We start from the raw sequence: 121,896 nt of genomic DNA on the forward strand, positions 1-121,896 counted from the left end.
AAAATATCAATGGTTTCACTTATAGGAGGAATATAGAAAAATCATACAAGGGATCAGAAAAAAATGACAAAGCTAGCAGGCAAACTATAAATCAGAGACATTCATCAGGGGAGAGGGAGGGAGAGTGATGAAAATGGGAGGAAAGAGCCCAAGAGTCTATGGTGATGGCTCACGGGTATTTCTATGGGAACTACACCTGAGAGGAGAAATCAAACATTGCATAAAAATGAACAATGATGTAAAAATATATAAATAATAATAAGAAGAAATACATGGAAATTGCAAGGGTAAAGGAGAAAAAAGCAGACAGAAAGGCAAAGCAGCTGGAGAGAATTCTGTTGGCCTACAGCATAAGAGGTGAATCCAGTGTAAGGAGCAAATCTAGGAAGATGGGCAGAACCAGATCCCGAGGAGCTGTTGGTGGCAGGAAGTCCATGGACCCTATATAATCTTGATTTTCAAGAAATCATGTCACAAAGTTCCTGCTTAGGGCGCAAAACACTCATCAGTCTCCTGACCTTGCTGGCAGAGCGAGCGTTCCTTCCAGCTGCTCTCCCAGGAACAATTCCGTTCCCACAGAGATAGGAACTCACATTCGTAGGGCAGTGACCGGATGTGCCAAACACTGCAACGTTCCGTTCTCTTCAGCAAGGGGACACTTGACGGTGTACCCAGGAGACAAAGTCTCAGGATGAATGTGTCTGGTCTTTCTGGAATGTTAATTTCACTCAAAGATTTGGGAGGGAAAGTTAATTAGTGCAAGGTAAGGAAATGAAATTATTTTTATATTAATTCAATTGGGGATATATTATAGAGAAGAATGTTAAATTAACATGCATTTGACTTAATTTAATGTGTTATTTGAAGACATCATTCATGCTCATGAAACAACATTTTAAAGAGTTTAGAATGTCTATTTCCATCTCTCTTCTCCAACCACTCAGATTCAGTACAGGAGGCAACCACTGTTCCCAGTTTCTTGGGAATCCTCCAAGAGACACTCTATTCACGATACACATAAATACCTATGTATGTGGGTGATTTATTTTTTAGCACAAATACTAGCAGAAAATGCACAGCACCCCCCACCCCCCGCGCAACTTATTTTTTTTCAGAGAAAATTCTATCTTGGAGATCTTTTGTAACACATTCGTATTTCTTTCACTCTTTTAACAGCTGCACGATATTTTATCGTATGAATGTGCTGCTGCTGGAATTTGTTAAGTTAAGCAGAACTATGATGGTTATTTCCAACATTTTCCTATTCCAAACAATATTGCAGCTAAGATAACAGGAATGTCCTCATGTGTACGTGTGTTTGTCTATCTGTAGGACACATTCCCAGAAGCGGGTCACGTGGTGTGTTGTATGGTCCTGTCGCCCTGATGAGCCCTTCCAACCCGCAGACTCTATCAGAGCCTTTGTTTCCTTGTCCCTTAGACAAAACATAGTAGAAAATAACATGTTCTCAAGCTTACTGACCTTGGCCAATTTGAGAGGTGAAAACTCACATCCCATTAGATTTTGTATTTGCTTTTCTTAAATTATGAAGGAGGTTGAATATATGTATATGTACTTCAATGTTCAAGACCCATTTGTATTTCTTATTCTGGGAACTGTTTCTTCATATCATTTGCCCACTTTTCTCTCGCACTGTTGACTTTTTCTTATCAATATTTAGGATTTTGTTAAACCCTAAGGGAAGGTACCTTTTATGATAAGAATTTCAAATATTTCCCTCCAGCATGCCTTTTCATTTAATGTGATTTTCCATCCATATAATTATCTGTAATTTTTTGTTTTGGCAACTGGATTTAACTTTGATTTTAAAACTTCTGGGCTTTGTTGTTGTTGTCATATTTAGAAAGGTTTCACCCCTACCTGAGATCATTTTAAAAAATCCTCTTTTGAATTTATTTGACCAAAAATATACTGAGCTCTGGCTGTCAAGCACTGCTTTAGGTTCTGGGGTTGCCACACTGAGTAAAACAAACCATGAGCACAAGTCCCAAGGTATTTTGTGAAGGAATTTTAATTTGGCATAAACTATGAAGGATCTACTTTTTTTTCCAAGCTGGCAACCCAGTTATCCCATCATTGACTAAGTACTTTATCTTTTTTTTTTACTGATTAGAGACATCAATTGTATCAACTGCTATACTCCCATAGCACATACATTGTTAGATTTTTTTTTTATGATTTATTTATTTATGCATACAAGAACTGGGGTTTATACCAGAGGTATGGGGGGTGAGAGGATTCACCAGAGACAGAGTGGGGAGCGGAACAGGTGGATCTACCGAAATACACTGCTGAGGGGAGCAGCAGGTGAGCCAGGAGAGGTCTGCTGCGCCATGTGGGTAGCTCCCTGGCCAGCCAGGGATCGAACTCATACAGCAGAGGCAACAGATAGCTTCACAGTGCTGTGCTGAACCCCTTGAGCCATCAGGGAGGCCCAGCACATACATTGTTTTTTTTTGTTTTTTTTTTGATTTTTTTTTTTGTTTATACATGCACTGGGTACAGTCAGAAGCGCGGGAGGGTGAGAGAATTCACCAGAGCCAGAGCGGGGAGCAGAGCAGGCAGAAGGACCGAAGTACACTGCTGAGGGGAGCAGCGGGCGGCAGGAGAGGTCTGCGCGCCATGTGGGACCCTCCTCCGGGGGCCGGGGAGCAGCCGGGGATCGAACGGCGCCGCAGAGGCCGCGGGCAGCTTCGCAACCCAGCGCTCAACCGCTGAGCCACCGGGGAGGCCCCCACATACATTGTTAAGCTGCAGAGAAGGCCTTAAAGAAATCCCCGGCATCAAGTCTCACTGTCAGACTCCTCCAACTGTTATCCTGTTCTCTTCTGCCTTGACTAGCACCTGGTGGGCTGTCTGAATGCCACTGACATCCTTTCATTCTCCTAAATCTTCATGGTGATAGCCTCCAAGGTAGACAGTGTATCTCTGTCTTCCAAGTGTTGAAGTTAGGCCTAGAGGAGTTAAGAAAGGGCCCCAGTGGGGTAGACCCATTGTTTGGTCTGCCCCTCACTTCTCTCCTTCTGGGAATTATCCACCCCACAAGTATTCTCCATCTGCTTCCTAATGCCTATTAGCTGACACCAGCCAGCAGGAGGCCTGGCCCAGGACCTGCCTCAAACAAGCTCTGCCAATCACAATGTCATAGTAAATGTGAAATGGCAACCCAGAGGGTCCAGAGCAGCAGAGGAACCTACACTGCAGAGAAAGACAATGGGGCCTGACTCCGGCCCTGGAGAAGGTGAGGGGTAAGAACAGGAGAGCCCCCCGGCATTCCCAGGCTCCGTTCTCTGTGTGCCCAGGGCTCAGCTGCATTCCTGACTTTGTGTTCCTTGAGACCTATTGAGAATCAATTCTCCCTCAGCTGCTTTGCCCTGGATTCCTGTTACCTGCAATCAAAGGGGCCCTAGAATAACTGGCATGGGTCTGATCCTGCCTTGGTTTGTTCCCAAACTTTCTCTTGGGTTTATCACAAAAAGGTGCCAGAATGCTGTTTCGGCCCAGAATTGTGTGTCAAAGGGGAAGGGAATGTATTATTGTGGACAAAGTAGGGGGCTCCAGACTGATGTCCTCCCTCGTTCACCGTGTGAGACCATCTGTAACCAAATTAGAGGACTGTGCCACTATAAACTCAAAACATACTGCTCTGTCAGTCTGATAACATGAGTAAAGTTGTGATTCGAAAAATTAATTTTGGCCTTTCGTTGGACCACTGTATGAGGGCGTAGAACAGGAACTCACGACAAAATTTAGCCAGCACTGGACCCTATCGTTTGTTCTTCCCTCTTAGAGTATTAGTTCTGTTAGGAATTACAGCTCCCGCCACCCCTGTTGGAAATCTGGAAACCGATTTCTCCTTCATGTATCTTATACTCGATCCTTCTTTTCTATTCTCACTGCCCATTCCAGATTTATTGATTGGGCCTGAACTGTTGTAAAAGAGTCCCAATAATGCCCCTCTGCCTTTGCATGGCCCAAAACGCCCATCTCCCATGTAAACTGTAGTCTAAGTTTAAATACCACCCTCTCCATGGCGCCTCCTTGACCCACAAGATTTGGCCATTTCCTGCTGACGCAACTCCCACCCTAAGATATTATACAAGGTAACTGTCCTGGGATCATCTGTGTGGCTGGAGGCGCATGGCCTTGCATAATTTTGTTGAGCCTCTGCTTATCTGTCAGACAGGATAAATCGCAGGACTTGGGTGAGAATTCAAAGTATGTAGGTACAAATGACCATGCCAGGACTTGCACATTAAAGGGAACCCACCCTTGTTCCCTTTGCTCTTGCCCCATTTTCTCAGCAGGCTGATACCTGAAGCTTGGGACCTCGCCTTACTAAGTACTTACTAGAAAGATTGGTGCTCAATGCACCCTGAACGAATAAATACATATATGAAAGAATGATTTAAAAAGCCTCTCTTATTCTTTACATCCTCTCTCCAATCCATGTGTGTATTTGTATTTGCTAAATGAATTCTCCTTCAATTTGGCTTTCAACCCACATGTCACTTCTTGTTTAAAACCATCTGCAGCTCTCTTGTACCTATAGGTTCAAATTCCTAATTTAGGTTCAAGGCCCTCATGATCTGGCCCCATATGCTCTTTTTCAGCCTTTCCTCCCATTATTCACTGCTACTATCCTCTTAATGCAGCTGTTCTGGCAGGTCTATTCATTGCCAGGCCCCACCCAAAAGACTTTTCCTTTCTTTCCATCTTTGCACCTTCTTTCAGTCTCTGTCTCCTCACAGAAGGCATCTCCTTCTCTGTCTCTAACCATGTCCCACCCATCTGAAGCAGAAAAAGCTAAATGTCTCCTAATATTCCTAAAGAAACTGAAAATAATTCCCAGTAATCATAACATTTGTTTGGTGATATTTTCCCCTCAACTTTATATACATTTGCACATTAAAAAATATTTTAAAGGGGCCTCCCTGGTGGCACAGGGGTTGAGTCTCAGAGATATCAAGCTATGGCCAGCTGCTAAAGCAGGAGTTCAATCCCCGGCCAGGGAACTGACCCACAGGTGCAGCAGACCTCTCCTGTCTTGCCCGCTGCTGCCCTCAGCAGTGTATTTCAGTAGATCTGTCTGTTCTGCTTCCCACTCTCTCTTGTGAATCTTCTCACTCCCCGTACTTCTGGTCTATAGCCCAGTTCTTACATGCCCAAACAAATAAAATAAATCTGTTTAAAAATACTTTAAAAAATTGTTGATTGGGAAGCAATTTCTACAATGTTAACACACTTATTTCTACTTAGATAAATAAAATTAAGTAAGTAAAAAAGTATCGTAATCCTACCAGCCAGAAATTTAGCCTTCTGACCACAGTTTCATTCTCTTTTGACAGTTGAGAGACTGAAATAACTACTTTCTGTTTTGCTCCATTTGTTTAGCATTGTTTCAGAAAACATTTTTCATATCATTAAGAAAGCTTGGTAAAGATGTTTTTTAAAAAATAGAAGCAAAATATCCCATTGTTTGAGTAAATCATAATTTAGTTTTTCCTTTGTTCCACATTTAGAGTTTCTTTTTTCAAGTTTTCTTTATTTTAAACAATGCTGCATATTTTTGTTCATTAATCTTTGACCTTGATTCTCAGTAGCGCCTTAAGAATATTTCAGTAACTACATTTCTGGAGTGTTTATCAAGCCTTACTGCATTGCTAGGCACTCGGTCCTCAACACTAGTATATTATTGGTCCCCTTTCACAGATAAAACAGAAGCCAAAAAAAATAGAGTAACAGGGCTCAGTGAGCTCAAAGTCATGATAGGGGTCAAAATTTAATTTGGTTCAGTCAGACTCCACAGCTCAGGTTCTCAGTCATGAAGTGTTTTTTTTTTTTTTTTTTTAAAGATTTATGTATTTTTACACAAGAGCTGGGGTATAGGCCAGAGGCGCAGGAGGGTGAGAGGATTCGCCAGAGACAGAGAAGAGCAGAACAGGCAGACGACTGAAATACACTACTGAGGGGAGTAGCAGGTGTGATAGGAGAGGTCTGCTGCACCATGTGGGACTTTCCCTGGCCAGCCAGGGATTGAACCCATGCTGCAGAGGCTGCGGACAGCTTCACAGTGCTGCACTGTGCTCAACCCACAGCACCACCAGGGAGGCCCACAGTCATGAGCTTTTTAAGGTTCTTTATATTTATCGCCAAGCAACTTCCAGAAGGGGGCTTCCAATTTACACTTCATCAGCAGTAGAGGTGTGTCCATTGGCCTTATTTCTTCTTTTAAGTGAGTCCTAGGCAGTGACATCTCACTTTCTGTGAGCCATCTCCTCGTGCAGTTTACCCACCTGTCAGTGAAGGTCACCATGGGCCACCAAGGAGTCCTCCTGAATTCTCAGTGGCAGACAATGTGGTGAAGTTTTCCCCAGAATCTGGCCACATCCATCCCACTCTGATATGAGAATGGCTTGAACAAGCCCAAACACTATCAGATAATGTTGTTTCTCTAGGAGACATGGAAACTTCTAGGCCTGCTATTTGTGCAGCTATTTGTGAAGACTCCTAGGCTTCATCCAGAGGCCACATGGAAGATGTGTGTTCAGGAGCTGTCACTATTTGAGGAGGGAGTGCTCTTGTCTTTGTCCTGAGCTGGTTATTCATGCATGGAAGCATCATTCTGAAACAATAAAACCAGGTTAATATCAAAGAAAACAGAATTAAGAGTTTGCCATAATTTATCAAAGGAACACAACAAAGAAAATCCACTGATTTTCTTTAAAATTCAGACATCCCAAAAATTGATATGACAGTATGAGTGTGAACAATCCCTTTTTGGAAGACTGAGGATATCTTCTACATGCAACAGAAATGTTTTTTTTCCTAGCAAGAGTCTGATGCCAGCTTCTTCTATGGTAGTTAATTCTTTCTGGAGTGGAACAGGACATGTGCTGCTCATGGACTTCTCTGGGGTTCCTGGTACAATGACAATAGCCATCATTCACAAGAACCCACTATGTTTTTTTTAAATAAAAGATTTATTTATTTATGTATACAAGAATGGGGGTATAGGTCAGAGGTGTGGGGGATGAGAGGATTCACCAGAGACAGAGTGGGGAGCAGAACAGGCAGACCGACTGAAATACACTGCTGAGGGGAGCAGCGGGTGAGACAGGAGAGGTCTGCTTCATCATGTGGTTTCTGAGCATCTCACCCTGTGTCGGAGAGTGGGGGTTCAAAGAGGGTGGTACTGGGGCAGAGGATGAAATAGCCTCTCCTTTAGGAGGTTTGGCTGAACCCTGTGAATACAGCTCTCTCTCTCTCACTTTTTCTTTGTCTCTCTTTCTCTCGAACACTTAAAATTTTGGTGAAAATTTTTTTTGAAGATTTATTTTTTATTTATTTATGCATCCAAGAACCGGAGTGTAGGCTAGAGGTGCAGGGGGTGAGAAGATTCACCAGAGACAGAGTGGGGAGCAGAATAGGCAGATCTACTGAAATACACTGCCGAGGGGAGCAGCAGGTGAGACAGGAGGGGTCTGCTGCACCATGTGAGTCACCTTCAGGGCCAGGGATCGAATTCATGCTGCAGCGGCTGGTGATAGCTTGATAGTGCTGAGACTTAACCCCTGTGCCACCAGGGAGGCCCATATGTTGGTCAAAATGGTAATGTGTCTTCCTCTGTAATTAACTTGAGGACTCCCAGATGGTATCACATCCCATTCTTGGTACTCAAACCCACTGAGGACCTGGCAAGAGACTGGGGTTTAGGAAATATCAAGATGATATCTACGAGTAAGTCACATTTTCTAAGCTGCTCTGTGTAACTGTATGTGAGTCACCAAGTTTATAATGCAAATGCTGTACCTGGTTTCCATTGTCCTGGGGAAATTAAGGTATCTACGCCGAATTACAGAAGGGAAATGATGACCTCTCCTCTCCCCTCACGCCCCTTTTCTCCAGGCCAACAGATGTGATCCAGAGTCCCCATGGGGAAGGAGAATTTCAGTGAGAAAAGTTGGAGCACTGGCAACCACCTCTTGGGCCTTCTTTATTTTTACTCTTAAAGAATCTAACTCTTATGTAATTAAGGGAAAGCAGACGATTTCTCACTAGCATTGTACCTATAGTTTTGATCTGCAGGTCTGCTGTGTTTTCTAGCAGCAGCCTGTCATTTTATAGAACATGCAGTAAAATCATCTGATCTGTACTGGATCTGACAGCTGAAGTTCCTTACAGTCCTGCCTCCTGGCAAAACTAGTGAAAACTACAGAAATCTAGAACCTGAAACATCTTGTCCTTTGTATGTGTACCTTATACATTTGCATTTTTCCAAGAATAGCTACCTACTTTAGATACCCGGCTAGTGTGGGTCTCCCTGCTAGTGGGTTCAAGGGGTTAAGTCTTAGCACTATGAAGCTATCAGCAGCCACTGCAGTAGGAGTTCAATCCCCGCCAGGGAGATAACCCACATGGCACAGCAGACCTCTCCTGTCTTGCCCGCTGCTCCCCTCAGCAGCGTATTTCAGTCAATTTGCCTGTTGTGTTCCCCACTCTGTCTCTGATGAATCCTCTCACCCCCTGCACCTCTGGCCTGTACCCCAGTTCTTGTATGCATAAATAATCTTAAAACAAAAGATACTCTGCTAGTTACATAATTTATATTAATTCTAATCCTTACAACTCTGAAAGGTAAATATTGGTAGGCCTATCTTTACAACCAACAAAACAGTCTGTAATTTTCTCCAAGCTGGAATCCCAAAAGGCCATAAGCCTGTAAGGGCCTAAACTGACATTGGAAGCTTTGTTGTTCTTCACTATCTGAGTTTGCTTCTGTTATGAGCAATATCCACTGTCAACTATAAGGAAATTACATACGGGCTTTTTGGTGTGCTGAACTGGTTTTTAATTAAATATTTATTTATTTATACAAGAACTGGCGTATAGGTCAGAGGCGTGGTTGAGTAAGAGGATCCACCAGAGACAGAGCAGGGAACAGAACAGGAAGACTGACATACACTGCTGAGGGGAGCAGCAGGCGAGACAGGAGAGATCTGCTGCACCATGTGGGTTTCTCCCTGGCTAGCCAGGACTCGAACCAGCGCTGAAGAGGCTTCCGGCAGCTTCACAATGCAGCGTTCAACCCGCTGTGCCTCTGGGGAGGCCCCTGAATTGTTTTTTTAAAGGATCACAAAGAGCTTCTTTTTTTCTTTTAGTTAATTGACCACATTATGTGTTAATCAAAACCATTCATTCATGTAAGTAAAAAAAGTTTTTAGAATGGGTGCTCAGAAGGGAAAATAAGAAAGTTAATGGAGGTTTTGTTTTCCACTATTTTCACTATCAAGTGCACAGCGTTTAAGGCTGGGCTTATTTTTATCTCTTTTGTAACAAGATGATGGTGTGCACATGGAAGTTGCTCAATAATACTTGGTCAATGAATAAATAGGTGAAATAATTCAGGAAGTAGATTAGGATGTTATAAAAACTGATATTTTTAAAAGTTCTTTAATTTTTATAAAATACTGGGCCTCCCTGGTGGCGCAGTGGGCTGAGCACAGCGCTGTGAAGCTGTCCACTGCCTTTGCGGTGTGAGTTCCATCTCTGGCCAGCTGGGGAGCAACCCATGTGGCCCAGCAGACCTCTCCTATTTCACCCACTGCTCCCCTCAGCAGTGTGTTTCGGCACATCTGCCTGTTCTGCTCCCCGCTCTCTCTGGTGAATCTTCTTACCACCCCCTCCCACCCACCCCCCGACTCTGGCATGCACCCCACATCTTAAAAAATAAAGTTTAAAAAAATAAAAATAATTTTATAAAATATTTCTCATGCAGTCTCGTTAATAACTGAGAATATCCCACAGTGGCAACTGGCTTGGAGAGATTAAGAAATTTGTTTTTATGCAATTTGCAGCAACATGGATGGCGCTGGAAGGGATCATGCTCAGCGAAATAAGCCAGAAAGAAAAAGAAAAATACCGGATGGTCTCACTCATAGCAGGAATCTAGAATACTTAAATAAGGGACCAGGAAAATGAATAACTATAAGAAAGTGAAAATCAAAATCAACAAAAAACTATGAACCAGAGACACTTTTTGGGGGGTGGGGGGCGGGAGGGGAGGGATTGGGGTCAGAATGGGGGGGTTGCAATTGTATGGGGAATATAAACATAAAATTTATTATTTAAAAAAAAGAAATTTGTTTTTGAAATCTAGATCCTCTTTCTTCAAAGTCTAAATCCCATTATACTTGAATTTCAAGTACCGATGTAAAGTTACATATGAAGCAGAGTCCACCCATGAAACATCCTCACCAGCAGAGGGCGCCAGAACATGACTGGGTCTACAGTAAGACAGGTTTGTGCACTGGCCCAGCTACTTTAAGAGTGAGGTGATCTTGGGCAAATTCATTTTTCTGAGCCTTATCTGTTAAATGTTGATACTAATGCACCCTCCCCTTGCAGGTTGGTCATAATGTTAGAAATAGTCTGTGGCTGGTACACAGTAGGCGAACAGTAAATCATATTTCTCATGATCTTTTTAAGAACATCACAGGAGCAGTCTGGAGGCTAAATGGATGTTGATTCTTATTTGATGATTTTATAAGTATTTGAAATTAGTTTGAGCACTTGACACTTAAAATAGGCAAATGTAAAATTTTATTTATTTAGTTTTATTTATTTATACACACAAGAACTGAGGTGTAGGCCAGAGGTGTGGGGGTGAGAGGATTCACCAGAGACAGAGTGGGGAGCAGAACAGGTGGATCTACTGAGCTACACTGCTGAGGGGAGCAGCGAGCGAGACAGGAGAGGTCTGCTGCTCATGTGGGTTATCACCCTGGCCAGGGTTTGAATTCATGTCACAGTGGCTGGTAATGGTTTGATAGCGCTGAGACTTTAACCCTGCGCCACCAGGGAGGCCCCAAAGATAAAATTTTAATACCCAATTCTCACAAGAGTATGAGGAAAGAGATTGAAAACAATCTTTCTAGATGGAGAGCCTTAAAAACATGATTGGTATTGCCCCAGCTTCTACTTAACCAAAAAAAAAAAAAAAAATCAGATGTCAATATCATCAGCATGCCTTACAACTATGGAAGAAGTAACCTAAATTTTCCATACAGTATAGGGACAGTTTACGAATTTTGTCCCCAATCAAACTGAACACTATGCAGTCATTACGATGATGCCACAGAAGATTATTATAAGTGAAAGATGATTGCAACTCAGCAAGGAAAAAATCACAAGACAGGGCCTCCCCAGTGGCACATGCGTTGAGCACCGCCCCTTGAAGCTGTCCGCAGCCTCCACAGCACCAGTTCGATTCCCAGTGCCCTCGGTCCTTCTGCCTGTTCTGCTCCCGGATCTGTCTCTCACCCTCCCGCAACTCTAGCCTGTACCCCAGCTCTTGTATAAATAAAAATAAATCTTTAAAAAAAAATCACAAGACACAAACAGCCTGATCTCACTTTTATTTAAAAATATGTACAGGATAGAAATAAAAATTTTAACAGTTATTTCCATAGAAGACGATAGTTAATACCTTTTTTTTTACTTCACTGATTATCTTATTCTCTAAATGTTCTACAATTAACATTTATCACCTTTGTAATAAAATGTAGTTTTTTTCTTTTACATGAGTATAGTTGGAGTCCTTCGTTTAACACTGACTGCCAGCACGACCAGGCCAGTGGTCAGGTAAATTGAGTTAATTTAATAAAGTGGCTTGAAAGTGTCGGGGTAGTTAGTTGAACGAAGTAATTAAAATTCTAATGAAATTTCAGAGTTGGTCAGCAAGCTTTGACTTAGCTGCTATATAAGGCTGCTATAAATAGGCGCTAAGCCCTAGTTTTTCAAAAGGCCTAAAAATGGCATAAACCAAAATTTGAACAATTGTTCATGTAAAGGGCCATGTGCCATGTTTGTCCTGAGCAAATGTAACCTGAAACTCAGCCATATCTCATACTCCAGGTTGGCGCACATCTCTGCACAGGGTGTATTTGCTCTCCATTACTCACTTTACTTTCCTGAACTTGAAATGGAGTGGAATTTCAATGTAGGGTTACCCATTAGCTCCAGGGCTAAATTTAAACCTTTAATTAAATTAATCTGTTGCTCTTAAATACATTGTTTCACCCTCTGAAAAATGTAGAGAGGTTTCTTAGATGTCCTAGAGCTTAATTCAGTGTGACATTGATCCTTATTGCTTTTGGTAAGTCACCCAAAACGCATAGGGAAACCTGCACATGTTTTCAGATGTCTTTTACCCCCCAGGACGGCCACTGGTTAGGGGGTAGGGGATGAAGTAGGGGTGCAACATTCTGTAATGCCATCTCTACAAAGGTCATGAGTCCTTCTGTGGGACTTTTCAAACGTTTCTGAAATAAATAATAACAAGTAACTGTCTATACTGGTTCCAGTTTATGTGGAAGAAAAAGAGATCATAATCCATAAAAGTTTGCAAGGTGACAAAGGAAAGTGTGAGGCCACCTTAGCCCACCTCAGTCTTCATAGAAAACTGAGCACATTTCAGAGTCAAAGTGAAAAATTATGTTGGCCTTTGCTAAGAAAAAGATGACAGATGACAGAACCGTCCAATGGAGTTATATAAATTATTCTGGCCACAGAGAAGATGTCCCCATGCTTGACTCTTAGGCACCCCCAAACATGCATTTATCTCAGAGGCTACCTCCTCTGGTCTGCAAATGAATGAGACACAACCTCCATGGTCAACAACAGCTGGAACGCCCGCGTTCACCTAAGGGGCTGAGGATCTCCCCTTGTAACTATTACCAAGGACCTATTTTTCCAAGCTCAACAACAGTGAGGGGTTCAACTAACTATTTCGAGGGCCATGTCTCTGCGTCGCTCAAATAACTGCCCTGCAGACCCCCAACTCTCCTGGGACCGCATCCTCGCGTGGTGATTCACGGGGTTTTGCTTGCACCCCCAATTCCAATTCCAGCCCGAGGGGAAACATGCTTGCCTCCAGCACCTGGCTTCAGCGCCCGGGGGGAGCCACTGACTCCGCAGGAAGCTCGGAGGCTCTGGACCGCCCCACGGACCTCCCGCCCGCCGCGCTCTCGGCTCTCCCTTCCTCCTGCTCGCCTCCTCCTGCCCCTTCGCGTCCCGCCGCCAGCCTCTGCAGCCGTGCCTGCGGCTTTGTTTTCCTCCCAGGTTTCATTACCCACACGTGATACCATGTTATTGCAAAAAGCGCTCAGGAGCGCGAGCGCCGGGTGCGTGCACCTATAAATACGGACACCGGGAGCAGCCGGAGAGCCAGGCGCCGGGAGAGTCCGGGGCTGAGCGCCAGGCGGCCAGCTAGCCCGCCAGCTCGCGAGCCGCGCGTCGAGCCCGGCAGCAGCGCCCCCCGCCCCAGCACCGAGGGGCGAGCATGGCCCGCCCGCGGGGGGGCCGGGCAGCCGCGCGCGCCGCCCGCGCCCCGCGCCCTGCCCAGCCCGGGTCGCAGGCGCTCGCGCTGGCCGCTTAGCAGCCGGGCGCCGCTGGATTCTAGGGGCATCGCGGAAATATCGCCGCAGACGGACACAATGGCGGCGGCGACGGCTGCCAGCACGGCCGCCACCGCCGGCACGGCCGCCTGCAGCAGCAGCAGCAGCGGCGGCGCCGGCTCCGACGCCGCGGGCGCCCGCGGATTGCAGCAGCCGCCGCCGCAGCCCCAGCCCGCGGCCGCCGCGCGGGCCCAGCCGCCGCCGCCGGAGCCCCCCAGGAAGCCGCGCATGGACCCGCGGCGCCGCCAGGCTGCCCTCTCCTTCCTCACCAACATTTCGCTGGACGGCCGGCCGCCGCTGCAGGACGAGGAGGGGGGCGGCGGCGAGGCGGGCGGCGCGGGGAAGCCGGGGGTCGGCGGCGCGGGCGGCGCGAGGGCGCGGGGCAGCCTGCTGGCCGCTGCGGAGCGCGGAGGCTGCAGCGCGCTGGCCGCGGCGAGCACGGCGGCGTGGGCGGCTGGGTCCGGCCCCTGCCTCCCGCAGCCGTCGCCGCTGCTTCCCCTGACCCCCGGCGGCCACGCGACGGCGCCCGGCCCCGGGCCGGCCCGGGGGTTCGCGAGCTCCGCGGGTGCCGGCCGGGCGTCGGGGGAGCAGTGGCAGCCATCCCGGCTCGCGCCTCTCGCCGCCTGCGCCCCGCCGCAGTTGCCCGACGGGCCGGGGGCCTTCGCGCAGGAGTTGTTAGAGGAGGACGATGCGTTTTCCAGCGTGCAGGTGCCGGCGGCCGCCTTCTTGGGCTCCGGGACCCCCGGGAGTATGAGCGGCAGTCGGGGCCGCCTCAACTCGTTCACTCAGGGAATCCTGCCCATCGCATTCTCCAGGCAGACTTCGCAGAACTACTGCTCTCTGGAGCAGCCGGGCCAGGGGGGCAGCACCAGCGCCTTGGAGCAGCTGCAGCGGTCCCGGTGAGTACCCAGGGCGCGGCGCGCACCGAGACCCGCTCTTTGCAGCCGGGAGCGGGGCGCCCCCTCCCAGCCTTCCCCAGTCGCGTCGGATCCCCGGGCATCTGGCCCTCATGCCAACCCAGGAGGGCACGTGAAAGAGGGAGAGACCCAGAGCGTGTGGCAACACGTGTGTCCACGGGCCCGGCACGCGCAGGGTCGGAGCAGCATGCCCACGCGGGGGGGCCGGAGTTAGGAGTTTCGAGAGCCCGTTAAAAAGCGGCACCTGGGTTTCCATCACTAGCCCCGACCCGGAGGCGCGCACTCCCCTCGCCAGGCAAGACTTGGCTGGGCGCAGAGTGGAGCAGTGGGTCTGGCCCTGGCCGGCGGCTGAGCGGCACGTGTGAGCCTAAACTTGCAGCAAACACTCCGTGAATTCCTCCCTGAGAAATTCCTGCCAGCACTCAAGTATTCCTCTGTCCCGGGAAAACTTGGCATTTTCCTGTTGCTTTCCTAAGAAATGGAAGGTCCTTTTTACATTTCCTTGAAGTGGGCCTTGGGAGTGAGGATGGATGGGGTCAGGAAGGAAATAGGTCTTGAAAGTTTTGCTTTTTACGTTTTTTCATTCCAAGATAAAATTGCAAAATGAATTGTTGGGCACTTGCTTATTGTTGAGGGAATAGCTGAAGCTTGACCCTATATGATCAAGGAACAGTCCGGAGTGAGTTCTGTCAGTTGCAGGCTGAGGAACTGGAGATTGGGCAGGAACCCAGGTTGGGAGCAGAGGGAATGGCGGGCACATTCCTTGGGAGTATCCTCCCTTGTAAGTTAATAGGCCCCCTATGAAGTTTAAGTTACAATATAGGCTCCATCACTGCTTAGTTATTTTAACCTCCCGGGCCTCAGTTTCCTCTACTACGGTAGGACCTTACCAACATTTTGCAGACCTCAAGATGAGAAGGGAGAACATTTTTTATTAAAGCCTCTCTCCTTGCTGCCCATCTGATAGCTCAGGCTTGCTTTGATCTAAGTAAGAAGGTGGCTAACTGGAAAACTTCCTCTCTCAGTGGATAAATGGGGAAGAAGAACAAGTTAGGCTTATCCAGAAGTTTGATTATACCAAGTGGGAGAAGTCATGGACTGTAGCATAGCAGTGTGCGTTCCTATGGGCTACAGGCAGGGGTGTGGCACTGGGAGGCACCCTTGGGACTGCAGGGATGAGTTAGCCACATGGGCACAGGTGACAGCCGAGCCTGACATCTCTTGTCAGCATGAATTTCACCATTAGCAGGTCAGCACACAGAGGGGAAGCCCTTCCTTTCTGGTCTGGTGGTGCACACTCAGCAGTTTTGAGGCAGTGCAATGTTGCCACTTGACATCACACACTGGCTCATAATGACTCATAGACTGACTACCTCACAGATCTTCTGCGAGGTCGTTTTTTAAATGAAATTGTGTTTTCCAGCTAACTTAGTGGGTCACGGCGGGAATTATAATAAACATACATGTTATTCTAAGCCAGTGGGCGAGGCTGGCCTGCATCTGCTGGTAGACAGATGTATTCCAGTGCTGAAAGCAGCTGGTGATCTGATTACCTCACACTTTCTCTCCAAGAATGTAATTTCAGAGGATGTGGAGAATCTTGTATGTTAGGATTTCTGATCTGAAGAGTAATGAGAATTGAATCTCTGAACCTCTTAGATGTAGTACATCCCAAGTGTAAAAGTGAGTTAGTCAATAGAAGATAGATTTTTACTTTGTAATCACATCCTCCTTACTACTTCAGAATTGCCCATTAAGTTGCTAGATATAGTTATCTTTTTAATAGGTACAGTTGTTAACAGAAATAACATCCATTTTAATGTATAGAGAGGAGGTAAATTAGTAAAATATTGATATAAGACAGGCTTTGAAGGGCTGGCTTGGCCCTTTCAAGCAGTGATGAACTTGAAATATCCTAGGATGCTTTGCTTCCTACACTCTGCTGCTTTCAAGAAATTTGTCAGACCTGTGCTGTTTTTATGATCACTGAAGAGTATTTTTACCTGCCTGGACAAAGTGTGATGTAAGAGTACAAGCTCATTTGAATAAGACCAGCTTAAAGAATGCCACTTGCTTTCCTGGAATGTCTCCTTGGAAGAAACCGGCAGCTTGGGCAGCCCTTTATACTACTCCTGGGATGACATTTTTTTTAAATGAAGTTGTTTTCCTTGGATTGATTTCTTGCTGTTTCAGGAGTCCATAGCACCTTGCTGCTCAAAAGTGTGGACATGTGTACCTGCAGCTTCACAGGAACTCTTAGAAATGTAAACTCAGGCCCCAATCTGGTTATTTGAGTTCAAATCTGCATTTTAACCAGATCCCTGGGTGACTCACATATAAATGAAAGTTTGGAAAGCACTGCTCATGGTTAATCTGAAATCTCCCCTTTTTCAAAAAAATGATTATAAGATTTCGTATATTGGAGTTGTTATGGGTATGAAAAAATCAGAATTTCCTAGTCTGAGATCTTGAAGTCCTTTCTTTTTATTTCCTGTTATTTCCATCTGGGTAATTGTAAAACCAATCACAAGTATTGCTTGGACTTCCAAACACTGAAATAGAACAGGGAAGAAATTTTTTGTGTCCAGACCTTGGCACAGATGTGTTCATAAAATGATGACACCATATATCTGTGTGCCAAGTTGGATATTATTAGACATTTATCATGTTGAATCTTCATGGCCACCCTTTTGTGTAGATTCTTTCACAAAACAGACTCAGTTTTGATGAGGGTGGAAACCTGGATCTCTGATCTCCAAACCTGGTATATTTCCCGGTTTTGCTATGTCTTGCACACTGCAGGCAGGGTTAATTTTGGAGTTGCTGGATGTAAATGTCCATGATACAGCAGGCCGGTCATAATGCTGTGTGTCTATATTTTCTTGACTAGTCATGCCCCCCCCCCCTCCATTTTACATCTTTATTTGGGGTCTCTAACTTTGCTGCTACTTTCTAGTAGCACAGAACTATGGGCTGAAAGAACTCTGGCCTGGAGAAATCAGCATGCCTGGGTTTGCTCTCTGGTGAGGTGAGAGACCAGAAAGATGCATTCTAGCTTGACACCCTGCTGTTTTTCTTTGCTAGGGCAGCAAGTGCTGCATAAGGAAGGTGTTAATAGGTGGAAGGGAGTGTAAATTTACAAGGTGTGTTTTAAGGCTTCCTTAAAACAGACAGCAGTCCCAAGTTACTCACTTTCTAGAGCTGCTGAGTGGCACCCCGCCACCCAGGAGTGCACAGAGTAAGCATAGGTGAAGTGTGTGTGCCTTCATGCCTGATGGGCGGAGCGCACCAGGACCAGGATGTTATTTCAAAATAACACAGGGTTTTACTTCTTAGAACACCTGCATTAGCTTTGTGCCTGTGGAGAGTTAGGTCTTAAGTGGAAAGAGGGCATATGGTGTGTAAAATCTTGGGCTCAAATCTTGGGCTCAAGTTCTACTACTTCCAGAAAACCTATTTTGAACTGTTTTCTCCTGAAAGCCTTGGTTCTTTCGTGTTTATTATTTGGGCGTTGACTTGACTACTGTGGGCATGTGATAAATGCTTTTTATCTGGCTTCTCAAATGTAAATATGCTTAGAATCACCTGGGACTCTTGATAAAAGATAGATTCTGATCCTGCAGGCCTGGGAAAATCCCTGATTCTGCATTTCCAACCTGCTCCCTGGGGTGCAAATGATCAAACTTTGAAGAAGGAGGCTTTTCCTTGTACTGTGATTATTCTTATTATAAGACTGAGGAAACCAGGTCTCAGAGATGTTAAGTAACCTGCTCAAGGTCACACAGCCATGGGGGCAGCCTTCTCAGGCTCCTACACAACTGCTTTGAGTATTTAGAGATTCTAACCACATCCCTCCCTCTTTATAACCGCTCTGGAGGTATAACCTGGACTCCTGCTGTGTAGATGGTCCTTATGTTTACCGAAATACATGCACAATTATGGCATAAACAACTAGAATGAGAGGGGAGATGGGTGTTTTTACTAATTTGTCATCACCTTGCTTTGTGAGTTAGGCAAGTTACCATTCTCTATACTCTAGCTCGCAGCCTCCTGACCTGTCTGGATTTCAGAAGTCAAAAAGGACTTTGAGCTCCCTAGCAGTAAGCAAACCCAAGTTACTCTTGAGCCATCCTGAGAGGAGCATGAGTTATGGAAGCAAAGCTGTAGTTGCAGGTTGGGCCAGGCCCTGGTCAGGATTCTTACCTGATACTCTGCACAGGCCCTTCCCTGCCAGGGGCTGAAGCCAGTTGCCAAAGGTTCACCCGCTGCCCTCCCTCTCGCGATCACAAAGCTTGTCTTGTGGACAAAGTCAGAAGGGGAAATAAATCGGAAGCCTCCTCACTACTGGCAAGTGTCCCCGGCAGGGCAGTAAGTTAAAGTGTGACCTTTTGCCTTCCCGGAAAGGTGGAGGATGCCTTAGCCTGGCTCTGCACCATCAGCCTGGACTGTTTTCCATCAGGATGAGAGCTGTTGGGTAGGGAGAGGCCCAAGGGCCAGTGCTTCAGAGCATGATGGGAAGGAAAGGCAGGTGAGGCAAGTGAAGCAACATGATGGGCATAAGGAACGCCAAGCTGTACTTGGCCACCCTGCATTCTAGACCTGCCTCTGCCATGGCTGACCAGCCGGGATGGTCACTTCAACCCTCGCTACCAATTAGGGGCAGCAAGTGCACCACTCTTGCAGGTCTAGCAGCCTGTGCCTTAGTGCCGGGCCCTGCTGTGAGGCCCGGCAGGTTTCTCTTGGGGATGTGTTAATAAGCTAACATCAGAATTAAGATGCTGAAGTGGCTTTGAGTTTATTCCATGTGGCTTCAGTTGGCAGGACATGCACTAATGAATGAATAAATGAAAGGGGTTCTCTCAGTCTAAGGGAGAACTTTTAAAAACTTCATCAACTGTGTGCCCTTTGCTGACGTCCATCTGTGGCCATCCAAGCTAGAAGCCACTGGCCCATGAGGCACAGTCCCCAACCAATGCCGCTCCTATGCTGGAAGTGATATGGAGTCACCTCTGTTGCTAACAGGCCTGCAGATCTGCGAAGGACTTTCATAAACATCAATTTCAGCCCCCTAACAACATGAAGAAGCAGAAATCCAAGGTCACTGAGCAGGCAAAGGCAAGCATAGGTGCTTGATTATCTGTAGCGGAGGAAATTGTACTGTTGGGACTTCTGTATTATTCAGCAAACATTGCCCATGATGAATATCAATTATGAGGTGCCACAGTGCTAGTCCTGGAAGATCCAGACATAAAATGTGGTCCCTGTCTGTGTTGAGAGACAGGGAAAAGGGCCATTTATTCCAGTGATGAATGCCTGGTTAGAGGTGAACTCGTGTGAGCCGCCAGCAGGCAGTGACACCTCATGACTTCATGCCCTCTCCCCTGAGACCTGGCTCAGTGCCTGGATTCAGTATTTTGATTTAGCAGACAGGTCCCAGGCATTATTCAAAGCACTTTGTGGGGATTAAGCAAGTATGTATTTACAAAAGCCCTCAGACAGCACTAGCACGTGATCCCTTTTGAAGCACAGAAAGGTTAAGTCACCTGCCGGGACCCAGAGGTGGCTGGAGAGAACTGCCTGGCCCTCCCTGTCCAGCTCCAGGCCGCCCCACCCACTTCGCTCGCTGGGCTGTGGTTTGTGAGTGGGGCTCCTCAGTGCTGTGCAGCTGGCTGTGGCTGAGCTGGGCAGAGGGTGGCCTGACCTCTAAGGGCCCTCTTGTGGGGAGGGCCTTGAGGACAGATCAGGGTAGATAGAATTCCTATGACCTCCCCTCAGCCACATGGAAATCCTGTCATGACTGTTGCCTCTCACAAGTCTGGTGATTTCCTTGCCTCACTTGTTCAGAGTTATGGGCAGCAATAGCCTGGCACCGTTAAGAATAGTGTGTTCTGTGGCTCAGCCCCACCACTTCGAGGTTCTTGTCGATGGAATGGGAATAGTTGTGACCGTCCCTCCTTCCTGGCTGTGTTTCCCTTGTTTGGACCCTCTGTGGCTTCTCAGCATCATCTTTTCCACCGCCTCCCCCGCCCAGGCTGTTCATAAAGTAATATTTTATGTATAACATTTTCTGGTTAACAACCACGCCCATTCATGTCAGTATTGTCTTTGACTGCCTTGTGCTCTGAGGACAGAAGTGAGAAGTTGTGGCAGAAACCACACGACCTGCAAAGCCTGAACTAATTGATTCTCCGGTGCCTTACAAAGTAAGTGAGTGAGTCCTGCCTCGGCCCGGTGCTCTGTACCCCTAAGGTTCATGCCGGAACCTTCCTGCTGCGCCCACTCTCCTTGCCTCCTGAGAGGCTCCTGACTTCTGTTCAGACCTACCTCCCCCTTCTGCCTGGGCTGCCAGAGGGACCCATCAAGCCTTAAGTTCCTGTATTTCGTGCATGGTTGCTCCTTGGCCTTCACCTCACTTCCAGCTGTGCTGTCTTTCCATAGGTCACCCCAAGCTCCGGCCCTTGCAGGCTCCTCCTCGGGAAGGGTTCCCCAGCATTCTCCCACAAGACACACTGCCTTTCAGATCGCTCACCCAGCCTAGTCCTCTCTGAGGGCACTTTTGCTCACTCTGCTGGGATGGGCTTCTTCATCCCCTGTGAGTCTGCACTTGCTAGTCCCTCGCTGGTGCTGGTCAGGGGTGTGCTGGTGATGGCCTGGGGTGGCTCTCAACAAAAGAGCAGCACCCTCCATAGAGCAACCACAGAACCAAGCAAAACCCCAATTCCCTGAAGGTGTTAGTAGGGAAACTTGATCCCAAAACACCAGCAACATTTCTTAAAAATCCTGCCAGTAGGGGTTAAAGGCTCAGTGTTATCAAGCTGTTGGCAGCCACTGCAGCGTGAGTTCGATCCCTAGCGAGGGAGCTAACCATGGTGCAGCAGACCTTTCCTGTCTTGTCTGCCGCTCCCCTCAGCAGTGTATTTCAGTAGATCTGCCTGTTCTGCTCCCCACTCTCTCTGGGGAATCCTATCATCCCCAACACATCTGGCCTACACCCCAGTTCTTGTATGCATAAATAAATAAAAATAAAACTTTAAAATAAAATCCTACTAGGACATCTTTCTCCTCAAAGTCTCACTTACAAGCCACCCCACCCCCTAACTCTCTAGGTTTTCAATCTTCTCCCAATAGTCAGTCCCAATCCTTTATTTGGGAAAGCAATTCACCTGGCCCTCCCTCCTGGTTCTGTAGTTACGAACCTCCCGACTCAATGTTTCAGTCTCTGTCACAGGAGTAAGCCCACCCATATCCTGCCCAGCCCACCCAAATCTGCTCCCCCTTCTCTGTGGAGGAGCAGTAACGTGTAGGAGGTCCTGCGACCTCTCATACTCCACCTTCCCATTCATTGTTTTGTGTGACAATCCTGTGACACAGGAATCATATCCATTTTAGATCCGTGGAGACTGAGGCCTGGAGGGGTTTAAGGAAACTTGCTAAAGGCTATGAAACTGGAGTCTAGAGTTGGAATTTGAACCGTGGTTTCTCTGGCTTCTTGCTGGGTTTCTGCTTGTCCCCTGCATGCGGCGGTTCCCTGAGTACAGTGGGTGACTTGGTAGAAATCACCAAGGAGCCTGTGAGCTGGTGGGTAACCTGAAATCAGTCATACTGGGAGCATTTACGGCACAAGAATCAGTTAATACCACAAGTCAGGGTTGGTTTTTCTCCTTCCAGAGAGCTGGTTTATCAGCAGGGACCACACAGCTTTTTGTTTTAGTCTCCTCTTGGGGAACTGTGCAAAACATCACCATAGGCAGAATAGTGTTGAAAACGAAGTTTTGTAAGAATCTGTTACTTGCTGTAATTTGTGAATTTCTAGGGATTACCCCTTTCCACTTCTCGTCTCATAAAAATTACCTGACCCCTTCAGATTTTAGCTTTTGTGCAATTTAACAAGTCTTTTCATAGACACTATGGGGCTAAAGGAGATCACTTAGTAGTACCTGTAGGAACCATAAAATCATTAGCTGTTACTCTTGCAAACTATGTAATATGGTGTTCTTATCTTTCTTTGGTTTTTAAAAGCTTCTAAGAACATATAATCAATCAGGGTTTCCTGTTTGTTTTCTACCCTTTTTGTTTGTGTTAGCATTTTGGATAATTGCACACTAGTTTATATTTATCAGGGTTATCATTAACATGGTTTGGGGCTTATTACTGTACATTTAGTCATAAAGACGAGAGCTTGGAAAGGCAAACATGCAAATGATAGAAGTTTAGGAATTGAAATATTATAATATGTCTATGCATGAAGGAAAAGGCCTAGTGTTATCACTGACTTAAAGGCCAGGGAGTACTTAAAATCTAAGTTCCGTGATAGATAATATGGCATTTGAGACGAGAATAATAAAATATTTAAGAATGCCAAAGATTCTGTATTCTTGGCATGTTGACTTTTATTTTAAAGCCCCTTACTAAAAAAAATTTTTTTTAAATAAAAATAAAAGCACTTCACTCATTGATCCAGTGACTTATAAAACAGATTGTCTAGTTTGATCATCCTAGGGAATGGAGGCAGGGCAGGGAGGGGGAGATATGTGAGGGACAGGAAGACAGTCAAAGTCTGTATTTTTTTCTTCTGCTTAAAGACAAAAATTGGCGTGTTAGGGGATATGGTTGACCTGATGTTGAAAGGTGATTCTGGATGAAATATTTTGTTTTCAATAAAAAAATGAATGATGTTTGTGTTTGGAGTGGGGAATGAAGGAAATGAGACTTCAGATGCCCCAGGTAATCATGTAGGTATTGAGGAATTCAGTTTATCTATCGTAAGACCAACACCTGATGATGTAACTTCTACTTACGGTTTACAGTATCCTCATATACATTATTTCATCAAATCCCTCAAATAGGCAACGTGGTAGCCATTTTCTAGATTAGAAAGTGAAGACTATGAAGAACTAAGGGAGTCATTCATGCTCACATGATCTATACCTGGCAGAGGTGGAATTTTGAAATCCGTTTTCTAAGCGGAGTTTTAGAACAAAAAATTCTACCATAGCTGTATTAAAGAAAAAAAAAATTTAAATCCTGTAAAATTTTATTCTTCCTGCCCCAAATCATCTACTTTTTATTTAATCCAAGAGAACAAAAATTGCTCAAGGCCTCAGCCGTCCAGACCTATGGGGTTGGGTCAGGCAAAGTCAGTATGTTAAGGTACAAAGAAATATTGTGCTATGGTTTTGGCTAGCCAGTGCCTTCTCATCAAGTGAGGATGCTGATTTTCACATGATAAACCCTGGGGCAGGCCAACTGAACCCTGGTTTGGGGCCCAAGTTGTGGAAAGTTTTCCCGTTAACAATATCTGCCTCCAAATACTGGTTTGGTTCCTCCTTTCTGGCACCCCTGCCGCTCAGCTGCCTTCCCAGCTGGTTGGGTGACTGGCTTCAAGAGTAGAAAGACCAGTTTTGAAATCCAGCAGCTCTGCCACTTAGTGGCACTTTTGGGGCAACTTATTTAACTCCTCTGAGCCTCAGTGTCCTTATCTGTAGAATGGGGGTAAGAATTCTTGCCTCACTCAAGCATTAAAATAAGAATGCAACATGAAGCACCTAGCAGAGGTTTGGCCCTTAGTAGAAGGTCCAGTCAAATTGCAGCTGTTAATTCTGTTCACATGTGCCCCGCACCCAACATTGTCCATCTGGAAGAAGTTGGGAAATTTGACAAGGTTTGCTGAGATCATGGGGAAGCAGAGCCCTTTGGTGGACCTTATGCTTATGCTATGGTAAACTGAACAGGTGATTTGCTGCATTGTTTTAATCTCAGAAATAGTAGTAAAGTAGATCAGAGCAGCAATGGAAAAATAGTACTTCCTCCATTGGGGCCACATTTCACCCCTGCTTGCCCTAGAGTCTTGACAATTTCCATTGTCAAAGTAAAGTTCTTGGGGACAGGAAGCAAGAAGGGGTGAATTCACATGTTCAATATTGTACCCTAGAGCAGCAAAGCCACTGAGGTTAAAAGAGTGACAGCTGATCTGGCCCAGGGCAGCTGTGTGCAACCCAACTGGAGCCTCTCTGCAGCCCCCTGAGGCAAGGGGCACATGTAAGGGGAGTGCTCCTTCCTAATTTGGAAAGACAGTTCTGGAATATGCACCTTTGCTTACACCACAGCCTTCACTTTGTGGTCTCTGCTGCTTGTTTAGCCTCTTTTCCTGCACCCAGCCCCCTCCTCTCTGTTAGACAGAGTTGAGACTCCGTTCAGGTCCCAGTGTAGCCTGCTTGACATTGGCTTGGTGGTATCCACATGTCTCAATGCCATGTGGTTGACGCATCTCTGTGTGGACACCTAAGTGGCTTGATCAGAGATCAACGGGGCCAGCACCTGCTTTCCAGAAGAGAATTATAGTGGAGACAGCCTGGCTCCTGGCAGCAGGAGGGCCAGGGTCCTGCAGTGGGAGCAGCTCCAGTGGTGGTCTGGAGATGGCCCTTGAGCCGGCCCTGTCAGTGATAGCATAGCACACTTGGCTATGGGGCTAGGAAGGTGACTCTTATTTGAGAGGAAGGAGGGAGATTTTGAGCAGGCTCAGGTGTGAGCAGAGCTGGACTTCTGAAAGCTGGAGGCAGGTTGGATGGAGGAGGGAGAGCAGAGCCTTGCCCTTTAACCCTTTTGGGGTCCTCATTGCTGCTTTAGAAAGACAAGCTTGTGCATATCCAAAATTTCCTATTACTGAGGGTTTATCTACTTCTTACTTGCAGAATTTTAGAGTTTCAGGGGATTCATGGTGTCTGGGAATTTCCCCCAAAGAAGCTGGTATAGGGGTACCAGAGAAAGGTGGGATCTGGGCACAGAGGTGGCACAGCGTCCTCTACCTATCACCTATGTCCACGTGTCGCTGATGCTCACTCAGTAACAGTAAGAACCTGGGGCTCACCCTTCAGCAGCACCCCTGCCACAGTCCCTGGAGCCCTTGGGCTCACTGCCTTTTGTGGCTTTTGTGGTGCCATCTGGGTTGATGTCTGCATGGAATTCAGGAATGTGCCTTATTTGGAAATAGGGGTGAGGTCATACTGGTGCAGGGTGGGCCCTAAAACCAGTGACCGAAGAGGAGAGCCTCACATGAAGACAGAGATTTGGATGAGAGCGACGTGTCTACAAGCCAAGGATCGCTGGTAACCAGAGGGAAGAAGCCAGGAAGGGTCCTCCCCAGGAGGAAGCAGCCCCGCCAGCATTTTGGACATCTAGCCCCCTGAGCCATGAGAGAATGAATGTCCATTTTGTGAAGACCCTAAGTTTGTGGTCATTTTCTCCAGCTGTCTAGGAAGCTATTGTGTGGTGCCGTCTTGGAGTCACACTCGGGGTCCGATTCTCTGCCAACTTAGACCCGCCGCCTTTCCCCTGGTCAGGGGGAATGGACAGCAGTCCCAGTGCCTCCTTCTGCCTGGTGTGTGTCTTCTCTCATTTGTGTCATAAAGCATATGGTGAGGTCCAGGCCGATTTGTCAAGTATTCAAGCAGAGGTGCTTAAAGCCTTCTGCCATGTGCTATGCATTGGGGTTCAGTTAGGACAGCAGAGAGATGGCGTCCCTGCCTTCATAGATCTCAGTGGCTGATATGGGAGATGGGAAAAGTGGAGGGCAACAGACACCCAAAATACACATAAAATCCCGAAGAAGGCCATGGAGAGAAATGCTGAGGTCTCTGAACATTGAGTAGACACAGGGACCGGGAGAGGCTTCCTAAGGAAGATAAGGAAACAGCCACCTAAGGATGGGGCGTGGGTATCAGGCATGGGAACTGTGTTCTCAGGCCCTGAGATGGGAACATGCTTGAGGTGTGTGGGGAAGAGAAAGGAGGCCAGGCTAATTAGGGTGCAGTGAGCGCAGGGCCAGAGGGAACTGAGGCCTCTGAAGTAGGCAGGGTGCTCAGAACACAAGCTTTGCAGAGCCTGCTGCAGAGTTCGCGCTGCCTTATAACCACAGTCAGAAGGCGCTGGGGAGCAGGGTGCTCTGCTTACCTTTAAGGCCCTGCTGGCAGCGGTGTGGCTGATGGGTTAAAGGAGGACAGGCTCAGATTTGGGAGGACATTTGGGAGCCTCTTGCCTCCAGGTGAGTGTCCTGCTGAGAGATGCAGAGGCCTGAACTAGGGAGGAGATGGCCAGGGAGTAAGGGACTCCAGATGTGTTTTGGAGAGTGACAGGACTTGTGACTTGGATGGCCCCTGCCATGGTGAGGCTTCTATCCTGCTGAGAGAGCTGTTTGAGCAGTCACACAGCCAAGGGAAGGCCGCAGCTGTGGAGCGTGGTTCAGAGCCAGGTGCTTGGTCCTGGAGGAGTGTGTAAAAAGTGCTGTGGGAGCAGGCTGACTTCTGGAGTGGGCCTTGAAACTGAGGTGCAAGGGATGAGCGGGGTCTAAGTAGTTAATAAGGGCGCCCCCACACCTCTGGCCTGTACCCCAGGTCTTGTATGCATAAATAAATAAATCTTAGAAAAACAAAAACAAGGCCTGGGAGGACAGGTGCAGAGCCAGGAGCACCCTGGGTAGAGACTCAGCAGGAAGGAGCAGGGGTCTAGGGGCCCCAGAGAAAGGTGGGGGTCTGGGCACAGAGGTGGCATAACGTCCTCCACCTATCACCGGTTGGGAAGAAGCAAACCATGACAGTGTGTGTCCAGAGTCCAGGGACCCTGGAGGAGGGAGGGTGAGATGGAGCCATGCTGGGGATTTGATCTTAGCCATAAGAGTGTGGGAAGCCACCAAAGGATTTTCAGCCAGGTGGCGTCAGAATGAGAATTGTGCTTGCTTGGTTGGTTGGTTTTTTTCTTTAATATATTTTATCTTTTTCCTATATAGATCATACAAGGTAAACATTATCTTCATAAACAGAAATAAAAGAATTCTTTAAGAACTGACATGCAATGAATTACAAGAATCAGATTTTGAGTGTGGAAAGTAAATTTGCATATTATCAAAACTGAGGTGCCTAAGCGAGTTTCCTTTACAAGGTATCTCTCATTTAACCTCAAGCCCAGTCACCTGGCTCACACCGTTGTCAGTACAGGTAAAAGAAAATACGTCAATGTGGAAATAGCAGCTTTCTACTCTCAAAGATGGTTTAGTTCATGTGCCTAGATATTCCTGTAGGTATCTGGTGTTCTCTACTGCTGACTTTTATGGCTCAACTTCGAAGTTTAGCTAAGAACATGTTCTCTTGGACATGAATTTTATTTAAATGCTGTAATCGGCTAAATTGTCCCTGATCTATACTAAGTATACAGAGAAAACATGTTTTTATATTCTCTACATTTCTGCATCATCATCATTGTCACTATTGCCATTGATGATGAAATGTATTTTCCTGAATTCCCTTCTGCTCATTAAAGGGCAAGATGAGGTGCCAGTGGAAAGTCTTGTCTGAGAATCTATGCCTATACTTTCCCAGGAGTTCAAGGCAATATATCTGTAGGGTCATAAGTAACTTTTTGATTAGGAAGTGCATATGGACATTCTCCTTTTTCTTCCAAAGTGGAAAATGATGTTTATGTTTAAAGAGAGATCATCTCACATTGCATGCTCATTTCCAACTCTTTCGGCTTAAAACTTCTTACACAAACTTTCAACATTTTGACATTTGTAGAGCATATCAATTTCAAAACACCTCAAATCATGTTTCATTCATTTAATTTTTTTATTAAAGAAAAAAAATCATTGATTGAGATCATGAGATTTTAATAAAACATTCCAAGTTCAACTTGCGGCTACTTACCAGGTGCTGAAGTTTGAGCCATCTCAAATGTGGTGAGTGAAGATAATTCTCCAAGAGAAAAAAAAATGCCTTTTCAAAATTATTACTGAAGTAACTAAGTGATTTCATACTTGCTCTATAGTTCAAAATAAGGCTGGGATGCAGTTTAATATTCCAGCAGCAATTGCATCTTTTTCTTGTTGTGTTAATGTTTTTTGTGATAATGGTGTGTTTATTGAATAATAAATGAATGAGCTTCTCATCCCTGTTCTGCCACTTCCTGGGTGTGACCTTAGGCAAATGTCATAATCACCCACGAGCCCCAGTTCTCATCTGCAAAGGGGGGAAATAATAATAACCAAATACCTCATAATATGATTGTCGGGGTTAATGTGGTTTCTGCAAAGCATTTAGCACTATGCCTGCCTGATAATGTAGTTCCCAATAAATAGCTGATGTGATATTGCATCCCAGATATTCCACTGGTGCGCTGCATATTTTGCAGGGACTGACATCACCAGTTAACGAGGGAATTGAACTCTAGGGAGTTTGCGTTTCTTGCCAAGTCACGTAGAGCTCAGCAGAACTGGGATCCTGTCTAACCCTGAAGACTCTTTCCTATTGCCTTTAATAAAACATGTAATATCCTATCCAGACAAGTTTTGTGACCTTCCTGAGCAAACTGGGTTCTGTTTTAGGATCTAGGTGGCATTTCTTGACACTTGCACTGCCAGACACTCACTGTCTAAGAATATCCACCAATGTTCTTACCACTGACCTCCTCAGCCCAGGTTTAACTGTGTACATGTCAGTGGGGGAGCTCCTACGTGTATATAGTGGCTAGCTTGACCTTGTTTGTTCCAGACGCAAGCAAATAATTAAGGCCACGCTGATTGAAAGAGATGGGAACTATATAGTTCAAGCCGTATGTCCAATATAGATATACCCTCCCTGTAAGCTGTATTCCAGAGTTGGAAAGAACTTAGCCCGTAGAGCTTATTAAGAGGTGTAACGTTTGTGGTGCATGACTTTAGTTCTTTTGGAGCCAGGAAAATAAAGTCATGACTGAAATATAAGGAAAGTGATAAGATACATGCAGACTGGCGAAATCTGGAATTAAATATATATTCACATGGGAATTCGGCTTTGATTTTGTCTTGTCTCAAATTGATACCAGATGCCTGCCTTTCAGACAGACTCCCGAGCTGATCCAAGAGTGTGAGTTGGAAAACAAATCACTTTGCCATTTGGAATACTGATTGATATTTTAGAAGTTTCCTTTGTTTTCAAAGGGAAAATAATGCATATTCCAGGCCTAGCAATCAGAACTTTTATAAATGGCAATTAACAGAAGATGCCCAAGGGAGGAAGTCTCCAATTTCTTTTTATAACCCTGGCAAAAGTAATTGAGGTGACATTTTATTAGCATTGGCATCTCCACTTGCACTGGGAGCTAGTTCAGCCTGTGCAGCCATGTCCAGAGCTAGTAGCTTCATTTCCATTTTCCTTCCACCTCAGGTCAGAGGAGAAGCCTGAGAGCAATTCTGTCTGGAGCAGCTGGCGCTGGCAGTGTCCACATGGCAGGGCCCCAGGCTCATGGGGTGGCTTGCACATTTTCCCTCGTGGTTTAAAAAGTGGCTTGGAGTTTTAAGTTCCCTGATCCTTCAGGCCCTTTCTCTCACTAACATTTGAATGACTCATAAAATGAATTTTGAGTAGCCTGACACCTCTGCCACATTCCTTGAGTGTTTCTGGAAGGTGCTGCTGTGAGAGAAACTGTGCTGACTTTCCCATTTTGAGTTGTCGGAGAATCGTCCTGGAGACGGAGTGCTGAGTCTGCATTCTGACCTGCTCTTTGAATGGTGTGGGGATTTGGTGAGAATCACTTTCTAAAGTTCAGCCTAGGAACAGGAATATCAGCTGGTGGGGGAGGATTTCGGGAGTGAAATGAAGTGGAATGAGGTCACCTGGAGTAGAAAGGGGCTTCCACACTCCCCGGCTGAGCCTTGATATTATAGCTCCTGCTCCTGGGACCACAGACTTTTAGATGGATGAGAAGAGACCTCAAAAAATGCCCAGAGAGTGAGACTGCATGCATACATTGGAAAGGATGAGACCGCTCTCCCCTGCACAATGAGGCTAACGAAGCAAAGGCTTTCTCCTCTGCGGACGGAGGGAAACCCATGGGTTCAGAGGGCATCAAGACTGTGTTCCAAGTACTTACACATTTCCTCCTCAGAACTCAGCATCTGAACTTTGTCCTCGACTCTGAGTAATTTGTATCACAAAGGTTTTAGCTTATGTGATTGATTCTCATTACTCAAAGTAGTTATGTACTAGAAAGTCACCCAAAACACTGAGCTACAAACCCTGAACACTGCACCATTGCTGTAGGGGAGATACAGGCACACCTCTAGTCACTTTTTCATCATCCAATCAAGACGTAATAAATATATGTGTGTGTTCGAAGAGAACGTATTTAATATATGTTCATTCATAACTTTGAATTCATGACAGTAATTCATGCCTGCATGGAACTTCTCACACTCTTAACTTCCTCCCTTAGACACGCTGCAGCCTTCTTGCACTTAGGAACACTAGACAGCTTGAGCACTTTGCCTGCGAAACCACCAGCCAAAAGCACAAAAATGCAGAAAATATGTCATTAAAAATACCAACAAAAAGGACACTTGTTTACAGTAGGAGAGCTGAAACAAGAAGGCAGGTGCTGGCCTGGTCACCTCAGCTGGTTACATTTCCCTTGCTCTGTGTGTGTACATGTTTGTGAAAGACCACGAAAGTTCTGTAAGTGTTGATTTAGGGTTGCAAATAAATTTCAGTGAGTAGGCAAATTCACAGCTCCAGAAAGAGAAAGAATTGGCTGTCCTTTACTCAGGTTTTAGTATGTCCTGTGGTCTGGAGGGTCCCTGGTTCGGCGGGGCGGGAGTGTGGGGGTTGGAGGGGTGGCTTGAGGAGGCCTGACTTTATTGACTTCCCTTTATTTATGAGCAACCGAGGATCAGAGCTGATAAGACTTCAGGTCCCAGCAGAAAGGGGACTGAGTTTCTGCTTGAGCGCGCACCTTTCTCCCCTCTATGCTATATGGGCAGGAGTACAAGACAGGATGAATGCTTGAAACAGTAGACTTTGAGTACTGACATCATATTTTAACACTGTTTAAAAGTTATCTTTCAAAGATTTTCTGTGTGCTTTAGTTAAATGACAGGGTAACACTGTGACTAAATGTGTGAATGTAGGAGCCAAACTTAGGTTTGAACTCTGGTCTTTGTTACTCTCTAAGAGTTGTGTGATTTTATGTAGATTTTAAAATTTGTGAAATAAAGATAGTTTTAACACCCATTGTGTAGCGTTGATGTTTCAGTGAATTCATAGTGCTTAGATCTGAACCTGGTTCAGGGTAGACCTTCCCTGTGCCTTAACTGAGATTTGCAACCAGGGTGATAGGTGCTCAAGGAATTCATGCAGGCACTGCACAGTGACTGTAAAAATTAGGCAAATGGTAAAGCCTGGCTGTCACTGCACAGCTCAGAGCCAAAATGAAATTTTGCAATTTTCCAGTCCTTTTGATCCATTTGGGTTGCATAGTTCTACCGGCAAAATCTGTTTTACAAATTTATTTATCCAGTTTGTCAGCAGATTAAACAGACTTTTGTCAAGACTTTGTCATCTTTGATGAGAGGACAGCTAATCAGATGAGCAAATATGAATTAGTGGGCACCTGCTGGATGCCAGGCAGCCTGCTGAGTTTAACCATCTCTGCTGCTAAAAATTCAGGTAATAAAAGGCAAGAATATGAGATGTCACACGGCAGAGCATAATTAAGTCATATAAAGAGCAAATATCTGTGCCTCCCAACCCCTTCATCTTTTTAGCTACTAAAATGTATTTAAAACTGCAAGAGTTTTCCTTCTTTCTTTCTGCAACTCAGCATGTGGTAGCAATGCAACTAAAAAGCAGTCATGTACCCCACAGGAATAGAGAGACCCCATTGTGTGGGCCATTCTCAAAAGGAAGAGATCCCCAGACCCATCAGAATAGGCTCCTTTCTCAACAGACTCCTGGCAGCCAGCTATCTTCTCGGTAATGCCATTCCTTTTGCTGGCAGAAAATAATTACAAAGGATGTGGAGTTACTTCCACATCTGTATAATTATGATATGGTTGTAATTTGGAAAATCATTTCTTTTCCCTCTCTCTGGGGAACCCCACTCTTGGGCAATCATTACTTTGTTTCTTCCACCACTGACCGTGGTCTCACAGTTGAGTGTCACAAAATTAATCCTTTTTGGGGGGTGCTTCACTTAGGAACAGGGACATAGGCAAGCAGGCTATGAGAGAAACACAGGAAATTCCTGTTGCTTTCATAGAATCAGACTTTGGAGGTTTCTAGTCCTGTAAGGGCGAGGGAGAATTTTCTGTTATTTGCTTAAAAAAAAAAATTTCAGACTTAAATTCATGTTTGTCTTCTGATCTAATTTAAAATTTGCTTTGTCCTGCTTGCATTAATTATACAAGCCTGCTAGAGTTCTCGTTAGAAAACCCCCATTCCCTTAGGAAGAAAAGGCACCTTTCCTATAAACGAGTATTTTGTGACATGCTTTAAGTAAGCCTTTCACACTGGATAGTTTTTTTTCTACTTTATAAACGTTTTATCAGTGAACAAGTGATTCTTTCTTCTGTGTTTATTCAGCCCGAGGCGATGGTGCGAGATACGCTGCTAAATAGATTCCAGTCAGATGATCCTGGCTGGGTGTGCTTATAAAAGACATCTGTTTAAGTTTAAAAATAAATAATTAAAACACACACAGACAAAAGATTGTTGCTCCTAGCAAGATTAGAATTAGCCCTCTGTTACAGAGTGTCTATATTTCTCTCAAAAGAATTTATGATTTTTCCCCCCATTTTATCTAAAGGTAAATATCTAGGTAAAGAAAATGATAAAAATTTGATATTTTTCCTTTTTTTTTGAAACCCCATTAAGATCTCCTCACATGGTGCAAGGCCTCTTTCCTCTCTCTGGAGAATTGTAAGGTTGTTCTTGTGAGTGCAGAAGTTATCTAAGTGAAAGTCTCCCAAGCAAGGACATTCTGAAAGATGTGATCATTTTCAAATCACTGTTTTGGTAGGTGATGGAGGACTTAAGTCTTGAATTGAGAAATGGGAGAAGACATAGGTAAAGTCATCTCCTGTTTTCTTCTGCAAGACCCTCTGCCCAGGTGCAGTCCAGACCCAGGACCTGCGGAGCAGAAGGTGCGTGCTCCCTTGCGTGCTGTGTGGCCAGCCGGTCTGTCCAGCAGGCCTCCTGCAGGGACCTCAGCCACTATAGCAGAAGGCCAGGCGTGGGGGGAGGTGGTCATTCCCCCACCAGTGATTCCTGAATCTACTTTGTAGGGGGCCGGATGTCCCATCTGGTCTTCATCCTGAGACTCCCATGTTTTTGGTGAGCATCCCTTCTAAATGCAAACTGGCCTGCAAACTGAAAAAAATAGTGCTTCGAAAATTAAAAGAAAAAGAACACCTCATGTCTCACCTTCATGCTTTCACTAAAATACTGATGTGTTAATCCATCACTTGTAAGGTTTGGGGGCCCTTACTGCCAGGATGGATCCTGTCTTTCTTCCATCCCATCCTACTTGACCTGTCCTGTATGATAGACAGTTGCCAAGGTACTGGAGATAAACACCAGCCTTGCTCCCATGGAGTTTGAGATCAGTGTGTTTATGTGTCTGTGTCCTTACTCTTTATATAGTATCATGGTTTATTTATGTTTTTGAATTACTTTTTTCCTTTTCACTAAAGCAAAAAAAGAACCACAATTCTAAAGTACCAAAAATCATTGTATTCTAAAAAATAATTGTGATAAATTCTTTGTAAGAAAGTTTTTTATAATCTAGATAATCACCTCTAATGATCACTAATGTGGGTGTGTTATGTTCTTTTTAAGTAAGTCATTATTAGCTTACACAGCCAGCTGCTTAATGTCATGATAGCCTTCCATACACGCGGGCAGCTGAGGAGCGTGTGCCTGACATTTTTCTTTAGTTCATTCTTTCAGGAGATGTTTATTGAGCTTACACCATTTACTGGGCACTGGGCATGAAAGGTTGAATAGATTATTCTTGGTTCTTATCGTCAGGGAACTTACAGACCTGGGTGGGAAATATATGTATGTGTGTGTACACACACACACACACACACTCACACACAAGTACATGCATGGGTATAATTTTTATTACATTTCTGGAGGAAAAGAATATGAGCTGTGGAAAAGCTGGGGAAGAGGAGAAAACTGTTTTCATTGGTGGAATCAGGGAAGCCTTCTTAGAGGAGGAGTCTTGGCTCAATTCATGAGTATTGGGAGGACCGAGTTCCAGACAGAGGTAATATTAATATAGTCTAAGACCACATGGCAAAAAAAGAGCTCATTTTAGAAGTGGGGGTTGGGGGGTAGGTAAGGCTACTTTGTGCTTTCTTACAGGGTCTACATTTTCTTTTCAGTGAAATGGGAGACAGTCTGGGTTTGCAGCCAGAGCCACAAGATCCAGTTGGCTCGTACTGGCTACTTAGGAGACAGCCAGGATCAGTGGGGAGACATGTGGATGGTCCAAGGTCTATTTCAGAAATAGATTAGACAGTACTTGGTGCCAAATTGAACATGGATGTGTTGGGGGATGGGGGTGTGTTAAAGGTGATTTCTGGGTTTGTGACTTGGCTTCTTGAAGATCGATGGTAACACCAACCGGGATGGGGTTGCTGGCAGGGGCCGGTTTAATGAGAGAAAAGGAGGACGAGGTTGAGTTCAGCATGTGACGTTCCAGCTGCCCATCAGAATGTGAGTGGGATTTAAGGAAGGTCGACAGGGGGCTGGAACTTAAAGGCAGGTGGGTCCAAATTTTCCCCCAGCCCCTGTCAGAAGTCAGATGTCCTTCAGGTTGTGTCACACACAGTTTCTCTGAATCTTTGTGGAGGAGGAAGAGTGACTGTCCCTGATTTTATAGTAGAAAAAGTAAGAAGTAGAAGTTAGCTCTGAATGACTAAACCAGGGGTGGGGGGGAGGAGGGAGGAGCTGTAAATAGAAACCAGCTCACTCATTCCCTGCCTAGTGCTCAGTTCAACTTGATAAAACTAATCTCAAGATCACTATCAGCGGAAATTATTTTCCCTAATCTCCTGGGAGTGTGTTTTAACATTTTTATGTTGGCTTAATGGTAATTTCAATTCCACATCTTTTTTTTTTTTTTTTTTTTTTACTTGAAAAATGAAAACTTCCCAGGCATCTTTGAGAGACTTTGAAATCTTCTCCCTCTTGGCCAGAAACCCGTGCAGCCAGGATAGAGCCAGGGACTCACCCTTGAGGCTGTCTTGCCCCTACCCTTGATGCTCCAAACATCAGGCCTCGCATGGCCCAGCTGTAGGCCAGGCTTTTTCAAAAGCTGTTTGGAAATTCAATATCTGTTCTTTTTACCAGATAGAGCCATTTTTGCTGTTTTACCAGCTCATTCAAAATATACTTTAAAGGCTAACTAGGTGTCATCTCAATGGACATTATATATGGCTAGAATGTGTTGGTTATAATTTGTACAGTGCTACTTGGGTGCTAATTTTTTTCAGGGGGGTTGGGGTACTGATTATTTTGGTTTGTTAGTCATTCAGTTGGTACTTACTTTGTACCTAATGTAAGTTATAGTCCTGGACTGAGGAAGCCTGGAGTCACACAGAAGAGCCAGACAAGAAAATCCACCAGGGCAGGTGGCCAGGATGGCCCAGCTATGCCCAAGGCGACATGGAGTGAGAAGGCTCTGTGCAGAAAGGGGTGAGAGGGAGGCAGGGAAGGGGCTGCATCACACCCAGGGATCGGGGCTGGGGAGGGCACTGGGCAGGCCGGGGAGCTCAGCAGGTAGCTTTGCCTCACTGGAGGGAAGGGTGTGTTTGGGGTGTGGAAGGAGACTGGGCGTGCGGGGGCTTGTGCTCTCATCCAGTCCCACGTGTAAAAGCCACAGACTCGTTCCCATCAATACCGCAGGGCAGAGCTGAGCTGGCAGCTCTCTGGGTGACACCCTTGGCTGTGTGTTGTTGGCAGTTCCTGGGACCACCGCTGCTCCTTTCATGCCTGAGGCACCTTGGGGCTGCCCAAGGCTGCTCTGACCCCTGGGGCATCTGATGGGGCTGATCCCAGTTTGCCCTTTCAGAGTTAAAAAAAAACAAACAAACAGGCATAGAACAGATTTTGCCCACTCGTCATTCCCCAAGCAAGCAGGTGGACACACCCCATGTGTCCATCAGTGTATGAATGGACAAACAAAATTTGGTCAATTCTATTATTCAGCCTTAAAAAGAAGGGAAATTCCAATGCAACATGGTTGAACGTTGAAGACATATGCTGAGTTGAAATAGGCCAGTCAGCCAAAAAAGGACAAATCCATGATTCCACTTCTGTGAGTTACCGAGAGTAGTCAGAGTCACAGAGACAGAAGGTGCAGCGGTGGTTATCAGGGCCTGGGAGGAGGAGGTGGGAACTCCAGTTTCATAGGTGCAGACTTGCAGTTTAGAAGTTCTGGAGGTGGATGGTGGTGATGGTGCTTGACATGTGCTTAATGTCAGCTGAACTGTGTATTTCAGTGTGGTGAAAAGGAAACATTTTGTTATGTATATTTTACCATTAAAAAAAAAAATAAACTGGGAGTCTCCTGCTCACCTTGACTATGCAGGAGCCTCTCTTTCCTTTCTCCTTTTTCTAATAAACCTGTTCTTTTGAAACGTAAATAAAGTTTAACAGGGAAAAAATAAAAAGCAGGGCATAGTACAAAACTGTGCTCCAGGCCAGGACTGCCCACGAGCCTGGTAGAAGAATCCCAGCCACTGGGTCTCCCGTGTCTGGCCTGTGAGGCCCCCCGCCCCATGGGAGAACAGCCTCAGGTCCACACAGGTGCCCCTCTGTACCAGAGAGCCCCCACAGGCAGCCATGAGACCTGTGCTCCACTAGGCCCAGCAGCCGAAGAGCTGTGTGATGACTGAACACTGAGTAGGTCACGTCACTATTTTACAAAGCAGCCACCTGATCTGTCAGAAAAAGTTATTTCTCATGACAGTGGGGCCTCAGAGTGGCCCGATCCAAGGTCCCAGAGTTAATTTTTTTAACCTATCATTCCTCTCCAGTTGTGTTAAACATTCTTATTTCTTTGGCAAAATAGTTTTCGTTTGAAAATGAACTTTGAAATTATTTGAAGCTAGAAGAGCAGAAACAGAAAGCTTCACTTCCTTTGAAACACGCTTCTGGAGAACTCATCAGAATTTGAAAGTGTGTGGAATGAGGCAGTTGCTGGGATAAGTGCATGAGAGGATTTGAAGTGGTGTGACATGTTGTGAGGCTCTCCTGAGACGCCTTTGAAGACCTGTCGGTCCCCCCTAATTGGAGCCAGCAGCCATGTGGGATCATGGGTGCTTCAGGGTAGGGGGCTCCTGCCTGGGCTTGAGGTGGCCCCAAGCTGGGCGGCCAGCCCAGTGGGAGGGTGGGGATGTGCCAGCCGCCCTCTCTCCCTCCTGGCCACCCTCCCAGGGATGAGTGCTAGTTCTGGAGGAGATGTGAGAATGATTCTCCTTTTCAAAGCCCCACCTTGGATTGTCTAGCTTGGGACTTGCCTTGCTCCTTATGTGCCACCTGCTGTCTTGGTGGCCTTGGGCAAGTTACATCCCCTGTCCAACCCTCAGTTTCCCCATCTGTAACATAGGAGTGCGTGAGAGTGAAACACACAAAACAATGTCTATAAAGTCCTTAGCAGATTGCATGGTACGTAACGTTCACAAAGTGAAATATAAATGTGTATCCAGGCCCTGCCTGCTTTTTGACCAGATTGGCTCTCTCTCCCGAGAGTCTTAGTATTGTTTGAAGGGACATCTGAGTCTTCGCTCTTGCCTCTGCAGCGTTGGGCAACCAGGGAGCTTTCTAGCTGTATGTGTTTCTGGGTTCCAGGATACACACCCAATACTTCTCAGGGAGCATGTTGATGGACCTTATGCTTTTTATTGGTCTTAAAAGCAGAAGCCAGATTGCTGGGTTTTTACGAACCAGGGAAAATGGGTTCTTGATGATTATGAGGCATTAAATCATACAGCCAATTTAATAGGCATGGTCCAGGATAGAGGGAGCCCTGCACTTGACAAGCTTAAGTTTCAAAGGACATATGTCAAAAACGAAATGAAAGGAAATGAACGAAAGCTCCCTCACTGAGCTGGGAGCAAGGACCAATTGGAGCAGCTGTTTCTAGTTTTAGAGAAAAAGGTTAAGACCACCTTTTCCATAGATGTTGGTTGCAAGAAAGTGAGAATTTAGAGATTAGTGGATGGTGGTACATTCTTAGGGGGCTGCTGGGCTTTGTTAACACATGATTTGTACAGCTGGCCTGTGCAAGGTCTCTTCCCTAGATTAGTGATCTCCAAGGACTATCCCTGTGGATACATCCAGGAAGCCTTCCCTGGTTTGCTTCTTCGAGGACCTGGGCTAGACCGCCTTCCCTCTTGTTCCCATAACACATGGACACCCCTGTCTGTACACTCTCTTTTTATAATTCTCTCTCTTTTTTTTTTTTTTTTTTTTTTTTTGTGGGACCCTGACCCTCGCCGGCAGCCGGGGAACGAACCAGTGCTGCAGAGGCTGCAGGCAGCCTCGCAGCCCAGCGCTCAACCGCTGCACCACCAGGGGAGGCTCTATAATTCTCTCTTAATGTATCTCCCCACCAGATTGTTCTTGAAGGCAGGGACCGTGTTCTATTCATCTTTCTTTCTCTAGCACCTTGTTCTGGATGCTTAGTAAGTGAGGGAAGTTTGATGGAATGCATGAGCCGGTGGAGGGGACAGATGAGGGACAGTCCATGTGTGTGGACCTTCCCCATGGCATGCATTCTTCTCATCAGCCCCTCATATTCATGCCTCCCTCTCTTGGTAAAGGTTTACAAATTCCTTCTGTTTTCATTCTGATAGACCCCCATGTTCTCCTTGCTATCGTTAGGAATCTACCCAATTTTCAGAGGGGGCCCTCAACTCCATTTTGGTGTTGTGTTGATTGTCATTTCCCAGCTTTATCCAAGATTCTTGCCCCTCACTGAAACCCTAGCTCCCCAGACCTGGCCTCGAGAAGTAAAGACTCCCCAGGTCCTCACCGTGCACCCTCCCATCATATAGACCCTCTGGAACTCTGGTTCCCCAGATCCCATCAGCCTTACCTCCTGCCCCACAGGGCATAGGTCAGAGCTCAACTTGCATTCCAAGCTCTGGCCTTGAGTATTTGACCAAAATTTTAAAGTTTTAGAGCTGTGCATGCCATTTCTATACCGAGTCACAAGCCACCCAGAACAGGAACATAGTCTTACCTTTCTTTGTTCTTTGCATTCCCAACATCTAGGATCATGAATATTTGTGTATATGTAGCAATAACAGTGACAACCCATGAAAGTCATAGAACAGAATTGGATCTGAAACCCTGCACTGTCACCCCTGCTACCCTGTTAGCATATCCTTTGCAATTACAGTGGTTTCTAATCTTTCTTAGGATTCTAGTTTCTCATTGAAAAAGAAGGCAGAATGGACATATGTACATACACATTTTGCATTTGATTTAAATGGTGCATCGAATTTCTAGGAGGTTCCGGGACCTCAGTATAAGGATCCTGCCCTAAAGGATGACATTATTGAATATACTTAGGAAATGAAAATGGCAACTAGTTACATTTATTTTCTGGGGGAAAAAAATGCCTTTCTGAAAACACTGGTTGAAACAGTGTATTTCTTCACCATTTGGATTATTAAGAATATTAAGAATTTTCCCTAGTAACCGTATTGTATCACACCAAAGCCTTGGCATAAAGGGACCTTGAGGCCTCTGAGACCCGTGATGGTCAAAGACTCCAATAAGCTGTTGAATCCACATTACATCTAGGAGAATATTCATGTGGCTTTAGGCACAGCTATCTAGCTGCAAATTCACTTTGGAAACCTTTCCTGAATAGCCTGGTAATTAGAACTGTGCTTGCTAATTATGTATATGGTGAGGAGGCAGATGCACTGATAATATATTTTCAAAGGGCTCCAAATGAGCTGTTAAAATATTAAACTACCTCCCCAGGTGCTGACAGAAGCACGGTGGATGGGTGTATTGTCTCTTTTTGCTCATGGATTCTCCTCTAGAAATCAGTATCACCCTTAATAAAAAGGTAGTAATTTGCAAGGTGTCTTAGATCAGAGGCTAGGGAAGAGGGAGGTTATGGAAGGTGAAGTCTCAGAGTTCCAAACAAACACTTGGATGTGGGCACTGGGTTTCCTTTTGGCTTGATGGCATGGGACAAAAAGGGCACATGTTGGGTGATGCAGAGCTGGAGCAAAGTGGACATTGGCCTTGGGAAGTCATTGGATAGAATGAAGCCCTGGGTGACAGTGATAAGCTGGCCTTGCTTTGATGAATTCTCTCCTGGTGTCACTGAAAGGGTGCGTTGAACCCACCTTAGAAAGAAAAATGACAGACTCTGCAGTGAGATCGTCCCAGCCCAACCCTTGCTTCCCCACCATCTGGCTCCTGCCTGGGCAAGTCCTTTAAGGTCTCAGTCTTCATAGTCTAGACAAAGGAAATTGAACAAGATTCATAGTTTTCGAATCATGTTATCTGGAGCTCCAACGAGCTCAGCATTACCTGTAGGAGTTCCAAAAACAGTTGATGTTTTTCCAATATGTATGTATTTTTCTACAGTTATAGATTTTGTATATGACATGTCAATATTTGAAGAGCTTTATTGAGATAGGATTCATATACCACCCATGTGAAGTATACTAAATCAGTGGTATTTAGTAGAGTCCCCAAATTGTTCAATTTTCAGATTATCTAATTTTAGAACATTTTCATCACCCTAAAGAGAAACAGAGTGGCCATCACTAGTCACTCCTCACATCCCCCACTCTCCACCCAGCCTAAGACAACCACTAATCTACCTTCTGTTTCTATGAATTTCTCCTTCTGGATGGTTCATAGAATTGGAGTCATAGACCACATGGTCTTTCATGGCTGGCTGCTTTCACTCCGTATACTTCCAAGGTTCATGCATGGTGTGGCTTGCGTCAGACTTCACTCTTCTTTTGTCTGACTAATACTTCATTTTATCTAGTTATCTGTTGATGGACACTGGGTTGATGGACATCTTGGCTATTGTCAGTAATGCTGCTCTGAACATTCACATTCAGGTTTTTGTATGAACATACACTTTGATTTCTCTTGGATTTTTATCTAGGCATGGAACTGCTGATCTATGTTTAATAATTTGAAGTATGATTTATAGTGAATATATACTATATAGGTACTATACATTTTCTAGTTGTGTACTGTTTTTAAAACTGCAAGAAAATACAGGTTCTAAGGCAAACCCTGTCACACTAGTGACCATCTAGACATAAACTCTGCACTAATTAATTCATGCTGCCACAGTAAGTTGATTTTGAGCAACTAAGCTTTACCTGTCATATCTACTTAATTAAATCAGGACTGAGATGTTTGAAAGTGGTTACCATAGGCACCTACTTATCTCTGTCAGCTGGGATTACCTCCATGCTGTACAATCAAAACCAAGGAAACTAATTAGATGCTGAGATTGACCTTTGACTAGAGAGGTCACCCATAATGCCTAGTTTCAGATTTGTTTGCACATCAAAATAGCTTTTCTGCTTTAACAGTGATTGAGTCATAAATATTATACACCAAACTTATAAAACTTGTAAGTACTCTGATCTATTTTATATTTGGGGGTTTAGCATAAAATTTGGTTGGAAAAGGAAACATTCTGCTGCTCAAAAGAAGTTTGCATGCAATGATGCAGATGATCTCTGAGGCATAGCTTTGGTTTCAGACCTGGGTTCTGAGGCAGTTCTGACTTCTACTGGCTCAGGGTCTTGGGAGAGCGCCTCAGGGAAGCATTAACCTGACTCCCTGGAGCTGTCAGGATTCTCTCTTGCCCCTCATGAGCCACATGTCGCGGCAGCCCGTACATACAGATGTTCATGCTGTGCTTAAGGATATGTTATAAGAGGTGATATGCTAGTCTTTGAGGGTGTTTCAGAGAAGGGAAGACAGTTATCTTCAAGGTACTTGTAAAATAAGAATAAAATCAGGGCCTCCCTGGTGGTGCAGGCAGTTTAGCTCAGCGCTGTGAAGATGTCCACAGCTTCTGCAGTGCCAGTTTGATCCTCACCGGCTGTGGAGATGCCCACATGGCACAGCAGACCTCTCCTGTCACACCCGCTGCTCCCCTCAGCAGTGTATTTCATCAGTCTGCCTGTTCAGTTCCCTGCTCTGTCTCTGGTGAATCCTCTCACCCTCACTGCTCATCTGGCCTGTACCCCGGTTCTTGTATAAATAAATAAATCCTAATAAAATAAATAAATCTTTTTTAAAAAGAACAAAATCAGTCCATATTATCTAGATAGAACTATTTCCAGATTTGGTAAAGATACCAGCTGTTGTAGGAATTCAGAAATTGCCAGGGACAGCTTTGCAGAATAGATTCACCACGCTGTACCTGAGGAGGGAGGTCAGATTTGGACTGAGATTTGGGGCCTCCTTTAGCCCATAAACCCCTCTGAGAACAGAAGTTCAGCTGCTCATAATTCCCTCTCTGCTTTCAATAAGGAAATGAATATTGGTGGCCAAGAAGAAACAAGGCATTTTTTTTTTTTAAAGGCTTCCAGAAAGGAATGAGACAAACTGGGCTCCTTGGTAGGAAATAAGATGCGGTTGCTTAAAACCAGATAGACAAGGAATCATCAGTCTTTGTTTCCATAAACTGCTGTCCAGCATGGGCCATGGTTAATGTGAAAAACTAGAAAATAAAGATTAATGAAAATCCATCAATCCTGAATTTGCTATAAATTATGGAATGCTGTTTCTGAGCTGTCAAAATCCATTTATACCAGAAGCCCTTTGGAACAGAGAAAGGTCAAGCTGGAAACCAAGGGGGAAACTCAGGGGAGCGATTATGCTGGAAGGTGGCTTCTTAAAGGTCCTGGTAAATACCGACTTGGAAGTTACCAGCCCTGCATGACTTCCTGCTGGATCCAATTAAATTAGCTCCCGTTGACATCTCAGCTCTTCAGGACAAGGGGCGGAGGAGAGGAGTTCACCTCCAGACAGAGCTCCACGTTCTCTGTCTCCAGTCACATGCGGCGCACCCCCTAGTGCTAGGCACAGAGGGACCCTCGTTTTGCATTCTAATGGAAAATAAATGTCTGTCTGACTTAAAAAAAAAACCCAGCATGCAGACATTCTTACAAAGCACCAGTAAGTCCTAGTGACTGGGAAAGGAGGTAAGGACACCTATATTCAGCCTGGTGCTGGGGTGAGAAGCTCCTCATGAGTACAGAGAGGGCCCAGGATGCAGTGGAGAGCAGTGGGTGCTGGGGGTCCATCAGACTCTGCTTGGGTGCTTGTGGCCTTCAGGAGGTTCAAGAATGTGTTGTAATCAGCCTTTTCAAAGGAAGCAACTCCAGTCTGCCACATCTGCACCCTACACCCCACACACAAGCCCTCAGATGTTCTGAAATACTGCGTGATCACACGTGTGCTGTGAGTTCATTTGTTCCATTGCACTGTGGTGCAGCCATCCGTGTGTGTTCACTTGACCCTTGTGGTCTCTCCAGCTCCTCCTAGAACCCTCACCCCTGCCGTCTGTTGGGGGCCCCCCGCCTGGCTACTCTTGGGCCCCTACCCTGACTTTGCTTTAGGGAATTTCTCAGTGCCTCACACAAGCCTGGCTCAGGGCATCCCTTTCACAGAGAACATCTGGAGTTCCTCCTGCTTCGCTCTGGTAAAATGTCCTAGTGGAAGGATGCACAGGCCAGGTTTGCTGTCAACTCAAGCAGTCAGAAAAGAGAGTCCTGAAGCCCTCAATAGACTGTACAGGCCTTTCACGCTCTCTCAGGTACACAAGCACACCAGGCAGGGAGGCTGGCGTGCAAGGAGGCAGGCACAGGCCAGGCAGTGCGACCGGAGGGTAATGGCTGGTGGGGGGGTTGTTTGAAGGCTCAGGAGGCAACTGAATCCTGAGCTCCAGCCCACCGCAAATGTACACTCTCTGGCTGGCCTCTCTCTGGCAGTCTCGCCTCAGAGCTGGCCTCTGGCCATGCTGCCTGTGCCGCCTTTACCCCTCTCCTCTAGGCCCACCCACTGCTCTCTGGACCCAGGTGGCCATAGTCCTACATGAGTGTGCCCCATGCTCATGCCCCTTGGCCCCGGGGCAGCCACGCCAGCGGCAGGAGGGTGCAAAAAAGTCTGATAACTTCATTTACCCTACAGACGTGTGTAAGAATTGCAGCAAGGCTCGTCCCTTGAGCCTCTACTGCTAGCCTGGTTGCTTCTTTTTGAGAAGGTGAGACCCCCTCGTCCCAGTTAAACCTGCCTCTTCCTTGTGCTCACACCTGCTCTCCCCTGCCTCCTCCCACACATGTGGGGGTCCATCTTAAACAGTGGGGCCCAGGGGCTGGATTCCCAGCCACCCTCCCCACGTGGCTCAGGGAAGCCTCTCACAGAACAGCTGGATTCCATTTCTTAAATCTGAGGTGCCCCCAGAACATAAGTGGCTTGGCCCCAACCCCCTTGGGCTGGTTATATTCGATCAACAGATTCCTTTTCTCTCCAGAATCACAGGAGAATAGTTTTCCATCGCTAATGTCTCCTTCCCACACTCTCGCTGCCCCTGCCCCACTCACCCTTCCACCCCTCACCCCAGTGGGTATCCAGCATGTTTGATAGCAAGGATAAAAATGCCATTTTATCACCAGCTGCACAAAACCTCGAACCTTTTTGGGTTCTGATTTTTTTTTTCCCAAGCATATACCCACTTTTAGTTCCTGCTCTTCTCTGCATATGTCAACTTGATCCTAGCCTCAGTCAAGGCCTTTCCCTCTGGAATGAGAGAATTATAACTCAGCACAATCACTCTGCCCATGGCCCTGGTTCACCCCCTTAATTTCCTGACACCCCAAGGATGTCCCAGGAGGCTGGGCAGCTGCCTTCAGGTTAGCCAGGTGTGCCGTGTCTGCTGCTGTCTTGTGAGCCCCCTGTCTGGTCTTTGTCAGAGGAGTTTGAACTTGTTCCTGGAAGGAATCATCGTGGCGCCTCAGGTTGGGAATGACATGCTGGGAAGGGTGCTTAGTAAGATTAATGGGGTAGCATCGGCCAGATGAGTGGGGGGAATCTGAAGAGTGAATTCCCTGGCCAGCTACTAAATCCTGCTAACAGCCTGTCTCTGAACTGCTCTAAACTCTGAAATGACCTCACACCTTTGGGTTACAGGATTTGGCTGGTTGGACAAGAAACTTGAGAGCAGACTCAGCAAGCCAAGTACCTTTGTATTCTCTATAAACACTTAGAGCTGCTTTCTTGACCTATGTATAAAAATGAAGAAACAGATCTTATTTGAACAAGTTGATTGGCAACCGTTAGCGTATTAATTTTAATTTGATTTTCGTCTACTTCAACCAACTGTTGGAAACTTTAAAACATAGCCAGAGTCAAAATCAGCTTCCCAGCATTTGTCTGTTTCTTGATCTAAGCATTCCTCCTTTTCTTAACGAGATTACTGTTTTCCTTTATAGGAAAGGCTCCCTGGCCCCATAGAGAGCTGAATGGCTTCCATCCTATTCTGGTTATGTCTCTGGCTCTCAGTGCATGAACTGTGAGGGAAGAGAAGCTTTTCCTTACACAAGCAAGCCAGTTGGGTGTCCTTTGCTCAGAGGCATAGTGGAGGCTAACAGTGCGGATCCAAGGCTCAGGGGGTCCCCCCAGTTTGGTGACATGACCCAGCCACTCTGCCTCTGCAATGTCAGACTCCACAACTCCTTGCTTCTCTTTCAACATTTAACAAACAGCCATTGCCAGGTTGGCAAGTGAAGATCGTGCTCAATTTCATCAGCACCTTTGCTGCTGGACAAAGCTGTAGATTTGGGGAAACCACAACTAAGCACAAATTTTGTGAATGCTACCTCAGGTTGAAGCCAAGGTCCTTTTGTTTTACGACTCTATGTAGCTTCCATTAAGAGGTGACAGTTGATTTTTCTTTCTTCATCTGTGAACACATGTATTAGTGCAAAACAGTTTGCTTTTTCACTGAGTACACTGATCCAGCTTCCGCTAAGGTTGCATCTGCATCTTGAAATTGTTCAAATCTTGAACAATATTATCACATTTAATGATTGAATCTGGGAAGCCAGCTAATGGTGCTGTGGTCTCCACAGATTAAAACTGTTAGAGGGTAAAAATAACTGAAGTTAAAGGTGCATTGTGCTTTCAAAGGGCCCATCACCTGTGTTTGAAAACCAGCATTTTCACAAAAGATAAATAAATGAAAGCATAATTCTTAGATATATAGAGGGGGCCTCCCCTGGTGGTGCAGTGGTTGAGCACTGGGCTGCGAAGCTGCCCACAGCCTCTGCAGTGCCAGTTCGATCCCCAGCCGCTGGCGAGGGTCCCATATGGCGTGCAGACCTCTCCTACCACGCCCGCTGCTCCCCTCAGCAGTGTACTTCATCAGTCTGCCTGTTCTGTTCCCCGCTCTGGCTCTGGTGAATTCTCTCACACTCCCACGTTTCTGACTGTACCCAGTGCTTGTATAAATAAAAAAATAAATCTTTAAAAAAAATTTAAAAAAAAAGGTTCTTTTTAGGGCTCCTTTAAGTAATAGACTTTATAGTAAATCAGTGTAAAGTTACAGATTAGTATTCTACTCTTCAGGCCACCTTTTTTTGCATGAGCTGAACACTTTCTAGAACAAAATAATATGTCTGCAATGTGGGGATACAAGAAACAGAACAGGATTTTATGACATTTCACAAAGGGATTTTCTGATGGCCAAAAAGGCCAGCTCTACTTTCTAGGTGAGTGACCCCAAGGCTTTTCTTGATGGGTTTTCATTGGGGCCCATTGGAAGCTTGGCAGCTCTAAGCCAAGCTTTCTTAGTAGGCTAAGAAATGAAAACTCCCTTCAGCTAAGAAATCAAAGCAGGGAACTACCTGCTGCCCAGCTCCGACTGCTTGCCCAAAGCCCCCAGCATAGCTTCACCTGTGTTAGTAGTTTGCATTCTGAACTGACCCTCAGGACCATTTTACCCCGACAGTCCTCCAGCCTCCAAAAGGGTCTCGGGCCATTGCTCCCATGCTGATGGGCCTATAGACCTTGGGACCAGACCTCAAGCATGATGTTGGAGTCTTTAGTGCTACTGCGGGTCCTTGGCGCCCCTCATCTCTAGCAGCAAAGCATGGCCTGTCAATTCCTCATCTGTACCCAGAAATTTTGCAGAGAACAGGGTATTCAGTTCCAGAGACCACTTCCCAATCTGGGAGAGGGCTCCAGATTCTCAGCTACTATCTGAGGTCCCACTCACGTATATATTTATGTTAGTTAATAGATGTGGAGCTTCTGAAAGGACACACACTTTCTGCTTTACACAGTTCCTGATTGGAATTGTTTGACAGTGAGATGTACAACTTTTATAGTTGTACAAGCAGGAAAAGTTCCATCTGGAAAAACACATGCTTAATAAACTCAAACAGAAGAAGCCCATTCTAAACAGACAGGACCTTACCTGGGAACAGCTGAGCTGTGCCTGGGGGGCTGACCATGTCCCCACCTGCCCTGCTCACTGGATGAGAATTTTCTACCTCTCTCTACTTCTTGTTGTCGTGGGGCACTTGGGAGCTTTCTGAGCATGATTTCTGGGCGTCTGTTAACCAGACTGGGTGCTCATGTGTGGCGTAGAGAGGGTCCACTAGGTCTGTATATTGACAGGCTTAGAGGGGAAGAGCAGGTGTTCTCTGGAAAAGCCTGTGGATGTCCACCTGCCCGATGAGGGAACTCATTAGTTTATGCAGCCAGCCTTGATGGATGCCTACAGTCTGCGAAGCTTGCTCCATCCCTAGGGCTATGCCGCTGAGGAAAGCAGGGATCCACCCCCCCACACACACACACAAGCAGCTCACTGTCTAGTGTGGTGCTCTGTGGAAGCAAGATGGTCAGTAGGAGAAGGATTCAAGTAACAACAAATTACAAGTGTGAGGATGCATGTGACTCTATTAATAAGTTGTTTTTATGCTTGGGTTATATATTTCTTCGGTCATAATAGCTGTCTGGACAAGCCTGAAGTAATCATGACCTCAGCGTGCCATGGCCTGTGTAATTGAGGTAGCCACGATGCCCCCTCCCTTCACACCTATGAGAGGTAGCTGTCCTCAGGTGACCCGTCTTACAGCCAAGAACCCCTCCTTACCTGGGGGAGCTAGAGCCTCAGGAAATTCCCTTTTTTGTGAGTGTGGTGATTGGTGGCCAGATGGTATGTCCCCTTTTGCTCTCACTGCTTTATTTTGCTCCCAGAAAAAACCCAGAATTCGTCACATGTCACTCATGTGACTCTGCACATATGTGACATGCACATCTTACACACTGGTATGTGTTTATTTTTAAAAAATCTGTGAACCTTCTCCAGGCTCAGATCTCCAGGCTTAACATCCCTTTTCCTTTTTGCTTGAACTTGACCACAGCTCATTCAAGGATAAAGGAAGCAACTTTTTATTTGGGGGTGGGTTATAGTTATTTCCCTCCATTTGCTCCTATAGGTAAGTCAGTTACTGCAATGTTAGGAGTGGACCCTCACCCATGTTTGACCTGGGCAGGCGACAACCTAGCTCAGGGAGACTCATCCCTCATGCTCATCAGAACCTCCAGGAGTTTTTAAAAAATCACCTCACCCAGTCACACTCAGACCAGTAAGTCAGACTCTGGAGGGAAGCCTAGGTGTCAGTGATTTTTAATATTCCCAGTGTGCTCTAGGGTGTGGCCAGGTGGAGTGCATCAATGGAGCCTAACTTCCTGGTTGACACCAATGTCAAGGCCAGGGGGGTCACATGCTGGTCTCATTCTTGGGCCAGAACTGTCTCCTGCAGTGCCCAGTGCCTCGTGCTCGGCTTTGGGCTGTCCTAGGTCACTGCATAAGATGGAGCCTTGCACAGCTCACCCAACTAGACCCCAGGTGACCCTGCCCTGCCTCACGGGCCAGCAGAGACAGCAGTAAGCCCAGAGTGCAACAGTCAGGCTCTTTGGCATTTGCCCCTTCTCCTTGCCCACATCAGCTCTGTCCCCAAAGCAACTGTTTAGCAGACTAGTTTACCAGAAAAGCTAGTGGTGTTATCCTGAGCACAGCACAACCTTGCCCCTCACCATCCTGGAGTCCCCAGATTCGTTGCCAATAGGAGGCCTGTCAGGATGGCCAGGCCACTGACCGGCTTCCCCCTGGTTAGTTAGTGTGGCTGGTTGGTCACTGCCCCATCCTGAAAATAGAGCTGGTAACACTTTTGTGCCTAAAAGACACTTGGGAAGTTCTGGGTCCTGCCTTGTCTGGTCCCTGTCACCCTAGTACATGCTTGTCTATGTGGTGTTTTCTCTTTCCACCCAGTGACCTTTTCATAAGCTTCCTGTGTAGGTGGATGAGTTATAACAACCATGGTGAGCAGCCACGGGTCCCCGGAGTGTACAGTGATGTGCCATTCACCCCAGTGATAAGCAGATTAATTTGGTCCACACAGGTAGATCCACACAGATGTCTTGTCACAGATTAGCACGCCCTTCCCCAGAGTGCAGCATTGAAAGGATAATGTTCTAAAATGTGCCTGGGTGCTTTAGAGAGACTGACTTAGGTACAAGGATTGAACTTGAACCATATCAGCCTCAAAAGTGTTCATGGCCAGTATGGAAGGGCCCATACAGTGATTGCAGACAACACAGGGAACCCTGAAATCAGAAGACCAGCACATACTTTTGTTTTGAGCTCTGCTGGGCTCTTACTGCAGGCCTTCTTGGTTCATAAGGTAGTGTGCTGTTTCAGTCTGAGGCTAAGTTTTCTTTGTCAATCATTAAAATTTGCAAAGACCGCACTGGTTAACTGTGTAGATGAGTCTGCATGGTAATGGACGTAGTTTATAAGGCAGATTTGCTGAGTTAATGTGGCTGGTGAAGACGGTTGGCCACATGCCCTTGGCCTTCTCTTCCATTTGTGAGGCTAGAAGGCAGGGAGAGGTTATTGCATCTGTTCAAAGGATCTGGGAAGGCAGCAGGAGGCAGAGGTGAGCACCCCTGGGTTAGCAACACCGGTTCATGGGACGTGAACATTTATATAGGAGTATATATTTTAAGTGTTTATGTAGGAAGGGCAGGTATCACGTCTTCAGTTTCATGGCACCTTATGACAGTTTCTTTGTAATGACGGTTCTGTATCTAAATGCTTGGTTCTGTTCATGAAGAAGGAAAGGGGAAGTGCAGTCACTGAATTTAACGGAATAGGTGGGCATTAGAGTTTAGGTTTGTTTCCCTTAAAGAATTCAGACCCTAGATGCCTGCCCTGTGTGTGTGTGTGTGTGTGTGTGAGAGAGAGAGAGAGAGAGAGAGAATCTGTTCAATTCATGAGCTGGTTTTTTGTTTTTAAAATACAAATCCTTGTATAGAAGGATATATTCTGTTGTGGTTATTTTCCTAAAAAGCACGTCTCTTTTCCAGCTTGGAAACAGCTAGATGCAACTCTTCGATGGAACTGTCAACTTGTACGCTTCTCTGAATGGGCCCATTTTCCTGGGGTGTGCACCCTGGCTTGAGTTGCATAAAAGCCTGTGGGCCCCTGCCAGGCTGGGCCCTGGTGTGTTCACCATGGGATTCACTTGGCCCTTTCAGCTGGAGCAATGGCCATACTGCTCACGAGGAGGGAGAAGCAGCCCCAAACACTGGGGAAACTTGAGGGGCTGTTAATGGAATTCTTTGGTCGTTCCTTGATTCCCCCTTGAGAAGTCAAGCCTGCCTCACGCTTGTGCTGGTTCCCAACAGGCCAGACTTGCAGTTCCAGCAGGTTGAACCCAGGTGTCTGCCTGTGGCTTTCTGCCCAAGGAGCTGCCCACGGAAGGTTCTAGTGGATCTGTGTTAGGGTCATTGAAGGAGGGGTGTCCTTGAAGCAGCACAGTTGCTTCAGTCTGGTTGCAGATTAAGCAAAACATTAACTGCTATTCTGCTGTTCTACAGAATTTGTTGAGCTTTCCAGGATCTAAAATGCGAACATTTATTTCGGCCTGCCAAGTTATTTCTAATGACAATTTAGTATGCATGCTTAAATTAATATTTTGCTTTTGATTTTAAAATTCAGAACATTATGCGGAAGTAAACAAAGTAAATATTACTTTAATTACTACCTTTCTGACTATGGTGGAGACACTGAAATTAAGTGAGAACTGCATGGACGCCTGGGAGGGGGCCGCTAATTTTATAGATGGACAGTGCATCAGCAAATGTGACGTGCAGAGTCAGTTACACTCAGAAGGGGGTGTAGTATGGAAGGAGCACCTGGTCTTGGGTGGGCTCATGCTCAAGACATTTTGGGTTACCCTGTGTTACTGACTAGAATTAGAGGAGGGACCAAAGCCAGTGTTAGCATGCAACCAAGGGGTACCCTGGGACCCCTAAGTTTGCATACTCTAAAAGCATCCATCCATCATGTGCACAAAGGCAAAGCATACTCTTAGTGTGAAAGAACTATAATGGAATAACTGTGCATGGAGAAGAAAGAGAATAAAGAATATTAGTGTCCCAATAAAACACCCTAAATTACCCACCCCCTTGTGTATAAATGTCTAGCCAAACAGAGTTAGCCCAAAGCAACTACTCTAAGGCATCAAATCTTGCCACATATCTAAGGAACCTTCTGGCAGGAAACCATAGGACAGGGGTTCTGAAGCAGGTCCCAAAAAGCTGAGACAAAAGGAGATACTGTTTTAAGATAACGCTGCCATTGTCAGCCTCCCCATGTGTCTCATCCACAGGTATCTACATGTCTCTCCTCCATGTGTTTCCTTCCATGTCTCCTTCCCAGCAGTACCAGGGTGCAAGTCAGGCTGCAGGAACCAGAGCTCTTCTTTTCTCCTTCTTTCTTGGAACCCACCTGCCCTTCATGCGATACAGATTCACCTGAGGCTCAGCTCCAGCGATCATTAAGCGGGGGTAGGGAATATTGTAGCTCCCCCTTTTATGGAGTGCTCTGTGACACCAGGCCAGCCAGCCTGACCCTGGTCAGTTGAGCAAGGGTGTGGTCAGGTCAGGTGTCTCCCTGCAACCACTGCCTTGGGGACATTGCTGGAAATTTGGCAGTTTTGGAAATGGAAATTCAGTGAAATTCATTTTCAGAGTGATACTGCAGCTCTTGAAAAGGTCCAGCATGGCATGGAAAATACTGAAGGGGATGTTGGAGAACTCTGAGGACCTGCAAGAATGAGAACAGTTTTCAGTTGGAGAGAAAAGGAGGGTGTGTGATATTTGAGAAAGGATTTGAATAGCAAAAGATAAGAGAGGTGCTTAGAAAAATGACAAACCCTTGAATAGTTTGCAAAATTGATCTTTCTGATTATCTTATTAAAACATAATCCAAAATTTTTTTTTAATAATAAAAGTAAAGGGCCTCCCCTGGTGGCGCAGCAGTTGAGAGCTGGGCTGTGAAGCTGCCCGCAGGCTCTGCAGTGCCAGTTTGATCCCCGGCCACCAGCGAGGGTCCCACATGGCATGACAGACCTCTCCTGCCGTGCCCGCTGCTCCCCTCAGCAGTGTATTTCATCAGTCTGCCTGTTCTATTTCCCACTCTGACTCTGGTGAATTCTCTCACCCTCCCGTGCTTCTGACTGTACCCAGTGCTTGTACAAATAAATAAATAAATCTTTTTTAAAAATAAATAAATAAAAGTAAAATATGAAGCAAGAGGACTCAGTAGCTGGTAAGAAAAGTACAGACAAAACAAAATACTTGTTTCAGTTTCTATTCTTTAGAACAAGATTATAATTGCATTTTAAAATTTATTTTTAATTTTTTTTAATGAAGTGCCATTGTTTTATATCCTTGTTAATATTTTGACAGCACAGGATTCTCCCCTCACGTGTGGTCACCGGAGCTCTCTCACCACCAAAGCACCCATAGTCCCTCTTCAGAATCCATTGTGCTGTCCACACCCTCCCCTCTTGTAATTGCATATTCTTAACTTAAATTTTGTCAAATATAACACCAAATAGACTATTTTTTTTCATTTTTTCTAAGTAAAAACCTAATCAGATTTTTCTCTCTACTCACCCCCCCCACCCCCACCCACACACCAAATCATTGACTAAGAAATGATGGTCCTTATTAAGTGGATTTCTGATAAAGTTTTCACCACCTGACATCTGAAACAGATATTCTCATCTAATCGAAGGATCTGTTCTTATTTTAGTTGGCAGAAGAAACTAGATTGGGGAAGTTTTAGCAGGTGTTTTGCTGTAGCAGCTCGAAAGAATTAATGGTTTGATTAATCATGTCCTGATATTTATTCTTACTGGTATCCAGAAAACTCTCCCAGAGGAATCATACTTTCTTGTTTCTGGTTTCTTTTGACATCATCAGCATCCAGAGACCGTCACTTTCTTATGGCATCCTAATAATTTTGAGATTTTATTTAATGGTTTTAAAATTTAATATTTATCAGCTCACCAGCCTCAGACCTCTGATATTTGAATACTTGACAGAACCATTTAATGCCGCAGAAGCAGTGCACACAGTGCCCAAGTTGTACTGTATATTACAAGAAGCACCTTGTCTCTTTTCATTTTGGGGGCATTTGTAGCATAAAAAGGACCAGTCATGTCCCTGACCATAACAAAGCTGCCCTGTTACCAGGCAGAATCTCAGGACTCAGCAAGGCAAGATGGGCCTGGCACTAAGGGCTGCAGGCTGAGGACATGGCAGCTCTTAAAGACATCGTTTATTCCATTTCTTTTAATGGGCTTTTTATTTTTTAGAACAGTTATAGATGTACAGAAATGCCTGGTCCACTTTACAATGTCACTTTAACTCCTAATTTTTTTTTTTTTTTTTTTTTTTTTTTTTGCTAACTGCAGACGCCGCCTCATCTCTCAGAGATCATCCTTGGAGACCCTGGAAGATATTGAGGAGAACGCCCCTCTACGGAGGTGAGTTTTCAGCGTTAGTTTTGGTTAATGCCAACAGCCTGCAGTGCAAGATGCCAAAGTGGCTTTTTCTTTTTTGTAAGTTACTGTCTAATAATTCAATTTTTTATTATTTTTTAAAGATTTATTTTTATTTATACAAGAGCTGGGGCACAGGCTAGAATTGTGAGAGGGGGAGAAGATTCACCAGAGGCAGAGTGGGGAGCAGAACAGGCAGACCAACCAAAGCAGACAGAAGTCTGCCTCGCCATGTGGGAATCTCCCTGGGCGGCCAGGAATGGAACCGGCGCTGCAGAGGCTGTGGACAGCTTCACAGCACTGCGCTCAACCCACTGCGCCACCGGGGAGGCCCAAGAATTCAATTTTTTAAATGACCACATGATACCCAGACTCGTAGTTTGGAAACCCAAACCTGAGGGCCATTAGAACTAGAAAACTATTAAATTTCCCATTTAAGTTTTGAAATAGCCCAGTTTGCTAAGAATTTGAGCATTTTCCCCTCATGGCTTCCATTTCATTTTGTAAACTGATGCTTTGATAGAAAAGGAGCTCGGCAATGTCCTTTTTTCAGGGTGCTCATGTGCTGGTCACAGTCTTGGCCATGTTAGGAGGTGCCCACATCCCTCCACACTTACTAACTGGGGAAACTTGCTGAGGATTTCGGTGAGTGCTCCCTTGGGGCTCCCTTTGTCTCTCCTTCAGGATTAGAGAAGTGCTTGGGAGTCATCTTTTGGGGGGAGACAGTAATTTCTGAGCCATGCCAGGCAATTTTCTCTCTACTCCTGCACTGCTTCATCTGGCCCTCCGTTAGTCAACCCCAGTCCAGTTGGCTAGCATAGGTGCTCCTCCCTGGGACAGAGATGAGGCAGGGTTACACAGTGTGGCTTCACAGGGACTGTGCAGCGGGTGGCAGAGGTAGAAACCCGTGGGAGGAATCCCACTGGCCAGACCAGGGCCCCCCCCAGAACTACATCTGCTTTCCTTGCGCCTTGGCCACTCGCCAGCACTTACAGATCTTGGGCTCCTCTCTCTCCGTCTGGGCGGCTACTGCTGTGGAGAGGCTCCTGCCCTACCTGGAGCTTCAATGCCCAGGTTACAGGTCTTGTCCACAGGCCATCTGGATGAAGAATGGTACACAGATTGGCCTGGGGTCTGGTGGAAAGTATTGTGCGACCTTGATTGATGAAATGCCAAAGAGAAAGTCAGGTCTGGACAGTCAGATTTCTACTTTTGATGTCTTTTTGAAAATGAATGGAATCTCTGGGGCCTTCTTCAGATGAGTGGCTTGTAGCTGCGGGACAAGTGTGGTTTGGTTACAAGTCTCCTATCAGTCACTATTAATGTTAGGAGAGGCTGTTTCCTGGAAGGAGTCTTACAAAAAGTGCATTAAGTCAAACTAGGGAACTGGCTGTGGTCCAAGGTAATCAGTGAGAGTAGAAGAGAAATAGGCACTGAGGGACTTTGGCATTTGAACAGGTAAGGTCACCCCTGCCACAAATAGCAATGAATAGAGCTGCAAAGCCACTGGGGTCTCCACAGGCTGCAAAAGCCATGGCCCTTTGAGCAATAGAGTAACTGAGTCAGGAACTAGGTAAAAAAAGTTACAGGCTAAAAATATTACTTTTTCCTCAGGGATTTCAGATGGCAGGGCCTGGAGGGGGTAGGGGGTGTCCCTGAGGAGGACAGGGTGCTGTGTTCCTGGTCACATGCTCTGTCACCCCTGCCTCCTTCTCTCAGAATCTCCCCCACACCCCAGGCTCAACCCTCCACCCCTCAGTCTTGTGAGCGCATAATCAGAGTAAAAATGGTTTATGTGCCTCGATCGGATTTTTGTCCAACACTTAACGGAATACTGTACTGAATGTCCAGCAAATCTTGTGTAAATTTGCAGAAGTCAGACTCCAAAGGAGTTTGAGCAGTTTAAGATGTTTTTATTTTCCCAAATGGGACTTCTTAAAAATTGCAAAATAGTTCTGTTATTTACTTAGGAGCTTACTCTTTCCTGAAAAATTCAATTAGCTCGGCATTTCGGCAGGGGCATTAAGTTAGGAGTCAGGGGACCTGGTTCTTGGTCTGATTCTTCTACTAACTGGTTGGGTAGCCTTGGAAATGCACTAGTTTCTCTGGGACCTCAGTTTTCTCATCTGCAAGATGGGAGGGGCAGATAAGTCTTATCCCTGAGGCCCTTTCCAGCTCCCCAATTCTGTGAAATGAATGTACCAGTAATGACACTGAAGTGTTTTTGGGAAGTGAGGGGGTGGAAGGCTATTAGCCCAACTTGCTTTAAACTCCGCACATTGAACAGATGGTTCCAAGGCATCTATTAAAAACCTTTTGCATAATTAAGTGTATCCTGTAATCAGTGCTAACAAGAAACAGCTAATCTTTCATTAAATTAGTTTTTAATTTAATTCTATCCTAACTTAATTTTGCATCATTTAAAATGTGTGTTTTTAAATGAATGTTTACACGTGAATGCAGGAGGCTTTGAAATTAATTCGTTCTTTGCTTAACCTGCCACAACCTGAGTGTTCAGGCTTCCAGTTTCCTTGGCAATTGTTGCTAACGCCACAATTCTCTTAAAGTGCTTCTGCGATTCCCTGGTGGTTTAGTTGAATGCTTAAAAACATTTGTGACAACGAACAGCTTGCCGAATGAAGGGCTAGATCCCCAGCTCTGCCATTAAGAATTGGGTGCCGATATTAAAATAAAGACCCTTTGTCAAGTTGTCCTCTGAAGTCTTTTCTCTTGTACATCATAGTTAGATTCTTATATCCACCAGAGCTCTGAGAATTGAGCTTTTACAAGAAGAGGACTAGACTGAGAGGTTTTCCACTTGATGGGTGAGAACAGGTACCCTAAAAATGAGTTAGGACATCTACTAAAAAATCCAGAAAAATCTCAGTTCATCTGCAGCATGTATGGCAGCCGTTACCGCCTGCCCAGCTTCCTAGCCCATCTAGGCCTTGGAGCCATTACTGTCACTGCCCCAACCCCGTTGTTACGCACAGCCCCAGTGGCCCTTTTGGCCACTTTCAGTTTCATTAGAAAGTTGGGAATTTCATGCTCAAATCTGGAGGACAATGATAGGGGAAAAGGCGCAGCCTCAGGCCAACCCTCCTCTGCAGTGGAGTCTGGGCCTGCTTCAGGGAGTGGGGAGGTGCCAGAGTTTTTAGAGGTGGTAGTTCTGTAAGGTGCCTGAACCCACTCACAGTCTATCTCTACCCCCCATTACCCCCAGACAGCTGGCCTGGGAAGGTCTGCTCTTTGGGAGAAGCAGAGTGAGGATGTGAGAACACTTGAGAATGCTTGGTGTTGTCCAGAAACCAATGGAAACACACCTTTACACTTTCAGAGAGTCTCCTCTCCTCCCTGGTGTTTCTAGAACCTTCTTAGTGTAAGATATAGGGGTCTGGGGTTACCTGCAGCCTTGAGCAGTTGTTCTAGAGGTACAACTGAGGCAGTTGGACGCCCTGGGTCTGTTTCCAGGGGCTGCCCCAAGACGGCAGAGTGAGGGCCTGTCCCCTCCAGCCCCAAGCCAACTAAATCTGGGTTCAGAAGCTTGGCGTGGAGGAGGAATTGTGGGTGCCATTCCTATTCTAGCCCTGTCTGAAATGTCCTCAGACAAGGCTCTGCAGGTTTTTAAAAGAATATTTTAAAGCAAGAGTTTAGGATCCTTCATAAGGGCTGCAGTTTCAGGAAGAAAGGGGGCAAATAGTAACCATCCTTTGTAGCTGATAGTTTGTTAATAATCACAACACTTGAAATTTGTTTATGAAGATTTGCCTGTCTACATGTCAAAGTGTAGTTTTGTGTTTGGATGTGTCACCTGAGTACACACCATCGCATTTAATTCTGACAGTCACACTGGCGTGGGATCTGAACTACTAATAGTGATGTGTCGGGGTCAGTGGTGAGTTTGCAGGTGGAGCCTGGGAACACGATGGTTTCTGCTGAAGCATCTGGCAGCTGGGCTGTGGCACCAGCTCAGATGCAGCAGACATGACCAGAGGGGCCTTTCCCTCCTCTCTGCCCAAGGTCTGGGGAACCCCCTTTTCCTGATTCAGGCCACCAAATGAAGACATAGCTGAGACTATGTTTCTACTCTAGCCTGTACACATTCTCTGCAGTGGGATTTTTTATTTAAGTTAAATTACCTTTTAAGGTGCTATCTCTTATGGAGAAAAATAATTTTCATTCTCCCTGGGAAAGGCTCCTGGGAGGACTGGTCCTTGCTGGAAAGGTAGGTCAGGGGACTTGGAGGACCAGCCCCTGAGGTCTGGGCTGGGGACGTCAGTCACTTTCCCTTAAGCTGTGCCCTTGGAGGGGAGTAAAGATTGGACCTGCTGTGCAGGTCTCTGATGCTGACAATTCTCCCAGCCTGTGCCCCCCTGTGCTCCCACCCTGTGCACTCAATTGTACCTCCTTGTCCGGTCATCTCTCCTACCTGGAACCTCAAAGGTCAGATCTGGCTGAGCTCGGCGATGACTCAGTGCAGACCTCAGTGTGGCTTTGGAAAGTGGGCACCGCTTCCCTGAAACTCAGCCCCTAGAGTACAAGATCTCAGGTACCCACACCCCATGGCAGGAGCCAGCTCTGGTAGCCACGGTCAGAAGGTTTAAGTAACAAAACCTGTTGGTAGCAAAATCCAAAACAGAAAAGCTCCCTTTCTTAAGAAAAAACAAATTTAAACTCTCATGGTTGTTTGGTATTTTGTGATTGCCATTCTGTAATTTGGAGATTGCCAGGTAACTAAGAAAAAGATATATACAAAAAATATGTCTAGGGGCCTCCCTGGTGACGCAAGGGATTAATACACAACCTATGAAGCTATCTGCAGCCACTGCAGCACGTATTCGATCCCTGGCCAGCCAGAGAGCAACCCACATGGCGCAGCAGACCTCTCCTGACTCCCCCGCTGCTCCCCTCAGCAGTGTACTTCAGTCAATCCGCCTGTTGTGTTCCCCACTCTGTCTCTGGTGAATCCTCTCACCCCCCTCCACACCTCTGGCCTGTACCCCAGTTCTTGTATGCATAACTAAATAAATCTTTAAAAAAATATATGTCTACACAAAATAAGACCTTTTCAATATGTGTTCTGTTCTGCCAGCTCTGTGGTGCGAGCAAATGTCATACAATCAGGGAAAAAAAAGCATTTGAAGCCAAGTCATTTTGTACAACGAATATTTATTTAAAAATTTATCTTAAAATGAAAACAATTTCTAGTCGGGTGTCTGATTATCATTCAAAGTAAAGTTGCAACTTCCAGGCACAATATAGTTGGGACAGCTGTCCAGGTTGATCAGGTCAAAGTCCTGCTATGGAAGAAAAATGATTAGAGACTCTTTAAACTTCATTTTCCAATCTCCCCCCCCCACCCCCATATCCTTTAAAGTTACAGTTTTGTGTTCCCGTTACCGGTGTTGATACAGGGGGATTCTTTTTAAGATGACAATAAAGAATGATGTCTTTGGAATCTGTGTAGATTATGTTATTGTAACTGGGGACAATAGTTTTCATTAGCTGGCTTTTCAGAGACCCATATAAATTATTATCAGTATTATCAAGGAAGTTGTCTGTCATTTGGGTTTTTTTTAAAGCTTCCTTGCTTCCAGCCGTGTCGTCCTCATTATCCTTGGGGTGACTCAACCATGTGTCTGCTCTTTCCTTCCTGTCTTTGTGTGGAGATGTCTCAGCTGTCCAACGGGCAACTGACTGTGTTTCTGGAATGATTTTATTTTTCAGATGTCGAACTCTCTCAGGTTCGCCCAGACCAAAGAACTTTAAGAAGATTCATTTTATCAAGAATATGAGGCAACATGATACCAGGAATGGAAGGTATCACACTCACAAAAACTGTCCTTCCAGCTCCCCTGTTGTGGGAGGGGGTGGGTGTGTAGGGAAGGGGAGGCAGAGGTGGACCGAACAGCCAGACCTCAGCAAAGCCAAGACCATGCTGGTGAGATGAACAGGATTCATGTAACCTTCCCAAACAGACCATTTCTACCCCATGCCTATCAGAACTGTCCAGTGACGCCTGTAGACAATAACACGCCCTCGCTGTGACCACAGGCTCGATGAGATTATTAGACTAACCACAAACTGAATTTTTAATTGTATTTAAACATATTTTCATAGAAAACTTGAACAACAAATAATTGAGGGCTCCCCCCACTCCCGCCCTGCTTTTTTGGCTGTGTGGGGTTTTGTTTTCTTCTTCCACTGGGGCTGTGTGCTCTGGTCAGTAAACAGCCCTCCAGATCTGCGCCTGAACTTGGTCTTGGCACTAGCTTTGATGACTCCCTTTAGGAGAGTAGAAAGACTTTGCCAACAGATTCTTCCTGGGCGCTGATTCAGATTCCTGGGCCTTCTGACATGTGGAGCAAGTGTTTCTCCAGACCTTCACTGGCTCTTTTGGAAAGCACTGTTAAGTGAAAATTATCTTGGTTGAAATTTATGACTGTGATATTAAAACTCTCCTGGCAACACATGGATCAGAATCCTTGTTGCCAGCTTGCTATGACTGAATGGCCCAGTCCATTCCTGGCAGCAGTCAGCTGCACTGGGGACAGAGTTGCAAAGCCTCTTGGGTGCCCAACGCTCTGCATCCCTAGGGCAGCTCCTCCCCACTGACCTGGGACATGGACAGTGGTTTCCTTGAATGTGGGAGAGTTAGACACTGTCCCAGAGTGGTGGACTGGCCAAAAAGAGTTTGGGGGTGTAACTCCTTGTGATTGATAGAAGATCCCAGCCCCCACCCCCCTCCACTGGTTTAGTTCATACCTGATAAAAATTGACAAAAATGTCTTCAGTTAGCCTCATGGAATGAAAAAAAAACCAGCCTTGCTGTAACTTGGCTCAAAATTTGTTGTACAATGGACAGCATAGCACTAACAGTTTTTAAAGATGTATTTTTCTGAGCTTATACCTATTTTCAAAATCTTCCTTGAACAGAAGACATAATTTCATATCTTTTCATTGGTTTCAGAGTAGCAAAGCCGAGCTCTCATCAGATAATTTTTATGTAGTCAGTGTCTATTCCTCTGTGCAGCACATAGTTGTCATCTGCCAGCTAGGACTCAGAATTTCTCTCTCTCACCCTTCCTCTTACTGTCACAATTATTGTGATTGATTTTACCACCATGAGATCCCTGCTTGCTAACCTCAAATCTTATTTATGTCATTTTTAGTATAATTATTCAGTAAATTACATTTGTATGTCTGTTCATTATCTCTTTAGCCATAAACTAAACATAGAAAACCTTTAATTTCTAAATAAAAAATGACAAAGCCAAATGAGTGGGATTCCCCACCTCTTGATGCTCTGGAGGACACAAAGCCAGATAACTAGCCTGGTAGTGAGAGGATGTAGCTAAGGAAGGATTTGGTTGAGTGGGATCACCACCTTACGTGACCAAATCTCCTTCCCCATCAGGTCCTTGACCCAGGAAGAACACAGAGAGGCCAGAGAGCGTGCAGTTGCTGATGGTTTTGCAGGGCAGTTTTCAGAGGGAACCACAAGAAACTCTTTGCTTATCTGAAGAGCTGAGAGCTGGGACTTAGGGCAGGAATGCCTCAGTCAGTTTGTTGTGGGAACTGCCTTCCACAAGCCAGTTGTATCTGTCCAGGTGAGAACTGCTTTTCCTGTGCCAGAGAAAGATGAAAGGGCTGAGGCTGCTTTCCCTCCCCACCCTGGTTTATTATCAAGGATGGATTGTTCTCAGATGAAAGAAGCCGGGAAGCTGCCAGGAAGGAAAAAAACGACGATTTCTGAGGTGACAGAAGGAAATGGAGGTCAAGAGCTAATGAATTGGAGGATGTGAGCGAGCCTTTGAGAAAGGAAAGAGAGTTGTCCCCCACTCCCTGCTGAGCACCAGGAGTGTCGTGTCCTGTGAGAGGGTGGCAGGGCCAGCAGTGGTGGGGAGAAGGGATCCTGGTAATGCTCCCAGGAGGGAAGACTGGGCTCTCTGTGTCCCCTCAGCAAGAACTGGAATTGTTCAACTCTGATTTGCCTCTCTGCGTTCGGGAGAATTGAGGCTTAGGGAGAAGCTGAAGGTGTTCATGAATGTGCTTGATGGTCAGGACTGAAAACAGAATGGCCTGAGGTGAAAAACCTGGGGAAGAGAGATAGAAGAAGAGCAGGCATAGCCAGGCCCCAGTGGATGTCCTCCCTGCTCCAGCCCCAATTTCTGTGCACTCACACCCTTGCCCAGACCCAGTCCCCCTAGCACAGACCTCTCAGACTGCAGGCTAGACCCAGGCCTGCCTGTTGTTCTGGAGCAGAAGACCTTAGAGTGAGGGCTCCTGTGTTGTCAAGCCTCCTGATCCTGAGCACCAGGCAAAGGCATGGAGAAGGGCTTGGGACTCCAGTCTCAGCAATGACAAAATGGCTACTGTCGTTGGTCGTGCAGCGCCACTGACAAAACAGAGGGGAGTGTCTTTCAGGGGCGTCAGTCACTGACCTGACTATGAATGTTGAGCACAATTAGAGATAAAAAGGGGGGAAATATTAAAACTGAGAACCAATACAATAAAAGATGGTATTTGTTTGACTGACAAAAAAACAGAACAAACCCCCACTGTGCCTTCTGATCGGTAATATCAGGATCACTGCTCAGAAATTAACCTTGGGGATTTGGCAGGTTCTGTGTTTACTTACTTCATGCTTGACATCAGATGGAGCCCAACAGACAGGGGAAGCAGGAGTGAACACCTCCCAGAGCAGGTGTGGTTCCGGTGGAGACGCAGCCCACTTCAAGTACAAACCACACTTTCTGTCAGGAATCAGTGACTTCTGTGAGGCTAGCCCCAGAAACCTCAGGAGGCTTGTGTGTAGATGAAGTGCAGACAGTGAGGCTGGGGTGTTTCGGAGCCCTGCTGCAACCCTCAGAGCTGGAGCCAGGAAGCATGGAGCTGGGCACAGCGCAGACCCAGCAGTGGAGGCTTAAAGTCTGCCCTTAGAGCCAGACGGGCGGCTGAGTTCCTCCTGGTCCTGCTGAGTGTTTCCTCACAGGTAGCAGAGGCAGTGAGGGGAGCCCTGTGATCCATTTCTACTTCTGTATTAACACAAACACAGGCAGCTGATGGGGACGCCATGTTGGACTTGATAGCTAGAAAAGAAGGCAATGCTGGTGGACTTTAGGAAGATGAAACATGTGAAGTTCAGACTCAGAAGTGGATTCTTATGGCTGCAACCATATTGCCCAAAGGGATTATAAATTGCCCAAGGACTATCATAAGGTGATAATGGGTAACACTTACTGAGTGCTTACTGTGTGTTTTATTGCAGCAATTCAGCTCAGTGGGTCTTTGTTGAGTAAATTAGTGAAGAGAACTTTTAAATAAGTTTCAGTCTTTATAACTATGTCCCGAAGAATGGAAAGAACTTGAAAAAACAAATAATTTTTGAGGAAAAAAAAAAAAAAACCTGTTGAGAAAGGCATTGCTATTGTTATGTTAAGTGGAATAATTCCTCCCAAAGATGTCCATGTTGTATCCTCAGGATCTTTGAATGTGTTTGGTTACATGGCACAGGAGATGCAAATTTGCGGATAGAGTTTGGGGTGGCTAAAAAGCTGCCCTCAAAATAGGATTATCCTGGATTATCTGGATGGGACTGAAAGTGTCTTCAGAAGTGGAAGAGGGAGGCAGAAGAGTCAGTGTCAGGTGTTATGATGTGAGAAAGACTCAACTGTCCATTGCAGACCTTGAGATGGAGAAAGGGGCCACAAGCCAAGGAATGTGGCAGCCCCTGGAAACTGAAAAGGCAGGAAAACTGTTCTCCCTTAACACCTCCAGTTGGTTACCAGCCCTGCTAGCACCTTGCTTTTAGTTCCATGAGATCCATTTCAGATTTTGGATCTCCAGAATTATAAGATAATTCATGTTATTTTAAGCCACTAATGTTGTGGTACTTTGTTACCACAACCAAAGGAAACCTCATCCTAGCTTAAAAAGGAGGAAACTGGAGCACACAGCTGCAAAGGGGGGTGGAATCCAGATGCAAGCTTCAGATTCTAAAGCTCATTCTCATGATCGAAAGGAGGGTGGCTGATAAGAATCCTCACACTAAATGACAGCATGTCATGGTGAGTTCTGGGAAAACTGTTGAATTCTCATGTCATTTTATTAGTCATTAGCTAAAGGCTAATGACTAATAAAAGAGTGGCTTGAGCAAACTTATAGAATGATGTACATCAGAGAAAAATCTAGAGTGAATGAAAGATTGATAAAAAGAAAAGATATTTGGCACCCTTGTACACTGCTGGCAGGAAATAAAATGTGCAGTCACTATGGAAAAATAGTTTAGTAGTTTCTCAAAAATTAAACATAAAATTACTATATGGCAATTCCACTGCCTAAAAGAATTGAAAAGAGGAATTCAGATATTTGTACACCAATGTACATAGTAGCCTCATTCACAGTAGGCAAAAGGTAGAAACAACCAGAGTATCCATCAATGTATGAATGGATTCTTTTAACAAAATGCAGTGTAGACACGCAAAGGGATATTATGCAGACATAAAGAGGGAGTGAAGTATGATGTGTGTTGCAATATGTATGACCCTTGAAAACTGACTGAAATAAGCCAGGCACAAAGGTAAGATATTGCATGACTCCTTTTATAGAAAATCTAGAATAGGTAGATCCATACAGACAGAAAATACATTAGAGGTCACCAGAGGCCTGGGGAAGAGGGAATTGTTGCATAATGGGGGCGGGTTTTCACTTGGGGCAATGTAAGTTTTGAAAATAGTGGCGGTGTTTGCACGCCATCACGTATGTACTTAATGGCACTGAATTGTCCTAAATATGGTTGCTCGGCATATTTGATGTTACATGTATTTTGCTGCAATAAAATAAAATGCCAGTGATGGCTTTTAAAACCATATTCGGAAAAGGGAGGGAAATGATGGTGAAATCCTTGGGGCTGATGGTATAGGGACAGAACTGATGTCAGCTGCTGAGCTAGTTTTAGCTTCAATACGTAGAACTGAAATGCAGACACTAAATAAAGCACTGAGCTGGGCACAGCGTAGGCTCTCGGAAGCGTTTGTGGAATAAATGAATGGAGAGGCCTTTTAAATGAGTTTCAGTTCTCAGGACAAGATCACAGGGAATGGAAAGAATTTAGAAATACAAATCATCTTTAAAACGGCAAGTGAAAAGACAGGCCAATATTGTCTTAAGAAAGTCAAAAAGAGACTGAGGTGGTAGTGGAGGGTAAGTTCTAATAATCATAGAGCAGCAAGCCTGGAGCTGACTGTGGGCAGAGTTTGGGATGGGTTGTTAAATGAATGGTTGGTGTGCTTCAGAAAAGAGTGGAGGTTGCTAGCAGTCAGTGTAACTCCACTGAGAAAAAGTCCTATGACGTTAACTTCATCTCATTGGTAGAATTACTAGCTCAGTCAATCAGGCACTGCCTTCGACATGACATTTCTTGATTTCGGCAAATGTTAGGCTGTTACTCAGTTCAGCACATCCCAGTGAATCGAATGGTGACAAGTTGGTTGGATGCAGCAGGAGACACTGCAGGCAGCTGAAATTTGTTAGCTGCCCATTGTTAGCTTGCAGGGGAGTTTAGAAAGAATAACGCGAGGTTTCCCTTTGAGCATTATCTCCTCTGTGGAATGAAGGCCAGCAGCCTCCTCTCTGGCCATGTGGAAGATCAGAGCAGGAAGAGAAGGAGGATGTGTTACAGATGAGAACCAGGACTTGGTTACTTCAACACTGGGAACCCAAATTACCAAGATTAAACTTAACAGGGATAAATGCGAGGTCGGTCAACAATAATTAAAGTGCAGGCCACACTATAGGGAAGTGCATTCAGGGTGGACAGAACAACAACTGTAGAGTTGCTGAGGCTGGAATATACAGTACATAACTGAGGAACTGTAGGAAAGCCCCATAGTTGGAGTAGAGAGAAGAGAGGAGGAAGAAATGAGCCCTGAAAAGTTCAGGGAGAGTCAATGGTGAAGACATCTGCTTTTGTTATAGTGATATGGGAGCCATGAGGGTGCTGAGCAGAGGGCTGACACGATCTAGCTTGGAGCAGGAGCTCTGCAGGTGTTTTGGTAACCTTGTTCTTATAGAAGATTAGAGGGTGTGGTGTGCTGTCTTCTGAAAGTGAATTTATTTTGATATGAAGTTCAAAAATGACCCATAGTCATTTTTAAAACTCACAAGTGTTGGAGCAAACTTTCTGTCACAAAAGAGAGGTGCCCAATGGCCCCATGCCCCAACATCTGGAAGGTCCTTGATCAGGGTGACTGGCAAGTGGGAGCTGCCTCTTAGTAGAAGAGCCGGTCCCTGTAGCTCTCATGGTTACTTCACCTGGGTCATCAGAATGGCAGATGAAAATTCGGACCCTGAAGACTGAAGGCCAGCCAGTGGCCTCTCAAGACGTGTGTGCCTGGTGACACTCACGGTCCCATTGAGAAAGTGCCTCTCCCGTTGAGCCTTCTAACTCTTAAGACTCAAAAACATTTGTCTCAGTGATAAAAGACAAGCGCCCTCCTTTCAAATGGGAGCTGCTCTCCCTCAGACATGCAGCTTGTGGGCATTCTCTGGCATCCTTTTGAAGTCATCTGGTTTCCCAACATCTGCGTTACACCAAGTGATGGCCGCCATGTGCACTAGAAGTCCTTACCGCCTGGGTCTGCTTTGAGAATCATTTCATTCTGCGCAAGCAGAGAAATGTTCTTTGCTGTGAGTGCCTGGACTAGCTTGTCCCTCAGGAGGAATTTTCAAAGAGATTTAAAAGGATTTGAGATGGGAATAGATAAAAAACAGTAAGCTAGAGTGCTGGCTCTTTGAAGTGTGAACTCAGTAGGAAAACAAAACAAAAATATATAAAAGATTTTAGCACCTTTTATCTACTTTTTAAAATAAGTTGGCAAATGTGCAGTAACTGAATTCATGTTGTGGACTTTCCTTTTAATACTGAAAGCTTTAGAGGGAATGGGGGGATGGGTAGCAACTAAATTAAGACCTTGTTTGTGATCTCATCAGCTCCAAGCTGTGAACCTAGTTTAGTTAGTTGGAGAAAGTGGCATGTTTCAAAAAATAAACACAGCTAGTTACCACCTCTGGATTGGCCTTCTTAAAAGAAGAAAACTGTCATTGCCTTTTCTGAGGCTCCCTACATCTGCTCCCCCTGAGCAGGCACTTCCCCTCTTAGAATTTTCGTTCCTCACTAAAAGACTAGAAACACCATCACCTTCCAGCAGCAGGAGGCTGGCAGGGAAGCTTCGGCATTAGTAACAGCGTCAGTGTCTACAGCCAATTGTCAGTGACACCTCAGTCTTGAGGGACAGTGAGTGGGAAGACTGGACTGAGACTTCTAGAATGCCAAGACCTCACTAAGACTTCTTCTCATGTCATCCAGAGCTGCTCTCTAATATAACTGATCCACGTCCTTTGCTTCCCTCTGGTACTGAGAATGGGAAGAGAGGAGCTGGCTAGTAGACCCCCCCTCCCCCACTGGGAGCTCTGGCTACTTATGCCTTGGAGCTGGGGGGCGAGCAAGGAGGGGTGGTCAGCACTGCATACTAGGTTTTATGAAGGTGTTATTCTTTGTACCTCTTTTAAAAAGCATGGAGGTTGTGCTGGCTTCCTCTGTGACTCTGCACGCAACTTTTCAGAGAAATGATTTGCAGTCATAAGCAACTGCTCAGTGCTTTGTGCATGTGGGGGTGTACACTGCTGGAAAGCTGTGGCCTACAAGTATGTATCACTGCTTTTCAACCAGCTTGATTTATAGAGTATAAAAATGAGGAAAGAATTAGGGGTTAGGTTTGGACAGAACCTTCACTTGGTGATTCTGTTTCAATTCTCTCCTTAGCCAGCAACCTGGGAGCCTGGGGGAAGACCAGTCCTTGGTCTCAGTGGTATGCAGTGATCCCAGGAGAAAGTCATAGTTACAGAGGGTAGCAGTGCAGGGCTGGGGGTCACGTGTGGCCTGACATGTAAGAGCAGGTAGGAGAGGACACAAGGGCTCAAGAGGGGACTTCCTAGTTTCTGTGACACTGCACTTGACTTGTCTCCTTCTTAACTCCCCGAATTGTGCCCCTCAAAATCCAGATGTCGACGTCCTAACCCTTAGGACATTAGTATGTGACCCATCCTTTCCTGGAAATAGAGTCATTGTAGATGAAACTGGTTAAGGTGAGGTCGTATTGAATTAAGGAGGACCCTAGATCTAATACAACTAGCACCATAAGAGGTACAAATTTGGAGACAGACTTGCGCATAGGGAGCCTGTTGAGTGAAAGGTGGCGTTCTGTTGCCCCAAACCAAGGAGCTGCCAGAAGCTAAAAGAGAGGCCCAGATCCTGAGCCGGAGCCTTCATCAGAGGGAGCAGGGCTCTGTCAACACCTTGAGCTTGAACTGCTGGCCTCCACAACTGGAGACAGTCCATTTCTTTCTGTCACTTTTCAACATACAATGCTCTGTTATGGCAACCCCCAGCAGACTCTTACACCCCCTTCTCACCTCTTTATGCCCTTCGCTGCAGGTCCTCTCTCCCAGCCCTTCCTCTTCTCTTTCCAGCCCCTGTCACTGGGGAAGCTCATCGATCCCACTGCTTCAGTCACCAGCCCCATCTTAACTACTCCCAGCCTCCCAAGGGCCAGGACAGATCTCTCACGGGCTCAGGAGACCTTCTGGAGCTGACCTGCACCTCCCATGCCATCTGTTTCTACCAGCCCTTCTCTCCCATGCCGCCTTCAGTTGTGCTGAGTTGTTTACAGTAACTAGGTGGCTAAGGGGAGAGGTTAGTTAATGTTGGAAGAAATGTCCACAAAAATTACATATAGGGGCCTCCCTAGTGCCACAGGGGTTAAAGACAGCTCTGTCGGGCTATTGCCAGCCACAGCAGCATGAGTTCGATCCCCAGCCGGCCAGGGAGCAACCCACATGGCGCAGCAGACCTCTCCTGTCTCGCCCGCTCCGCTGCTCCCCTCAGCAGTTGTTTCTTTAGATCTGCCTGTTCTGCTCCCCACGCTGGTGAATCCTCTCACCCCCTGAACCTCTGGCTTATACCCCAGTTCTTGTATGCATAAATAATTAAGTCTTAAAAAAAAAAAAAGAAAATTACATGTAGTGTAAACATTGTGCTTTTAAGGCATGTTGGTGATCATTCACTCAGTAGTTTTTTGTTTTGATGCCAGGCCTTTCTTTGCCTACAGACCTACTGATTGGAGCCTGTCTCTGGCATCAGTCTATCATCATTCCCACCCATTGCTGTTGTGTGCAGACTGGACTTCTTTAAAGGATTCAAGAATTCAAGTGCAAAGTTCTTTGGGAGTTTTGCAATATTTCCCTATGATTTATAGTTGTCTTGCTCGACTATTCAACTGCATTTTTTTTTAGTGACTTGCCTTGTTTGAATTCTTTTTTTTAAACACTCAGTGTTGTTTATTTTTTAATAGATGTACCACTTCCCTCAATTTTTATTCATATTTTATCGTGTAGTCTTGAATGAACAAGGACAAGTAACTGTCAAACAGGTTGGGGACATCCATGCAAGCCAGTCTCAAGAAGTGTACAACTCAGTGTTGGTACAATCAGTCTGAGCTTTAAATTTGCCATGGGTGTTGATGAGAGTGATTTGCAGAGGGGAGTGGAGACCCTGATGGGTCAGGCAAGTGGAGGTGAGCAAAGGCACTTACATCTTTTACTCTTTCTCCTTCCAGCTTTGGCTCACTCCAGTTTCTCCATACCCAAGCATGACTTCTCCTTCTATCCTGAACACCACTTGTCTCTCAGCTCTCGGTTTACCAGTCATTTCCTTTTGGAAGCCCACCTTGCATTTCTCAGGCTAGGTCACTGTTCCTTCAGTGTGCTTTATAGCGCCCTCTACTGCCCTATCGGGGAATTCACATCCCTGTGTGAACCTCTCCCACCCAACCATAAGCTTTGTAAAGATGGATCCCTTCCTTGTCTGTGTCCTTCAAAAACTCCCCACACCCCCACAATGTCTGGTAGAGAGTTAGTGCTCAGAAATATTTGTGGAATAGAAGAGGGGAGGAAGATCATGTCGCTTGCTTCTCAGAAATCTTCCACTACTCCCTACCCACTCCAGTGCATACAAGTGTGACTTCACACATCCCTGTATTGGGCCGGGTTTCCCTGAATGCTGGACTCCACATTCCCTGTCCTTACCTGTTGGAATCCCACTCCTCTAGGGCTCCACCCAGCTCTCAAGCACCTGCCCCACCTTGGGCTCAGGCTTCTGGCTCTATCTTCTGCAGCTCTCTGAACTAGAACATCATCTCTTCACCCGCTGATGCAGCTTAAGAACACAGAGGACCTCCCTCCCAGATTCCAGCTGAGTAGCACTGAAAGAAAGTGACTGAATGCAGCTGTATTCACTTTCTAGGGCTGCCCTACAAAGGACCACAACCTGGGTCCCTTACAGCAACCAAAATGCACCCTCTCTCAGTTGTATGGCCAGAAGTTAGAAATCCAAGTACCGACTGGGCTATATACCCACTAAGGACTTTAGGGAAGGATTATTCTTTGCCTCTCCTACCTCCTGGTGGTGGTCAGTGGTCCTTGGTGTCATGGTGTCTTCCCTCTGTGTGCGTCTGGGCATGTCCAGATAGCTTCATTAAATCCAGTTGTTGGAGCTGAGGCCACCCCAATTCAGTATGACCTCATCCTTACTTGATTACATCTACAAAGTCTGTATTTCCAAGTAAGGCCACACACATGCACAGGTACAGGGGATAGAAATACAACATGTTTTAGGGGGAGCAAAATTTAACCGACACCACCAGCATTGTTAAGCATTTTCTGTCTTGCTTTCTGAGCATGCAGGGAGTGAAGTACAGCATGGAAATGTGTTTCACGTGTGTTCCAGTATCTCATTTGGGTCCTCGACACTCCCAGGTTCTGGACACCCCTGAGTTGTGTTCATGCACCCTTATATTCACCCACCACTGTGATTTTCTTTTCTCTAAATGTTGAAGTTGGTTGCTTGTTTTTATGTCCTCAAGAGAATATTTCTGTTACAATGAAATATTCCATCTAGAAGAGATAGAACCGTATCACATCCAATAGGGACTCACCAGGGTTCTGGAACTCTAACAAGCGGCCAAATATTGGCATAAGGGAAAGCTTAAGAACCTTGGATGGCATTAGATATTGCCTGATCAGACACTGTTGGCAATGGGCTGAGCAGTTGAAAGCAGATGAAATGAAGGTGATCTTGGTGCTCTGTCCATATCTCCTGGCCATTCTGAACTCTAGGATCTTACATGCAAACAAGTACAAAAATGAAATAGATGAAGAAGGTTAGGGTTCCAATGCAGAGCACTCTTGATGCTTCCTGGAAAGGTTTGGAAGACATTGTGTATCCAAAGGGACCCTATCCATGTGAGCAGCAGCCCTGGGGAGCTTTTTCCTTTGCTAATTTTTTTTTCCCCCTCTCTGGCAGATGTTAGTATGGAAATGTGATCTTTAATTCCTTAAAACCCATCTCCCTGGAGTTAATTCCTCTTTTGAAATCATAATATTTTCTGTAATGCTTTCTGCTCATCTTAACTCCAAGTGAAATGTTTTATATTCATATGGGGGAAAATTATGTGGGCTTTTGGCATGCTATTTGGGTATAAAAGACGACATCAACAGTGTTTAGAAGCAAAAACACGAAGAAAGTCAATTTCTGAAACCCATTGGAAATGGAATTTGGTGATCTTACATTTTCCCCTAGCATGATTTAATTCCTTCACAAATATTGGAGCATTTGAAGGAGGCAAATGGATCTCATTTTCCTCTTGGGCATCTCTAATGATGGACCTTGCCCTGTGTTTATAAAGAGCAAGGCTGCAATTGCACATGAACCCTCCCAGTTCTGGACACAGGGATTGGTCTTTATAATCTCATTGCTCAAAGTTGCTGGTGTAGGAAGCAGAGAATTCTACAGCTCACCACTTGTTGATATTTGCCTGGTCTGGCTAAGGCCTGAAGTCCCTCCCAGATTCCAGGGCTACTTCAGGAAACACGTAGGATGTGGTATTGAAAGTTCTGTTGGCGAGCTCCAGGATCCCAGGGCTTGTACAGCTGCAAACCTGTTGCAGCACTGCTGCGCAGGTCTTTGCTTTGGAGTCCTAGTCTTGTCCCTGCAGAAAGTAGAAGTCTACAGGATGGTTAGGCCCAAGAATGGAAGGAAAGTGCTCCTTTCTCCCCCCATCTGCTTAAAAATAGCCAACCAGAGAAAGACCATTCCAGCTGAAATTAATGGGAGTCATGCATGTTTGTAGTTGCTTAAATTGACTTCTGCATTAGAATAGCATACTTTTCTGAAGAGACCCATGCTGTCAGCTTCTCCCTCAATGAAGACCACGTGGTCTGAGCACTCATTTAATAGAACAATGCAGTCCATTCACTAATAGGTATACATTATAGTTGAAATTTGGGAAAGTGTATTTTTACTTCACATGCATTCATAGTCTTATTTTCTTGTCCTATTAAAAATGTTCAAATCTGACTTGTGGGAAGGGAGAACTCATTAGTACTGAGTAATAAAGAAAACGCAGTTACACTAAGCCAGTTTAGTTTGTTCAACACATTCCACCCTCTGAGGCAGAATGCACAGGTGTCCAATGACATGAGTAGTTCCAGTCTTTTCTCTTGGTGGTAAGGGATGTGTGAGGAAGCTCTGTCCTTCCAGGCTGAGCACAGCAGGAGGATCAGCTGCCTGGAGGTCCAGCAGCCTCACTGTCATGGCTATTGTGCTTGGTCACCCTCTGGCCCCTCATGCTGTAATTGCAGGCCAGGCTTGAAAGCCACCCTAGAAAACATTTGTGAAGGCAGACTTGGTGTCCCAGAAGTCCATAGGGACTGATTCAAACCCACAAGCAGACTTTTCTAGTAAATCTAATGTTACAGGGCAGGGAGAGGTGCACCCCAGACCCCCCAAACCTGCCTTTTCTAAATGGGTTCTGCCATCTGCCACATCAACACCAAAACATATGAGACTTTAATGGGAAGGAACTTTAATACAATTAGGAAACAATACAGGAAAGGCAAAGAATCTAGTTTCTAAATCAAGCACCCAAAGTTACCCGTCTCCTCGTGGGTAAAACTCCATCCAAATGGGATTGGCCCAGAGCAAGGCCCCAAAGCCTGCCACAAGTCTAAAGCATCTTCGAGTGGGGACCCACAGAAAAGGGCCAGAAACAACCAGACAAGCCCGGAAGGAAAAGAGCAAAATCAAAATCAAGATAAAAGCTGCCATTGTCACCTCCCCTCGGGTCTCTCACCCACATCTGTGTCACCCAGTCCACGACCAAAGACAAGCGCAATTTCTTCACATGTCCCTTGGCCCCATGTGCCTCCTCCAGGTCTCCTTCTGGATCTCCATCCTGCTTCCTTCCTTCCTCAGTCTCCTCTACAGCTTCTTCTCTAACCTACTCAGCTCCACCCTCCAGTTGAGTGGGGCAGGGAACCTGGAACCTCCCCCTTTCCTGGGGACCACCCGGTTACACTAAAAGAACAGCAGAGCATCCAGGCACATGGTGGTAAAGAACACAGGTCCAAGTCCTGGTCGGCCACACCTGCTAGTGCCTCACCTTTGGTACCTCACTCCCCGGTGCCTCATCAGTTAAAGCACTTGGAATCTGACAGTGCTGGCAGCCACTGCCAGAGTGAATCACCGTGGCCTAAGCAGACAGCTGCGGTCCCACCCCACCAGTGCCAGGGTTTGGATGCTGCTCTGAAGCTGGCTTTGCCCACATTGCACTCATGGAGGTATGGCTGCGTGCTAATCCCTGGCACTCAAGCTCCAGAAGAGATGGGTGGCAAGTGGTTAGCAGCACTCTGTGATCAGTGCACCCTTGGAAGTGGAATAAGGAAGCAGAAGCAGCACCAACAAGTAAAGGGGGAGGAAATGCTCACAGGGAGGTGACTTTTGAGCAAGGTTTTGAAGATAAATAGGAGCTCACCAAGTATGCAGTAGGGCACAGTAAGCAAAGGACAAAGGAACGAAACAGGTTTATTTTTTTTCCAAATTGGGGGGGAGGGGCAGGGAACTGCAAGTTCTTTAGCACAGATGAATGATAAAGCACAGGATGTGGGAAATACGGTGCGTGTTGAGACTGGAGAGGCAGAGAGAGCCAGAAGACAGGACTTGGTTTGCTGTGCCAAGGAACCTGACTTTTTCCCTGGGTGTGTAGCCAATTTCATAGCATAGTCTTCAAACGAGGTCAAAATTCCCAAGCCTTGGTGCAGCTAATAGAACTGTTTTTCCCTGATTTTATATTTATGATCATTGAAGGAAAAAGATTACAAAAGTCAGTAAACTCCATTTCTGATGTGAATTGCCTTTATGCTGAAGAATATTGATTTTTTAATCTCCACTCATTTCTCCATTTTTTTCATCAGCAATTTTCTTTGGCAAAGTTATTCTCAGATGCCTGGATAAGTACTTTTGAGAGTTGTTGTTGTTGTTTTTTTTTTTTTTTTAAATGTTTTTTAAAGTGGCCTTTGATTGCATAAGAGCATCATGTAGAACTGTTTCCAGTGGTATCTTTATAGCAGGAATGGAAGCTAAGACTGATTATGTAATTGTTCCCTTAATTTATTCTCAGAACCTAACATGCTGCCAGCATATAAAAAATCTAATGATCATGAAGGCATCTGAGTGTCTTGCCTGCTCAGAGTTTCTGGCACCACTGCTCTTGCATTGTTCACCGTAGAGTAGAAATCAATGGTCTAAATGTGGCATGACTGCTCGCTCAGCCCTGAGCACCCCACATTCCTAGCTGTGCCTGCTCCATTTTGCATGTGCAACCCACAGCCAGCAGCCCTCACCCGAGAAAGGGTTCATATATGCTCAGTAGAGGCTCTCGCATGTTAACATTTGGATAAGGAGGCAGTGTGCTTCTGCTGCACTGAGGTTGCATTTTGCAAGGAGAGCAGAATACCATCTGTCAGAGGAGGTGGCGGGAGCGTGCAAATACTGCTGTGAATTCCATGAATGCTAAGTTGCTATAGAATTTTTTTTTTTAATTTAAGAGTCTTTGCATTTAGTTTGTTTGTTTGTTGTTTGTTCTTTTTTTTTTATTTTTTAGAATAGTCCTTATCAGTGGCAGAAGATCCTTCTGTAGTATATTTTCAGTGCTGCCATATCGCGACAGTGCCCAGGTTGGGTATGTATATGCATGCTTGCTTTGTAGTTCTCTGGGTGAAAAGTTCTGACACCATGTGCTTAATGTGGCTACCCTATCCACTTTAAAGAACTTTCCTTGCTTTGATACTACAAATTCTGTTTTTGTAAATTTGAAAGAAAAAGTATGTTTCATTTCCTTTTCAGCCAGAAAGCTTCCATGTTACTGTGTGTGTATGTTTGTGTGCTCATATTCTCTGCTTTTTCTAAATGCGCATTTTGTCACCTCTTCCAATAATATACAACAAAAGCAATGCAACGGCACCCCATTCTGCAGGGCCTGTCGGCTTTGAAAAAGGTAGGTCAGGAAAGGAGACAGACAATCCATGTGGCCATCCTGCCTCCCTGCATCATGGGCTTAGGGCTGGAAACTGACCAGCAAACTGAATGAAGCAAATATCAAAGCCAAGTGGCAGCAGAACAGACCTGTGTGATTCACCGCAGGCCAGAGGAATGCTCAACCTCTCTAAATCAACAGGCCCCTCCTTTTGCTCTGAAAAAAAGTAGGTAAGTGAGGCTCTGCCCTTGCAAAGCCTCCCTCATTCCTCAAACACTGTGCTCCATTTCTGCTCTGAGTCTTCATTCCCTTGTCCCTCACCTATTGACTGCGTCTGGTGTCTGGCATCAGGGAGCTGCTGGTACTTAGGGCAGATAGCTGACGGCATAGGAGCAATTGTGGGACCAATGCCAGGAGCACTGTGGGCTATTGACTCTGGCCTCCGCAAACTAGATGCTGGCATTGCCGCTGGTACTTGTCACAACTGTACACCACCCACACATGACCACGCCCCGCAGGTGGGTGTGTGGCCCCTGGTGCTGACTTGCTTTTTATCATCTTCCATGAGCTCTTTCCCAGTCACTCCCACTAACCACCACCTTCCCTTAGCCCCTGTAGACCTGCCAGACTTCGGGCCTCTTCGGTTCACCCTGGTCCTTGTTTTCACTTTATACTGTAAACTTGCACGGGACAGAATGTAGTTCATCTTTATTCATGAAATCCTGATTCATTTATTAAATGTATGCCATGCAAAGCAGTCATGATTTTACTGTTTACTGAGCACTCACTTTGTGTTTTTCATTCTCCACATCCTTATGACAAACTTGCAAAGTTGTAATTGTGACAGCAAGTCCTGCCCCTCAGAAGTTCTCCAGGATTGTGTATGTAGGGCCAGTGGGTGCCCCCAAGAAATGTCAAGGAGAGGCGTTCTGGGTCTGGTTGCATGTGTGAGCAGGCACAGTCTCTGGGGCTTTTATCAACTCACAGCTACGTGTGACCCAGAGGCCAGATCATTCATCTTATTACACGTAATGGCCCCAGAGTTTAGAATATATTCATGTGAGCAGCCTGTGAGCATACCTGCAGGGACCTGGATCATCAGAAATGCGTCCTCCCGCAGCCAGGATTGGCCTGGGCACTGTGATGCCGCCTCATTTTTCTGGATTTCCCTTGAAGACCGTTCTGCTTGATATATTCTTCCCTGGGCTGTGTTGCATTCATTCCTTTATTGAGTGTTCACTATGTGACTAGGTACTGGGGTAAAGGTAGTGAGAGATGGACCTGGTCCCTGCCCTCCTGGAACTCAGAGCCAAGAGGGGAGACACATCAAATTTCCCATGATTAATTCCCACTTCTAGTAAAGGCTAAAGATACTCAGCTAGGTGACTGCCAAGACAGTCTGATTTTGCCATGCTTTCATTTTTGAAGTAAGTTTTCATGTTAGTTTCGTTTTTGAAGGGTGATTGAAATTCTTTTGGCCAGAATGGGAACTTGAACCCAAGTCTGTCCAACCCAAGGATTTTCCATGACCCACCCTGACCCACAGGCAAGACAAGTTCATGTGCAGGGAAACCCTCTGTCTGTGAAATAGAGCTATTCTGCTTAACTGCCTCCAGAGGTTACCTGAGGTTATCCCACAGGGTGTCTGGATACCTGATCCCACACGGCACCTGGAGCGCAGAGAGGTAGGTGGGGCCAGCTTGTCAAGGATCCTGGACTTCTTACAACAAATGAAATGCGGGCGTCAACTTGGAGAAGCTGCGAGACTCACAGTTTTCTGCTTGGGCAGCTCACCTGCAAGCCTCTGACGTTCCTCTGCTGGTTGGGGATAGCAAGTTACAGCCATGCGTCTCTTAGTAATGTTTGGGTCTGCAGGCAATGGTGATCCCAAAGCTGTTCCATAAAGTTTTAGGTGTGTGGTTGGACATACGTCATGTAAGTACACTCTATGACATTGACACAACCATAGCATCACCTATCAATGCATTTCTTTTTTCTTTTTTCTTTTTTTTAAAGATTTGTTTAGTTATTTATACAAGCACTGGGTACAGTCAGAAGCACAGGTGAGCAAGAGAATTCACCAGAGCCAGAGCGGGGAACAGAACAGGCAGACCGACGAAATACACTGCTGAGGGGAGCAGCAGGCGCGGCAGGAGAGGTCTGTCGCACCATGTGGGACCCTCGCCAGAGGCCAGGGATCGAACCAGCGCTGCAGAGGCTGCGGGCCCAGCGCTCAACTGCTGTGCCACCATGGGAGGGCCTCAATGCATTTCTTAAAACACTGCCCCATCATTCAGCTGTGCTTGACGGTACTACCTGTATTGTTCACTTGAAGATTATGTATGTGAGCCAAGGCAATAAGGATGCGCTATAACTTCAGCTGCCCAGGAAGAGACACCCAAACCATCTGTTTCACATTCTTGTGGAATTGTGTGGCCTTCCACATTTTTAGCACCTCAGAGAAACGCTGGCTGGCAGCTGGGGTACTCAAGTTTAGAGTTGGTCAGATTGGGGTCTCCTCCACTGAGAAGGTCTTATGCATTTCAGGAGGGATGTCCATAAAATTACCTGTAGATTCAGCTATTCTGCCACTCTGGGAGAATAGCTTCTTCCTGTCCCCAGGAAGAAGCAAAATGAATATATGGGGTCACAGAACAGAACCTTCTCCATCTTAGATATGAACAAACTCAAACTTACCACTCCTTCAGAATTTACAGATGAGAAAACCAAGATGCAGATAGGTTAATTTTCTGTAACAAAGTACGTGATTGGACTCTTTGTAAGACCTAACGGAGAAATGAACATGCCTGCTTCTGCAGAATTTTTACATAAGTACTCTCAAAATAAATTATGAGCACAACTTGAAATATTATAATTTAGCAGCAGGAGGGTTAAGAGGTGTTCTGCTTTTTCAGTGTTTTAATGAACAGAAATCCTATTTATGAATAACTGCCATTTATCATAATTATTCTTTTTGCTGATGATTGAGAAACAACTGCTGAAATAATAGATATTTATCCTAGTAAATTATATACGTTATATCTTAAATGACTTTAGTTCATGCAATATTAACTAATATTTTTCACCTGTGGAAAATCCCTTTACTTTCATACTAAGACTCCCTCTGAGACTGGGATATAAGTCGTAGAATCTCAGGGGTGAAAAGGATTTTCAAACTTGATGTGATGTGGTCTATCTGCCTTACAGCTCAGACCTGGGGTACACAACAGGGTGAGGCTCACCCACACCCCAACAGCCAGCAGCACCATGACCCAGGACTCCAGCAAGCCCAGCCTGCTGACCTGGTGGTTTCTGTTTCCTGTGTTTCTTTTGTACTTGTACGTGTGCACTAGGCCACACGTGCCTGATTATTCCTGATTATTCCAGACAACTGCTGAAGGGGGGTAAAGCTGCAACTTCATCTCAAGAAAGTCTTAAAAACAGGAAATTCACAAGTTCATCCACTGTGTACTTGAACCTCCTGTACACGGGAGGCATCTATCAGGATGGCCTTATCTCTTTCCGTTTTCTTTTCTTGCTTCTCAGGCTGCACTGGAGCTTCCCAGTTGCACTGGTTCTCACATCTTAGCCTACCCTCCTTCCTAGCCTGACCACAGAGCTTAGTTCTTGGTTTTAAACAACACTTAGCCCTTATTTTGGCTCCTGACATCAGTTGATCAAAGCAGGCAGGCCAGCCCTAGGGGAGGTTTTACCGTCCATTCATATGTTCATTCATTCACATATCCATTCATGTATTTGTGTATTCGGTCATTTCTTGTGCTTAGTGAGCATGAGGCCCTGCTGGATACTGCCAGGATACAGGGATGAGAAGACCCTCTCTCTAGGAGCTCACCATTGAGCAAAGAACCAGACAAGTGAGGGAGCTCCAAAAAGGTGCTAGAGAGTGCTTTAATTGCTCCCCAAATCTTTATCAATACCCATATTTACAATAAATCTATAATAAATCTTCAATAAAAAGCCAAGGGTTTGCTGTGTAAGGTCTCTTTCTCCCCACCCTCCAAGTGTATTGCCATTCCTGCCTGCTTCCTATGCAGAATGCAGGCTCTGCCCACGTAGCATAATTCAGTCACTCTACAAAATCTATTGAACCATGTGCCAGACACCTTCCAGGCAGCAGGGACACACAGTAGAGAAAAAGTTTTTCCTCATTACCCTTTAATGGCAAAAGACAGAAAGAAGCTGGTAAACATACTAACCATCAAGCAGGAGAGCAGTGTCCACAGTTGAACAGTGTCCACCTGGCATACAGAGGAAGGAGCTCTGTGAATTCGCAAGCAGGGATCAGGGAGCTCTCCAAGAGAAGGTGTTCTCTGGACATAGAGTGTGGGGTCTTAAAGAAGTGGAGAAGGGTATTCATCCTCAGTACTGGCTTCTGAGGGTGTTAGAAGATGATCTGGCAACTTGTGCACTCTCGGCCAAGGTCTCTGAGGCCTGACATGTTGAGAGAATTGGATAAAGCACCATCCCAGCTGGAGACCCAGAGCTCCTGGCACTGCAGGGTTCAAGCCTGAGTTGTAAGGGAAGTAGAGGGATGGAGACAAGTAGAGTTCTGGTACCAGGACGTCACTGTCATAGGCACATCATTTAGCTTCCTGGATCTCCTACCCTCATTTGAAAGAAAGGGAGGTTTGACCAGATTCTCCAAAGATCTTCTGAACTCCAACTGCTTGCCTGTGTGTTCTCACCCTGGCCACGCATAAGTCAGGTGAACAATGAGCTTATGAGTGAGACCTGCTGCTCCCCCTCCACTAGTGATCAGCTGCTGCTAAAGTTCTGGGTATTAGAATCATTATTCTCTGTCCAATTTTTTTGGAATTTGAGACTTCTTTTAAAGTGCAGATCTAGTGACTTTGCAGTTGCTTGGCACTTTGTTTCCTGGTATGGACTATGAGCTTAGGGGCTTAATCAGCCTGGGCTTGACAGCAGTGTGGCATATTTGGGGTCACTTTGCCTGCCACCAGCTTTATTCCAGGCTGGCAGCTGGATCATTCACAAAGAGTTTCAAGGGCCTCTGCTTGAAGCAGGCTGCCCTAATGATGGCCACCATCTTCAAATGGTTCTTCCCTGCCTTGATTTTTAGATAAGTATACTTGAGGAAAGAGCGTATTTCCTGAGGGTTAGCTGGTCAAGCGATCAAACATCTATGTGAACATGATAGTAGAGATCATAACATAAATGGGGAGAAACAATGCCAAGCACTATACTGAGTGCTCCATATACGTTTGCTTATTTAAACTTCACAGCTTATAAGGCAGGTTCTGCCATTATCATCTTACAGTGTGGAGGCTGCAGCAGAGAAAGGCCAGGCTGGTAGACTGGCTGCAGGCTCCCCTGGTGCTGTTCTCAGCTTTGCCCCATTCCCACCCCTACCCCAGCAGCAACCCCAAAGTGCTCTTGCACCTGGAAAGCTAGTGTGTTTCACCTACCCCTTGGGCTGGCCTTGCTGGCCACCCCAGCAGCAGTGGGTGGCCCTGGCTGACTGATGTGCATCTGGGTGACAGCGGGGCTCCATGGATGTCACCTGTGCGCCACAGCAGGGCCGCCTTCTGCAACATGGCCGCCGCCATGCTGTGTGGTGGTCTTTCAAAGCCTCGTAGGCTGCTCATTCACACAGTAGCCCAGGCAAAACCCAAACATCTTTGAGTGGAGTCTTGGGTGAAACAGTCATTTTTTTCTCCCTATAATTTCCACATTTGGGAACTTGCTGACTGTAGAGCAGGAAGGCCGATGGTGTGTGGGCATGTGGCACGGTACAGACTGTGTAAAGTGTCACTACTGGTTGGTGACTCTGAGTGCTACTCACTTGTGTCTCCCCAGCACTTTCCCGCTGCGCCCCCACAAACATCCCCAGAAAGTGAGTTAGGACCAGGTAAGGGTCTTCCTCTGGTTTTCACTAACGTGTGAGAAACGCTCTCTTTGAGAAAGTGAGCCATACCATCACATTAGAGGATTATTATTCACAGCACCAAACATGTCTTCACCTCACAGAGGATTAGTGACAGGCCCTTTTAAAATAAAGAGCTTGTTTCTTCACTTCTTAACACGCTTTCTTATTTCTTAAAATATTGTTTCATTTACAGCGTCTGCTTGCATACAATACTTCTGGAAATCATCTGTTGGATGAGATGAGATGCTTCTAATACCCATCCTTTGTTCTTTCACTTTCAGCGTTGAGTATCTTGCTTATTGCACGAACTCTCAGTGGCTCCAGTGGGCCTGGAGGGGTGGAGTGCAGGGTGGGTTACACTAAGACACAGGCTCCTCACCAGCGGGTTAGGTGGGTGAGGAGCAGTGGATTTGGAGAGTTCACAGAATGTCCAGAAAAGACAGAGACAGGCATAGACAGCAGGGTAAGCCAGGGGGAGACAGTGCAGACAGGACATATGTAGAGCCACAGCCGGGGGCTTCTGGGCAAACTACTGTTAGAGGTTCTGCTCTCACCCCATCTGGTGCTCATTTCAATTTCCTGCTTTCACAGAGGGTTTCCCCTGGACAAAGTCTAGGCTGCCTGTGGGGGTCTGGGACATGCACCTTTAACTGGATGTCGTGGGCCAGTCTATGGGATCTGCCACTGTGGTTCACTGACCAGTCCACCTGTCCCCTACACTATGCCTCAGGGCCACTAACCCAGCATGAGCTCTGAGAGGGCACCCTCAGCAAAGTGAGGGTCTGTAGGAAGCTCAAAGTTCCCCCCCTCCCCACAAACACAGTCCCTTGAAAGAAGACCGTTTCGAATCAGATATCCAAATCCCCCGACACCATATTCATCCAGGCCCCCAGCACAGCTCAGCAACTAGCAGCAGCACCAACCATGCCGACACCCAGCCTGGGCACATCCAGCCCCCTGCCCGCCCTCAGGTTCTGCAGTGCTGGTGCCAGTGCCCAACCTCGACTCTCATCTGTGACTACTGTTCTGTTTAGGAGAACGGGATGGCAGTTGACACTCTTGTGCCCTGGGGGGTTCTGCTTTTTTCTACCTGTCATCTTTCAGATTTGAGGCTTATGATCCCCGCCTAAACCTCCTTCATGGTCCTTAACACGGAGACCATGTGGACTCTGGCCTGGGTTGTGTCCTCAAGAACATCTCTCCTGGGGCCTCCCTGGTGGCCTAGGGTTTAAGTCTCAGTGTTATCACTGCCACGGCCTGAGTTTGAGCCCCAGCCAGGAAGTGAACCCTAAAATGGCATAGCAGACATCTCATGTTTCACTGCTGCTCCTCTCAACAGTGTATTTCAGTGGATCTGCCTCTTCTGCTCCCCACTCTGTCTCTGGTGAATCCTCTCATCCCCTGCACCTCTGGCCTACACTCCAGTTTCTATGCAAAAATTAAAATTAAAAAAAAATCTCTTCCTCACAACCTATTTTGACCTTAACAAGATACCTTTAGCCCATTAGATTCCTCTTGCTTTTGGGCTTTTATGTTTCTTACAAAGTTTAAAAGATTGTGTATCCCTGTACCCCATATAAGCTGCTTCTGGGCTAAATTCAGACATCTCCAGAAAGCTTCCTGGGGTGACCCTCCTCAATCTAACCAAACGTCTACTCATATCTGGTGTGGCCAATGCTTAGGCCTGTCATGTTACTTCAACATGTATCTTATCTGCTTAGTAACTGTTCTTAGCCTCCTCTCTCAAAGCTCTGGGCACCTCCACATTGCAAGGGACACAGTAGACACTTGCTACAACATTTGTTGAATGAATGAGTAAAAGTAACATTTCTGAGGATTATGTCCCCGGGTTTTTGAGAATGGCTAATTGTATGAATCTATAAAATTTGTTAGGCCAACAAATGATGGCCAGATTGCTTTAGCAGAAACAGTGGCTGCTGTCTCAGGAGCTCTCAGCCTGGTGCCTCATCCCTGCAGGCATCTTGATAGAAATGGTGCTGGACAGGTCATCAGAAGGGACTGGAAGTTGCTAACAAGAATGATCTGATGTGGACCTCAGGGCTCTGCTTCTCCGGGAGTAACTGTCATACCCACAGTCAAAGTTCCTGTGCCCACCATGACAAAAAAGGGTGGCAAGCTGCACTGGGATGCAGGTGCTGAGCTCACCTAGCCCCATCTCCTGATCTACCTAGGCAGGTAACTGACACCCGACACTTTGGCGTCACAGACTGGACACATCACGTGGCCTCGTGGCATAAACACATGCTGTGCTCCTTCAGAGTCACTCAGAGATACTAACATTCTAAATGTTAAACTCAAGAACACCAAGGATACCTTTTGCTGAGGTCACACCTGGCTTCTGCAGTCTCTGTTGAACCCCTTTGGAGTTCCCGACTTTCAGCTGACTTGCTTTCACAATGATCCTTTTGCTTAAAGCAAGGGCCATCTTTGGATTGAATCTAGCCTAGTTAGAAGAGAGTGCTTCTCCCAGGCCAGTACTGAGGAAGTAGGGAGATTTATCCTGTCATTGGAGTACCCTCAATCATGGGTATTGAGGGTGGGAATTGATCCCCACCCACTTATGCTCACATGCTTGTAGATCCTGCCTGCCCAATACCTTCTAGAAGCCGGCATGTCCATCTAATCCAGTGCACATGTTGGGATGGTGTCAGGACTTACTGACATGCTTAGACTGAAGACTGGCTACAGGCTGTGCTCACTCCTTTCAAATAGCAGAGCAGTTGAGCCCTGCATTCCACTAACCATTTCCAGGGATAGATTATATTTCATAAGCACAGGCCTATAGACTGAGCTTGATGAGTAAAAACCACTTCCAAGGACATGGAAGCCCATCCTGGACAAACAGGCATTGTTGCTTTGCCTTGGGTATCCATGAGCTAATTAAAGGACATCTGACATGGATGATTCTCCAGGTAATGCCAGTCCATGTGAGTTCAATGATAGGGAGCATGCTTTTGCCCCCAAAATAGATTTTTAGAACTAAAAGGAAGTTGGAAGCTGTCTTATCCTGTTCTTAGACTTTTTTTTTAGCTGAGGAAACCATTCTTCAACACAAGTTTACACAGAATTCCAATAAATGAAGCAGCTAATTACAGAGCATTTCCAGGAAAGTGGGAGTAGGGACAACAAGCCCACTCATTTCCTTGGTGTCTCTCATCGTCCCGTAAGGAAAACCGCAATCCTTGTCCAGACCTGCTGATGGTGCCGGATGGGCAGCTGAGCCCAGGGAACAGTAAGGTGCCTGGGAGAGAGCTGGTGTCAGACAGAATTCTCAGGCCCAGCAAATTAACAAGGCTTGCTAGTCCCAGGTTTACTCATCTATAAAATTAGCTATGTCAACCTCAGGTAATTTTGAGAGTGTTGAATGAAATGCTAGGTATGAAAGCTCAGAGCACCCTGCTGGACTGCAGTATTCTAATTTGATTCCATTTTGGTCCAGTCAGAGCTATTTTTCATTGCTCTTTCTAAATGTCCCCCAACACACCAAGTCTTTCTGTTGGATTCACAAAGAGTTAGCCAGCTGTGCATTTCTACAAACACTTCAGTTCTTCAAATCAGCTGTTACTTGGTCTTTAAATTTCCTCAATGGTGGGTACTTATTTAAGAAAATCTGTTAAGTACATAAAAGTAAAAGGAAGATAAAAATTACCGAGCTTCACTTCCTAAACAAAGCCTTCATTCATATTTTGGTCTATTTCCTTCCAGTCTTTTTTCCCCCTCCAGTGTATGTGCTTGTGTGGAATATGAAAACATGATTGTTTTGTTTTGATCTTTATTGCTGGTGGGAAGAAGTTTTGCCAAATCCCACCTTTCAAAACTAGTTATTGGAAGCTGGTTACAGGGAAGAGGAGCAGATGTTGCTCGTCAGTTTCACTCAGACTGTAACATCAAACCTTCCCATAGCTGTAAACACTCTTCTCAGATTAAGCTTGTAAAGTATACCAATTTCTGGGAAAAGTCCCAGCCTTAAACCAGCTTCCCTGCTCTCAATTGACAGTTGCCAAGGCCTGAGTCTTTTTGCCTTTTATCCACATTAGTCACCGCCTTCTCTTTTCTAGCATGGATTTGTGGTTTGGCTTGGTGACCCTCTGCTTACAAAATGAGTTGCAAGCAAGATTCTTGCCTTCCCTAAGTAGGCAGTCCCTACTTGATAAACAGCTCCTCCACACCTCTCCACTGAAGACCGCTGCTCCGCCTCTTGCTTCCCAGCCCCGCCTGTCCCCTGGGCTGCTCCGCCATTGCCATGGGCCACGAGTGGAAAATATGGGAACTGCAAAGGGATTTATGGGCTCAGGAGTACAGAGGGGACAAAATTGTGAAAAGCAAGAATAACTTAGAAGAAGGGATCCTGAAAAGGAAAAGAAAGTTCAGAGAGAGGTAGAAATAACAGAATTGACCTCCTTGATAATGTTGCTGAGGGGCAGCCCCAAGCCAGGAAACCAGGAGCGAGATTCAGCTTCTCCCTATTTCTTGGCCTGTTGCTGTTGTGACCGAAGCTCTTGCTTATACTACTGGGCTAGTTCAGTAACACTGCAGGCTAAAAGGGCACTGTGTGGGCTAATCTCCATTTATAACATCACGTCAGTGGGAAAATGCGTTCCGAGTTCCACACAGCCAACTCAAAACTTATGGGAACACAACCCACTGGTGAGGGAGAAACTGTAGGCATTGGCCTGAGGTCCAGTCCTGGATTGTTCCTGTGCATCAGGAGATTGTGCTGCCCAGGTGCTCCTTATTGCTCCTTATTTCCTGCAATATGGGCCTCAGTAGGTATTTCTGTATGTGTGTGTGTATGTATATATACACACACATACACATATATGTGTATGTGTGTGTATATGTGTGTGTGTGTATATATATATTTATATATATATATATATATATATATATATATATATGTCAGATGTCAGTCTGAAGGAAGTAGAAGCAAACCCCGATGATTTTATGATTGAGGATTATGTAAAATGACCAAACTAGTGATTTCAACAGAAAATAGTTTCTGTGGTGTATATAGCAATAGTACTGACCCATTCAGATAATCATGTCTGATTGAATGATAGTCACAGGGTTAGCTTCCTACAGATGTATTAGAGACCATACCATGAAGAAAATGGCCTCCAATGGAACACAAATTTCTCTGGGGGTGGGCTTTAAAATCATCAGCCGTTTCCACGTGGTGTTTATTTCCTTCACTTTTGGCATGGGGTATTGAATGAGGTCATCCTCTTGGGTCCATTTTCTGAGTGTTGATCATTTTGTGATACAGAGAACAGCTTCTTCTATTCTTAGAGAGGGGCCTCTAAGTCTACATTCTGCCTGCCTGGCTCCCAGCCTGTTCCCCCTTCTCGATCCACTTTCTCCCAAAACATCTCTTCATTGTGGAAAATAACACAGTCACAAATTGTGTTTCTTTCCTCACACCAAGCCTGTTCCCACATAGAGACAGATTCTGAAGTGATCTCATGGATGAATCATGCCGTTATCCGGCTGTATTTACAGGAGCTGCCTTTAGACAACGATTTTGGTGTAAGCTACATTAAGGCCCCTTCATTGTCTGCCAGTTACCCTTGGTGGGAATGGCTGTGGGTGAAGTGCTGAGTGTGAGAGTGGTAGGGCTCTAGGGTTGCTCAGATTTCCCTCTTTCCTGTCAGTTCTGGGCCTTATTCTGTTACTGAGTCATGGTGGGACAAGTTTCTGCTCTAATATGATGAAGTTGACCCAAACCAAGATGGTACGTGACTGTCTGAATTGGTGACAAATAGGACTTCTGAAATATCCATTGCTTGTCCTGTTGAGTTCCAGCGACTGTGTAACATCTTAATTAAAATTAGCTCACAAATGGGATTTATTTGCTTTCCTGACCTAGCTTTCAAGCTTTGTTTTTTGTTTTCTATACAACAAATCTCTCTCCTCTTTTTTTTTTTTTTTGTAAGGATCTGGAAATCCTGTTAATATTTAATTGGCTTTTAAATTATTTACACATCAAAGTGTTCATCCAATTGTTGTCTTTTAAAGAGCAAGTGCCAGTGGAACTCCTGGCCGACTTTCCAAGGTCTTGAGCGTGAGGCGTCATTAGGGAAGTGACCATGGACGGAAGTCAGGCCATCTCCTCTGGGAAACTGAAAGCCTTAGAAACTAGTTCATTGGATCACACACACATCTTCCATCTGCTTCTGAGGTGTTAAGCATTTAAAGCTTATGCCCTTTTTTATTAAGAAGAATTATGATTCACTAATCGCAAATTCTCCTAGAAAAGGCCTTACCTTGAACTTCTTGTTATCCAGTCAGGAATCTTGTTTGATTAGTTCCATGCATTATGGCTCAGTGGGCCTTGAAAAAGGAAATAGGAAAGGTCATTTTGCCTGTTATACAAGATGAAATCAGGAGCTGGCCATTGTGTGGTTAATAGCAGCCTAGGTAATCCCCTTTGGCCACCAGGATATCTAGCTTGGCTATCTGCTCTGACTAGATGACTCCACAACTGAAATCATGTACATTCACTTTATGCCCTGGGAGCCAAAAGGCGGAGGCGAGGGTGGGGGCGTGGGGGTTTCCAGCCATCAAGTTACAGACTTTTAAGGAGAGCTTGTTAAGTGAATTGTGATACTATCCTTGAAGGGTGTTACACCCCCCCCAAAAGAAATAACCTATATTTCTGCTCCTTGCTTAAAGGTGTAAGTGCTCCTTCACTGATTCTTCACATGCATTTTCATCTCCTGTTTTAATCGCCCCCTGATTTTCTGGGAACCCCCCCCCCCCGTCCCTCTAAAACCACCCCCAACCACTTCACAGCCCCAATGACAAGCTTTGTTAAAAAAAAATCTTTGTGCTGGGTTTCAAACTGTGTTGCACACAGCCTCGGCAGAAGTTAACAAACGAATAGAATGAGAAATGAGCTCTTGTAGCTAAATAAATCTGAGCTGCAGCATCACCAGGAAGGAACCAGACTGAGCTTTGTCCACAGTTCTTTACTACTAGCTCTGCTGAAATAAGATCTTTTCCTAAAATCTGATTAAGCCTGTTCATCTCTGAGAGCAAGCTATGGCATTTGAACCTTAATGCACACAATTTTGGACAATATCCACATATGGTATTTGAATTTGCCTCCATTCCATTTTTAGAAGGCAGTAGAACATAAATTAATATTTGAACTCTAGATGTATCTGGGGAAAAAATAATCTAGGCTTTTCAAAGAAATTGAAAAGTCCAACTATAGTTTGTTTTTAATTACTTTCAGCTGCAATCCCACATTATCCAGCTCAATCTCCTGGTACTGGAGAGTTAATGTTGGCATTTAAGCCAAACAGATATTTCTATTTTCATACACCATTTTAATGAGAATTCAGAACAATGAACTTAGAAAGAAAACATCAAGATTTAATCACTACTCTCCTGGGACTTCTATTTACTCTTTTTCACTGGAGTTTATATAAAGATTCTTTTGGAGTCAACCAGCTACACCAACTTGCCATTGTGCAGGCGACTGACTCTTCAGGCTCCCAAAACAGTGGAGCAGCAAAGGTCAGGGTCTCTTGACTGCCTCACACTCACCTGTATGGCCTGACTGATCAATTACCTTATCTGTAAATTAAGTGGCACGTGTGACATCAATACTTACGGAGGTGAAAACAGGCAAATAACTGCAGCTTCAAATGGTTTGTGTTCGTATAAGGCTTCAGTGACACAGGAGAGCATTTAGCTAAGGAACCCAGAAGTTTCTTAGCCTCTTTGTGGAAGATCTTCAGAGTCTTAATATATACAAATTCAAAATGCTGTTAAACCCACATTATTGAATTAGCTAAGATGAAGTGTATTTCATTTGCTCTGTGTGTGCACGCGTGTGCTCTGAATTCAATCCTGCCAAAATGGCAGCCGTAAGTAAGTGACGGCCTTTCCCTAAATCTGAGGCAGAAAAGTGGAGAAGTCTGCCCTTGCTGTCACCATAAAACGTTCAATTTTCTAGAGCAGTCCTAACGTTTATTACCATGTCAGTGAAGTTTTCAAAGTAGGGATGAAGCAGGTAAGAGCACATCTGCTTCTGTGTACAAGCAATATTTCATTTTTTTTTTAAAAAGTCCACTTAACAAATTATTAGTCCCCCTTCTACAAGACCAGAGGGAAATTCAAACTTAATTATCACTAGGTATCCCTCACTCTACCCACCCCCTCCAGAATTGTGGAAGGCTTGGAGTATTGTGAAATGCTGTGGATTTGGGGAGCACTCACTGCTCATTGATGTAATCTGGCACTGCTACACTCCCATCACCATTGTCCCCTTAGGAGAGAAATTGGTCATGCTCACCCATGACCCCTTAGGACAGAAATTGTTCTGTGCCTCATGTAGAATGTGACTTTCATCAGAGCTGGGAGTCCTGTTCCCAGATACTGATGAGGTGCAAGACATGGGTCCCCTTTGTTGGTGGACCTCCACAGAGGTCACTTCCTCCACACTGAAGGTAACCCCACTGTGCTGGCTCCACTTATACAGTCCTGCCCCTTCCAGCCCTTCTGGACTCTTTATAGAGTCTCTTCCATGACCTGGGGCCTAGGATGTTAATATCCCCTGGGCCAATGGACAAAACACAGTCAGGCCTCTTTAGGGAACAAAATTGGGAGATAAAATCCAAGTCACTAAGTATATCATCTTGGACTATTTATCTTGCCATGGGAAGTTATAAATTAGTAGTAGCCAGTGTCACAACAGGAAAGCAGTAAAGCTTATTTATCTGATAGAGTGGCCACTCTCTATAGGTGGCTATTTATGAACTAAAATTAAAATTTCCATTTTTCAGCCAGCTTGCCACACTTGAGCACCCAATTAGCACATGGCAAGCAGCTGCCATATATGGACAGAGCAGATAATGAACGTCTCCATCCCTTTGAAGCTCTGTTAGACAGCTCTGATGTAAAATGCAATGCATGTTTTTCCCAGTAGCAGTTGAGGGTGGACCCACTACTCTCCTAGCTGATGTTCTCATTCAACTTGGCCTATTCATTTATTTAGCAACATGTGAAAACTTAATTTTTTCAAGTGGTGGTAAAATACACATACCACGAAACTTGCCATTGTAAACAAGTTGAAACATACAGTTCAGTGACATTCAGTCCCTTCACATTGTTGTGTAACCACAATCCATCTCTAGAGCTCTGTTTATCTTCCAAAATTGAACTTATACCCATTAACCAACTCCTGATTCCCTCCTCATCCCACACCCCCACCCCTGGCAACCACCAGGATTACTGTGAATTGAATTGTTTCTGTCTTTTGGTTGTTCTCAATATTACTGTTATATCCATCATTTTATATGACTATAACAGTCCCCATTTTCAGTTCCCTCAGTATATACCCAGAAGTCGAATACTACATCATGTGGTAATTACATGTTTAATTTGGGGGAGAATTGCCGTAGCCTTTCACGGTGGCTGCACCATTTTATGTTCCCACCACCAGTGCCCAAGGGCTCTCATCTACCCACATCCTCTTGACGCTTACACGGATTTTGACAGCCACTGACAAATCGCTTCCCTCCTGTTTCTTTGTTTTAATTATATGATGCTGAGGGACCTAAGCAGCTCTTCTAGGAACTGTGTAGAGTGGGCCTTCATTATTTAATAAGTAGAAAGAAACAAGTGGGGAGCCCGTGGGCAATGGTGAGCAGACCATCATGGTCATTCTTGAGAGAGCAGTCCCTGTGGTTGATGTGGTGCAAAGTGGTGGACATTTGTGCATGGATTTTTCCTTTGCCTGTGGCCCAACGTGTCCCTGAGGCACTCAATCACCTGATGTAAGACTCCCCGTTTCTTTCAATGAGGCTTGGGGGTTATCTCATGGAGAGGAGTCTTGGATCTTATGTAAACACAAAGTACAACTGTGATGGCTCCATTTCCCCTGGGGGAGGCGCAGTGAGGGGAGGAGAGGTCATGAAAGGCTGGATTGGTGCTGTGCACTGGGCGGTGTGCATCTGGCACCTAGGGCCACCTGGCAAAGGCAGGACTGCCCAGGGAAACTGAGCCTAAGAGCAAACAGAGATGAAAGGAAACTGCTGGAACAACACCCATGTTCAGCACTGACAAGTCAGCAGAGCCAGACTTCCTCAGTTCAGTGAGTGAGTTTGTTTTTGCAGTCAGATAGCAGACAGGACACAAATATGGGATGGCTGTGCTTGCCTGCAGCTGGCTCTCCATCCAGGCACATTCTGGTCGAGGCCTACTTTAATACTCATTTCTTTTTTTGTTTTGTTTTCTTGCCCCATGAAGATATTCCTTTATTTTATCTCACTCATCCCTAAATAGCATTCTCTGACTGGAGAAATGGAAACAAGGGAACAATTGTTTGGGAATTGGGAATCGGAGGCATGTGCCTGCAGGGTCTGGCTTTGGGCGTGCAAGAAAGAGATCCTCACAGGCAAGCTGTAGGTCCGCTAATGAGTTGCAGGACCCACTGTAGATAGCTGTGGTGAGCTCCATACCCAGCCACAAACCCTAGGACTGTTGAGGATAAGAATTTATTTCTTTCTCATCTAAGAAAGGGGGTGACAAAGAGAGGAGGATTCCCCGCTTTAAGAAGAAGTCAGCAGCTCCACCGTGCCCAGGAAAGCCCCCTGGTTTCCCATGAGCTGATGTCTGAGCCCAGGAGCCTTGTGAGTGGGAGGGGATGTTGGCGCTCCATGGCTTCTGGGCCTGACTTTTGCCCTCAGACTTTGTTGGTTGGATCTCTTTTATATCAAAGTGGGTAAAACAGGGCAGCGTTGCCTGCAGAGGGTCACCGACAAGCCCCACAGGGCAGTCCCATCAGCCAGGCCCACATGATCGTTGTGTCGGTGTGACTGTGGTGTCTCGTGCAGTAAACGTGGTCGTGGCTCTTTGGGGTGCATACAAAACCATTTTTTCTTCGGCTTGTCCTCTCCAGGGATTTGAAATTGGACGGAGGGAGACAATCAACAGGGGCCGTGAGCTTGAAAGAGATCATTGGCCTTGAAGGTGTGGAGCTGGGTGCTGACGGGAAGGTAAGGCCACCCGCTTCCAGTCAGTGGGTCTGTGCTGATACCACAAGGGCTGGGAAGCAGAGGCAGCCTGGCGGATCACAAACCTCACTTGTGGCTGAGGAAGAAAGTTCGGGGGCACTTTCCTGGGTGTACGACATCAGCCCGTGCACAATCCCCCCATGTCAGAAGGGACTCCACCAAGCCAGTGAGCCAATGATGAGATCTCCCACACCTTTCTCCGTCAACACTGTTCGCGACGAGTGTGCCTTCCAGACCAATGTCTTGTGCTGGCCCACACATGTGCATGTTTTGGGATGGAGTAACAAGTTCACAGGCAAACAACATTCCCACTATGAGTAGGTTATTTTGGGTTTTCATAAGCGTCCCCCAGCCCCAGACACACCAGCCATCAGGTTGTCCTGTTCCTCTTTCAGCCACAATTCACTGCTGGGTTGAAGTCTGAACCTGGGATCAAGGTTGAAAGATGAACCTGACCTTTTGTGCTGCCTCTGGATGGTCTTCATCAACCCTCCCAAAGCCAGTTTATGGAAATGATGCCAGTTTTTCTTTGGGGAAACCGCCCCAGCCTGCTTTGCTTGCTGCTGAACTGGTGGGGTAGCAAATGCCTTACCTCCACACCTCCCCCTGAACAGCTGATCACCCCTGTGCCTGAATGACATCAGCCCTGAGCTCTCAGTGTTGGGGTACATGTGCCAAGTTTCCCTGAGCAGGTGAAATGAAAGGCATTAGTTCCAGCAAGGTCCACCGGAGGTCACAGTCCCTTGTCAGAAACTTGTAAGATGCGATGTGTTGTGGAATTTTGTACTGGGTGGATTAAAAAAATGGAATTTGGTCTATGCTTCATGTATTGTGCAATATCCCAACAGTTTCTGAGACAGTACTTGTCAAACATAACACGAATATTTATGCCAAGTGGCATAAATTAAAACTGAACAAAGCCTCAAGTCAGTTGGGTTAAGGTTGTGGCACAATTTGGCACAAATGAGCACCAGAACAAACTTCATTTTTCAGATCTCATTGGATTTTAAAATTACAGATCTGAGACTACGAGTCTGAATGTAGCTGGGTCAGAATGTGAGCCCCACATTGCCTGGAAGTAACCATTTGCCTGTTTTGGCTTTATTTTTCTAGACAGTTTCGTATACCCAGTTTCTGTTACCCACAAATGCCTTTGGAGCCCGGAGAAACACTATAGACTCCACCTCCTCCTTTTCCCAGTTCCGGAACCTGAGTCACCGCAGCCTCTCCATAGGCAGGGCCAGCAGCACCCAGGGGAGCCTCGACACAGGTAACCTCAGGCCTGGCTGGATTTGGGTAGGTGGTGCCTCTGTGAAATGAGTCTGCACACCCAGAGACAGGGGCCATTGGAGCTCATTGATGGACTTTTTGGGCAAGCCCCTGGTTTCAAGCTGTGCAGACTCATGAGCAAACCACAGGGTGATCTCTTCAATGAGAGGCCTCAGTCACCAGCCCCCAGGCTCCCACAAGGAGAAATGCCAAGATCACCTGACCCACATAGCATGGCCAGCTTCCCCGATTTCTCACCACCACACAGCTCCTCATCCCAGCAATTACCCAGCTTGTACCTAAATTTTTATAGTGCACATGTTGGGAGTTTCTTCAGCAATTGTGTTAGCATAGCAGGCAGGTGTGTGGATTCAGCCACTGAGGGGAGACTCGCATGCTCCCAGCTTTGCCTATAAACCTCTCTAAGAACTGACACAAGGGAGAAGACACTTCATGAAGTATTATTTCTACCCGCAGAGACACTGTGGTGAACATGAATGTCCTAGGCCTGCTTATGAGCTGAGTTTGGAATCCCTGTCCTGTTTCAGCCACCTGGTTCTTTATAGCGATTTGCCTGGACGCTTGCTCTGAGTTGTGTTCACACAGACACAACAGCTTGCCCAAAAGTATTTGCCCCAAAAACATGCTTCTCACAGGACACAGCTTGAGTCTATTCTTTGGATCTGCAGGTTTAGAAAATGAGCCTTTTCAGGGCCATGTTTTGTAGTCTGAGTGTTCTCTTGCATGCGCTCTGAAGTGTGCTCTCCCGGGTCAGGGAGATGAGTACGTCATTTTCTAAAATGGAAAAAATGTCACAATCTTAAATATTTGGTGATTGCAGGGCCCTGCACTGCACTGGCATACAGAGCGCAGAGTTGTCTCCTGAAAGCTCAAGCGAGTGATGTGGCTCTGAGCTGACTGACCTGAAGCCAGTCGTCCTTTAGTCTAACTTTGCACTTAGCTGTCTCCCTGCTGCTTTAGCTTCAGAGGGTCTGGGGGTCCCTACTTATTACTTTGCACTTGCTCCTTAGGTAGTGACCTGGGAGACTTTATGGATTATGACCCAAATCTCCTGGATGATCCCCAGTGGCCTTGTGGCAAGCACAAACGAGTTCTGATCTTTCCTTCGTACATGGTGAGTAGCCCGTTGATCTGATCAGTGAGCTCACCCCTCAGTCTCTGGTGGCTTGGAGGTGCTTGCCTTAATAGAGGGGCTGCTCTGCCTTGAGGGGTGGGGGCAAGGGCTTGTTCAAGCACTGCTGAGCCTGGGGACCTGCTTGAGGACTCCCAAGTGTGTGTTGCTATGGAAGGTCCAGCACGTGCTTCCATCCAGAGCTCTACCGGTCACCTGGCCTGCATCTGCCACTTCAGCTTCCAGCTCAGGGTGGGAGACCCTCCCTTACGAGAGGTGTGCCCTACCTTATGCGCCATGGACCTCTCCAGGGGACGACCAGACCCATCATTGGCAGTGCTTAGTTCAAATTCAGCTCTGTTTGGCGTTCTTGGTGACGGTGGCCATAGCACGCCCTCTGAGCAAACATTTGGCACCAGGCTCTGGATGACAGAATTATCTTCTGGGAAAGTGAAAGTAGGACAATGTGGGTGTTAAATGCAAAACCTTCCCTTGCTGTTTTTTATTTCATGGACTTTTCCTGTTTTTCTCTTTGTGTAATTTTGGTTTCTGCTTTTGGCCAACCCATCATTTCCCACCATTCCTGATGGCTGTTTGTCTAGCAGGGTCCCCAGCGGGGTCGGGTGTACTTTCCTCAAGTAGATGTAGCCTGCCTCAGAGGCAGGTTGAGCCTGGGCTGCTAAGGGTGGCTGGGTGTGACGCTGGCTTCTCGGGGAAATCTGCGTGCCAGGTACACCACGCACAGCACCCAGCAGGAGAGCCCTGACCCAGGATGCCCTCGCTGTCTCCCTGCCAGGCCAGGCTGGGGCAAGCACACCCAGAACATCCTGCCTCTAATCCCCTTGCTCCTTCCCAGCCTGTGCTGTTCTCAGAAACACAAATCTCAGGAGTCAATTGGGGGTTCTTTTTCTGTTTTAAGCTTTTGTGTCTACAGAAGCCAGACTGAGACCCAGCCCCAGGCACCTGAATACTCACTAGGAGCTTAGAATTCTCAGCAACAGGCTGCTCCCCACAGAATCCTTCCTCACTGAACATTTGGCAAGTAGCTGACATTAGGCAAACACTAGGCAGAATTCAGGCCCTTGACAATTACTTTCAGCGTCTATCTCCTTGTAGTTTGGCAAGTAGCCTAGGGATCTTTCTGATATGTCACTTTGGATCAGAATGAGTTACCAGAGGTCTTTAGTTGAACACTGCCCCTACTCCTCACTCTTCTACCCTTATTACCCAACTCCTAACACAGAAAGAAAATCCAGAACCATCTATATATATTTTTTTACTCTGTTCTGTTAGATTATTTGCTTCCTTTTAAAAGGGTCTTATTTTAAAAAAATTCTCAAAGGGCTTCTTCGTATTAGTAGCTCCTAGTAAGTGTTAAATGACCAGAACCATTGCCCTGATGTTAGGAGAGATCAGCTAAAATGTAGAGACTTAGGTAAGGATTCTTCATGGCTTTATTTATTAAAGCTCACTTTATTTATTACGTATCTTGGGCAGGAAACTCTGGTTTCCTGGGAGTCTGGGAGTCCGAGTGAGGCTATCACAGTTGACAGACAGGAAGTAGAAGGTTGGGGGGGGGGGTGCAAAGCCAGTAATGCTGGCTCAGTGTTCTTGCCACTTGGCCTCTGAATTTCACATCCCTAAGCACTGGCAGAAATACCAACCTCAGGGCCTCCCTGGTGGCGCAGCGGTTGAGCGCTGGGTTGCGAAGCTGCCCGCAGCCTCTGCAGCGCCAGTTCGATTCCCGGCTGCTCCCCGGCCACCGGAGGAGGGTCCCACATGGCGTGCAGACCTCTCCTGCCGCCCGCTGCTCCCCTCAGCAGTGTACTTCAGTCCTTCTGCCTGCTCTGCTCCCCGCTCTGGCTCCGGTGAATTCTCTCACCCTCCCACGCTTCTGACTGTACCCAGTGCATGTATAAACAAAACAAACGAACAAACAAATAAATAAATAAATAAATAAATAAAACATGCCTCTATTAAAAAAAAAAAGAAAAGAAAGAAATACCAACCTCAGGTAGGACCTCAAAATGATTCTTTGAGTCATCAGTTCAACAAATTTCTGTGTAACTAAGAGAATAAGAAGGTGAAGTATTTTTGATAGAATTGTGGTTTGGTGGAGAGTTCTTCTACACACAAGCATGTCTGGTGACAACCTGTCCATTCATGGGCCTGTTGGACTGGTGCCAGGTCTGTTTTTTTTTTTTTTCCTTCAAATGATTCTATTGTGAGTAGCAAGGCTTTTAATTTTGCAGTCTTCATGAGCAAACCTGCACACGTGGATAATTTTTCCTTCTTGGACAGTGTGCTGTGCCAAGTCAGCACATATGTCCTAACCTCCTTGTTTTATGTTCCTAAGTGGGTCATTTTTCATTTCGCCACATTGAATCTACAGCCTGTGCTTCCTATAATAGCCCATTTTTTTTAGAGAGTGAAATTGCTCATGGAATGCATTTGCCTGTGCACCTCCGTAAGACCTACATCTCATGTTCTGGCTACAGATGTTGGTACTTTGATAAAATGTGGGCCATTCACTTTTCAGCATTCTCATCCAAGTCACTGATGTGCCTGTCATGTGCTGCAGAGAGCCTCAGGCGGCCTCCTCCCCACAAGCAGGTGTGGATTATAGGGCTGTTTCACATGTATTTTGCATTGCACTTGCAGGATCAAGAATATGAAGGGGTTTTGTATCTGAGGGTGATCCTGCTCTGATACCCGTCATTCCACTGTTTACCAGGGTTAATTCAGCCGATCTGGCTGGGTTAGTTTTGCCTGTCCTGGAAGTTCGTATAAATGGAATCACATACTGTGTGTTCTTCCTCCTGCCTTTTTTTTTTTCTTCATTTGTCCTCTAACCCACAACTTAATAGCTCGTATTTCAGGTGTTAGTGTTTGGTTTTTTAATTGCTGAGTAGGGATCCATCATATTGTTGTGTCATCGTCTGTATAGGGACATTTGGGTTTTTCCAGTCTAGGGATATTGTAAATAATATTGCTATGGACATTCTTGTACAAGTCTCTGTGGACCTGTATTTTCACTTCACTTGGGTAGATACCTTGGAAGTGGCTTTCTGAGTCATAATGTAGGAGATGTTAACCAGCCAGCATCTACTTGGGTGCATGTTCTCGTTCATGGTTGTGCTGCTACTTTTGCCACAGTTAGGACATGCCTTAAAGAGGGAGTATTCCAGAGGTAAGTGTTTCCCCAAGGTCCCCAAAGAAGCCTGTTATGGACAAAGTTTAAGTGACCCCCCCCTGTAAAAATTTACCATGTAATTGCAGTTCTATTTCTATTTTTAACTTTGATCCATGCAAGTCACTCGTGCTGTTTGCCAGTGTGTGAAAGGGCAAAGGTGAAAGTTTGAACTAAAGGAAAAATTCCTGGGGCAGGTGTGGAAACCAAATCACAGCTGCCCCTGTGATTTGGCCTTAAAGTTTCTAGACGGTAACCACAGAACGTGAAAGTATGTTGAGCCCCCGGGCACAGGCAGGTTCTTGTAGGGCCTCAGTAATGACCGTGCTGCTCAGCATAGAGAGGGAAGGGCAGCGGCCTGTGTCAGAACCAGACGCTCCTGCTCTGTGCACCGCCTGGCTTGTAATTAAAGTTTCACTAGAGAGCAGTTATTTATCATTAGAACCTGGCAGCTAAAGTTGGTAATGGTTTTACTTTTTTTCTCTCCCTCTTTTTGGGTGTGGAGAGCAATTAAGAGGAGAAAGTGAGAGAGCTGACTGAGATAATGCCAACAAACTTAACGTTACTTGAACGGATTTCTGGATCCTTTTCAGGAAGGAATCTCTTGCTGTTTTGACAGCAGAAATAAAACTGAGTAACCATTTTTATGATAGTAAAGGTATATAAATCTCAAGGGAGCATCTCTTGGATTGAGCTCCATGATAAAGTGCCTGTTCTTTTGTTTACTTTCTATTGCAATCCTTGTACTGATGGAGAAACTCCTTCCATCCCTCAATTTCCCCATTGTAGGATAGCACAGAGCAGGATCTCTATTATCCTATGCAGATGGATAAAGGAGAGTCTTGGAGCCCTCGGTGGCTTTTCAAGCTTTTATTAGGATTTTACCAGGTACACGGCAGGCAGGGAGGCACGGGAGCCAGGAGGCTGGCAGGCCACCCAACCCCCAGCAAGTCTTCACTCTTTCTGGGCTCTCTGTCACTCTCTCATGGTCTCATTCTCTCTTTTCTGCTAGTCTTTCTGTCTTCTGGTTCTCTTTCTGCTCTCTCACTTGTTTCTCCCGGTGGTTCTGTTCTGTGACGCTGCCCTTATAAGCCCATCTCTGCCAAGGTGTGCCCACCTATGCATGCCCATACCCTAATCCAGGTGCCCGCCATCTGGAATGCATTCAAGGACTGCAGGGATCTTCCATCATCAGTCCTAATGGCGGGAGGGCAGAAAAGCCTAACAATCATTTACCCTACACCCATTGACAGAAATATATCTTAGAACCTAATTGTTCAATTCATTATGAGATACTGAGCATGGGAAATAAAAGTCTCAATAAAAGGAAGACTAATTCAGTCTTCCATGTGGTAGATGACTGGACTCTGCTATCCCCCTCCACCCCTTCCGTATTTTTTCATTGAAGCCTGTCCCCATCAGAAGGCAGTTATTTACCTGTCAGCAGGGTGGGCTTGTTGAGCGCCGGGACACGTCCCTTGCTAGGCTTCTTCTGGGCTCCTCAGATTTCAAAATGCCTGAAGCATATTCAAGTCAGGAGATTCTCTCTAGGGAAAGTGACCCAACATTACAACAGCACCATTGCTAACCCTCATTCCAAGACCTGAAAGGCACCCACAGATTCAGAGTGTCCCCGCTTCAGGAAAAATCTGTCATTGCCTGTTTAGGAGATGAGCTGCGGGATCTTTGAGACCGCCAACTTTTGTTGAAAGCGTTATACTAACATGCTGTGTTGTGTCATGGTGGGTATTGTTTTTTGGGTTTTTTTTTTTCCCAGTAACAACTTTATTAGATGTAAATGACCTCGTACAATTCACCTCTTTTAAGTGTACAATTATGTGGTTTTTACTTCACAGTATGGTCCCTCTATCACCATAATAAACTTCAGGACATTTTTATCCTCCCAAAAGAAACTCCCAAGCCTCTTTACCCCCAAACCCTTAAGCCCCAGGCAACCACTAACCTGCTTTCTGCCTCTGTAGACTTGCCTCTTCTAGGCTTTTCACAGACATGGACTCACACACCATGTGGTTGTTTGTGTCTGCCTTCTTTTACATAGCATAATGTTTTCAAGGTTCCTCTATATTGCAGCATGTATCAGAATGTAGTGGGATTCTTTTCTTGTAAAAATAATACAAAATGGCTTATGAGCTTTGTCTTTCACCCAGACTGGATGTTGCTGCATCTGCTCCCTCTCTATGCACTCGTCCCTGATTTTCTATGATTACTTTGTGATTCTTAACACAGTGCTCCACACACATAGTCCATTAGCTGATGTTCCGAGATGGCCACTTAAGAAGCATACATTTAAAGTGTATCTACAGACTCTGGGTGTGTGTGAACCCGGGCCATTCACCCAGTGTCATCACAAGCGACTAGAAACACTACTCCAGAAGTTTCTGTAGGACCAGTTTTTTGGCAAATACCTGAAACTTTGCACTACCTGGTAAATCTATGTGGGAACAGAAACTGTCAGCAAACACAGCTAGTCCTCCCTCTCCCTGATTTGCATGGTATTTCATTTCAGTTATAAGGGAAACTGAAGAGCTGCTTCCCTAGGAGAAGGGAGTAAAATCAGGACTGTGTATTTGGGATTTGTTGGGTAGAAGTAGAAACAAAGGCAACCCCAGACTGATTAATCATCTACACATTTGCATAGTTTCCTTGTGATCTACTGTCCTCCTAGGGAAAAGGATTTAATGCATAGAACAGCCAAATGCCCAGCTGTTGGTGGTTAGCGAGCCTTAGCGTAGGTCCGGTCTCTCAGCTCAATTACTCTAGTGATCGTGCAACATCTGCTTTCCCTGTGCTTGGCTGAGCTCAGAGGCTGTCAGACAAGTGCACTGGGAGTGGATAGCCTGCTTGTGCAGTGGCTTCTGTGCTGGAAGGAGCCGCAGAGATCACTTTACATCCTTCCTTCTTTGCACAGACCAGGAAACTGAGTCATGGAGTGCACTGCTGGCTCTTGGGCCTACCTGTAGGTAGGCCTGGGGCAGGGACCAGCTCCAGTCCCCTAGGAGCTCCTCTGACCAAGAGGGGAGCAGTAGCAGAGTCTACAGCACAACTGTTCAGAGCTGCTGTAGGATTCTTGGAAGGATTTAGAGGCCAGGAGCATGGGGAATGAAGACAGCATTGTAATCAGGCCCAAAGTGGAAGCATTTTTTATATTGTTTCTGTTGGAATCAGATCAGCAACCTGTCAGTTTGAGCCTCCCATTTTCCAGCATAGTTTTTGGGGATTATGTACCCCCTCCACACACAGACCTGCTGCCTCAGTTTCCACCTGTCCTCTCCCTCTGCACTGCTACCCACTTTACCCTAGAAGCCTTCACTTTATGATGGGTCAAGACAAGACGGTACCCAACTTCAGTTTCATGGAGGCCCCTCTCTCCTCTCATGATGGGTCAAGTCTTTATTTTCATAAAAATCCAAGTGTCAAAAAAAATTTTTGAAAGCAAAGTATGCCTCAGTGTCTCTGCAACAGGTATAGCAGACTTCCAACTAGATAACTAAGCTGTGATCGTACCATCTTTTACTGTCATCTCAGAAGGGATTCACAGGTGCCAGCCCCAGGATTGACCTTTGTAATTCCATGTCCCTTCTCTGGCAAGGCATACTATGTACAGGGCGCCTTTCTGAATTGTGTCTCTCCAGACATTCTGTATTTTGGGTTGTGTCTGTTTCCCTAGCCTAACTCTCTTCTCTCTCATGCAGCCGTGCATACACAGCTTTCCTGCTCTCAGGCAACTGGGAGAAAGCTCATTCCAGGACCTCTCCCCCAGTAGCAGAATAGCCCCCTCTGCAAAAACTCAAGCTGCCCGTCCATCATACGGCCTGACTCAGCTGTCGGCTGCTTCTGGGGTTACAAAAAGCCCTGCATTGGAGAATCTCAGGGCATGGAATTAAGTGGCATTGTAAACAGCAGTCAATCACTGTCCCGGACCAGGAAGGAACCATAGCCTGTTTATTATCACTTTGATTTGTAATAACGAGCACCGGAAAACTCAGGCATTGCCAGTCTTTATAAACCTACAATTAGACTGATAGGGAAGCTAGAGCAAAGCATTGCCCTCACTTTTAATTCATTCTCAAGTCAGAAACAATGACTGACCAGGTGCCCTTTGTAATCCTATGCTGGCCTGGCAGTCCAGCCTCCCATCACTGGGAAGGGGAGACATCTCTCAGGAAAGAAGGTCCTGCAGAATGGCATTACAAGCCTACCTATGGAAAGATGTCAGCCATGAAGGAGAATCTGATTTGCATAAAAATCACCTAGGCAATATCACAGTGCAGACACTAGGGCCCCACCCTCACGCGCTGACTTTGGTACTACAGCAGAGCCCAGCTTGCTGCTGTCTCCCCTCTTTTGTGCGCTTTATAAAATTCTCCAGTCTCCTTTAGGTACATTCTGTTCTGTCTATTCTTCAAGACAAGGGCTCAGGGAGATGGAACCACTTTCTCCAAGTTGCTCAACTTGCTGGAGGCGAAATCGCCAACTCTTCCCCAGACCATTCCACCTGCTGACATTTCCAGCTACTTTCTACTGCTTGTTTCAGTCTGATTAAGATAGGAAAGCAGGAAGGCAGTGCATGTGTGAGCTCAGAGACCAGGTCCCAGTGCTGACCCTGCCTCAGTCTGCAGTTCCTGAACAAGCTTCACTTCACTCTGATCCTGTGTCCTCATCAGCCAAGTGAGATGGATGGAACACACTTGCAAAGTTTTTCCTCAGTGGGAGTCTTCTTTTAAGAAGTGTTACATGTATCTACATAAAAGACAGAAGAAAGCAGAGCTGCTGTTGCTGTGGGGACAGATCCAGACAACCCCCCCGCCAGGATGTCCTTGCTCACTGGGCTTCCGCTCCCAACAAAGGCCGGTGACTCGTGCTTGGGCCTGTCTGCATCACTGCCAAGGCATGACTCTGCAGAGCAGCAGCAGGAGGGGCCATATGGGCATTCAGGGCACCTCTGTGTGTGGGGAGGGGTGGCAAAGAAGGGAAGGGTGCTGGGGAGTTAGGAAGCAGAATTGGCTGGTGGGCCCAGCTTGAGGTAAAAGTGTCTGATGTGGTCCCCCATTCTGTGCCTGTTTCCTAAATGAAAAGTCTTACTTCCTGTTTGACCTAGAATCTTGTCTGAGATAAAATAGAGCAGTTTTTTAAAGAAGGGAAACAAACCCATCTTGGAGGACTGCCCTGGGGGAGGCGTGCACCCTGCTGGACCTTGGCTCTATGAAGCCCTGTGTGCCCCCTCTGCACCTGGCAGGGCAGTGCTGGGACACACATCTGCACACTGGCGCCTCAAGGCTGCGTTCCACTTCCCTGCCCTTCACCGGCATGTGGCAGGTGCACGTGGCAGGGGCCAGATGGGCACATGATGTGCTGGCTAGTTGCCTCCTGATTGGGCTGGAAAGACTATGGCTCCAAGGCCAAGACTATATAGCATTGTACCCACTGAGCCCATACATTCATCCAGAATTTGAGAAATCTCTGACAGGTGTGGTGGGATCACTTGAGTCAAGTTTGCTATGGTTGACCTTCATTCACCAGAGAAGCAAAGATGGTGCCTTTAAGGTCAGTGCGAATTTGGATGTGCTGGCTGTTTGCCGGCTCTTGGTTACTAATTGATACCAGAAGCTTCCCTTCGCCTTGTCTAAAATCATGTCCAACCAAGTGTCTTTGGGAAGGTGGTTGTGGGGCGACCATCCCAGGCCAGGCAGGGTCATGGTTGATTCGGGCAAATGGAGAAGGATCTTGGAGCCTTTGGTGTATCTGACATGACTTTTGGTGTATCCCTGTGCTGAAGCAGGGAGCCAGGTACATAGGCAGACCAATGGGCAGGGAGGCAGATTGGCAGAGAGGCAGGCAGCAACAGAGCCTCCCAGTCCCCCATGATCTGTAATCTCCCCTCTCCCTCTCTGGCTTCTCGCTGGTTTCTCTTCTGTCCTCCAACTGCTTACTTCTCAGCCCCCAGGTCTCCATATATATATATATGTGCACACCCGGTGTACACAGGCTTCCCGGCCCAGGCATCTGTAATCATAGGTGCGGGGAGGGGGTCTGCTCTGCTCAAAAGTGCTTTTTCTAATTTGTTATTATGTGTGAGCAACAAAACCTAGGAGGAAAACAGGACTGCAGGTGGCAGCCATAGAGGCTAGCGGCGGGAAGGCAAAAAAGTTCCTGAGTAACCCGTTTTCCTTACAGTTCACAGAATGTCACCAAGTGTTGTTAGAGCCATTGATGAAAACTTTGATGCATCTTCTGGAAAGGCCAGGCTTTTGTCAAAGAAGAGGCTGGCAATGGCCATCCCAGGGAATCTACTTTGTTGTTGAATCTGTAGTTTTTTCTTTCTCTGGCTTTGCCTTATGAGAGTTGTTGCCCAAAGTCTGCCAGAAGAGGCATCACAAATTATCTTTGCTCTTAGAAAGCGTAGCCCGGAGTAGAAGGGATGATGCCAACTAGCCAGGATCCACGTAGAATCAGGCACACAGGAGTAGGGAAGACCGAGCACTCAGAAAGGGCTCCAAGGAGCCAGTCTTTAAGGATGGATAGAATCAGAAAACAGAAATGGGAGAAAAGGGAACGTTAAGGTTCAGGGACTATTACTAGAGCTAACATTATATTCAGTTGACCTTTGAACAACAAGGGCCCACTCTGCATGGATCCACGTGTATGTGAATTTTCTTGTAAACAAGCAGCATAAACTTACAGTTTCAATAAAATATAGCACAGTGCAGTAAATATATTTTCCTTGTTTTTTCCTAAAAGCATTTTCTCTAGCTTACTTTAGGAATACAGTATATATGTAATATAAATACTATATACAAAGTGTGAATAGACTTTATGTTATCAGGAAGGCTTCTAGTCAACAGCAATCTATTAGCAATTAAATTTGGAGGGGAGTAAAAAGTTATTACATATATTTTTCACTCTGGGGGATTAGTGCTCTTAATCTCTGTTATTCAAGGGTCAACTGTATATACAATAGAATAGCATTACCTTTTAAAAAGAAGGAATTCTCATGCTTAATAACATGGATGAACTTTGAGGACTTCGTGGTAAGTGAAATAAGCAGACACAAAAAGACTAATACTGTGTGATTCCATGTATTTGTGGCACCTCAAGTACTCAGATTCAGGGAGAGAGAAATAGAATGGTGGTTGCCAGGGGCTGGAGGGAGAGGGAATGAGAATTAGCATTCAATGGGTACAGAGTTTCAGTTTTATAAACTGTTGAAAATTCTGGAGATGGTGGGTGGTGATGGTTGTTCAACAATGTTCAGGCACTTAATGCCATGGAACCTTACACTTTAAAATGGCTAAAATGGTAACTCTTTTGTTACATATACTAGACACTTAAAAAAATACATTTTAAAGCTTTTTTTAAAAAGATTTTATTTATTTATGCATACAAGAACTGGGGTATAGGCCAGAAGTGCGGGCTCAGGGGGAGGCAGTAAGAGGATTCATCAGAGACAGAGTGGGGAGCAGAACAGGCAGATACTGAAATACACTGCTGAGGGGAGCAGCTGGCGAGACGGGAGAGGTCTGCTACGCCATGTGGGTAGCTCCCTGGCTGGCCAAGGATCGAACTCGTGCTGCAGAGGCTGTGGATAGCTTCAAAGTGCTGTGCTTAACCCCTTGTACCACCAGGGAGACCCCTTAAAAAATGCATTTAAAAAAAAAATCTAACATTTATTGAGCACTTGCTGTATACCAAGCTACACAGAGCATTTCTGATATAGTCTGAAAATAGCCTGTGAAATAGACACTGTTTTCATTTTACAGACGTGGAAATGAAAGAGGGCTGTTAAATAAGTCTCCCACAACTAGACAACTATTAATAGTCAAATGTGTACGATCTGTACGAGTTCAAATCACATGCATAAACACTGCATGATGTGAAATGTAGGCACTGGAAGGGGTGTCCTACCCACCAAGCATTGGCTCCGGATGGTCTTACAGCCAGGTTTCTCGATGTCACTGGGATCTGAAAGGACAGGAGCTTGGTTTCCTGCAGAGACCACTGCTCCATTCAGGCTCCTGGGTGCAGCCAGCCCTTGTTGTGGCCCTGGTCAGGGTTTCCCCTTGTGTGGTGGTGGTGGAAGTTGTAAGTTGGTCATAACATGTGCATAATTATTACCCATGCCCCTTATTTTAAGGAGTGACCATGTCACCCAATCTGTTACAGACCACGGTCATCGACTACGTGAAGCCCTCAGATCTCAAGAAGGACATGAATGAGACCTTCAAAGAGAAGTTTCCTCACATTAAGTTAACACTCAGCAAAATAAGGAGGTATATGGGGATCAACACCCACTTGAACTTTCCCACAGACCCCTCTCCCAGCACGTGTGAAGTTCACGCTGTGCATGACGGGTCTGCTGGTGGTTCCGGGGAAGTAAAACCCAGCACATCTTGGGAAAAGAGGCTTGTCCGATGCTGGATGACTAGTTCTTTGGTGTGAGGCAGCCAAGGGAAGCAGGACAGAAGGCAGAGCTCTGACACAAGTTGACATGGATCTGGGGTGAAGCTCCTTAGGTGAAAGAATCATTTGTCTGTCGTTCACTGGTTCAGATTTATGGAAACGTTTGGTTCCCTGCTTTCTCAAATGTAGACAAGAGAAAAGAGTGGTATCATAGGACTTGAGATAACACTTTACCCATCTGCCTGAACCTGACAGCTCAGCCCTACCTATGCCATCAGCAAAACAGCCAAACAAAATCAGGCCCATATTTCCCCTTTGGCTAATTGGATTGATTTTGTGGTGATCCATATCTGTCAGCCAAATAGCTGAGAGGACTGGTCCTACAGGGCCAGAGGAAAGCTGACTTGTGTGGCATCAGGTGAGAAAGAGAGAGAGAGAGAGAGAGAGAGAGAGTGTTTGGTTATGGAGGCTATTACTTACATGACAATGGAATACAGGCCAGCATTTACATGTATGTATCCCCCAATACTTATCTGATTCTGGCATAGTCCAGGCCAAAGAGGTGAGAAAATTGAAATATTCTTACTGTGTCCCTTGCTGGGCAGCTTTCCTCAGACACTCGTGTTCTTAGGCTGACCCCTCATCTGCCTGAGTCCCCTGCTGTATAGCTTCAGAAAAGAGTCTGAAGCCCAGACTTAAGTCTGTTCCCCACATTTAATGTTACTGTCTCACTCACAGGGATTTAATCCCATTCCATGTCACCCTTCTGGGGATGAGAAAGAGAAAATACTTTCAGGACAAAATAATCTTTTCCTTTGGGGCCCCTGAAACTTCTAAGTTCTTTTTTTTTAATATTAACTTTTTTTTTTATTTTTTACATCACGGTTCATTTTTAAACAATATATGCTTCCCCCTACCTGCTCAGGTGTAGTCCCCATAGACTTTCCTTCACCAATGCACCCGTGCACCATCACCTCCAAAAAAAAATAACAGTACAAAACACAACAAAGCAAAAATGGACAATTATAAATCTGAGACATCCTGCAGGGGAGGAGGAGGGAGAGGGATCAGAGGGAGGGAGGGAGGGAGGAGCACAGGGGACTGAGGTGAAACTTGTAACAACACTCTCTCCCCTCCTTCCTGTCCTTCTCTAGCCTGAAGCGAGAGATGCGGAAGCTTGCTCAAGAAGACTGTGGCTTTGAGGAGCCAACAGTGGCCATGGCCTTTGTCTACTTTGAGAAGCTTGCCCTCAAGGGAAAGCTAAACAAACAGAACCGGAAGCTCTGTGCTGGAGCGTGTGTGTTGTTAGCAGCCAAAATCGGAAGTGACCTCAAAAAACATGAAGTCAAGCATTTAATTGATGTAAGTGGCCCAAGACTACGGCTCGGGGAGCACACTCTGGCCCAGGGTTCACGGGTTTCTCAGAAGAGCCTGGTTGGTGACCCTCAGCCTGGGAGAACTTTGGTCCTTGGTAAGAGAGCAGGGCTGTGTGTCAGCCTGCTGTGGCAGAGGTCACACACACATTATACACTGTGTTAGAGCAGAGTGGGGATGTCCTTTGGTTCTGGCCATAAAAATCCATTTTTACCACAAGGGGTAAAATTAGTCTCACAGACACAGAAGCCACGGAAATGTTGAGGGTTCTTGTGGGTGGTATGACCCTCAGTGTGTCTGTCAGACACATTGGCTCAACAGACCTTTGCTCCTTTCAGCCTTGCTTCCTCCTCTGGAGAAGGGCATGGGTTTGGCTGAGTGGTAGAGATATCCTTTCTTTTAAAGGAGAGCCCCATCCAAACAAGGAAATAGTGATTTCCTTTGTGAATAGCTGTTTCAAAATACAGTGTATTCATAGAAAATTTCAAGTACAGTAAAGCCAGAAGATCAGGAGTCAGTTACCATTGAAAAAATTGTTTCTTACTTGCTGCTCCCAGGAGGAGGGGGTTTTAGCTCACTGTCACTGGTTTACACAGCGGACATTGATTTGTCAGTCTGGAGGCTGGAAAGGCAAGATCAAGGTGTCAGCTGCTTGGGTTCCTAATGAGGGCCCACTTCCTGACTTGCAGAAGGCTGCTTTCTCACTGTGTCCTCACATGCAGGGAAGACACAGTGAGTGAGCTCTCCCAAGTCTCTTATATGGGCATTGATGCCATATCGAGAACCACCCTCATGACAACTTATAAATCTGATCATCTTCCAGAAGGCCTCACCTCCTAATATCATTGCACTGGAGGGATGGATGTCAACATAGGGATTTTTATGGGGATACAGTTTTATGGGGATACAGTCATAACCAGGGGGCACACCATACCACATGGAGCCATGTGGGGAGGTACCAGGACTGGTCAGGAGGCAAAGGGAGAGAAATTGTGGGCAGGAGCCTTCCTTGTGTCTATGGGAAGGAATAAGCAAAGCAGGGTGGTGAGCAGGCTTAGGATTGGCTAGTTGGAATAATCTAGCAGACTTTAGGGCTTGTGGACACCGTCCCTACTTGTCTGATGTCTGACCATGGATGACTAGAGCAGGTGAATAGTGGTCTGGAGAGCTGATTGAGGAAGTAGTTGGGATGCGGGCTCTGGGTTGCTCTGGGTTGGCTGGTTTGCATGCGAATAGTGCATTCACAGGTAAGTGGTCCTCTCTCAGAACTGGCTAACTCTAGGAAGGGTACTCCCTCCAAGGTCAGCAAGGCCCCAAGATGTCAATGTCAGAACACACAAAATAAAAACATGGCTAATACAATACACCACAGACCTATCTGTGCAGCTCTCTTTAGTAGCAAAGGAGAAAAGCACAGAAAAGGAGCAAATATAGATACTCCCCACATAACAAGGTATTCTCTTTTTTCTTTTATTATTTTAATATTTTGAAGTGTACGGCTCATTTGGTATTAAGTGCATTCATATTGTTTTGCAAGCATCACCACTTCCATCTCCAGAACTCTTGCAAAACTAAGACTTTATACCCATTATACAGTGACTTTTCATCCTCTCTGCCCCAAGCTCTGGGCCACCACCATTCTACTTTCTGTCCCATGGAATCACACAATCTCTGTGCCTAACTTAATACACTTAGCCTAACATCTTCAAGGTCCATCAAGGTAGCATGTGTCGGGATAATATTGCACTGTATGGGCCTCCCCCATGGCGCAGCAGGTTGAGCGCAGTGCTGTGAAGCTGTCCACAGCTTCTGTAGCGCGAGTTCAATTTCTGGCCAGCCAGGGAGATTCCCACATGGCGCAGCAGACCTCTCCTGTCTCTCCTGCTGCTCCTCTCAGCAGTGCTTTCGGTCTGTCTGCCTATTCTGCTCCTCCCTCTGTCTCTGGTGAATCCTCTCACCCTCCTGCTCCTCTGGCCTGTACCCCAGCTATTGTATAAATAAAAAATAAATCTTTAAAAAAATATATTGCACTGTATGTATATAACATTTTATTTATTCACCCATTGGAAGAAAGAGTATTCTTTGCATTAGTGCTGTACTGATTTTAAGAACTGATTTTAGCAAAACCAGCTATCTTGTGAATACTCTTAGGAACTTGGACATAATCTTTGGATACCAAATCTGAAATGAGAATCAGATTTTCATAGATACTTGCTGAACTAGTAAATCTTTACAAGTAACAAATAGTAATAAAAATTAGAAGTGATATATACATTTAATCATAGTTGAGCAATATGCCACCCAGCAAAAGCTGGTAGTATTAATGCAGAATAATGGTAATAGTTGACAAGCCACTTGTAATAACAATTAACCTAATGGAAGATCCAATCCCAGGTATAATCTGAATGCAGTCACTAATTGATCTATTGGCTTTTTTTTTTTTTTTTTTTTTTTAGTTAAGCACAAAAGCTGAGTTTAAGCCACAGCAGAATGTGTCCTTGAAAAAAAATGAGGCCTTCTTTACCCACCATCACCTTCATTGTTCTCTACTTCCAGCAGCCTCCCTGTTCAGGGGGATCAAGAGGCACTTCAAGAGGGCACCCTGTGGGCATGCAGTCTAATGCTGTCCCTCAGCTACACACAGGCTGAGTTATACCTTTGTACCTCTGAATCTGGAGCAACCTTGCCGGCACTCAAGTCCCCACAGTAAAACGAAAGGTCCAAACTACATATAATCAACTCATCCCATCCTGAACTTACTATGTGGCTGTTACTGTTGTAGATGACTTGTCATCTTTTTAGTTTCTAAGCCCAAATAAGTTGTAACAGATAGAGTTTGTGTTCATCTGTAACATAGAAATAAATGTAACATGATCCTTGTAAGATTATTGAGAGATTAGGTGAGACCTGAGATGTTATGTGGAGCCCCCTGTAGACTGTGGGTCCAGCAGGACTAAGAGTGGGATGCCTCTTGCTTCCTCCACTGTCCTGTCTGTAACGGATTTCTCTGTAAATGCTCATTGATGGCTAGGGAGGTTACATGGTGAAAATTTAGGATTTATATTTCAAAGTGAAAACCCTTTTGACTTTTTTAAATTTTGTTGCAGAAACTGGAAGAGAAGTTTCGGTTGAATAGACGAGAACTGATTGCCTTTGAATTCCCAGTGTTAGTGGCCTTGGAATTTGCCCTTCATCTTCCAGAGCACGAAGTCATGCCGCACTACAGACGGCTGGTCCAGAGCTCCTAGCACAGGCCCCTCGGAGGCCAGGGACCGCTTCCTGAGTGAGCAGAGCAGCACTCACTTCTGGAACTGCAAAAATAGAACTCAGCACCAAACTTTTCCCTTTCAACATATTTTCGTGTAGAAGCAGTACCAGAAACTTTTCAGGGCATCCTTGGTCTGACTAGCCAAGTTGAACTTCAAGCTGTTTACAACTCAGCAAGGAAAGGAGAGACACATGCAAAGGACAGTGGGGCCTTTTCAGCTCCCCACTAACAAGAATCCTCAGCAGCCCACCTGGCCTTCCTCCCAGCACACACCAACCTTGCAAGCGTGGCCCAGGACCATCTCTCCAGGATCTCACACTCAAGAGTGTGATGGGCTGGAGCAGAGCAGAAAAGACAATTTGCAGATGTGGGGAAAGCTTTTCAAAGATACCCACGCTGTATCAAAAGCACGTGCCAATCTGTTTTTGTATCAGCTGTTGGAAGTGCACTTTTTCCTAGGGTGTGTGTCTGAGACCCTGCCATAACCCTAAGCCCCCCAAGCCAGTCAACCTTCCAAGTAGCCACCCTCAGCTTAGGGCCATGAACCAGGCTGAATTTTGGCCATCATTTCAAGTTAATTTCTGGACAATAATCACACTCTCAGCACCAGATGGCCCCACATCCTTCACCCTAGAAAATGACTGTTTCTGTCACTGCTCCTATCACCAAGAGGACAAAGAAGACAAGTCTTCGGTGCTGGTGTGTGGTCTGCAAAGACACCACGTGGCGCTCTGCACCTTCTGATGTCACACTGAGCATGGATGTTTAACCTTTTCACTTTAGCTACTGGGGAGATGGCTGGGGTGTGCTCCATGGCGTGTATTCCTGTGCTCTATGTTAGAGTGCATAATAAGCACATTTATTGTGCTATCTATCTATCTCTCTCTCTCTCTCTCTCTCTATATATATATATATATATATATATATATAAAGTGTTTTATTAAAATCCAGAATAAGGGTAAGACGCATGATTGGTATTTTGAGGCTTTTCGCAGCTGGGACAAACTGTGTCCTAAGCTGAACTTGAGTGGATTGAGGAGGCACGACTCGCCATTAGCACATACCCAGGGCTACTAGTGCAAAATTTTGTGACTTGTACTTACGCACTGGGAGACCTGATCTGAGGCACGGCACCTCGAGGTCACCTCATACCCACAACAGAAAAGGGCCCCTGACTGAAAAAGCCTGTGGCAATGTAAAAAGAGAATTAAAATATTTTATTGTTTTTATATATGTTTGTGAGTTAAACACATCTCACCAATCACCCCTTCCCTGCATTGCTAATTCATCTAAGATGCCACGCACACATCCAGTACTGATAGTCAAGCAAGATAGAAGTTCAAGGAACACTTGGAGAGAACAAAGACATCACTTTCTCCAGAGTCATAGATATGTTTTGCTAACTGATTCAGTTAAGAGACAGCAATTTTGTTGGGGGATATGATAGATGTGATCTCTTTGGTTCGAGCAACTAATTTTTAAGGGGCATTTCCTCTTTCTGAGGCCAACTGGGAAGAAAGGAGTATTCGAAAGTTCAAAGTGTCTCACTTGCCTGATCTACAGAATGCCCGTGACCTGCCTCTCCTGGCGTCTGTCATGTGCAGCTCTGTGATGAGCCACCCTGGTTCTCTGCCTGCTCAGCCCCCTGGTGGGTGCCTGGCAGGTGCCTAGTGGGTGGAACACTTTTCTGAGAAGCAGGGCCACTGGCATTTAGAAGTCGCCTGAAAGCTCCCCACTGTCCATCTGCCTGAGTCTTCTGCCAGGCTCAGGGAGGTGTCAAATGGAGGACACGGGCCACCAGCCTAGACAGGGAGAGGGCAGCCTGCATGCCTCCTGTGCCTTATAATCAAGCGAATATGTTTTAATTTGGGGTGGTGGTTTTCAGCATTCATAAGATGGAATTAAGTTGGTCCATTTTTTAAAAAGAATTTTAAGGACTCTGACCTGTGGATTTGTTGGGCGGGGCATTTTGGGGGTTTTGATTTAGCTGGGAGGGAAGCTGAGAATATGATTTTGTCAAGAGCTTGTCCATATTATGAGGTCTCTGAAAAGCAAAGGAGGGTGAGGGATAGAGATGAGGGAGCAAGGTCACTGCCAGGGCAGCCCCTGTGATGGGTGTTCCAGACACACTCCATCCTTGGGATTTGGTGGGGAGTCAAGGTGGCAGCCTGAGGCTGGGTGGAGAGGCAGCCACTTAGCACACTGTTCTAGAAGACCTTGAGCTCTGCCCTTTGACCCTGCACCACAGGGGGAAGGCTGGACCCTATGCAAGCCCCCATCTCAGCACCACCCTAAAGCTTATCTAGCTCTCTTCACTCAGACAGCTGTGGAGAAGTTCTGCCCAGACATCTGTTCCTGGGGACACTAGCTGTTCTGCCTGATTTGGTGTCCTCAGACCTTGCCAGCCTGGAGAACCTGGTTTTCCCCTGTCAGCTCTGATTCTTAGGTCAGGTAAGAAACAGGAGCACAGGCTCGTGCTGCCACCCTGTCTCAGAGCAGTGGACCCTACTGGAAGAGGGATCTATCCCCTGCCCCACTAAGGCCTTAGGGCCTGAGCTAGGGCCAGCCCAGTGACACTTAGAAGTTGCTATTTTTCCTCCTTTCCTCTTCATCAAACCTGTATTAAAACAGGAAACCCACACCAAATGCAAGGCTGTTTGTTTTCCTTGGTGTTTGTTTTTTTTTTTTTTTTTCCTCATAAAAATTCAACTACCACAGGTTCTGGCCTCCTCACCCCATAAGCTTGTTTTGGGGTAGTTCCTGACCCTCACAAATCACTCTACCACAGGTCCTGCCCTGCCGATGTGGGAACGGGACGTTAGAGGCCCCTTCCCCTCGTCCGTCATACTCTTCCTGTCTCCTTTATCCTCCCAACAGCAAATAAAACTGTTTACTACTTCTGCTGCTGAATTCTTTATCTCTCTCTCAACATTTCCGGTTCAGTGCGGCCGGGCCAGCCTCTCCCTCTGCTGCTCCTGGCTGCCTCTAATTCATTAGAACCCAAAGCCTTCCTGCCCGCCTCCCCGTCTTCCCTCTTGCAGTCTGCAAGTGGAGGGGGGCAGCAGCAGGCTGGAGAACAATGTAAATTTTAGTCTGGCGTTTTGTTACCTGTTGCTTGTATTGTCTGTCCAGTGATAGAAATCCTTTGAAGAAAGGCATTGTGGGGAGAACCCAGGCTCACCTCCCCCAGAGAGGGCCTGAGTTCACCTCCCTAGGGCTTAGGCCATTTGGTTAAGGACAGTTCTGGCCAGGTCACAGCTGGTTGGAGGTCTCTGATGGCCCAAGAAGCTGGAACACATCAAGACTAAATCTGGAGTCACATGCTGCTAACACCAAATTTAAACAAAAGGGAATTTCCAAGAGTGCCCCAGCAGGACAGAATTTCTGCGTCCATAGCCCAGGCAGTCTGCCAGCTCAGGACTGGTGACATCCAAAGGCACACCTGGAAAGGCTGGTGCTCGCCTGTGCAGCACTGCCCACTACCATCTTGCTGCCCAACATGTAGCCCAACCACCAGCACCCCAGCACCAGTGGAGGGCTCATTACAATCACAGAATCTGCATCTTAAGATCCTGTGGTGATTTATGTGCATTTAAATCTAAGAGGCCCTTTCTCACCATGTAAGGTTTTTTTCCTAAAAAAGGAGGCCACTATCACATGTAGAGCTAAGATAAAGTTATAGAGACATATAGATGGTCTGTAATACCAAAAAGAATAGTGCCCATCTTTCACTGAAAGGCAGTTCTGACATGTTTAGCTGCCTCATCTAACTTGTCTTACATACACATGGCCAGAAAGATGCAAGTTGAATTAAGTTACAGCTAAACTAGTTTAGGTCCCACACAGAGCTGGCTTGCAGGGACGGCCCCACTCAGTGGCAGTAAGACCACTGCTCAGACAAGGCCTGTACCCCATGTTCCAGGGCCTATGCATGAAAAGTTGTGATAGTGGAAGGGTGAGCAACTGAGGGTGCTGGAACCTGGGTCACCTCTACTGTAACTGGGGAGCTATACGGTCATGACCTTTGGGACATCAGGGATGGGCAGTAACATTCATGTTTTAAAAATGTGCCTTATATTGAGTTTTGTGGGTAACAGCAAGAACCCCAAGGCCCTGGCCCTGAAGTTGTTCCAAAGGTTTGCAAGGGACCACTGGGGGAGAATAGATTGCCCCTTTACCAGATGCCATGATACTGGTCTCCAAAGGGAGTCCCCAGTGTGAAACCTTGAAGGGGATACTCCAAGGGCAGGACATTCACCCCTGACAGTCTGCAATGGAGAAGCCCAATACAGCCAGAAAGGAACCTCACTCAGGAGTCCTCCTGGCACAGATATGACAAGGCAGGCCACATTTGAGCAAGTGTTTGGTTCTGGGAATAAAGCTCAAGAGGCAGGAAGAAATCAGGAGCACCTGAGTGAGTTGGTAAAAAGCCAAAGACATGAACTTCAAGACAGAGAACCCCTTGGCCACAAGTTCAGCAGGGGGTGGCTTTATATGCACGAAACAGATTCCTATGCCAGCCTGTGTTAAGCACTTAAAGCACATGTTGTCATTAACCCTTACACAAACTAAAAATAGATAATCAGGCTCCCATTTCAGAGATGAGGAAACGGAGGCTCTGGAAGACAGACTGCCTGAAATCACACCGTGAAGCTGCAAAGTTAGAATTCAAAGCCTTGCCTCTGACTCCCAAGCCCAACCAGCTATCTTTCCTCAAAGTTCCTGTCAAAGGAGAGAAGCAAAGAAAGTGGGAGGCCAGGGCCAGGCTGAAGTCAGATGTCCCGCTGACCTGCTCTCCGATGTCTAGGTTCAGCAATGTCCTCTCTGCCGCCCCCATCCCCTGGCAGCCACCAGCCCTTTCCCTGCAGAGAGAAGGGATCTAGAGCCACTAAATCCAGAGCCTTGTCCTCTCAGGTTTGTGCACATTGGTAGCCAGGTTGGGGCACACTTGTGGGCCTTGCTAGACCATGGGCTATTTTGGATAATGTGCTTCTTCCACGGGGGAACCAAGATTGTGGAAACCAAGCAGATCACAGTAAGGCATGACATGACGAGTGAGCCCGTCCACTAACATCCAACCAGTTTCTCATGGTGCACCGTGTTATAATTAACACTAATTCTCTTTGCTCCGCCGCTCTGCATGCTCCACTGCCCTGCGGCTGCCCCTCCCAGGAAGCACACATTTGTTTCACTCTAAGGTTAAGGCAGGTATGCCTTGGGCAGGCAGGCAGCCAGGGGAACTGCCACATCACACAGTGGATGCCAAAGCATGGCTTAGGGATTATGAGCTTTTTGAAATTATTTGTACCTCAGTCCTCAAAAGTCATACATAGAGCACAGGCCTTCTCAGGTGCCACAGAGGCACTGCCATGGTCCTTAACTGCTGCTCAGAGATGAAGAGCCAGGACAGGGACTCATGCCATCTTCCCAAGCACCCAGGACAATGTCCAGCATGTGGAATTCACCAAGTAAATGTTGGTAGTTGAGTGAATCACAACAAAACAATTACCCCATTGGGTAGGTTGTTTTCTGTTTGCACCTCTGAATCAACTTTCTGGCCAAGTCTCACTCATGTCTGATACTACAGACCACACCGCAGTTTGCCTTTTCCCCCAAGGGCAGTCGGGGTTCCACCAAGGAGAAATAAAGGTAGAAGAATGAGTTCCAGCCCAGTCATCACCCCAAGGGGCCTACACTTCTGGGGTCCCCCACCCCTTCTTGGCCCTCAACCTTTCCATTCCTCCATAAATACTTCCTTCACAGAACTCATTTCCATTGCCCCATCACATGTGCCAACCTGCCTGGCACACCAATTGCCAGCGTCAGGCATGGTGTCTCATCAAGCCTGGGAAATGCAGGCTGTCTGTACTTTGAAATCTTTCTGGAAAGCAGCAGGAATTGTCCCACAAAAGCATCAAGAATGGATGGAAAATGTCAAGAAGATCACATGCTCCCTGAAACACACACACACAAATACCTGACCCCGAAGCAGCCTTTCTCCGGCAGCCGGTGGTGCTCAGCCCCCCAGCCCCAACTGGGCATTTCCTCTGAACCTCAGGGTCGGAGGCGATGCATAAGATCACCAAAATGAAAGCCCAGTGGGGCAATTGGAGACCGATGGCATCTTCTGCCAGAACCGCTCACTGTGAATTTTTTTTTTAAACCTGGCTTAAGAAAAAGGAAGCAGGTCCCTTCTGAGGAGTACCTGAAAGTCCTGGTGAAGCTGCATACTGTTCTATGAGATTCTGAGGCAGATGGAATTTTTTTCCTAAAGCAGTGGCTTCTCCCATGAAATCAATTTTCATTTTTATTTATAAAATGAAAACAAGACACAAATGGAATGGATTACTCTCCCTCTTCTTGCCTGTGTGCATTGGGAAAGTGACAGAAGCTGTTTTTAAAGGGACCCTGGGGGCCAGAGAGTCTTCTGTGAAGTACATGCAGCCAGAAGCAGGGCTGGGAACAGCACAGGCAACAACCAGCTGCAGCCCTCGGGCCCCTGGAGTGGGTGACCCCGGCGAGGCACCCCAAAGAGAAGGAAACCGACAGGCCACGTGACCTCAAGCCAGCCACTGACTGGTGCTCACCTGCTCAGTGATCTCCATATCGCCCCTTACAGGCGTTCTGGGGGGCCAAAGGAGAAGGTGCAGTAAATATCCCCAGGTACTCTATAAATACAAACAAGTATTACTACTTCCCACCGAACTTAACTGAGTTAGCAAAAACAAAGTTTTTTAATCCTGCCTTGTAGAGGAAGCTATTGAAACACAGATATGGCATCTTGGATCAACTAGAGATGAGGCAGTAGCTCACTGTATTCCAAAGTTCTAGGTGACCCTGGTCACTATGGTGTGTCGGGCAGCACAGCTGGCCCCGGTGGGAGTGTCACGTGCAGGCTGGAATTTAGGCCTATCTTTATTCACTAAGCCAGGCTCCTGATACAAGTCTAGAGAAAAGAATTCCTTTCTGATTGTCCTCAGAAGAGACACTTTCTATCAGGCAGTTGGAGAAAGGTAAGCCCGTTCCTGCTCCTTTGGCAGTGCTGGGTGGTGGTGGTTGGGGGGGTGGGGACATAGGACAGGGTAGAGAGAATGCCTGGCATCCTAATGAAAAAGTGACACAACCCCAGTCCTGTCCTGTGGGCTAGTTGGCTTTTGACGCCTTGGGATGTAGTGGGGTAAGGTTTGGTGGACCCTTCAGAGGACTAGCAGGCCATGTATCTACAAACAGGGTTAAAGGGTGTGCATGTTACCTAAATTCCAGAGATGAAGCGGGCACTGGGTGAATGTGCAGGGACTTGGCTCTCTGAACATCTTTACCCGGTAGAGGCTGACAAGGGGATCACACCTGGGAAGGGGGTGAGTGTAGGATTTTGGAAAGGTCCAGTAACACCCAGGGTTTGCTTTTCCCTAGCCTCACTCCCTCTTCTCAGCATTTGACCTGCTGAGTTTCACACCCAGACGGGACACAGCTGGGCTGAGACACCTGAGTCTTAGTGCAACCTGTCCCACAGGGACACCACCACTGCCACCGTTCTCAAGTTTCCCGAGAATGTCATGCTGCTCACTGAGCACCCCAACAGAGTTCGGACTACATAGAAAGCAGGTCATAGACAGCCAAAAAGAAAGGGGGAGGCCCCATGGGGAAGCTATGGTGTCTTCTGCCAGAACTATTAACTGAAAATTATTTTAAAATACCCTGAGTTCCAGGCCTCACCCACCTGCCTGGCTCCAGTCTTACTGGTGTGCCAGGGAGCATTGTCTAAATCTTACAAAAAGCACCACAGACACTGATGGGAGATTAATTCAGGTCTTAGGGTCTCCAGGCCAGACAGGACATGTAAAGCTGTCAAACTTCAGGATCCCAAGGAGGCCATGTAGGTGTGCAAAGATAAAAAGAAAACAAAAACCTCTGTGGCAGCCCACAGCATGGCAATGCCACTGTTTCACAGAACACCAGGCTATTTCCAGCTTCTGCTCCACTATACCTAGACCACAGCATCCAACTTCAAGGTCTCAAGGACAAGACAGATGCTAGATCTTCAGCTATCATCTCCTCAATCTAGGCAAGAAGCTGGAAGAAGGCAGAAAGTCTACCTATCTGAGCCCTATTCAGGAATTATCCCCAAAATCCCAGGCACTGACTTCTGCCTCCATCTGGATCAGAATCCAGTCAGATAAGCTGTCTGGGCTACAAAGGAAGCTGGGAAATCAGATTAGTGATATCCACAGTCATCAGATAAGACAGAAATTCTGTGTCTGTGCATTGTGGGTTTAATTGTGCCCCACTCTACCAAAAAATATGCTGGGGTCCTCACCTTCAGGACCTCCAAATATCACCTTATTTGGAGACAGGAAATTAAAGAGGTCATCAAGTTAAAATGAGATAATTAGGGTGGGCACTAATCCAATATGTCTGGTGTCTTATAAACAGGGAGTTTGGACACAGACAGGCCGAGAGCAAAGACCTTGTGAAGACACAGAATAGGCCTGGACCAGAGCCTTCCCACATGGCCCCCAGACAGAACCAGCCCACCAACACCTTGATCTCGGACTTGTAGCCTCCAAAACTGTGAGGCAATACATTTTTGTGGTTTAAGCCACTCTAGTTGTATTATTTTGTTACTCAACCTAGCAAACAAAGACACTAAAGAAGTCACTTCGGGTAAACAATTCACCATCTCCGCACCAGGGCCCAGGAGAGGTCCTTGGAGCGCCAACTTTCCACTGGGGTAGGCGTAACTGGAGCACCTGAGTTTGCAGGGCTGACACACAAGCTGCAGCTGGAAGAGGTGTGCTGGGGTGGGAAGCAGTCCAGTCATAGGCAGATGCCTCCTATACCCTCCATCCATTGGGTCCTGTCCCCAGTTACAGGGTGAGGTACAAATGGCCTCCATGCCTAGTCTGTGTGACTGGAGACCTCGAACAACAGCTCACTGTAATAGTCCCTGCTCTCTGCCTCGTGGTCATGGGGTCATCTGCCCTGTTGGAGGGCACACCCTTCTCTGGCCCCTTCTGCACGCTCCTTCCACCACACGAGTGCTTCGCTCAGAGTAGCTATGACAGGAAGTCCACACACGCAAATGCAGTGCCCCGTTTTGACTTAGTTGGACCTTTAAGACCCTCCATGAGAAGAGGACAGTGGCAGGGAGCTGACAGCTTAAAGTGGTGTCTGAGAGTGGCGACCACTCCTCTTCTTCCCTGTTCAATTTCACCACAAAATGGGGCCATAGACCTTTTATTACATAAAGTACAGCCAATACCACGTGGCCATGCTTAATAGACTTTCCTGCAGGCCTGAGGACCATAGCACGATGGGCTGAAAATAAAACTTAAACCTGGTCGCCAGGGCGCTGGAAAAGTGTTGGTCCCTTTCTCTGAAGCACCCCCCTCCTGCCTACAACCAGTTTTTCCTCGTTTCAGTTTTGGGATGCCCATCACCCCTATCCTCACCTCCAGGCAGGGATGTGGGTACTCTGATGGTAGCTTTTGATAGAAGTGCATGAAGTTCTTAAAAGCCTGAGAACAACTTCATTCATAGGAAATCTCCAGAACAGGCAAATCTGTAGAGAGAGAAAGCAGACTGCCTAGGTCAGCAGGAACAGAGAAGAGGGGAAGACAATGGGTGTGAGGTTTATTTTGGGAGGGATAAAAATGTTCTAAAATTAGATAGTGGTGACAATTACAAAATTCTGAGTATACTTATGCCCATCAAATGGTGCACTTTAAATGGGTGCATTTTAGGGTGTGAATTATAGCTCAATAAGGGTATTACCTTATTAAAAATCTCAGTCCACATGTCTTTTTTGTAGGCTTAGGATCCCCCTAAAAAAGGGAATATGTGACTGCTTTACATCTATACTCGCATAGGAAGTCACCAGAGCTGCTCCTGCCAGAACAAGGGAGATTTTCCCTCAAGGACAACTTGCAGTTTCCCTCTTAGGATGGGGAACGTGCCTCCAGCTTCACCTCCATCAGTTGAGTGGCCTGCATCTCTGGGATGGCAGTTTAATTCTGCTACAGAAAATAGAGACATCCACTATACATAGAGAACCCCAAAAACTCCACAGAAAAACTAATTAAACTAATCAATCAGTTTAGTACAGTGACAGGACACAAAATCAATGCACAAAAATCAGTAGCCTTCCTATACACAAATAATAAATCTGAAGAAGAAATCAAGGAAACCATTCCTTTTATTATTGAAACAAAAAAAAATCAAATACCTGGGAATAAACCTAACGAAAGAAGTAAAGGACCTATACAAAGAAAACTATAAAACACTGTTAAAAGAAATAGAACTAGACACAAAGAAATGGAAAGACATCCCCTGCTCATGGATCAGAAGAATTAACATTATCAGAATGGCCATCCCACCAAAAGCAATCTACAGATTCAATGCTATTCCAATAAAAATTTCAATGTCATTCTTCAAAGAAATAGAAAAAATAATGATGAAATTCATATGGAGCCACCAAAAACCCCGAATAGCCAAAACCCTCCTGAAAAAAAAAAAAAGAAGGGAATGGAGGCATCACGTGACCAGATTTCAAACTATACTACAAAGCCATAATAATCAAAATTGCATGGTATTGGAACCAGAACAGACACATGGGCCAATGGAACCAAATAGAAAACCAAGAAATAAACCCACAGATTTATGGTCAACTAATCTTTGACAAAGGAGCAAAGAATATGCACTGGAGAAAAGAAAGT

The 121,896-nt window shown here is 46.0% G+C and overlaps 1 protein-coding gene across 1 annotated transcript; it reads left to right on the forward strand.

Moving 5' to 3' along the window:
• Positions 1-13,517: 13,517 nt before the first annotated feature.
• On the forward strand, positions 13,518-111,161 carry CABLES1 (Cdk5 and Abl enzyme substrate 1; the record flags this gene model as incomplete). Its single annotated transcript, XM_084252424.1, has 10 exons — positions 13,518-14,377; positions 54,060-54,131; positions 59,874-59,966; positions 75,206-75,283; positions 92,416-92,512; positions 93,644-93,800; positions 94,831-94,934; positions 106,303-106,409; positions 107,694-107,901; positions 111,021-111,161. 10 exons carry the CDS (start codon positions 13,518-13,520, stop codon positions 111,159-111,161), a joined length of 1,917 nt encoding a protein of 638 aa, XP_084108550.1.
• Between the last annotated feature and the right edge of the window lie 10,735 nt (positions 111,162-121,896).

This window comes from Talpa europaea, assembly GCF_964194135.1.
Source record: "Talpa europaea genome assembly, chromosome: 13".
Lineage (NCBI taxonomy): Eukaryota > Metazoa > Chordata > Mammalia > Eulipotyphla > Talpidae > Talpa > Talpa europaea.